At 29.4% G+C, this 125,648-nt stretch overlaps 18 protein-coding genes across 32 annotated transcripts; 10 read left to right on the top strand and 8 right to left on the bottom strand.

Annotated features, from left to right (window-relative positions):
* The first annotated feature begins 3,978 nt into the window (after nucleotides 1-3,978).
* On the top strand, nucleotides 3,979-8,854 carry LOC127263826 (zinc finger protein VAR3, chloroplastic-like). 6 transcript variants are annotated; one of them, XM_051293067.1, is made up of 7 exons: nucleotides 3,979-4,377; nucleotides 5,557-5,978; nucleotides 6,323-6,419; nucleotides 6,529-6,872; nucleotides 7,358-7,489; nucleotides 7,573-7,671; nucleotides 8,152-8,854. In XM_051293067.1, exons 1-7 carry the CDS (start codon nucleotides 4,372-4,374, stop codon nucleotides 8,558-8,560), a joined length of 1,509 nt encoding a protein of 502 aa, XP_051149024.1. In that variant the 5' UTR covers nucleotides 3,979-4,371; the 3' UTR covers nucleotides 8,561-8,854. The 6 variants fall into 6 exon arrangements, with proteins under 6 accessions (XP_051149024.1, XP_051149021.1, XP_051149022.1 ...); XM_051293064.1 differs by having other exon boundaries at nucleotides 3,983-4,377; nucleotides 6,323-6,440; XM_051293065.1 differs by having other exon boundaries at nucleotides 3,984-4,377; nucleotides 5,532-5,978; nucleotides 6,323-6,440.
* A 6,432-nt stretch (nucleotides 8,855-15,286) lies between these two features.
* On the top strand, nucleotides 15,287-17,847 carry LOC127263827 (ubiquitin-conjugating enzyme E2 variant 1A-like). Its single transcript, XM_051293070.1, has 5 exons — nucleotides 15,287-15,535; nucleotides 17,006-17,145; nucleotides 17,249-17,374; nucleotides 17,435-17,561; nucleotides 17,653-17,847. The coding sequence occupies exons 1-5, from the start codon at nucleotides 15,505-15,507 to the stop codon at nucleotides 17,709-17,711; spliced, it is 483 nt and encodes a 160-aa protein (XP_051149027.1). The 5' UTR covers nucleotides 15,287-15,504; the 3' UTR covers nucleotides 17,712-17,847.
* Nucleotides 17,848-20,591: 2,744 nt separating this feature from the next.
* On the top strand, nucleotides 20,592-23,625 carry LOC127263462 (plasmodesmata-located protein 6-like). Its single transcript, XM_051292494.1, has 3 exons — nucleotides 20,592-21,454; nucleotides 22,786-22,897; nucleotides 23,193-23,625. The coding sequence occupies exons 1-3, from the start codon at nucleotides 20,716-20,718 to the stop codon at nucleotides 23,194-23,196; spliced, it is 855 nt and encodes a 284-aa protein (XP_051148451.1). The 5' UTR covers nucleotides 20,592-20,715; the 3' UTR covers nucleotides 23,197-23,625.
* A 1,156-nt stretch (nucleotides 23,626-24,781) lies between these two features.
* On the bottom strand, nucleotides 24,782-32,454 carry LOC127264002 (MLP-like protein 34). The gene is made up of 4 exons (XM_051293327.1): nucleotides 32,137-32,454; nucleotides 30,653-30,921; nucleotides 27,214-27,412; nucleotides 24,782-25,184 (listed from the first exon to the last, which is right to left on the bottom strand). Exons 1-4 carry the CDS (start codon nucleotides 32,321-32,323, stop codon nucleotides 24,919-24,921), a joined length of 921 nt encoding a protein of 306 aa, XP_051149284.1. The 5' UTR covers nucleotides 32,324-32,454; the 3' UTR covers nucleotides 24,782-24,918.
* A 10,273-nt stretch (nucleotides 32,455-42,727) lies between these two features.
* Nucleotides 42,728-45,298, top strand: LOC127263367 (probable inactive receptor kinase At1g48480). Its single transcript, XM_051292355.1, has 2 exons — nucleotides 42,728-44,064; nucleotides 44,609-45,298. The coding sequence occupies exons 1-2, from the start codon at nucleotides 42,756-42,758 to the stop codon at nucleotides 45,151-45,153; spliced, it is 1,854 nt and encodes a 617-aa protein (XP_051148312.1). The 5' UTR covers nucleotides 42,728-42,755; the 3' UTR covers nucleotides 45,154-45,298.
* Nucleotides 45,299-46,462: 1,164 nt separating this feature from the next.
* Nucleotides 46,463-49,591, top strand: LOC127264082 (plant UBX domain-containing protein 2). Its single transcript, XM_051293459.1, has 3 exons — nucleotides 46,463-47,655; nucleotides 48,739-49,017; nucleotides 49,117-49,591. Exons 1-3 carry the CDS (start codon nucleotides 46,795-46,797, stop codon nucleotides 49,399-49,401), a joined length of 1,425 nt encoding a protein of 474 aa, XP_051149416.1. The 5' UTR covers nucleotides 46,463-46,794; the 3' UTR covers nucleotides 49,402-49,591.
* A 623-nt stretch (nucleotides 49,592-50,214) lies between these two features.
* On the top strand, nucleotides 50,215-54,228 carry LOC127263443 (protein TIFY 7-like). 5 transcript variants are annotated; one of them, XM_051292460.1, is made up of 9 exons: nucleotides 50,217-50,371; nucleotides 50,463-50,555; nucleotides 50,974-51,044; nucleotides 51,392-51,447; nucleotides 51,516-51,597; nucleotides 51,671-51,746; nucleotides 51,858-51,915; nucleotides 52,195-52,346; nucleotides 54,066-54,214. In XM_051292460.1, the coding sequence occupies exons 2-8, from the start codon at nucleotides 50,471-50,473 to the stop codon at nucleotides 52,301-52,303; spliced, it is 537 nt and encodes a 178-aa protein (XP_051148417.1). In that variant the 5' UTR covers nucleotides 50,217-50,371; nucleotides 50,463-50,470; the 3' UTR covers nucleotides 52,304-52,346; nucleotides 54,066-54,214. The 5 variants fall into 5 exon arrangements, with proteins under 5 accessions (XP_051148419.1, XP_051148417.1, XP_051148416.1 ...); XM_051292459.1 differs by having other exon boundaries at nucleotides 50,218-50,371; nucleotides 54,097-54,228; XM_051292462.1 differs by lacking the exon at nucleotides 54,066-54,214 and having other exon boundaries at nucleotides 50,215-50,371; nucleotides 51,564-51,597; nucleotides 52,195-52,570.
* Nucleotides 54,229-54,459: 231 nt separating this feature from the next.
* LOC127263441 (F-box protein SKIP28) lies at nucleotides 54,460-56,589 on the bottom strand. Of its 2 annotated transcripts, XR_007841478.1 has the most exons (3): nucleotides 56,260-56,589; nucleotides 55,057-55,770; nucleotides 54,460-54,971 (listed from the first exon to the last, which is right to left on the bottom strand). XR_007841478.1 is itself a non-coding variant. In XM_051292456.1 (2 exons), the coding sequence occupies exons 1-2, from the start codon at nucleotides 56,587-56,589 to the stop codon at nucleotides 55,210-55,212; spliced, it is 891 nt and encodes a 296-aa protein (XP_051148413.1). In that variant the 3' UTR covers nucleotides 54,460-55,209. The 2 variants fall into 2 exon arrangements, 1 of the variants encoding a protein (XP_051148413.1); XM_051292456.1 differs by having other exon boundaries at nucleotides 54,460-55,770.
* LOC127264001 (glucan endo-1,3-beta-glucosidase 3-like) lies at nucleotides 54,487-55,166 on the top strand. Its single transcript, XM_051293326.1, has 2 exons — nucleotides 54,487-54,929; nucleotides 55,022-55,166. Exons 1-2 carry the CDS (start codon nucleotides 54,487-54,489, stop codon nucleotides 55,164-55,166), a joined length of 588 nt encoding a protein of 195 aa, XP_051149283.1.
* A 101-nt stretch (nucleotides 56,590-56,690) lies between the features above and the next one.
* LOC127263446 (dynein light chain 1, cytoplasmic) lies at nucleotides 56,691-58,225 on the bottom strand. Of its 2 annotated transcripts, none has more exons than XM_051292464.1 (3): nucleotides 58,102-58,225; nucleotides 57,331-57,654; nucleotides 56,691-57,085 (listed from the first exon to the last, which is right to left on the bottom strand). In XM_051292464.1, exons 1-3 carry the CDS (start codon nucleotides 58,102-58,104, stop codon nucleotides 56,936-56,938), a joined length of 477 nt encoding a protein of 158 aa, XP_051148421.1. In that variant the 5' UTR covers nucleotides 58,105-58,225; the 3' UTR covers nucleotides 56,691-56,935. The 2 variants fall into 2 exon arrangements, with proteins under 2 accessions (XP_051148421.1, XP_051148422.1); XM_051292465.1 differs by lacking the exon at nucleotides 58,102-58,225 and adding an exon at nucleotides 57,988-58,044.
* A 2,909-nt stretch (nucleotides 58,226-61,134) lies between these two features.
* Nucleotides 61,135-62,401, bottom strand: LOC127263445 (protein PLANT CADMIUM RESISTANCE 2-like). Its single transcript, XM_051292463.1, has 4 exons — nucleotides 62,092-62,401; nucleotides 61,809-61,880; nucleotides 61,494-61,703; nucleotides 61,135-61,407 (listed from the first exon to the last, which is right to left on the bottom strand). The coding sequence occupies exons 1-4, from the start codon at nucleotides 62,270-62,272 to the stop codon at nucleotides 61,334-61,336; spliced, it is 537 nt and encodes a 178-aa protein (XP_051148420.1). The 5' UTR covers nucleotides 62,273-62,401; the 3' UTR covers nucleotides 61,135-61,333.
* A 4,974-nt stretch (nucleotides 62,402-67,375) lies between these two features.
* On the top strand, nucleotides 67,376-68,228 carry LOC127263442 (21 kDa protein-like). The gene has a single exon (XM_051292457.1). It carries the CDS (start codon nucleotides 67,445-67,447, stop codon nucleotides 68,063-68,065), a length of 621 nt encoding a protein of 206 aa, XP_051148414.1. The 5' UTR covers nucleotides 67,376-67,444; the 3' UTR covers nucleotides 68,066-68,228.
* A 6,116-nt stretch (nucleotides 68,229-74,344) lies between these two features.
* LOC127263435 (pectinesterase-like) lies at nucleotides 74,345-76,263 on the top strand. Its single transcript, XM_051292448.1, has 2 exons — nucleotides 74,345-75,285; nucleotides 75,370-76,263. The coding sequence occupies exons 1-2, from the start codon at nucleotides 74,379-74,381 to the stop codon at nucleotides 76,062-76,064; spliced, it is 1,602 nt and encodes a 533-aa protein (XP_051148405.1). The 5' UTR covers nucleotides 74,345-74,378; the 3' UTR covers nucleotides 76,065-76,263.
* A 1,471-nt stretch (nucleotides 76,264-77,734) lies between these two features.
* On the bottom strand, nucleotides 77,735-80,849 carry LOC127263437 (cysteine-rich receptor-like protein kinase 43). 2 transcript variants are annotated; one of them, XM_051292450.1, is made up of 6 exons: nucleotides 80,540-80,849; nucleotides 80,262-80,401; nucleotides 79,892-80,102; nucleotides 79,300-79,534; nucleotides 79,019-79,169; nucleotides 77,735-78,297 (listed from the first exon to the last, which is right to left on the bottom strand). In XM_051292450.1, the coding sequence occupies exons 1-6, from the start codon at nucleotides 80,625-80,627 to the stop codon at nucleotides 77,821-77,823; spliced, it is 1,302 nt and encodes a 433-aa protein (XP_051148407.1). In that variant the 5' UTR covers nucleotides 80,628-80,849; the 3' UTR covers nucleotides 77,735-77,820. The 2 variants fall into 2 exon arrangements, with proteins under 2 accessions (XP_051148407.1, XP_051148408.1); XM_051292451.1 differs by having other exon boundaries at nucleotides 80,262-80,398.
* A 6,126-nt stretch (nucleotides 80,850-86,975) lies between these two features.
* Nucleotides 86,976-90,411, bottom strand: LOC127263433 (myosin-binding protein 2-like). The gene is made up of 4 exons (XM_051292445.1): nucleotides 88,968-90,411; nucleotides 88,753-88,884; nucleotides 87,450-88,682; nucleotides 86,976-87,365 (listed from the first exon to the last, which is right to left on the bottom strand). The coding sequence occupies exons 1-3, from the start codon at nucleotides 90,175-90,177 to the stop codon at nucleotides 87,490-87,492; spliced, it is 2,535 nt and encodes an 844-aa protein (XP_051148402.1). The 5' UTR covers nucleotides 90,178-90,411; the 3' UTR covers nucleotides 86,976-87,365; nucleotides 87,450-87,489.
* A 5,787-nt stretch (nucleotides 90,412-96,198) lies between these two features.
* On the bottom strand, nucleotides 96,199-99,674 carry LOC127263436 (putative clathrin assembly protein At2g01600). Its single transcript, XM_051292449.1, has 14 exons — nucleotides 99,578-99,674; nucleotides 99,272-99,341; nucleotides 98,762-98,859; nucleotides 98,358-98,496; nucleotides 98,136-98,263; nucleotides 97,952-98,044; nucleotides 97,822-97,872; nucleotides 97,663-97,728; nucleotides 97,506-97,571; nucleotides 97,356-97,436; nucleotides 97,172-97,252; nucleotides 96,977-97,093; nucleotides 96,711-96,908; nucleotides 96,199-96,633 (listed from the first exon to the last, which is right to left on the bottom strand). The coding sequence occupies exons 1-14, from the start codon at nucleotides 99,665-99,667 to the stop codon at nucleotides 96,325-96,327; spliced, it is 1,587 nt and encodes a 528-aa protein (XP_051148406.1). The 5' UTR covers nucleotides 99,668-99,674; the 3' UTR covers nucleotides 96,199-96,324.
* Nucleotides 99,675-100,447: 773 nt separating this feature from the next.
* Nucleotides 100,448-105,606, bottom strand: LOC127263434 (uncharacterized). Of its 2 annotated transcripts, XM_051292447.1 has the most exons (11): nucleotides 105,064-105,606; nucleotides 104,841-104,981; nucleotides 103,545-103,733; nucleotides 102,378-102,515; nucleotides 102,134-102,255; nucleotides 101,903-102,035; nucleotides 101,659-101,788; nucleotides 101,496-101,575; nucleotides 101,216-101,350; nucleotides 100,859-101,128; nucleotides 100,448-100,661 (listed from the first exon to the last, which is right to left on the bottom strand). In XM_051292447.1, the coding sequence occupies exons 1-10, from the start codon at nucleotides 105,526-105,528 to the stop codon at nucleotides 100,895-100,897; spliced, it is 1,767 nt and encodes a 588-aa protein (XP_051148404.1). In that variant the 5' UTR covers nucleotides 105,529-105,606; the 3' UTR covers nucleotides 100,448-100,661; nucleotides 100,859-100,894. The 2 variants fall into 2 exon arrangements, with proteins under 2 accessions (XP_051148404.1, XP_051148403.1); XM_051292446.1 differs by having other exon boundaries at nucleotides 100,448-101,128.
* Nucleotides 105,607-110,320: 4,714 nt separating this feature from the next.
* On the top strand, nucleotides 110,321-113,632 carry LOC127263440 (protein BCCIP homolog). 2 transcript variants are annotated; one of them, XM_051292454.1, is made up of 10 exons: nucleotides 110,321-110,738; nucleotides 111,427-111,566; nucleotides 111,654-111,718; nucleotides 111,821-112,045; nucleotides 112,149-112,358; nucleotides 112,448-112,513; nucleotides 112,597-112,686; nucleotides 112,755-112,811; nucleotides 113,123-113,223; nucleotides 113,311-113,632. In XM_051292454.1, exons 2-9 carry the CDS (start codon nucleotides 111,428-111,430, stop codon nucleotides 113,216-113,218), a joined length of 948 nt encoding a protein of 315 aa, XP_051148411.1. In that variant the 5' UTR covers nucleotides 110,321-110,738; nucleotide 111,427; the 3' UTR covers nucleotides 113,219-113,223; nucleotides 113,311-113,632. The 2 variants fall into 2 exon arrangements, with proteins under 2 accessions (XP_051148411.1, XP_051148412.1); XM_051292455.1 differs by having other exon boundaries at nucleotides 113,123-113,227.
* Nucleotides 113,633-125,648: the final 12,016 nt, after the last annotated feature.

Genomic DNA, 125,648 nt, shown 5'->3' with positions numbered 1-125,648 from the left:
CTCACATACCTGTCTGCTACGCTGTAATACGGTATTTTAGGAGGGTGTAATTAGTAGATAATTAAGAATGTATTAGTGAAAATAATTATCCTATAAAATAAATAATTATAAATTAAGATTAAGATAACTAATTAATTTAATTAAAATTAAAAAAAATAAATTAAAAAGTTTAAAATGAGATTAAAATGTATAAATATTTTCTGAAAATGGAAAGTGACATACGAGAGACAGACAGAAACGGCAACGTGGACATGATACGTGGGACCGGAGGGCGTATTTATATTGACATATTTTATAATTTTACACTACAATTCTCAACTTGCAACCACCACGCATGTGACAATTTGTTTTAGGTTTGCTTTGCCATACATATATATTTTATTTTGAGATATAATTTTCAATATATTAAATATAAGATTTTTGAAAAATAAATAATAATAATAATAATAATAAAACAGTACGTGGATGAAAACAAATTTTGATACGAAATATATATATATATAAATCCACGTTTAGGGTAAATTATTTTTTTAGTCCATAACTTAATCCCATTATCATTTTAATCTCGTAAGTGGAGTTTATCGCAAACTAGTTTTATAAGGGTGTGTTTGTTTGGAGGATTGGATTTAAATTCAACCATTCAACCAATTTTTTTTTTTTCCAAAAACATCAAATCAAACACTTATTTTTCATTTTTTATATTATACTAAAAAATTTTCGTTGTTTTAGTCATCCGGCACTGGAGACGCCCGCGTGGCTCACCGGAAGCCATGTGTCCGCCAGGTCGGCTACACCTGGCGGACACTTGGATTGTATTTTATTTTATTTTTTCATTTTTCTTTAATTTCTTTTTTTTTTTTAATTGGACCAAATAAAAATATTTTTAAAAAATTTTAAAAAAAATTAAAAAGTTAAAAAATAAAATCCACGTGACCTAGCGGACACGTGGCCTCCGGCGAGCCACGCGGGCGTCTCCGACGTCGGATGACTAAAACAACGAAAAAATTTTACTTATGGAACTAGTTGCTACAAACTCTACTCACGGGACTAAAAATGATAAGAGTGTTCAATTACTGTATTAAAAAAAAAAAAAAAAAAAGCTTACCCCCGTTAATTATAATGACAAAATTGGAAAAATACATTTAAGATAATTTCATCCAATTCAATAAATATTTAAACTGCTTCTGTCCCAACCACTACAGTAGATAATAATCTCATCCATTGGAATAAATAATTAGGTAATATCAATTACTACTACTTATCTTTTATTTAATTTTTTATTTCCAAATTAACAAAAAACAACAAAACTAACCTAATCTTTTTCAATAAATTCGAATACATCCAAATATACCATAGTATAAAATCCCACAAGTCATTGCAAGAATAATTCATCTTCAATTTGATAATTTGAATTTGTTTCTCACTCATCATTTTCAATATGAAATCCTTAATTATTGTCGTTTTCCTTCTAGCTTTGTTTCTCGTCAAAGGTATTTTTTTTTTCTCTTTCTTTCTCCGCATATATATATATATATAAACTTTATTTTTGGTCGTTAATACGCGTATATATATATATATTAAAACATATAATAATATTTGGTTCGGATACGAATACATGCAGGAAATGTTACTTATGGATTATCGACGAAAGCGGATGACAATAAGATATGCAAATACAAAAGCAGGAAATTTTCGGGACTTTGTTTTAATGACATCAAATGTGCGGAAGTTTGCAAAGATGAAGGATTTGAAGGCGGAGATTGTCAGGGATTTCGCCGAAGATGTTATTGCTACAATAATTGTTAATAATTTCATTATATGTTATGAAAAGATTTAAATAAAACACATTTTCTTTGGATTATGAGAAATTTTTTTATTATCAATTTTCTTTAAAAAGATGTTTTAATTATTAATTACTTTTTATTTGTTTTTCTGTGCTTGACAAAGACAATAATAATAATAATAATAATATTTCAAAATTGAATAAGAAATATACTACTTTAAAGTTAATTCTGTCTGGTCCAAACTAATTAAAGTTAGACCTGTTGATTCAATTATGGTAGCATTGTTGAGGCAAGATTAATAAACCGGAAGGATAAATTCCATTTTTTATTATATATTTATTTATTTATTTTTTTAAGATTTAAATATAATTTAGCATTTTTAATTTAAAAATATAATTTGTCTTAGTGGGTGTCTTAATCACTGTAGATACGAGAATTTAAGATAATTATAATTAATATATAATTAAGAATGTATTAATGAAAATAATTAATTTATAATATAAATCATGAAATATGAGATAGACAGAAACGACAACATGGACATAGGTGAGACGGAGTGAGTACTATTTATTTTTATAAAATATTAATATATTCTTTTACTATTTGAACTAAAATAAAAAAATACTATAAAATAATTACTCACATGATTATTCAATTAGTAATTCCTCACCGACTAATTAATGTAGAGTTTATTTGTTTTGTGTTTTTTTATTTGAAAGGAATACTTTTTAGTAAAATATAAAAAAATTGTGTATATAATATAAAAATAATAAATTATTTAATATATTATTATTTTTTAAAAAAAGATGTGATGAATGTTTTTACCAAAAAAAAAACATCTGTACTTATTTATAAATCATGAATTTCGATTTAAAAATAATCTGTTACGGTTTGAAACGTCTGTTTATATATATATATATTTATTTTAATATTTTAATTTTTTCTTTTTGATTTTTTTAAATTTAAATTTTATTTAAAACAATTAATTTTGATTATATTTTTTTTATTAATAATTATTATGTAAAAATTATATAAATAATAATTTATTAGGTTGTTACAATATAAATAATAAATTTAGTAAATTAAATAAATTAAAATTTGAATTAAATAAATAAAAATAAATTATAAAAATATTGATATAGTAGATAATAAAACAACTTAAATTTTTAAAAAAAATTAAAATATACATATAAATATAAAAATAATAATCACTAATAATAATTTATCTTTATTAATATAATATTATTTTTATTTTATAAAAAAAATAATAATATATAAACTTTTTAATTATAAACATCTTTTTGTTTGGTAAATCAATTGCGAAATTATTACTATTATTATTATTATTATTAGAAAATACAATTTGCTCTTGTTCTTCATCCTCAATTCTTTCTTTTTATTTTTCCTTCTTCCTCCTCCTCTTCTTCCTTAGACTTGTCCAAATGGTTCAAACCGTCGGATATGCTTACAAACTGTCGCTTACGATTTATCAAAATGTTAAATCGAAATCGAACATTTCGAATGACGGTTTCGATTACGGTTTATAAACCGTCGATTTCGGTTTAAATACCGCGATTACGGTTTGAACCGCCGGTTTATATATACTCATTTTTAATATATATATATTTTTTCTATTTTTCTAAAAATTTGAATTTTATTTAAAAATAATTAAGTTTCATTTTAATTTTATTGAGATATATTTATTATTCATTTATTATATAAAATCATATATATAAATAATTAATTAAAATTTTACAATATAAAAATAATTAAAATAATAAGTATAGTAAATAATTAAATTATAAAAATATTGTAATAGATAATAAAATAATTTAAATTATATAATAAAAAATTATAAAATATAAAATATAAATAAAAAATATTAGTAATATTATTATTTTTCAATATTATTAATAATTATTTATATGTATTAATATTATTATTGTTATATTTTAAATTTTAATTATAAATATAATAATATTATTATAAAATATAGACAATTTAACCCTAATTTTTAATCAGGCATCACATCCGCATTCTACGGACGCCCGTAGGCCCGCAGCCGCGCCTGAGCCCCGACAAACAGGCCGCGCCTGAGCCCCCACAAACAGGTTCTCTCTCTTCCTTCCTTCTTCCTCAATTCCTCTCATTTCTTTCCTTTTTTCTTCCAACCTCGGTCCTTCTCCTCCTTTCCAAAAAGCTAATCCGCCGGTTCAAACCATAAACTGGCGGTTTGAACCGGAGGTTTGCGGTTTGAGTTTGTGTCGGTTTCGGTTCGAACCGTATCCGCCGGTTCATAAACCGTCGAACCGGCGGTTCGAACCGACGGTTCGAAACCGAATGGGCAAGTCTACTCCTCCTCCTTTTCACTTCACGTCTTCACCTAGCCTGCTGCCCTGCTTCGCTGTGTCTGTGGCTCTACACCCGGTCTGCAATTCCCAAATTTAAAACCCTAAATCCCTACCCAATTTCAGATCACGCTCCCATTCCACCACACACTCGGCGGCGGCGGATCTTCGGCGATTGACGGCGAGGACAACCGCCGCGGCGAGGGAAACTTCGGCGGCGAGGGAAATTTATTGCTTTAATGTTGGTGAGTTATAGTTATCCTGATTTACATCCGATGTTGTTTAGGTCGAGCTTGTTCTTTTTGATTTGTTTCTTAGTGTCCCAATTCGCGATTTTTTTTTTTTTTTTTGTTTCAAATGTATAATATGATTTATTATATTCCTATTATTTTATTTTGCCCTGTTCTGTTCTGTCTGTGTTCATAGTCTAATTTTAATTTCTTACTGTGGAAACAGTGAGGAATTTCTTCATATTGCTTGCATAAGCTGAATGTGGATTAGGTTGTTTGACTTATTGTTTATAACCTTACATACAACCTACACATTTTGGAAGAATTTCATTATCTTTACTAGTGGTAGAAAATGGCAGGTTGATTATTCCATCTAAGAAACAACAATTTGCAGTCATTTTTTGGGTTTTGTTTTTCAACATGTATTCGTTAATTTACATTTTGAATTAGAAAGAAAAAAACATTGAAAATGAAATTGACATGTTTGAAAACTGAATATAGGGTTGATGGACTGTTTGGACACTGACAAGGATTGGATTATATTTTTTTATTATTTTAAAAAGATCAATGATTTTGCATTTGAACCAAAGATAAATGCTGCCATATTTCTTCTGCTGCAAAACAGGCAATTATTTTTTAAACATTGGATTGATTCTAATTTATATGACTGTTGTTGAATTGTGCTGCTCTGTCCCATTTGTTGTTGGTAGTTTTTTTTATCCATGAAAAAAGGGACCCCTCCTTTTACTGCTTCTCTACCTTGCAGTGCTAATTGACTTAACCAAGGATAACTTATTATGTCCTTTTAGAAAGATGACTTCAATATTTTTATATACTTTTTATTTCTGTATAGGATTGTAATCATGAACGTATATGGTCTATTCTGGAATTTTCTTTGCATTATTTCATATTTCATATTTCTGTTTTGTTTTGTTTAGTGTTTTCAAATGAATTTTTTTTTTTAAAAAACAATGTCATGGAATGTTGATATTTGTGAGATGATAATATATTGAGAATTGTGTAGGAAAAGAAAGGTATGCGGGCAAACAATTCCCTCATCATTCTCTACATTAAATTCTCCACCATTGTTTTTTTTTTTTTTTTTTTTTGCTTTATTTCTCATCCATGGTAAAGATCTTAACCTATACATATATATATATGTATAGCAGCAAATTTAAAAATTCATGAAATTAGGTGATGTTGGCAATCAATCGCTGCCTCAAAACCCTAAATCCCCAATTTCAAAACCCTAGCTTTTACTTGTCTGCGTCTCTTCTCCACAATCCGACGTCCAGGAATCCTTCATTTCGCACTCCTGCAATTCAGTTAGTCCTTAATGAAGCACGAGTATTCCCGCCGTCTAAGCCTCTATCCAATTTTGTGGCCCGGGAAGAGGAAGAAGAAACGTTTTCTCGGAATGAAGAGAGAGCTTACAATGTCCAGATTTCGCACCCTTGGCCGGAATGGGCGGATTTGATGGAGAAACTGTTGAGAAATGGGTATTTCGATGGAAATGGAAATCCTTTTGCGCATGGTGGAGAATTGGGCAATAAAGACGCGAATTGTATCCGTACTGCTTGCTTGAATTTTGCACGCGACCAGTATCAACTCATAAGGTATAGATATTGTCCCTTGATTGCAGACACTTATTGTTAAATTTGAATTTAATTTTATGTGCTTTCTCATAGTATTTTCTTCTTTGTTTGATGATTTTCATGAAAAATCCTAAGTGAAATGAGAAACTCTTAGTTTCAATATGGAATATTGGAATGCTTCACTTTAAAATTCTTTAGCAGAACATAGCAATGGATGATTTGATGCACATAAAATATATTTTTAATTATAATTAAGTGATGGAAAAAGTTTATTTATTTATTTATTTTGCTATGGCTTATTCATTAGTATTACAAATTCGATGCACAAAGTTGGTTTGATGCTCATTGTATATTCTGTTCTGCAGATGTTTGTGCCGAAAGGATATCTCGGCAATTGTGGAGCTTGGATGTCCAAGCACCGATAGGAAAGTTGTTAACTCAGGGAAGCGTCTGAGAGCTCATGTAGGAATCGATGAAGGAAATGTGTGTCTAAATAATACACTTTTAATAGGGAAACAAATGATAGCATTTACGGATTCATTACATAATGATTAGAATATTTTTCTATTAGGTTTGTAGCTCGTGCATCTTGAGGGGTGATTGTGATAGAGCATATGTGAAGGCCCGTGAGGACGAAGGGGGTAGAACTGTGGACGTCATGCGTATTTTGGTGGCGTACGGTCTTGATCCTGTTGTGGGCTCCGTGGACAACGGGCCTTGCCTGAACAAGAGGGTTAATGAATCTGTTAGAACATTGTTGAAAGAAATGGTGGACTATAGTGTCGAGGGATGTGATCTTGAACCAGTGAAAGACACTGCTAGCCAGTCAAAACTATCCTCGGAAAGGCATATTGTTGATCTGGACAAGAGTTGGGTTAATGATCAAATGAAGCAAGGGGATTGGATTTGCCCCAAGTAAGAATTGTTTCCACAGTTTGAATTCTTTTGAAGTTATACTTTTTAGTTAAAACACACAAGTCCTGGATTTTATTGTTGAAACTAACAGAATTCGATTGTAAAAGAATTTGGGCAGTAATTGCTTCAGTCAATCTAGTTTCGGCATCCAATTTTGTTATAATCCGCGGAAAAAAAGAAAAACAATGCAGGATTTAAATTTATGGTTTTGAATTGTGGGAACAAAATTTACTTTTACTGTATTGAAGGACAGAACAGAAATTGAATTAGAGATTTCAAGCGGGACTGGTTGAAATAAGGGGTGTCTTTACTTGTGTTTTGATTTTGTTTTGGTGTTTTGGGTTCGTGACTATAGATGATACTATATGTGATGTTTTGATTGAAAAGTAAAATATTGGATTGATGTGACCTAATTTTGTTGGTAATATAAATGCATCTCATCATCATCATCCTTATTACTAGTGAATATTTATGATATTTTATAGATGCAATTTCCTAAACTTTGCGCGAAACTTCAAGTGCCTGCGCTGCGATACATTCTGTGAGGAAAGGGTTAAAAGAGCATCCGAAGAGCAGGAGCATCTACCATTGAAGAAAGGAGACTGGATATGCAACAAGTAATTCTCTGTTCATATTAGTCGTGCCTGATTTATTGCTTACCTGTTTCTCGTTTGTTTCTTAGTCGGTTAATATATTGCAGATGCAAGTTTTTGAACTTTGCAAGGAACACGCGATGCTTGCAGTGCAGGGAGAACCCTCCGAAGCGCCAACTTAATCCTGGCGAGTGGGAATGCGATTCGTAAGTCTTGCTTAACATATGTATACATATATATATATATATATGTATGTTGCCTCGCTCCCTTAAGCATAGATGTACATTTACTGTTTGCATGTCGATAGGACAGAAAGGGTCATTCATATATAATAAGAAATGTGCATTTAAAGAGGTATTTTGGTACTTACGTAAAATGATCGGATCTCTTATTAATATTGTGGGTCCATATTTACAGATGACATCTTAAATAGCAAAATATGTCTGTTCTTCTTAGTGGACGGAAGGAGTATATATATAGGGTGTGTTTTCTTAAAAGATTTTTGTTTTGAATAGTAAATTTTTTTATTGAAATAGTTGTTTAATTTGATATAAATATGTATTGATGTAATGTTTTTACACTAAAATTAAAAGTTATAAGTGCAAAATCTTACGATATATGTGATTTTCATATTTGTTCGAAGTTTCTCAACCATTTGACGATAATGTGTATATTTACATATGTAGGTGTAACTACGTCAATTTTAGGCGGAACATGGTTTGTCTAAAATGCGATCATCGAAGACCGGTTGCTTCTAACATTGAAAATATGGGACCTCAACCTCGGACAGGTAATTTGAGGAATCATCGGATGCACCATCCTAGGTTCGAGGAGCAAAGAAGCTCAAGCCCGTTGGATCAGGACATGGGTTTCGTGGATTTCCCCATGGCAAGAGGTAAGAGTGAGTTGTCGCGTAATTTGGAGAGGCAACAGCAATGGAGAATGGAAATGGAGAAGAAAAGCAGGACTGCAAGAAGAGAGGCTGACGACTCCAGGATGCCTGGAAGAATCGAATTTCTTGCAACCGGCGATAATGATGATGATGAAGACGATGATGAAATATCTGAATGGTTCGAGGGTGGGAAGAAACCATGACCATCAACCTTAGATCCTCAGCTCTTACAGCCATTTCGTCGCACCTTGACATGTTGCCATGAAAAATTATGTGAGTAATTCCGTGAGTAAATTATTTTACAGAATGTTTTCGTCGCAAATAAGGAAGTCAACTTGTGTTTGGTTGACTTCTCCTCACCGAAATTCTCATGGATTTGATCCTGTGAGCAATTTAATCACATAAATAATTCGGTGAGTAATTTGTGTGTAAATTGCAGACGAAATAAACAAATTCCGTGACTAATCGATTTAGTCACGGAATTAATCTTTTTTTTCTTTTTAGTGTCAATAAATTTGAATGCATCAATATTTGCAAAATTTGGAAGTATACATTCAAGATAATTTCATACAATTCAATAATAATAATCTCAAAATAAATAACCAGTTAATAAAAAATGGAGACATAAAAGGAAAAAAAAAAAAAGATAATCCAAAGTTAATATTTTTAATAATAACTTTGTATTGTTAATAAAAAAAATTTAGAAACAAGTATATTTATTTACAATATATTAAATTAAAATTATATTTCTTATTAAACAAATTACTTGCAAACACAATCTATCTTTTTATTTGATTCTCTATTCTCAAAATAACCAAGAACAAAATAAAATGCTTCTGCAACAACACTATCTGATAATCCTTTTCAATCAATTTGAATGCATCAATATTTGCAAAATCTGAAAAAAATACATTTAAGATAATTTCATCCAAAGTAAATAATTACTTAATAAAAAATGTGGACATAAAAGAAAAAAAAAATGATAATCCAAAGTTCATTTTTTAATAATAATTTTTATTGTTATTTAAAAATTATTACATACAATTATATTTCCTTACAATATTTAATCAAAAACAAAAAAATACTATCTAATCTATTTCAATAAATTTGAATGCATCAATATTTGCAAAATCTGAAAAATGACAATTAAGATAATTTCATCCAATTCAATAAATGTTTAAACTACTTCCACTCCAACTACTTGTAAGGTAAATAATAATCTCAAAATAAATAATTAGTTGATAAAAAATGGAGACAAAAGGAAAAAAAATGATAATCCGAAGGTCATTGTTTTAATAATAATTTTTTATTGTTAATACAAATTTGTACATACAATTATATATTTTTACAATATTAAATCAAAATTATAAAAAAATTGTGTAAATAATAAAAAAAATAATTAATATGTGTAATATATTAATTATTTTTGGAGAAAGCGTGTTTAAAATTTTTTTATAAAAAGAACACACCAATATTTCTTATTGAAAACATTATGTGCAAATATAACCTATCTTTTTATTTGATTTTTTATACTCTAAATAACAAAAAAAAATTAAAAAAAAAAAAAAATCCTTGCACCACTAAACTATCTAATCTTTTTCAATAAATTTTATAAATGCATCAAGATTTGCAAATGGTAGAAAGGAAAAAAATACTAAATACTTTAATTTAATATTAAGGAAAGTATTCATTTTTTTTCATTTTAGTTCGTCCTATAACAAAGTATTCATTTTCTTTTTTAGTAATTGTATTGTCTACTTAACATTACAAATATCCTTACAACTTACAATATATTACACAAATGTCATTATATTTATATAACACAATACTAATAAAGTTATTTTAATTATTTTTACTTTATTTCTACTACATTTTAATATAATATTTATATTTCTAAAATTACATGAAAAAAAATAAATGGATACCTAGTTATGGGAAGGAGGAAGTAATTCATCTTCAATTTGATTGTTTGAGTTTGTTTAGAATTGTGATTTAAATTTTATTTTATTTTATGTATTTTTTATGTGAGATATAGAAAATTGTCATGATAATATAAAAAATAATATTTTATGTTTTAACAAAAAAAAAAATAAAATGGAAACATAAAAGGAAGAAAATGATAATCCAAAGTTAATTTTTTTTAATAATATTTTTTTGTTAATAAAACTTTTTTACATATAATTATATCTTTTTACATTATTAAATCAAATATAGTATTTCTTATTAAAAACATTGTGTGCAAATACAACCAATCTTTTTATTTGGTTTTTTATTCTCTAAAGAACCAAAAAAAATAAAATACTCTTTTTCAATAAGTTTAAATGTATCAATATTTTCAAATGGTAAAAATTAAAAAAACAGTTTAATTTACTAAAATGGCAATAAGAAAATAGAAAAAAATTACTTTAATTACTAAAATGAAAAAAAGAAAATAGAAAAAATTAGTTTAATTTACTAAAATGGCAAAAAGATAGAAAAAAATTACTTTAATTACTAAAATGAAAAAAAGAAAATAGAAAAAATTAGTTTAATTTACTAAAATGGCAAAAAGATAGAAAAAAATTACTTTAATTTACAAAAATGGCTAAAAGAAAAAATTAAAAATTTATTTTAATTTACAAAAATGGCAAAAAGAAAAAATTAAAAAATTACTTTAATCTAAGATGAGATCCATCCTACTAGTCTAAAACCCACCTCCACAATCATTCAACAATATACCATAATGCATCTTCAAATTGATTGAAGAGTTTGTTTGTTTAGAGTTTTCAAATGAAATTTTGTTTTGACGCGAATTATAAGAAATTGTGTCGGTAATATAAAAAATAATCCCCATTCGTCTCAATACAATAGTCCTGTTTATCCTTTTTGTCCGTCCCAAAACAATAGTATAATTTTCATAAATAACTGTATCACTATAAAACTACTCTTACTTTTTCATTATTATTACACAATTGCCATTACTTTTTACACTAATACACTCACAAAGGTAAAAAGGTCTTTTACCCGTACTTTTTACCCACTACCAATATAATATCAATATTCCTTAAATTCCGTGCCAAACACAACCCAGACCATAGTTTTGGGACGGAGGGAGTATTTCATATTGAATGTTGATTTTTGTAAGATGATAATATATTGAGAATCGTATTGAAAAACAAAAAAAAAGGTATGCGGACAGACAATTCTCTCATCATTCTTAACATGAAAATTCTCGACCATTGTTGTCTTTGCTTCGAAATTCCGGGAACTTTGCTTCGAAACTCCGGGGATTTTGCTTTGACAGAACCAAGTGCTCTACATTGTGCCGAAGAGAAGGATATGAAGACGGAGACTGCAAGGGATTCATCCCGCAGAAATGTTACCGCACGAAGCATTGTTAGTTGATTAGTTAATATTGAGTTTGGTTGTTTAGGGCTTTGATTTGGATTTTGTTTTTATGTGAAATATAAGAAATTGTATCGAAAAAAAAAAATTGCGGGGCAAACGACCCGTCATGAGAATTAAATAAAACATATATCCTATATGTTAGAGGAAATTTATATGTTAAATTATCATATAATTCTAATGCTTCAAATAGGACAATCCCAATAATGAATTATCATATTTGTAATTATTGATTAGAATCTGAAGTTGGAGGAATATAAGAAGAATCAAAATTTGGTTGGAAAAATTTAGAGGGAGAAAAGGATTCAGAATTTGAGATCAATTAATTCACCTCTAAATTATACTAAAACACTATTTCTTATTTAAAATATATATATATATATATATATATATATAAAACTATACATAGAAGTGTGGACATACAAAATCCTAACCACAACACGGGCGTGTTATGTGTAATCTAAGAACTAACACACATATGTATATATATATATATACATACATACTAATTGCCTACAGAGATAGGGCGGTGCAAGCCGAGCGGCGAGCCGGAGCGGTGGCGGCGGCGGGTGATCTGCGGCGGCGGCGGCGGCGGCACCTGAAGCGCCGGCCGGTTAATCTTCTCGATCTCGAGCTTTATTCGTCTGACTTGGCTGTGAATTCCCATTTCTTTGTCCGAACCTACGACGAAATCGAAGCTTCCATTCTGCCTCTTCTCCTCCATATTAATTAATCAACACCTGTGAGATCATTTGAATTTTGAACCAACCCTGTAAGAAGATATATATATATATGTATGTATAATTGATTAATCAATTGTGAATTGGTGAGCTACTAGGAAGATTGCCAATCTGAATTTTATTTTATATTATTTGATTAAAATTAATTTAGAAATGTGATGGCGTTTGGGGGAAAGTGCGAATATCTTTTACAAGGAGATCTTTTAGTGGGAAATGATGTTGACCAATGGAGTGGGGTTACGTGGGAGTTTATGATTGGGTAGCCGAGATGACGTGGAATGGAGATGTCAAAATTTGATTGTCCGGCCACCGACTCCTCCCAAGTTCTATTATTGGTTTGCGTCAACCAATCAGAGATCGACACGTCGCACACTGATTGCTTTTATTATAAACTTGTTTTTTATTTCTGTGTTTCGGATTTTTATCCTTTTTGCTTACCTTTTTATGCTGTTAATTTTTGGTGTGTTCCTTTCAAAGTTTTTCAACAATTTTTTTTTTCCAATAAATTAAATATTTATTTGTTATTATAATAAAAATTATTTTTACATTCAAATGTCGTAACAACACCTATTTATATTGCATCTTACAATTATTTAAATACAAATTTTTTATTATTTAAATAACAATTCAAAATTCAAACATCCAAACAAATACACAAATATACGGTGAGTGACGTCACTGTATCCAGAAGATTCTGTAATAATGATCGGAGGCGGTTAAGTGGCGGGTGCCATCAAACTTCGCCCACTCGATTATTCTAATTTGGCCGCCTTATCAATATGTAGTATATATATTTTTGAACTAATGGTCAGTATAAGTGTTGAATTAAAAATTTTTATTTTATTTTATTGTATTTTTGAATTGACTTAATATTTAATTTAATGTTAATATTTTAAAAATTAATTGTGACATTAAAACATGCAAAACCGTTTTACATAAGAATAATTGGTCTCATTATTTGGGCTGTTGGGCCGTCCACTATGTGGACCGAAGTTCTTAAAAGCCCTAAATTTAGCCTAAAATAGATTTTTATATATTTATTTATTATTTTTAGTATTAAAAAACGGGTAAATTATATAACACATTGTTGTGTTTTACTAAAAATGTACAAAACTGTGTTTTATTTATTGTTCGTGTTAATGGAAAGTTTGCACGAAACACTCTTCTATCCAAAACTAATGTTTGGTTCGAAATAAAGATCTAAATTAAATAAGTTTTATACAAATAAAGAACGTAAAATATTTTAAATAATTTTTTTGTATTAAATAAATAAATAAATAATTTATTAATCCTTCCTTTTATAGTTTTTGGAGACAAATCTAAATGATTGATCAATTATTTATTTATTTATTTAATACAAAAAAAATTATTTAAGATGTTTTGCGTTTTTTATTTGTATAAAACTTCTTAATTTAGATATTCTGCGTTTAATCCCTCGAGGGATTTTATGAAACTACGAGGAAGTTTAGCTTAATTTTTTTTTTAATTCGGAAGATTTGGGAGATTTGACGCAATTTCGTGAAACTACAAGTGGATTTTGTGCAATTCAGGTTAATTTTTATTTATTATTTTACACTAAAATTTAATTTTATATTTAAAACATCATATTACCACATATTTATATTACATTAAACAACTTTCACAATTTTGTACTTTACATAGTATTATTTTTACTGTAATAAGAATAACTTTTTTTTTAAAGAGATAAAAAAATAACAAATTAATACTTTTAGTTGTAAAAATATACTTTCTCCGTCTTAATTTGAAATACTCCCTCCGTCTCAAACACCGTGCAACATTTGTGTTTAACATGTACATTTAGATGAGAAGTATTAAGTATAGTAATTTAAAATAATTTGGATATTAAGTGATGTGATTGGAGAGAGAAATGATTATTTATTTTTTTTATTTGAGTGATATGATGAGATAAAGTGAAGTGTACATATGCATATAAATATTATTAATTATTTTTAAATTTAAAAATATTGCAGTGAGTTTAGGACAAACAAAAAAGGAAATGTTGCAGGGTGTTTGGGATGGAGGGAGTACTATTTTTATTATTTTTGTCCGTCCTACGGAAAAAACATCCATTTTTAAAAGTAAAAATAATTATATAGTAATACCAATTTTTTTAAAAAAAAATTACAAACCTACAATTACACATACAATTTATTTATACAAAAGATCAAAATATTTTACATACTTTCTCTGATAAATAACAAATTATTATTTTTTAATTTAGTATAAAATCCATCGAAAAAGTCTTTTAAAAGGGACATAGGAAGTATATTTTATTATTGAATGTATAAATGTTCAACTTCATGTCTATATTTTAACAATTTTATAACATAATTTGAGCAAATCTACATAATCATCAAATAGTTCATTACGTGGTTCTACTTCAACGTTTCGCTTTACGATTTTACAATAGTCCCTCGATCTCTTACTAATTTATCAATTTTTTTTTGGTCTATTTCGTATCTATTTTTTTTTAAGTAAATGTATTATCTATTTAACATTATAAATGCACTTCCAATTTATAATATATTACAAAAATATCATTATATATATATTATACAATACTGATAAATTAATTTAGTATTTTTATCTTTATTTTTACTATATTCAAATGTAATACTAGAAAAACAAAAATATGAAAGGAAGGGAGTATAATTTACCGTACAACAGTATAATTTTAAAATAAAATAACATATAAACAATCTCTTATTTATTTATTAATAAAATATATCCCAAGTTGGGTTCGGTTTGCATATATAAGCGAAGAGGCGGGCATGGCTTAATTCTTTCCTTACTTATTTATCCACAATTTTAAGCTTCCCGGAACTCAAATGGCCATCACTCTCCTCAACTGAAATTTCTCCACTTTTCGCATCGCACAATCGAAAACCCAACCAGACCAAACCCTCCCCACCTTTCCCCCTCATACAGGCTTCCCAGAAACGCCATTCTTTGATTCGGTTCCCAATCAATTTTGTCCGTCTGTAATTGCTGCGAGAGATTAAATGGGTACTGAAGGGTCATCTGCGGTCGTGGGTAAGCAGCTAGCTCCACTTCTCGTTTTCGAACTGTTCTTTCGTCAATTTTGTTGGTCTGACCTAATTTCTGCGGATCAAGTCAATTAGAGTCTGTTGTTTTGTGTCTGTGGTTTTGGCGATGGTTTGGATTGTTCAAATTGGGGGAATTAGGGTTCCTGCGGTTGCTTTATCTGCTGCGGCTATTGATGTTAATTGTCTCGTTTGTTTTCATCGTGATTCTGTCTTTTTACGCTTTCTGCTCATGGATCGTATTTTGATTGTTGATATGGCATTCGATTTTGTGTGAACGAACTGTGTTCTAGCAGGAATTGCGCGGTAGGGGAAATGACTGAGGCCTATCGAATAGCTGCTAGGGTTTGAAATCCATGAATTTGTATAGAAATGAAGAGATTTCAGTTAGGTTGAAGTTCATCACCACACCTCACTTGATTCAATTAGGCCTTAGTTTCAATTAGTGAATGATTAGAACAGTAAAGTAACTACAATTAGTGAGTAAATGTCCAGTGATTTTGTGCACCTCTGCCTGATTTTGCTCGGCATAGCCGACGAATTACCACTTTGTGTATCTTTTGGTGGGCATTTGTTAGTCTTTGACAAGGAAATGGAAGGTACCTCGATAGCTTAAGGGTTCGACTTTGTGTGAATCTTAAGGTTGAAGATGATAACATTAGTAAGTGGCTAAGTGCAAACAATGATTTGAATCTAAGATACTTATCTTTCTCAGATGGATCTACTCGGATATAATTTTATTTTGCATCGAATGAAGTATATATTCCCTCCATCCACGATATATATTTATATATATATATATATATATGTGTTCATTTGAGCTGGATACGAATTTTGAATATAGTATTATATTGATTGATTGTAACATGAAGTAGAGACATTTTGAAAAGTATATGAGTGAGTTAATGAGTTGCAAGAAAATTTTAGAGAAATTGAGTGTTTAAAGATTGTGCCATATTTGTAAATAAGTCTAATGTTGAAGGGTGTAAGTTAAGGAGAGTGTAAGAATGTTTTGTTCTAAATGGAAAGTCTATGTTTTGTTTTTTATGGACAGACAAAAAAAGACAACCAACATATATTTAGTGAACAAAGGGAATGTATATTTTATTTTTTATGAAATTTAAGATATGAAAGGCTGTAGTTTGGTTCCATAACGAAATATGTACTTGGATTCCGAAAGTTATGTTTTTTTTTTCTTTTTTTAATTCCAAATTTTGTGGAGTCAAACGGAAACTAGCGACATTTGCCAAAGTCACTATAAGATGAACTATCTAATTTCCCCCCTGCATAGTGTGGGTCGGGAGTAAAATATCTTGGAGGGTTTAAATTATGTTATTTATGTGAATAAATGATATAATGTGTGTTCAAGAAGGTTATGGTAGTTGCACTATATTTTACCACGCCGTTTACAATATTTGGCGAGATCTACAGTGATTGTGACGAAAAAAGTTTCTGTCAGTGCCAAGAAATTTCCGATTGTTGGAAGAGCTCGAGAGGGGAGAAAAAGGAATCGGGGATGGCACTGTGAGCTATGGCATGGACGATGCTGAGGATGTGTACATGCAATCGTGGACAGGAACCATCATCGGACCCCCTAATGTTAGTTTTATTTTTATTTTTATTTTTTCATGTATATACAGCATATCTATATATATATATATGTTGTTCATTGTAGAAGTTAGAATGATGGATGAATGTGCAGACTGTACACGAAGGGCGCATCTACCAGTTAAAATTGTTCTGCGGGAAGGAGTACCCGGATGATCCCCCAACCGTAAAGTTCCAGTCTCGGATAAACATGAGCTGCGTCAATCAGGAAACTGGCATGGTAAGCGCCCACACGAATCTTCCAGTTGCACACACTAGTTGTCTTACACAATTGTTGCAGGTCGAGCCCGGCCTTTTCCCCATGCTCGCCGATTGGCAAAGGGAATATACGATGGAGGATATACTTATGCAGTTGAAGAAAGAAATGATGTCTCCCCAAAACCGTAAATTGGCTCAACCTCCCGACGGTAGATATTTTTTTTTTATTTTTCGTGCGCACACACACATATCCGATTAAAAAAAACTTATTGATCTATACATGTATTTGTTTGCCTACAGGCAACGAGGATGGTCGAGTGGACCAAAAGGGGATAACGTTGAGATGCTGCATCCTGTGATCGATGGATCGATTGAGTGACGGTAAAATTACTTGCTTGCATAGTAATTATAAAGTGTAAAATTTGGTTAATCTCTGGTTGTCTTGTAGGATTAGGAGTGTTTTTATTGGTATAGTATATAGTATGTTTGATCTGATTTGTGGTCGTCATCGTCTTACTGAGTTCTGTGGATCTATTATATGAAAATTCTCACCTATATAATAATTTGTATCTATATATATATATATATGCATGATTGAAGTTAAAGGTTTGCAATATAATATATCAGCATATATTTTTCCGAGATGATAGCAGGAAGAATTGCATATATATATATATATATATTTTTTTTTGAAGTTTTGGAATTTTGTAAAATTTTGGAATAGTAAAACATTTAACCCAATAAACATATATAGAAAAAGGTGGTCCCGTAAGGGAAGGCTCAGTGGTGTAGGGGTTGGACTTGTGACCGTGAGGTCATGGGTTGAACCTGGTTTGCCGGATATTAGGTTCGGCCGGACGTGTACCCAGTGCGTATTTTCGGGTAGCGGCTGCGGGTTCTCTAGTCGTAAAAATTTTAAAGTTTTTACTATTTTAGTATTTTGGTATTTGAGTTTGTTATAACTACAATATTGAGTTAAATACGGCTTAAAATATTTATATTATGCGTCAACATATGCATGATCAAAATATTCTTTTTATTTATTGCAATCATGATTTTGAGTTTAAAATTTCTTTGAAGTAAACATAAATGTTTAATTGTGATATATTAGTACATGGTATGAGAAGAAAATTGTACATCATTGATCTAACTCGGATTAGGGAGCAAATTTTTTTTGCACTTTATTTTATTTTACTATTAAATATTTATGCTTTTTTTTTTAATAAAAATATATTATTATTATTATTATTTTCAAAAATATTACAAAATACTTTTTAAACCAAAATTGAAACAAAAAACTCCAAACAACTCACAAAAATAACATAAAATTTAATAAAAATAACATAAAAAAAATCAATAGCAAAACTTTTCATATTATATCATTATAATGATATATATTTACGAACTTTTAATACATCTTATTGAATATTTATGTTTTAATTTATAATATTAAATTCAAAACTTATTTGATATAAACAATTATACTCCATTTAATTTTTTCTATTATTATTGAAAAATAATTTTAATATACTCAAAATACAAACAAACACAGAGTATAAATGCATCATAGTATTTCATGTGTATTTAGTCATATATATTACGTAATATTTATGTTATAAATACACTAAAAAGTAAACATGTAATTACTATGGTGGATGTGCTTTGTGTTTCACCTCTATATATCTTTCTACTATATATATATATATAATCCATAATTATTTTATTTATTTTCCGCTTAAAGGCAATATTTTACATAAAAAAAGCTTTAAATTGAAAACACCCAAAATCACTTGCATGTATACAATTAATGATAAAAATGATTCTAATATTGTTATACGTGTACATGTATTTTTATTAAAAAAATCGTAAAAATTATATATATATATATATATGAATATAGTTATATTCTTTTTTTATCTTTAGAGTTTGTCTTGATAGCTTTTGAATATGCAAAATTTAAAAAGCAGCATAGAATATATCTGCATGGTGCCTTCTACACTTTATTTATTCACTTCAATGAAAACACTGAAATTGTTTAATTAAAAAATCGAAATTTTTTACACATATATTTCAGTATGTATATATTTTTATCTATACTTTTTTTTTTTTTAATAAAAATATACTATTCCAACTACTATATAAACACAAAACAAAATATTGAGCCAAAATAAATGAAATACTGGAAAATAGCATTTTTTTTTAAATTTTTTTATTTTCTTTCACACATTTTCTAAAAAACATAATATATTATACACATCTATTAGTTTAATGTTCTCTGCACACTTCCATATACTTCGCATAAAACTTTTTACTTTTCAACAATATCACAAAATAATGATACAGGGTGATTGTGTTTTCAAAATTAATTTAATTTTAGAAATTAATTATCAACCATATTAGCAATTATAAAAGTGTACTTTTTAATCATCAGTAGTCTTTCCACTTTGTTCTTTCAACACTATTTTTCAATTGTGATTTAGAAAAATAATACTTCCTCAATCTCTTAACAATCTATCAATTTTTCTATTTTCGTCTGTTCCATAACAAAATATCAATTTTTTTTAGTAATTGTACTGTCTACCTAACATTACAAATACCCTTCTAATTTATAATATTATGTTACACAAATATCATTACTTTTATATTATACAATACTAATAAGGGCAATTTATTCTTTTTACCTTTATTTATACTATATTTTAATTTAATACTAATATTTCTAAAACTCTGTTAAAAAGTAAATAAATACATAGATATGAGATGAAAGGAGTAATAAAAAACATAATATTTTATACAAAAGCCAAAATACTTATAAAAAAAGTCAAAGTCAAATATTCAACTTAAAAGATAAAATATTTTATATTTTTAACATAATTCTATATACCATATACCAATAATTATTTCTTGCAAAAACCCTTGGTCAATATTTTACTTAAATTTTATCCTTTTCAATTTGATGTTATGGAGGGATATTTTTTTAATTTTTTATTACTATTATTTTTTTCAGAATAATAAAAAACCTAAAGGTTGTATTCTTTTGTGGGTTTTTTACCACAGATTTTTAGTATGCAGATTCTTTTTTCCTTAAAAAATATCACATCAGACAATTTCTTTTATTTTTATTATACTATTATATTATAAATTTATTTTACATTCAAAATATCACATCAACTTCTATTAATATCATATAAAAAAACTATTCAAATTCAACTTTTTATTATTAAAAAAATCCAAATAAAAAAAATAAAACCCACATGCAAACGCACCCAAAAATTTCACAACCAAACACAGTCATATTCCCCATGCATTCATATCAACCTCCATTGAAACTACTCTCCAATCTCTCTCTATCTCAGAGACGCCATGAACGTACGGACCAAAGCTCTCTGTTCATCCCAGACTGTTCTCATTTTCGTGACAGTGACGACCTTCTCCTCCTACTTGGCATCTTCGTCTCTACACACCATCATCTACGTCGGCTGCTCCGACGTCAAGTACAATCCCGCCGCCGCCGCCGCCTACGCCTCCAACCTCGATTTCCTACTCTCCTCAATAGCCAAATCCGCCGCCGCCTCCGCCTACAACGCCTTCAACATTTCAATCCCCGGCGGCGGCGCCGCCGTCTACGGCGTCTTCCAGTGTCGCGGCGACCTAAGCGCCGCCGACTGCCGGCGCTGCGTTTCTCACGCGGTCACACGGCTCGGGACGGCCTGCGCCGGCTCCGGGGCCGGCGCGGCGGCCGGCGCGGCGCAGCTGGAGGGGTGCTTCGTGAGGTACGATGACGTGGCGTTTGTGGGAGTGGAGGACAAGAGTGTGGTCTCCGATAAATGTGGACCGTCGGATGACAAGGAGCCGTTGAGAGCGAGAGATGCTGCGCTGGCGTATCTGACGGCTGGGAATGAGTATTTTAGAGTGAGTGGGTCCGGGAAATACCAAGGCGTGGCGCAGTGCGTGGAGGATCTGAACGGAATGGACTGCCAGGATTGTCTGGTGGAGGCAATCCAACGGTTGAAAACTCAGTGCGCGTGGTCAACTTCTGGCGACATGTTCTTGGGCAAGTGTTACGCGCGGTTCTCCTCGCGCGGGCTCATACCCAAACCCCGTAAGTTGCGCCAATTTATTTATCCACCGAGGTGGTGTTTGTTTGAGAGTTTAAATTTTGAGTTGTGATTTTAATAATTTCTCCATCATATTGAAATATTATTATTTTTTATTTTTATTCGTTTTAAAATAAAATTATAATATTTTAATTTAGTAATTGTAAACTTACTTAATATAATATATACAGTTTCAATTTATATTATATTACACAAATATCATTATTTTTATATTACATAATACTAATAGGGGTATTTTCGTCTTTTTCACTACAACTTATTATAATATTAATATTAAAAAATCTACGTTCAAAAAGTAAACGACAACCTTGCACCGGGACGGAGGGAGTAGTAAAATTTTGAATTAAAATAGTTATATGATGTGATATAAGTAGGTGTTGATTTGATATTTTGAATCTAAAATTGTTTTTTAGGAATATAATATAAAAAAAATAAAAATTAAATATTTGATTTGATATTTTTGAAAAAAAAAATGATTAATAATAGAAATCTTGAAAAATCCTCCAAAATAACACACCCGTAAATTTATGATAATTTCATCTGATACTAAATAAAATTTTTTATACTATACGTTGTTTTAATATCAAACTTAAATTAAAAATTTTCAAACTAAATAAAAAGGAACACACCTTAATTCTTTTACTTTTTTATTTTATTATTTATTTATTTATAATAATATAAAAAGGATAATATCTATCATAGTAAAAAAGACAATACTCCCCCGTCTCATAACAAAGTATCAATTTTTTCATTTTAATCCGTTTTATAATAAAGTATTCATTTCATTTTTTTTTTTGTAACTGTACTATCTATCTAACATTACAAATATCTTACAACTTACAATATATTACACAAATGTCATTACCTTTATATCATGCATATTAATAAGATTATTTTAGTCATTTCTACTTTATTTCTACAATATCCTAATATAATACTAATATTTTTAAAACTACATATAAAAAACAAATGAATATCTAGTTATTATGAGATGAGGAAATATAATTTATAATTAAATTCAACAAGTATTATATATTTTTATTTAACACTTTCGGTGCTATTTGTGTTTGTATTTATACTGTATGCTGACAATCTTTTTATAATATGCTGCTGTAGTGTGCTGATTTTTCACATTTATTATTTATCTTGTATAGTTTTTAAATATAATATTATCAAATCTTATATTAAAATTTATGCTCACATTACCATTCCAATTTCAAACTAAAAGTAAACAAACCCATGATATTTGTTGAATTATTTTACCCATTATTATTATTATTATTATTATTATTAATGTATGTATGTATGCTTGCAGGGAATACAAACGAAATGAACAAAACGCTAGCAATATTTGTTGGAATAGTTATGGGAATTGCAATTCTTATTATCATACTTTCTATTCTCAGAAGCATTTATGGCACCAAAAGGTAATATATATATATATATATATATATATTTATTTATAATTAATTAATTAAATAAATAGTGTATTAAGTAGTAACTAATGAACAGCTAACATTGTACACACACATTTACGCTGCATGTATTAGTATTACAACAAATGTTCTTCCCTTTTCGACTAAAGAAAATGATTGAAATATTAATGTTATATCCAGATTAATTAGATTTGAATTTATCGAATCTATTTTGTATCGCCTATATACTCCTTATTTTGATGATCAATAAAATAATCTTATTATTTTCCCCCAAAATTTATAACAGATGACGCATCTTGGCTTTCTTCAACCCCAGCTTCTTCCTCTAGACTAACGATTGCCTTGAAGGTATTCCTGCAAGAATCGTTATAGGATGATACTAAATCATTCACATTTAGCAATTTGATTTAGTGTACGCGTAAATAAAAAATATCCTTAGAAGCAATATGGTGTTACTTCATCGGAGTTTTGATCAAATCACAAATGGCGATCAAAAGGATGAAGAAATGCTGATCTAACTACGAACATAAACTGGTCACAAAATCAACGAGGCCTTCAAGCACGGTTTATCCTCAGTGGCACACAGCACTGGTGTGTTTGTGTTATATTAATATAAATGATGTGGTGCCAATAATAATTTCATATGCTTTTTGCAGATTTATTGGGTGTAGTTCAGCATAGTCCTGAATTTAATACTCTCTCCATTCCATATCTATATATCCCTTTACTTTTTGCATGGAGTTTTAGAAATATTAGTATTATATTGGAATGTAGTAGAATCAAAAGTAAAAAAGACTAAATTAACCTTATTAAGTATTGTATGATATAAAATTAATGACATTTGTGCAATATATTGTAAATTGTAAGGATATTTGTAATGTTAGGTAAATTATACAATTTTTTAAAAAAGAAATGAATACTTTGTTATGGGGATAAACCAAAATGAAAAAATAGATAAATTGTTGGACGAAAGGGAATAATATTTTATTAAAAACCATGCAGAGTGTAGTAATGATTTAAAATTAAAATCACAACCATCAATTTTATCCTCTCTCTATATATTTTTACTTATAAAAATATATCCCACACTTTTAAAAAATTGCGATTTGGTATTTCGGATGCCCGAAAACATGTCTTGAATCTTACTTCCGCGCCATATCCACACTCTAGAAAAATTGTAAAAAATATCTCACACGTATACCTCATTATCACTTTTGTCATATAGACAAAATATATTCTATATGTTTGCAAAAGTTGCGCGTAACATTCACACCATGCGCAACCAAATAATAGAAATAACGACTTTTGCAAACCAAACCTGTAAAATATATTTTGCCAACGATAAATACATTAAAAAAAATGATAATAGGGTGCAAATATGTAATATTTTTTGCAATTTTCTCCTCACACTCTTCAGCAAATGAATTAATGACATGTGGTAAACTTTTCAATAAAACATATCCAACACTTTAAATAGTTATTTATATATTTTATTTTTTAATGTAATAATAATTTCTTATTTATTATTTTATATATAAGGTTACATATATATTCTATTGTAACTTTAATTATAATTTATTTTTTTATTAGTATATTTAATTTTTGATTAATTTATCCCGTCATTCAAATCCATATTTATTTATTTTTAGATTGTCATGAAAAAGATATTCTCCTTTCTTTCTTTTAGCAAAAAATACATTATCTTTTTGTATTTATTTACTATAAAAAAAACAAAAAATAACAATTATTATTCACTTTTATTAAAACATGTATCCAAATATTTGAGTACACATTTTGACTATGGAGAGGGCATACATATTCCTTCAAATTTAATTTTTTAAGTGAGACATCATTTAACATCATCTAACATGATATCAGAATCATATATTTTAGCCTTACGGAAACATACATTATATATCGCGACAACAACAACGTCGCACAGATAGAAACCTCGCGAACAATGCACAACTTATTTATTTATTTTGTAATCTTAGCGATAGATAATTATTTATTTAATTTGGATGAGTGTCGAGATGGTAAGCCTCGATGTATTTGGTTATGCGAATAACTTGTTCGAGCAACGGGATAGGGTCCGGGGTGTCGTGGTTTGGCTTCTCGTATTCTAGAAGCCACGTGACAACGTGCGAATCGTCGAGTCTAACGGATGTAGTAAAAGCGTTGTTGGTTTCCAACAAAATGCCATCGATCGCAGTGAATTTAACACTCTTTTTTTCATCATCTACCTCAACTGATTCTATCGACTTCATCTCAATTCCACCTGCATTTATTTACCCGTCCATCCTTACATATATGTATAATAATAAATTATACTCCCTCCGTCCACAAAATAAGTATACATTTACTTTTGGCGCGGAGATTAAGGAATAATAATATTTTAATTATAGTAAGTAGGTAAAAGTAGTGAAATGATATTTTTGCCCTTACTTTTTTGGTATAAAAGTAATGATGTGATGTATATTAGGGGTATTTATGGAAAAAATGGGGTATTTAATGAAATGGTTACTTTGTAATTGGACGTCCCAAAATAGAAACATGTATACTTTCTAACTGGACGGAGGGAGTACTACATCCGTCTGACTCTAAGGGTCTCATTTATTTTTTATGTTTTGATATTTTAATATTAATTATTATATCAAAACGTAGTACAAATTAATAAAAAATTGCAAAAATACTTTCATTAGTGTCTTATTATACTAATAAAATGATACTTGTACAAAAAATTATACAAATATAAAAATATTTTTAATGTTAAGCATAATGGCGCAAAAAATAAATGCGACCCTCAGAGGTAGACGAAGAGAGTAAATGTTTTTTAATTTAAAAATATAAAAGACTCTATTTATATAAAAACAAGCTACACTTATTCTTCAAATAGCCAATTTATTAATTTTCATAAAAAAAAAAAATTTACTTTCTTGAATTATGTTCTATATAAAATATTATACTACTAAACAATTTTATCCTCAAATATAATAAAATAGTTAACATGAATTGACCTATGTGTCACCGCATAACAAATTTACTACTAAACATATTTGTTATTATTTTTTATCATTAACTAGTACTTATTATTTATTATAACCTATTTAAAAATGTCTTATTATAAAGTGTAGTTCATATATAAATTAAGGACATGGAGCAGCAGCTGATTCAATCAAATCAACGTGATATTGATTTAACCGAATCAACATATGTTATAAGGATAATTAACATATATTTATATATATCTCAATATATTTATAATACATTATAATATATTATATTATAATAGTAGATATTATCTTATAATATAATATATATTATACTATATACTAAATATATGTTGACCATCCATATGGTATATGCTGATCAAGTCAAATTAATTTGACTTGTCCAGATCAACAGAGGATCCGCAACCATAAATTATATATATGTTCAAATTTTGACAGGGAGTTTTGGAATTTTTAAGAATGATAAAAAATGAGTATTTAATATGATATTTCACAAAAGAAAAAAAAAACTTTGATAGTATGTTTTTCAAAAAATTATTGTAGATAAATAATACCAAAACAAAAATAATTGTGTGTTGATTATTACCACTAATCAACACTCTAACAACCTCTCTATGTATAGATACTATTTATTCGTGTAAGCTACAAAAATAACAATTAACCTATGAATGCAATAAATAAATAAATAAATAAATAACAAGATAACAAATCAATCCATTAAAATTTTTACATGGTAACTTAAAATATAAAGATGAATTCATCCAAACATAGTATTACCTTTTGTTTTATCATTTTTATTCGTCCGCAATCAATATATTTATTTCCTAACTTTGTAAATTAAATGGCGATTTCAACATAATAATAATAATAAAACATTATTATATTTTATCTAAACCACAAATATCTTATTTTAGTTAATAGACTCTTATACGCTTATCACACACAAAAACAACGATATTCTTTAATCTACATAACAAAAGTAAACGAATACATACAAGTTTCTCAAAAAATGGGATTTTTGAAGAACTTTTTTTTTTTTACTATTCCATGCTTTTCCCCTAATAGCATCGATTAAAATTTTTATTTTTATTTTTATATTATATTAAAAATTAATTCTAGCTAATTACATTCGAAACATTATATTAACGTCTATTTATATATATCTCATCAAATAACTATTTAAATTAAAAAAAATTACTATTCAAAATTCAAACTCTATACCTAAACCCTAAAACAAAAGCACCCGTAAATTCTCTCTCTCTCTCTATATATATATGTATATATATATGTACATACCTTGTAAGTATTTCCATAACACTTTGGAGCCTGGGGATCCATAGGTTCCCTGGAGATATTCGACGCTTTGTATTATATCGGGACAGATTCTGGAAATGTGGTGTGGATTTTGTCTGAACAATTCGTAAAATAATTCTCCATCTGATCTTATCTCAATCTGTGCTGATAATTTGCCCATCAAACCCATACTGATTATATATATTTATTTTGGATGGATATATGTGAGAATTAATAATCGAAAGATCTCATATTTATAGTCGAAGCAGAAACACAAATAGCTCTAATTAGTATATGCGCATTTACTTTTTAGGGTATGACGTGAATTAAATCAGTACGCCCTGTTTGGATTGTTATATTTATTCTCGTTTCATTTTTCAGCAAAAAAAATATTATTTTTTACTTTTTCTTTATCCTAAAAGTAATTTTTTTTTTAATCTATTTTTCTTAAAATATGTACTCAATCAAATAAAAACACAATTGGATGATGAATAAAGTACAATGTTTGAGCTATTTACATGTATTATTAATTTATATGTTGTATTTGTGCTGTGTTAACATAGATCTTGTATTGCTAATTATATATTCTCATATGCTGTCAGTTTATATGCTACTATGATTGTTACTATATATTTTTATCATAATAAAGTTTAATTTTGGTGATTTTAATTTTTCTTCTCTAACAAACCCTAATGCTAAGGTAGAAGGGACAGTGGAATGCGAAAGATAAAGGTAATTGAACGATGAATTATTAGGTATTAACTTAAATTTATTATTTAATAGCGCATGCGCCTCGCATCATATATATATATATATAGGTATATTATATAATAAACAATATATAAGTATATATGATATATATATATATATTTATATGTTATGTTGTGTATGTATATATAGGGTATATTTCTTTAGATGGGTTTAAAAAAAAATTGGTTTAAATTTGATATTAAAATAATGTATGATGAGAGATATTTTGTGAAAGAAAAAAAAAATATTTTTTTCGAAAAATGCAGAGTTCAAATAGTAAAAATCTGGAGTTTTAGGCGAAAGAAACATACGTATAATATTTATGTGTGTTTTATGTATCGATATATAATATTATATGTATATATATATAGTACAATGTTATAAATGAGATGATTGAAGGCAGAGAGAGAATAAATAGATGCAGAATAAATGGATACACGAGAGCAGATTGACGAGGAATTGATTGCATTTTATTGTGATTTACAGCCTATATCTATAGGCAAATTGAAAGAACAAAAATTGTAGCATTTTAATAGTCCAGGTAGCATCCACAATGTTACTACACAATATATATGCATATGCATTGTAATACAACAAGGTATGCATTATTAATTGGCTCGGAGAATTATTAGCCCTATTTAAATAATGTGTCTCACGTATGATCAAGAATTAATATTGCGAAAAAAAAAAAAATCATCATTATTAACTAAATAAAAATATATAAATATATAAACACATTGTATTTTTAAATGTCATAATTTCTTAGAAGGGATCTGCACGGATTTGCTTTTGGATATCCTTAAAAAGGCCTCGTATTAGTGGAGTTCACTTCAGACTTATAAGGTGTGAAATTTTCTTCATAATTTCAGATGTGTGACTTGAGTTTGAACCCCAACAAAATAAAATATAAGTGTTTGATTTAATATTTTTCGGAAAAAATTTTGTATTAATAACTTAAATTCTAAAAATCTTTCAAACAAACACGCCCTAGATGTCATGTTGCATGTATTTATATTCTATCTCACATAATTTGCATCCTATATTTATTAGGTTTGTTTATTTAGTATTTTTAGGTGGTATATATATTTTTTTATAAATATTATTAAAAAAATATAAAATATATTATATGAATTCACATAAAAAAAAAAAAAATTAATAAAAATATTATTTTTTATATTATTAAGACATTTTATGGTACATAAAATAATCTATACATCAAACATCTCCCTCTAAATCATTCATATATATATATATCTATCTTCATTTACATAAACACACACGTGGTTGGGATATATAAATAGGTAGTATTATTATCATATTATATACTAGTTTTGTCTAGCTTTAGCCGTCACAACTATTTTTTTCTGTTTTAATATTTGAATATTAATTCTTATATTAAAATATAGTACAAATCAAAAGAAAATAATAAAAATAATTATATTAGTATCTTATAATACTAATATAATAATATTTGTACAAAAAATTATATAAATATAAATATATTTTTAATGTTAAGTACAATGATGCAAAATGTAAATATAACGAAATTAACGGAGGGAATAATACTACACACGTGTGTGTATATATATATTGTTTTTTTTCTATTATCCAAATTTATATTTATTTTTTTATAATAAATGTGTGAAATATTTATTTTTTAAAATTAAATAGAAAAAATATATTTTTCAATATTGAATTCAATCGAGTGAGATATAGATAGATTAAATAGCAAGTTAATTGTGATTATCTTTTTATTTTTATTATTATTATTTTTGCATAATTTTAATAATTATGGATGTTATCTTATTTTAAATCCATAATTATGGATATTTTAATTTTTTTTTATTATTATATTTCTAATGAATGGACAAGCATTAATATGTTCATTCACTCATATTGACAACCAAAACAATTATTCCTATTCATCATGTTTGCCGACACTTTTTGTGGTGCTGATTTAAGAGGCGTAAAAAATCCAAACTGTGGAGTAACTGTAACTATTAGGATTATCATTTAGATTAAATTTATATTAAATGATTTATAAATTTATTGAAATTAAATGTATTTAGTAAATACGCCTCTTATGTGCAAAAATTCGATAACGTGATGAAACTAATTAATAATAAAAAAATATATATTAGGATTGTGATCACAAATCTAGATACAATATTCATTGCTTTTCATATCTTATCGTGAGAGTAACGGCAGAAACCATAACCGTTTTCTCAGAGTTGCGTCATAAGCTTGAAGATTACAAATCCCTCAATTAATTTGTAAGTCCGAATCTGACTATGTTAATCAATAAAGTTTGATTTATTTGCTTTATTTATATCTCAATTATTTCAACACGACAGATTCTGAACTTAAGGTTTAATTCCTGATAAGTTTTAACATATAGTAATTTTATATTCGATATCGATACAAAAGTATCAGAGCACCATCGGCCTTATTTTATTTTGCAAGGACTTTATCGACTCAACTAAATTCTTTATTTTATTTTCATTATCTCGAACGATACTTATTCTTACACTAACACACACACAGACATATATATATATACACACATATAGATACAAATATACATCGATCTATACGTGTATACAAACATCATATATCATCATCTTGTTCTTCATAATTAAAAGCTTTCGTATGTATTACTTATTATGATATTAATTTAATTTAAAAGTTATTTTTTTTCAAGATGATGAGAGTCGATTTCTTTGGTCATTTGAATGAGAAGTTGCAACAAAGAGATAGGGTCCTCGACGTCGTCGTTTAGCTTCTCGTACTCGAACTCCCACGTGACAAAATGGCTGCTGGCGCCGTTACCGGTGTCTACGCGCACGTGCGCAGTGAAGGTCTTGTAGAGGTCCAACAAATCTCCTTCGACCACCTTCATCGTCACACATTTTTTCTCTTCGTCAACTTCGACTATTTCCTTCGCAACCTTCTCTTTCCCATCTTCAAACAACACATTGTAAAGGGTTTGCTTAGTTTAAGTTTGTGTTTAAATTTGTTATTTAAATAATAATTTGATGATATAATATTATATATATATATATTTTAGAAAATTGCATGATATAAAAATTGAATAAAAAGGAAAAGTTATAAGTAAACTTAAATATATACTCCCCGTCCAGCTAGAAAGTATACATGTTTCTATTTTGGGACATACAATTACAAAGTAACAATTTCATTAAATACCTAATTTTTTCCACAAATACCCCTACTTTACATCACATCATTACTTTTAGACCAAAAAAGTAAGGGCAAAAATGTCATTTCACTACTTTTATCTACCCACTACAATTAAAATACTATTATTCCTTAATCTCCGCACCAAAAGTAAATGTATACTTATTTAGTGGACGGAGGGAGTATAATATTAAAGAGTAACAGCTGCGAGTTTTACGTCATCAATATATATATGCATATAATATTTCATCCGCCTAATTCAAAATATTTTTTTTAGCATTTTTGTTTATTCTATTTCAAAGTATTTATTTTCTATTTTAGAAAAAATAATTATACACTAATACCAATACGTCAACTTTTACCTAAATTACAAACATACCATTACACATACAATTACTTTATATATAAAGTTAAATGACAAAAATATCAAAATATTTTATACACTTTCACTAACCAATAAAATACTATTATTATTTTTTAATTTATAACAATCTCCTAAAGGACCTATTTGATAAAGGACGGAGGGAGTATATAATATATAACATAATTTCAGTTATATAGTGTATATATGTGTATTAGGATTAATTTTAATTAATATTATAGATAATTTTTATGGTTAATTAATTTCATTTAATTAGTTATGTCATGTTATGTCATAAATCATTTTTCACAAGATAGCTATATATAATCTCGTAATTAAAAAAAATAAATCAATGAAAAACTAAAATAATACTTACATAGCTTCTTTTGCTTTTTTATTTCAAAAAAACAATAAAAATACTATTCATGAAGTACGTCTTCAATCAAAATATATAATTTTTTTTTCACAGACTATAACATTAAAATATTATTTAAATCATACATCAAATTGCCACACTAATTCAAATCAAAACCAAACAAACCTTTCTCGTTTGTATTTGTAAGAAAAAAAAAAACAATAATAAAAATAGTTGGTCCGCGTGGGTAATAGAAAGAGCATACCATGTTTATATTTCCAGAAGATCGTAGATCCATGAGTTCCCCAGTCGCCGTCGTGGAGATCACAACTTTGAATTTTGTCGGGTGTGATGCCGGAGACTTGGTGCGGATTGTGGCGCCATAGGTCGTGGAACAAATCTCCGTTTGATTTTATCTCTATTGTTGCCGATAATTTTCCAAACAAACCCATGGAATTAGAAGAACTTCGATCGCTAATCTAAATTATTTTTAGGAAGAGTATCGAACCAATTAAAAGAGAGAGAGAGAGAGAGAGAAATAACAAGTTGTATGAAGAAATTAATGATATTGTTGGTAGAATTATTTGAAGTTTAGGGCCTCTATTTATAATTGAGAAATTTTATATGTTTGAATTGTTTTATTTAATTTTACATAATAAAAAAATGAAAATACAAAATCAATATTTACTCTTACATAATATGTACGCCCGTGTGAAAAAGAAAAATATTAGTCTTCGTTTGGATAAAAATTTTAGAGATTTGAAATTTTTTGAAAATAATACAAGTTTGAAATGTATATTTTTGTTTGATTGTGTTTTTATTCATTTACAGTAATTTTTCTTTTCTTTTTTTTTTTTTCAAAAAATATGACATTATATGTTTATTTTAAATTATTTAATATTTCTCTCCGTGTCACATATGATAAAACATTTGAATATAAGTAGAATAAATTAAAAATTAGGAGATGTGATGAGATGAGAAAAGTGCATTAATTTTTATTATTATTATTTTTTTTTTTTATTTGAGTGATATGATAAAATAAAATATACTTAATTTATTTCATATTTTAAAAATATTACAAAGTATATATGACATACAAAAATAGAAAATATTAAAGAATATGTGAATAATATTAATCATGTATTGTGTTTGTGTATATAAATATTAGCCTATTACATGGTATGAGGATAGCCAAAATTAATTTATATAAAAAATACGATAACTAAATCAAATAAAAAATATTAAATAAACGAATCAAAATTTCATAAATATATATTACAATTTAATTATTCATAATCACTCTTAAATTAAAAATTAAAATAAATTTGAAAGAAATTTGTCTGTCATTTATACATGGTTGTTAGCTTTTAGTAGTGAACAATGTGCAAATAACATACTAAATAATATATATATAATAATGAACAGAAAAACAAACAAATAATATTAAGTAAATTATAAATCAAATAAAACTTATATACTATTTTAAATTCTAAGCTAAGTTAGATATAAAATATTTATTTATAATCTTATTAAATAAAACATTAAAATAAATTTTGAAATAAATTCATATATTTTTATCGCATTTTTTTTTTCTCTTTTATCGCCAGTTTGAAAAGAAACTTTAAACAATATATAAAAAAAATAAATACGTTAACAAAAGTAAAAAAAATATTGAATAATATTAAGTAATAAAAATTATAAATTACAAAATTTATATTTAAAGTGAAATCAAATATAAGTTGAATTAAAATATTTATTAACAAATCATATTAGATAAAAACAAAAGACTCAAAATTTGAATATAATTTCAAATTTTCAACAAAAACAAATCGTATTAAAATAGTAAAATTCTAAATCAAATTAATTAAAAAAAAATATATATAGAATAACAATAAATAAGAATTGATTAGTAAAAAATAACAAATAACAAATAAAACAATGCATACAAAATAAAAATAAAAGTACTAAGATTAAAATATAGTATTCCCCCGTCACATAACAAAATATCTATTTTTCAATTTTAGTCCGTTCCATAGCAAAGTATCCATTTCCTTTTATTTTAGTAATTGTACTATCTACCTAACATTACAAATACTCTTACAACTTACAATATATTACACAAATGTCATTATCTTTCTATCACACATACTAATAAAGTTATTTTAGTCATTTCTATTTTATTCTTACTATATCCCAATATAATATTAATATTTCTAAAACTACGTGCAAAAAGCAAATTGATACTTTTTATGGAACGGATGGAGTAATTTTTATAAATTACTAAAATTGATCTTAATTTTCAGTATGGATTTTTTTGATATTCTTTTAAATAAAATATTCAAAATTTAAATATAATTTACAAATTTAGGGAAAAATATTTTAATATAATATTCAAAATTAAATCAATTGAAAAAATGCATATTAAATAAGAATGAATAAAAAAATTAGTAAAATATAAATATAACACAATATATAATTTAGAAATACATAGATAATAAGAATAAAAATAATAAAATAAAAATATTTATATATGTATATTAAAATTTGCCATAATTTTTTTTATGGTTTCTTTAAATATTTTTTCAAATCAAAAGATTACAAATTTAAACATAATCTAAAATATTGAAAAATATACTATAATATAATAATCGAAATCAAATTAATTAAAAAAACAAATACTTGAAATTAAATGAAAAATATTTTGTTAGTAGAAAATAAAACTAACACAATAGATATTTTAAAAAATACATATACAATAATAATGGAATTATAATTAGTAAATACATAATAAGAATGAAAAATATTTTATTAGTACTCCCTCCGTCCTTGCAGAAAGTATACAAATTTCTATTTTGGGACGTCTAATTATAAAGCAATCATTTCATTAAATACTCAATTTTTTTCATAAATACTCATACTTTACATCATATCATTACTTTTATACCAAAAAAGTAAGAACAAAAATGTCATTACACTACTTTCACTTACCCATTGTAACTCCGCACCAAAAGTAAATGTATACTTTTACTTGGACGGAGGGAGTATAAAATAAGAATAACACAACAGATAATTTTAAAAGAATACATATACAATAATAATGAAGTATTAGAATATTATACTGAAAATTAAATAAATTAGTAAATAAATATATAATAAGAATAAAAAGAATATATTAGTAGAAAATTAAAATTAATTTAATAATATTATTATACTTAATAAAATAAAATAAATAAACAAAAAGAGAAAAAAAAATACTATATTTGATTTTATTTTTCTTTCTCTTCTATTTTATTTTTCTTTTCATTCTTTTCTTCTCTCTTTTTTCTTTGAGATTTTTTTTTTTTTTTCATCATAGTATGGATAAAAAAATTGATTAGTAAAATTTTTTATATAATTTAAAATTTATTAGTCAGATAAAACAAATTTATTATAAAATTTTCATGTGGAAAAACATTTACTTTGAACGATAACAAATTATATATGTAAATAAAATGCGAAAAAAAATAATCACGTGAAAACCTTTCTAGGTAAAAAAAATAAAAAAAATCAGCCGTTGTCCAAACCAAAAGTAAAAAATTAAAATATAAGAGTTTTTTTAAGAATACATATAAATATGTTCAATCATTATTAAATCAACCAACAAAAACAATCAATTTAAGAAAAATAAAGATAAAAAATCAAACCTAAAAACTTTATCGTTCTGGTCGAACTACATGTATCCTAACTAATAATAAACGCAACGAACTACGAACACTTCTTGAAAATTTCTGATTGATCCGACGGTCAATGAAGCGGAATCACTGTTGGATGAAAATCTCATAATAATTTTTGTTGGGGCGACTTTGATTTAATCCCTTACGTATATATAAATATACAAAACTCTAATTTTATACATATCTTTATTATTTATTATCTTGATAATTTTGGATTTTGTTAGATTAGTACGGGTTATCCTAATAAATTTTAACTAATTATTCAAACTTATTATTTAAAAAATAAAATTTTTTTAAAATTATGAGAGTGCACGAATTAAAATGTCTTGTACTATATATATATATTAATTATTGAGTTGATATATATTAATGATGCATTGTTGAACTGATTCAAATATTCTACTTGCTCCCTCCCTTAAAATTAGCCCATTTGGATTCGGCGCATGAATTAAGAAAAATGAAATTTTTTTTTTTTGAAAATTTAGTTAAAAAGTAAAGTAAATGAAGAGAGAATGCAATGCAGTGTTACAAATAAATATTGAATGGAGGGTAATAATTGATTGGTTAACTTTGTTAAAATTAGTAATGGGATAAATTTAGTGGACGGACTAAAAAAGAAAGTGAGAATAAATTTGGCGGACGAAGGGACTAATTTATTTTACCAAATAGTGATGAATAATACTCCCTCCGTCCCAAACACCCTGCAACATTTCCTTTTTGGTATGTCCCAAACACCTTGCAATATTTTTAAAATAAGAAATAATTAATTATACTTAATCTTTACTCTACCCTTTATCCCCTCATCATCCAAATAAAAAAAATAAAATATATATTTCTATCTCCATCGCATAACTTAATTTCTAAATTATCCTACTTAATACTACTCACCTAAAAACCCGTGCCAAAAGCAAATGTTGCACCTTGTTTGGGACCGAGGGAGTATTAAATAAGTATTTTATGCATATATATGTATATATAACTGATTGAATATTAGCATTATATTATTTGTATCTATATGCATAATATTGTCTAAATATTCTACTTTTTTCGTCTCATAACAAATTATTCATTTTTTCATTTTAATATGTTCTATAACAAAGTATTCATTTAGTAACTATATTATCTACCTAACATTACAAATACCCTTACAACTTGCAATATATTACATAAATGTGATTACATTTATATCAAATATACTAATAAGGTTATTTTAATCATTTATACTTTATTTTTATTATATTTTAATATAATACTAATATTTCTAAAATTACGTAAAAAAAATAAATAGATATTTACTCGTGGAACGAAGAGAGTAAATTAATTTAGTAAATGATGTTGATTCATCAGTTGTTCACCTTATATTTTTTTTATTTTTTTTTGAATAATGTGGGATAATTTTTAGTAAAAAAAAAATATTAGACTAAATATTTATCTTATTTTATAAAGTAACGTACTATCAAATATACAACTATTATTTTACAATTTTTTTAAAACTTCATTTTTTTTTTCAATTTATTTTTTTAATTTTTTTATATTGAAAAGACACAGAACGTTCATATAATGAGAGCCACTCAAACATTTGAACTATTTATTTGATTGGCATTCCAACTACTTCCACTATCAAATGTCGGCTCTCGGACACCATACATGGGATATGACTGAATTTTCATTTGACTGATTTTAGGAGTCCATTTTGGGTTTGATTGTCTGGTTTTGGGATTTTGAGTTGAGATTTGAATAGTAAAAATTTTGAATTTGAATAGTTGTATGATGTGATATGAATAGGTGTTGATGTAATATTTTGAATGTAAAATTAATTTTTAGTATAATATAAAAAATAAAAAATAAATGTTTAATTTAATATTTTTGAGGGAAAAAAATGAGATGAATAATGTATATAAAATCCAATTCTCCAAATAAATACACTCATTATACAGATGAGATTGTATGCTGAACTCGATAATTCAGCATGACAGAATTAATTTTACATTATTGATTAAAAATAAATGCACTAAATTATCTTTATTTAATTAGTGGTTAGTATTAATTCAGCATATGTTGAATTAATTTTAACAAATCAATATGTGATTCAAAACATTTTTTATATATAAAAATATTTATATCCTGTTAAATCCTTATAATGTTAATTTGACCGGATAAATATATGCTATAGGGTGACTAGCATATATTTATATATTTTAATATAATATATGTTGTATTATAAATATATTGATATATATATATTATTGATCACCCTTGTAGCATACGATTTTCTCTATCCCAATTTGAATTTTTCGAAAAATGTAAATTAATATTGAACGACTAACGTATTCAAAATGGAATAATCAGTATTTGTATAAATATAACAATAATTTATTTATTTTTAATTGAAGCAATATATCTTTGTTAGAGTTAATATGGGCTTATTTATTCTAAATCAGATGTCACATCAATTCTCATTATGTTTACTATCTTATTGAAATTTCAACATTAAGACAAAAGATAATGATATCTTTTTTTTTTTTTTATATAATTATAATATCTTTTTTGTATATAACTACTTTTAATAATTATTTTTTAATAGAATAAAAAATAAAAAATAAAAAAATAATAATAATTTGATCGGAACCAATATTGATTTTATATTATATTTTATAATTATTTCATTAACTAAGTTGAAGAAGAAAATAAATTGATTGTCCAATCAACTTAGATTGGGCTTCTATTAATGGGCCTGGATGTTAGTTTAAAATCAATATCATGACTTGTGATTTATGTCTAATTTTTTCTTTTCAAGAATACTAATTATTATTATTTTTATTTTTATTATTTTCAATAAAATCATATAAAATATAACACATTCAACTATTATTTTATCTTAAAAGCAACAAACATCAAAATCTACCAATTTAAACCAAACAAATGTAGGGATGTCAAATGGGGCGAGTTAGCCCCGACCCGCCCCGGACCCGTTCTTAATGGGACGGGTTCGGGTCTAAATAATATGTTTCGGGGCGGATTGTGAATTTAAAATTTTAAACCCGGCCGGGTTCGGGGCGGGTTATGGGTTTTACTAAAAACCCGCCCCAATCCGGACCCGAATCCGGATATTTTTTAAAATTATTATAACTAATATATATGTACATTTATATAATAAAAATATATTATTTATTTACTTAAATAATTTTAAATATAAAATTCAATTAGTCGTATGCTCCAAATAATTTTTTAAAATTATTATACCTAATATATGTATATTTATATAATAAAAATATATTATTTATTTATTTATCTTATTTTTATGGATCAATATTTGATTGTTTTTAAATTTTTTTTGTGCTTTTAATGCTATTTGTTTTAGTATTCGATTGTTAAAAAAATATTTATTATTATATATTTTTTTTAAAAAAAAAACGGATTTGCCGGGTTGGTCCCAAACCCGAAGGATTTGGGGCGAGGCGGGTCCTAGGGCCAAGTGAAAGCGGGGCAGGACGAGTCTCAGAGCCTAATATTTTCTAGCGGGGTGGATCTCGGGGACTGCAGAACCCGTCCCAAACCCGCCCCGTTGACATCCCTAAACAAATGCCACATCTAGAATAGGTTCTTTAAGAAGTATTAAATCAAATATATATTTTTTAATATTATTTTAAAAATTTCTTTTTCATTGAAATTTAAAAATTTCTTTTTCATTGAAAATTTTTTATTATTATTTAAATTCAAAATTTTTATTATAAAAAACTCAAACCCAAAATTCAAATACCCAACTAAACATACCCTATGTAACATTTATATAGCACCTAAAATGTCTATACAAATATTGAATTTTTAGTTTGTATTTTGATTTTAGATTTTTGTTAAACAGTCTTTAAATGTTAACTGTATTCTTTATAGGTATGATAAGGGCTGCATAGTATATATACTCAAATTAAAAAAAAATAAAAATTATAGAATTATTTTATTAAAATATATTAAAACACGAGTATAAATGATTTGTAATTGGTTTTAAATGGTATATTAATATTAATTTTAAAAGAAAAATCTTACGTGCAAAAGAATAATTAAATATATTAATTTTTCACAAACAAAAGCTAATATTATTTCATAAAATGCTACTCCTTTTGTCCCATTTGAAATTTTGTAGTAGATAAGAAAATTATACTTCCTTCGTCCCTTAACAATCTATCTATTTTTGTATTTTGGTCTGTTCCATAAGAAAGTATTCATTTTCTTATCTATCTAACATTACAAATACTCTTTCAATTTACAATGTATTACACAAATGTCATTACATTTATATCATACCATACTAATAAGATTAGTTTAGGTTTTTTACTTTTATTTTTACTACATCCCAATATAGTACTAATATTTCTAAAATTTCGTGCAAAAAAGCAAATAGATAGATAGATATGAAACGGAGGAAGTAATATTTTATTAATTAGTAAAAATATGTAGAGGTTTTTTTAATATGTTTACCCTTTGACTTTATGTATAAATTAATTATATGTATAATGATATATTTGTAATGTATATAAAACTTAAGCGTATTTTGATATTAGTATAGGAATACTTTTACTAAAATAAGAAATGCATACTTTAAATTGCGACGAATAAAAATAATAAAAATAATATTTTGAATTGGAAGAGAGAGTAACTATATGCTATAGAAAATGTGTATAGATGAGTCCGAAAAGGTCTATCAATTGCTAGCATCATCATAACTAACTTAAAATTATATTAATGCATAATCATAAATAAAATCAAAAGTGATTGAAAATATCAAAATTTTTATTAATTATTCATATATTAATTTTGTAACATAAAAGAAAAATATTTATGTATTAAAAATAATACTCAGTAAAATATTTTTATTAATTTATTTCTATACACATTTCTTAATCCCTCTGTTCTACGTACGATGTCTATATTGTCGTTTCTGTTCGTCCAACATCTCATGTCATTTTTTTAAAAGAAAATGATTAAGCATCTTAATCTTATTTTAATTTTTCTAATTTAATTTTTTATAATTTTAATTAAACTAATTAGTTATATTAATTTTTAATCTATAATAATTTAAAGTACATGTTAATTATTTTAACTAATATATTCTTAATTATCTACTAATTATACTTATTTAAATTTCCGTGTATACAGTAACTAAGACATCCAATGTGGGACGAAAGGATTATTATATATGGGTTTTACAATAATCGAAATATATTTTAATTTGAATACCATTTTACATTATCTAATAAATATAATGTATTATTATTCTCAATAAAAATACAAAAAATGTATCTCAACATGTGTCATGTGTAGCAACATGATCAAAAATATTTCTTCTAACATGGATTTTTAGTTGATAATGATGGCTAAGTGGTCAAGTTTCGTTGTTTAGGACATTGATAACTCCTCTTTTGGGCAATTGACTACCATAGTAATTATACTATATATATATAGATAACGATAATTACGTCGTTGAAATTCAAAATTTAGTATTGTGTGAATAACATAATTTTTTTTAGCTAACCGTTACTATAGTGTTAATTACTTACTTATATAGAATAACATAATTTTTTTTACTAATTTGTAAAACATTACAAATAAAATCATACGATGAAAAATCAATTTAAAAAACTATCTAAATTATTCTTACACTGTCTACTTACAAATTATAATAAAACATTCTTTGAATAATTAATTTTTTATTACAAAACATTTTAATCAATATTTACTTTTTAAGAGACTCAATATACCTAATATATAAGTCAAATGCAAACAAACATACCCTTATTTTTAAAGAGGGGACAAGTTTGAAAAGCAAAAGCATAAATAAAAGTAATCTAAATTACTTACTTGTGCTTTTATATATATAATGTTTAAAATAAAATCATTATCAAATATAATATATTTATAGAAAAAGAAGTAAGTGATATTATAAGAAAAAAGAAATACAAAACATATATCTATCTGAAAATTGTGTAATGTTAGTGTGTTGAAAAAAATAAATAAATAAATAAAAAGACAAATAAGTAAACCCTCGATCGAATCTAATACCCTGACCTCAGGGTCACGAGTTTACTCTCCACGCCACCAGGTCATCCCTTATGGGACTTATTGTTTGTATTTTATGTATATTTGTAATTATATATTTATAAATTTATATAAAAACTAAGGATAATTTAATATTAATGTGTGATTATTATTATTCTAACATAAAATAGATAGTTTAAATAAACCTACAAAATTAATAAAATTGATAATTTTATGTGTTATATAAATTCTTGCTATATGTTATTACTTGATATAGTTTTATTTGTCTTCCATATTAACCTATATTTTGTAATTTCTATCTAAAAAAATTTCTATCATTGTTCATAATTAATATATATTCCTAATTTAATAATAATTAAAAAAATCTTTATATTTTATTTAAAATTACAATCATATCACAATTCATCCATGGTATTTTCAAATAGATTTTCGATATTATACAACATACTATAAATATATATATATATATACATACATAATTCACACCAAGAATATGTATCATTAACTAATCATTAAAATCCCGCGGAAAAACTATAACAATAGCATTTATAAATTATTTTATCGTCAACTGTCGATTGGGAAATTTGTTTCTTTACCTAATTACTATATTTATACCTTTGTCTTTCAGTGGCAGGCAGCCTTCCACTAATTTTAATAATTTAAAATAATAATAGTCCCATATATATTAATTTAATTTAATTATCGCTTTTATATCATGTGTGTCCTATTAAATAAATTTGAAACAACGATAATTTCCTCATAACATATAAAATTATTTAAATTCATTTCCAGTCAGTCAACTGAATTGATTTTTACAAATAAACAAAATTTTAGGGCACAAGAAGTGTCTCGATGGCCGTCAAATTCTTGCAGTCTTTTGATTCCCGTCGGGAACTAAAGAGACATGTGTATAATTTCGCAAACTCCCGGCTCCACTACGCCGTATCGATCTTTACCCGTCGAATTATTTCATCTAACGGCTGAGATCTATCTGGAGTTCTACTCCCGTGCCTTGGGAATTTTAGCGACCTCCAAAAGGTAGCCATTGACCGTCACTATATGATCAAATGAAAACACTCGAAATTTTTTCAAATTTCCACAAAATAATGATCAAATAATGATTCGTTTCCATCTCTTCGTGTCCTTCGTTTTGCTCCGATCCATCGCCGCCGACATCGCCGCCGACCGCGCAGCCCTCCTCCGCCTGAGAGACGCCGTCCGCGGCCGCACTCTCACGTGGAACGCCGCCAGCGCCGCCGCGCCGTGTGTTTGGGAGGGAGTGGAATGCGACAACGCAACCAACCGCGTGGCGGAGCTCCGCCTACCCGGCGACGGCCTGACGGGGGGCCTCCCGCCGAACACCGTCGGAAACCTAACCGAACTCCGGGTCCTCAGCCTCCGCCGGAATTCCCTCTCCGGCGAGCTCCCATCGGACCTAGCCTCGCTGACGCTGCTCCAAACCCTCCACCTCCAGGGGAACCAATTCTCCGGCGACCTCCCCGGCGGGATTTTCCGATTGACAAACCTGGCGTTTCTCAATCTCGCTGACAACAGATTCTCCGGCAGCATCTCGCCGGAGTTTAACCGCCTGAGTAATTTGAAACACCTTTATCTGCAGAACAACGCCTTCGCTGGACCGGTGCCGGAGCTGGACCGCCTGCCGGAATTAACGAAGTTCAACGTTTCTTTTAATTCCCTGACCGGAGAAATTCCGGCGGGATTAGGCCGTCGTTTCAACCAGTCGTCTTTCCTCGGCACCTCTCTCTGCGGCGGCCCCGGCGCTCCATGCGCCGATTCCGGAGGCGGCGGTGGCGACGCCGCAAGCGAAGGTAAACTTTCCGGCGGCGCGATCGCCGGAATTTCCATCGGATCACTTCTAATCTTCATTATACTCCTCGTGATCCTATTCATCGTGTGGTCGAAATTCAAAACTCGAAAAATTCTACCCCAAACCCAAAGATCATCTCCAACTCCGGCGTCTCCAGAAAATCCCCAAATTCTCGACCCTGAAAACCCTAATTTAATTTCCGATCAAATCGCCCCGGCGAGCGACGACGCTGCGAAATTACACAAGGAAGAATCAAATCCGACGATCAGAAAGCGCGCAACCGACGGTCTGATATTCTTCGGCGACGACGTGGAGGTATTCACCTTGGAGGAGCTTCTCCGGGCGTCGGCGGAGGTCATCGGAAAAGGCACCGTCGGGTCGACATACAAGGCGTATTTTGACAGCGGCGTCGAGGTCATTGTTAAACGCCTGAAATTCGTGAGCCTGTCGGAGGAGAATTTCCGTTCAAAAATCGAGGAAGTCGGAGCACTGGTCCACGATCATCTGGAGCCTCTTCGAGGTTACTTCTATGGCAGAGACGAGAAGCTTCTTCTCTACGAGCCGATGCCCAATGGCAGCCTGGCACGACACCTCCATGGTACGTAAAACCCTAATTGTACCCCTTCTAATTCTTTAATTTATTTATTTATTTTCCAAAATTGCTCACAGTTCATAATTTCACATTGTATTGAAAAAGTGTGCTGAATGAATATTTGAACTTTTCATTAAGATAATAATTATAATATTTTTATTAGAAAAAAAAATGTATTTTATTTTTTCAAAAAAAAAATCAAATAACGAACCTTATGATAGTCTTGCACCATTTTTAAATAATCATATATAAATTAATTTTAAGTAATATATACTATTTCCATACGACACCAGTGGTCTCGTTGTTTTTTGACGTGTTAAATTTTTGAATATTAATTATTTTATAAAAATATAATAAAATTAAAGAGAAAAATGTAAAATTATTTTTATGCAAAAAATTATATAAATATAAAAATATTTTTAATATTAAATATAATGTAAAAGATAAATAATACTCCCAAAATTAGAGAGAGGAAGTATTTAAAAAAAAAAATTCATTTTATATATTTTTTCATTCAAGTATTAATTCTTGGTAATAAATAAAAAAACAGGGGAGAAAGAAGAGCCATTGTCCTGGAAAATCAGGGCCAAGATTGCTCTAGGGGCGGCACGTGGCATCGCCTATCTCCACTCCATCAGCGGCGGTGCCGCCACATCTCACGGCAACATAAAGTCGTCAAACATTTTCCTTACAGAGTACTACAATGCCCGTGTGTCCGAATTCGGCTTGACTCAGCTCGTTTCGCCAATTTCAATCCTTAACGGATATCGGGCGCCAGAGGTGTCCGATACCCGGAGGATGTCCCAACAGGCCGATGTCTACGCATTTGGAGTTTTGATCCTTGAATTGGTTACCGGAAAATCTCCGGACACGGCGCTGGTGGAGGAAGGGACCGAGCTACCAAATTTGGTGGAATCCGTTGGGCCGGAGAAATGGAAAGATGAAATTATTGATCCTAGTTTGGTTCGATTCGAATACGAGATCGACGACATTGTCCAATTTGTCCATTTGGCGGTGGCGTGTACTGGTCGGAGCCCCGACCGGCGGCCGTCCATGGCGGAGGTTGTCAGAAGGATTGAGGAAATTTGTGGTTAGAATTACCTGCCGCTGCTTAATTATGTTTGTGGAATCATTTTTAGTGTTTCTTGATGATGTATTATTATTCTTTTGTAATAACCCTAGTTCCCCTGTTTTGCTTTTTTGCTCTCTTTTTATTTATATATATCTTTTTTTTTTATTACTCTATCTATAGATACAGAAATTTAAAGCATATAAGTGGTAAATAATTAATTTAGTTTAATTAATATTAGAAACAAAATTATAAATTATAATTAAAATGTAAAATTTTAAAAAATTTGACATTTTTTACACCATGCTGGGAGGGAGGGAGTTTTTTGTAGTTAATAAATCACTCCTCCGTCTGTCTCTTATACAACTTAATATAAATAATTATGAATTAAAGTTAATAATTAATTAATTTAATAAAATTTTTAAAAATAATTAAAAGATAAAATATTTTTTCAAAAAAGAAATTTGGCATAACAATGTGAGACTAAAAAATATTAAGTGGGACGAAGAAGAAAGTATTTTAATTTATAGAAATATTATAGAAAAATTATAGCTATTTATTTAAGGTTGAAGGAATATTTGGTGAAAAGAAAATATTAATTTTTTTATAAAAAAATTGTAAAATTTAATAGGATGAACAAGTCAACCGCGGGTCTTGTGTATTTTTCCTGGCAAGTCAACAACTGAGTTTTCATTCTTATTGGCCGAAGATATATCTTGTCAAAGAAATATTAAATGGGAAATTGATTTTTAAGACTTTGGGAACATTTATTTGTCATTATTTTATTGAGATTATTATTATTATTATTATTTTATGTATTAACCACTTTAATTTATAATTCATTGTTGATATGCAATTTTAATGTAATATATTAAATATTAATGAAATAAATGACTAAATAAAACAATACTACGATATTTTAATTTCCCAAACAAATTTCAATTATTATTTTTATTTGTATACATATTTACTAAATTTGATATTATTAGTTAATAAGTTTTTGTTTGGTTGTTTGGATTTTGAGTTAGGATTTGAATAATAAAAATTTTGTATTAGAATAATTATATGATGTGATATAAACAAGTGTAGGTGTTGATGTAATATTTTGAATATAAAATTAATTTTTAATATAATATAAAAAAAAATAAGTGTTTAATATGATATTTTTTTTTTTAAAAAAAGAGATAAAATAGTGAAGTTCTAATCCAATTCCCGAACAAACACACCCTAAAAGAACGCGCTTCTGAGTATAACGAATTCTCTTGTTCTCTGTCGTTTTTTTTTTTTTTGCAATATTTCTGAGTTTATTTATTTATTTATTTTTCATAATTCTTATTTCGGCCCCTAAAGAGACGGAAAATTCGTCTTTTTATCCCACCTTCTTCTCCAGACTTCTTACCCTTTCTGCAAGTCGCGCTTCACATTGGTGATTGGTGCGGGAATTCCAACCCTCCCGTTGATTCTATCTTCCCAGCTTTATCCATCTCAAATTCCGTTGCTCCCCAATCAAATCGACACCAGATTGAGTGTCAATTGCCACTTTTCGCATCGGAATTGAAGGATCGCGAAAACCTAAGAATTTGGGCATCAATCACGTTGGTCGCTTGGTTGCAGGTGATTTAATTTCTTCGAATTCGTTAATCCCCGTTTCTCGAATCGGACAAGCAATGGATGAAATGAGGGATAAAATGAAGGGGTTTATGAAGAAAGTCAACACCCCTTTCTCGTCTTCCTCGTCGGGCAAATTCAAAGGCCAAGGCAGAGTTCTCGGATCTTCTTCTTCGTCCTCCTCGTTGCCGTCATCGCAATCGAATGCCAATTCCAATTCCAATTCTAACCCCAGGCAGTTGCCTCGAACGGTACCCGCCGCTTCCGACCAGAAATCACAGACCACAAAGTCCGAATCCAAATCAAACCCTAGCGCAGCGTCGCCTGAGAGCGGCTTCGATCCATTCAATCCGTTGATTACATCAGGTAAAAGGAATCCCAAAGGCTATTCATTACAGGTGTTCGAGTGTCCAGTTTGCGGCAAAGGATACCCATCGGAAGAGGAGGTTTCAGCTCACGTCGAATCCTGCTTGACCTCTTCGGATTCAGTTGCCGAAACCGACAACAACAAAATAACCATCGAAGTCGATAGCCAATTGCAGAGTTGTGTGAACACTTATCTGTCTTCAAACCCTAGCGAGGCTTCCATTGAGGTTGTAATGAGGCTTCTGAGGAATCTGGTCAAGGAGCCGGGGAATTCGAAGTTTCGAAAGATAAGGATGGGGAATCCGAAGATAAAGGAGGCCATAGTCGATGTTCCGGGAGGCGTGGAGTTGCTAGAGTGCATTGGATTTCGATTGAAGGAGGAGGATGGGGAGATGTTTCTAAACATGGATGATCCTTCTGAGGAATGTCTTGGCTTGGTGTCGAATGCCGTATCGATGTTGGAACCTAAGAAGGCTAAAGAGTTGCCTTCAAAGCAAGAGGAGCCATTGGTTAAGATAGGGGAGCCCGTCGTGCCAAAGCCTGTGGACAGACAGGTATTCCATCCGATTCGTTCTTAATTTTCGTCTATATATGAGTTGATTGCACTTGTGAACTTACATCGCCTATATCTTTCATCGATCGGCATTTACTTTATTCGGTAGCATCCATTGATCATTGGTAACTTAATTATTTAGAAGTTGTTATCGAAGCACACGTAAATCCACCTTTCTCGTGAAATATGTGTTGATTAACTATATAATAATTGATTATACGTATCCCCTTAAGCTAAAAGCTTTTAGGTGAAATGGGTGTTTAATATAGTATCAAATGTTTTTACGGACAAGATTCGTAAGTAAATCCACATTGCGCGTGAGGGGCCCTCTGGTTGACTATATAATACTCCATTCGTCCATTAAAATTAGTGCATTTCTGGTAGTTAGGGATATTTTTGAAAATTTAGTTAGAAATTAAAGTAAATGAAAAGATAATGTAATAAGGTTAGTGGTATTTGTTATAAATAAGTATTGAATAGAGAATAATAATTAAATATTGATTTGTTGACATGGCCAAAATTAGCTGACGGACTAAAAAGAAAAGTGAGAGTAAGTTTGGAGGACGGAGGGAGTAATTAATTATGCATCTCTTGAAATTTAAACTTTTAGAGGAGATAATCATTTAACAATACAGTTTGGAACATCTTGCTGTGAATGTAATAAGAAACTTTCGGGTCACTATAATGTTTCCATTCGATGTTAGATGTTATGAGCAATCAGTAGACGATAGCAATATGGTGCTTCTGTAGAACCTATTGATCATAATGTACACACATTATAATGCAGAAGTTGTTGTTGATGCATTTTGGAACATCTTTTCATGGATGTTATACGAGAAGCTTGGTTGTTTTTTTATGTCAGGAATTGTAATATAATTTGTGAGATTATCGCCTAGTCAATTTAGACAATTTATAGCTATTTTTATGTTGACTTGTTGGAGCGTTGAAGGCGAAATTAATGTGATTTCTTAATCGTCTTAGTTTGTTTTAGTTCTTGATTTCTGTGAAAGGGAAAAATAAGATCGATCGTTGATTCGTAATATGATTTCTCGCTCACTATTCTGTTTCCGGAATTTGTGCTTAGGTTCGAGTTTTTTACTCTGTACCTGAGAGTGTGGCTGCAAAAATTGAGCTGCCTGATTCCTTTTACAACCTCTCGGCCGAAGAAGTAAAACGCGAAGCAGAATCCAGGAGGAAGAAACTCGAGGAATCAAAGCTTCTAATCCCCAAATCATACAGAGAAAAACAAGCGAAAGCTGCTAGAAAACGTTATAACCGAACGGTCATCAGGATCATGTTCCCCGACAATACGGTCCTTCAAGGCATCTTTTCTCCGTCCGAGCCAACCGGCGCTCTCTATGAGGTTAGTCCCGATCGAACCCCAACCCCTTCATTATATACATATACATACATACATATATATATATATATGTAATGCGATTTGGCTTGTTTTTTGGACTAGTTTGTGAGCGGTGCATTGAAAGACCCGGGATTGGAGTTCGAGCTGATGCATCCCATTCCGATCAAGCGGCGTGTGATCCCGCATTATCCGGCAACCGGACATAGGGCTGTGACGCTGGAGGAGGAGGATTTGGTCCCTTCAGCCCTCGTCAAGTTCAAGCCTATCGAAACGGATGACGCTGTTTTCACGGGGCTTTGCAACGAGCTCCTCGAAATCATTCAAAGCCTCGATTCTGCTACCGCAGTTCCTCCTCCTCCGTCGTCTTCGTTGTCGTCATCATCGTAAGTTTGTTTGATCCCATCCGGCGCCGGCTGAAATGATTCTTTTGGGTTGTGTTTGTAATGTAGTCTGCAATCTTGCCCTGTCCGGCAGTTAGTTTCGTTAATCCAATTTGTGGGAACATGAAGCTAACGACACATTTTTTCTTTTGATGATTATTCTGTGTCTTATAACAATTTTACTGTTTACATATGCATGCTTAAATTGTTTGCGTAATTAGAGCTGTCATTAATAGTCTAACGTTACATTTTATTTAATTTTTAATTTTTATTTATAACTAATGAGCCCGAGCTATTAAAAATATTACCAGTCTTGGGCCATAAAAACAGGCTTGAAAAGAATTTCTGGATGTGATTTTTTGCAAAACAAATTCACACAATTTTTTTTTTTTTTTAAAAAAATTAATATATTATGTACATTATATTACTTTTATTATTTCACAAAATAGTGTATTTGCTTTAAAACTAGGTTAGGCCAGTTGAGTTTCCGGCTTCAAAATCATTTAGGTGTTTGAATAGTTGTACGATGTGATATAAATAGGTGTTGATGTGATGTTTTGAATGTAAAATTGATTTTTGGTATAATAAAAAAATAAAAAATAATTGTTTGATTTGATATTTTTGAAAAAAAAATTTTGGATGAACAGTGGAATTTTGACAAAATCCTATAAACGAACACGCCATATTTGATGCTATAATATAAATATATGTTATTGTTTTTTTTTTTAATTTATAAATATTTATGACCAATGATGCCAAAGAAATAACACAAAGTAAGCAATTAGTAGTTAGTACGTTTTAACAATATTTTTATTGAAAAATATATAAAATTTTAAAATTCCGAAAAACGCCTCACCCTTGCCGAGCACGCTGAAGTCTGAACTATAAAACGAAGTATCGATTCTTCTCCTTCGTAGCTGCTTGCAGAATTTGCTTCAAAGTTAACGGCTCAGGCTCTCTGCCTTCTACTTGAGGCTGTACATACACCTTTTGTAACATTTTCCATCCATATTGTTTAGTGGCTTCTTCAATTACTGATAACTGTGTTTTTTTGGTTGTTTGTTTTAGATTTGGAGATGGAGAGAGGTTTCGTAGGGTTGAGTGCAAAGGATTCTGTTATTGTGAAGGAAGATTTTGTCGACGGAAACTACGGAGACGCCGGTGTGTTTGCTGTTTAAAGTCTCTTTACGTTGAATTTCTTTTTGCTTGCTGTGATGTCAAACAATGGTGTTTTTGGCTGAGAATCTGCTGGTTATTGTATGTGCCATTCAATTTGGGAATGAAAATATTATTCGATTCTATGGTCTTTTTGTACGGTGCTTTTTTCGTTTTTAGAAGCTGCATTTTTTCAGTTCTATAGAAGTGCTGCTGATGTTTTCATTATGCTTAATCTGTAGTTCAGATTATTTCCACCTCTTTATAAATTTGTGTGTCGTAAAGGAATTTTATATTTAAAGGTTTGGAAATCGGAATTTCCAATTGTTTGGAGCATATTTAATTCCTCAGAATGTGATATGAAATGAGATTTTATTTTAGCAAAATCAGTCAAAAATAGATTCTGATCTTCCTTCATTTCAAGGATTGATGGTGAAATATGCTTCGGAGAAATCTGTACCCAAGCATGAACAACAACAATTGGCTGATTTCCTGGTTAGTTTCTGATCCTTTCTCTAAGTAGCAGTGGATTGCAGTGTTGAGCATTCTGAATGTCTTATTTTTAACTTAATATATTATTTGAATGCATGAATTATTTTATGTTCTTCCTATGTTATGTTTGTTGAATATATTTGATTGCAATAAGAATATCTCAAAAATGGTTTTGATCGATCTTTCAACACTTGCTAATTACATATGCATCAATACATATGTATATATATACATATATGAGCTTGCATTTTACTATTTTAACACATCCTTTGCTCAAATTAATGCAAATTCACATTTGACAACTTCCAATTTTATCAAGACTTATAATTCATCTTTTTGCTAATTTGAAGCAATGCAATCCTAATGGAAATCCTATTGCAACTTCTCATCCACCTCTGGTTCCATGGTGAGAAATAGTATACATGTTTTGAATAATTTTTCAGAACATCTTTTTTAATTGTTATCTTTATGTAGGATTAATTCTAAAACATCGACTCACCTAACCATTTTTTATGGTGGAAGGGTTACCGTCTTCAATGACATCTCTCCAGATAAGGTGCAGCGTCTTTGACATTCTTTGCTCAATCTATCAGATGCTGATATTTTATTATTTATTTGTTTTTATGTAGGCTCAGGCCATTGCATATCTAGCTGGGAATGATTGTGTTCAATCTAAAATGGCTCAACCAAAACTTATATCATCTGGTATTCATTCCCATGCCAATTTGGAAACCATTCTTATATGTAGTGTTACATTATCATCTTGTTCACAGTAAGACAATATGTATTTTTATTTCTATTTTTTCTTTTCTGCAGCTATTCCACAAGCACACAGAGCTTCCCTTGCTCGATTTTTGGCGAAGCGTAGGGAAAGGTAATATAGATGTTTGATTTTTTCGACTTTTAGTAGAGAATAGTTAAATGGCTATTATTGTCTCATTAATGAATTTCAGAAAATTTAGGAGCACATTATGCATTGTGGGGACTCCTTTACAAAAAAAAAAATGTCGATAAATATTATTTTCACGTGGTGATTAATCTAAAAAAGATGTTTCAAATCATCCAAATCCACCAAAAATAGATCTTTAATTTTTTTGTAAGGTCCACATGATTTAAAATAGAAAGTTTTTTTACACCATTAAGGAACTTCTAGATGCTGCAGGCTTATGAATGCAGCACCATACAAAGTGGCAGCAACGGCATCGGATTGCGCTACTTCCGGAGCCGACGACCATGGCTCCCGACTATGCCTCCATCCTTAACATGTGAGATCTCCTACGAGATTCTCGTTCTACCATGAAACCTGTAAGCATTTTTAATTTTTGTCGTTACTTTCTAGAACTCCAATGAAATTTATTCTAAGCAAGACTCCTAAAATATCCTAACTACTGATTTAAATTAATCAGTATTGTGCTGACAACACATCAAATATATGAATTGTCAGCATATAGCTTGAATGAATACAACATATGCGATTATTACACTGTGTTGTCGGTTTATCTTTTAAATGTGATAGTTTTAAATATTAATTTTATTTGTTGAATTCAATTATAATATATGATTTATGGACAATTTTTATGTGCTATTTGTTCATAGATTGCATGTGTATTATATTAAAAACTAACACATGATATATATAAAGTATTAGTATGTTCTGTCAGATCTATTTTAATTTTTATCTAACATGATGTTTGGTATATATTAGTGTGTTATCGGCACTATAATTACTATTATTACTATTACACTATCTATGGTGAACAATCGCCATGTATATAAGCATGTTTGTGTGTCCATATCCAAATATGAGAGGCTGTATTGGTTGATGCCAATTTAGTGAATAAAAATGAAAGCAGCATTATTGATTTTAGGGACCACATGTAATCTCCACATGTTACATATGTCTGAGGGTATGTTGTTGCAAATAAATGGTGGGGTGGGTCGAATATTTCTTTGTAGTTATTATGACACAAATTAATTACATGTAAGTTATTGATTGATGAGATGTTGTTGGATGGTATATTAAATTACGGTACAATATATATAGTAGTATTTGATTAAAAATATATGTGAATTTCTTAAAAAATATACTTTAATAAAATATATTTAATGTAAATGTTACTTCATAAAAAATATGTAAAATAGTAAAAAAATCCCCTGTGATTTCTCGAATTCCCTCTGATTTTAAAATTGTATAAAACTTACTTGTGGTTTTTAAAATATTGCACACTCGTCTCTTCCTTAAAAAATGGACTAACCGTGTTAATTTTTTACCTTGTTGGACCATTATACCCCTGTATTTATTACTTTTGATCACTTATTCTATCTTTGACTAATATTTTTTTCATTATACATACATATACACATACATAAACCCAGACACACATTACACAAACATACATTCGCACTCCACCTATTTTCTTCCTCTTTCTTCTTTTTTTTTTTCTGTCTCTGTTTCTTCTTTTTTTTTTTTCACACATAAACATATATACATACATACATATTCTTCTCCTATCTTCTTATTTCTTCTTCCCCTGCCAGCTTACTGTTCTTCCTTTTACTTCTTCTTTTTTCTTTATTTTTCTCAATTTTTTTTTTTTTTTTCACTTCTATTTCTTGAAAATTCATTTCAGTTTAGGGGATTAATGATTGATTATGTTTGTTAGATTCATAGATGGATTAAAATCCTTGCCCATTTAAATTTGGGGATTTTAAAGTTTAACCCAAATCTTAAAAAAAATGCCTAATCGAGCAATTTTGAAAAAAATATGTCTGATTCATATATAAATAAACGAGTGACTGTGCATACAAAAAAATATATTTATTGTACAAGAAAAAAAATTCATATTTGCTCCACCATTTTTATCCGTCGGCCAATACCAACACCACATTTCTTAATATTTCAGGCATTTTTCTTTCGTCACTTTTCTCAAATAAAAATTTCAATTTGAAGGTTTACAGAGTAGATTGATTTTCTTACTATTTTTCTCCATTCGAGTTCACCCAAATCCGTTGTTTATTGCGAAGATTTAGGAATTGTCGACTACCATTATTGCAGAGGTGTGTCTTGCCGGAGTGCTGCCCTATTCTTATTGGACTTTTATCGAAGAAAAAGAAAGCGAATGAGAGCAGGAGAGAATTTCCAAGAATACACACACGCGTGCAGTACAATTGCTGTTAAATATTAACGGTAGGGGTGTTTTTTGCAATATTTTCGAAATCACGAGTAGATAATATGAAATTTTAAAACCAAAGGTGATTTTCAGAGAATTTGGAAAACCACCAGGGGATTTTATGCTATTTTGTCTAGAAAATAAAATATCGTTCCCGCCGTGGCGAGCGTTCTTTAAACTTTGCAGCCTTTCGTGGCGCCGATGCTAGAGTTCCTCGACTCGACTCGACTCGATCGGATCGAATCTCATGCTAAACGTCTACCCGTATTTCAACTATGTCAAGGCTAAGTACTCCGAAGCATCCTCGATTTTCCGTCGTTACATACATTTATGAGCTTTACAACGAGGACGTGAAGCCAGGGACCGTTTCCGGGAAGAATTGGGGGCTGTTCGACGTGGATGGCACGGCGGTGTATGCTCTGCACTTGACGGATTCCGGGACCGTCTTGGCGAGCGATACTGCGAATGAGACTTACTGCGTTGCAAGGGACGGAGCGGACAAGAGGATGTTACACGTGGCGCTCGACTGGGCGTGCGGGCCTGGGAAAGTCGACTGCTCTTTGCTCATGCAGGGCAAACCGTGTTACGAACGGGATAGCATCCTGGGACACGCCTCGTACGCGTTCAACGCTTATTATCAGCGGATGGCGATGGGAGATGGAACCTGCGACTTCAACAGTGTGGCCGCAATCTCGACTACGAATCCAAGTTTGTTCCGGTAACTCTTTCTCCGGCTGCAGGTTACGGTTCTTGCGTCTTCCTACAAGGTATCGATCGACTATCTTGTTACTATACTTCGATTCTATGCAGTATAATTACGATATCTGGTAATAAATACACGGTACCTTTGCGAATGACTCGGCGCTTGGCCAGTCGATCCGCACATTCTGTCCTCTTTGAGTTCTCGGACATGTTGGATGCACCCGATTTTGATAAAACTCGACGCATTCTGTAAAAAAAGAGATGCACCCAATGATTTCTGTCGTCTTCTCCGACATTCAAAAGAATTCGGCGTGGCAAGCGTCGCATAGGAACCCTGAAGAACCGGCGACATTCTGCTGCTGATCGGCGTGCTGGGTGCAGTACGGCTTATTGCAGAAACTGCATTTGGGCAGCTGCAGCCAGCAATCCAAGCAGAGTGTGTCGTTGCACGCAGCCTCTTCAGGTTCCTCCGAGGCTGTTATGCAAACACCGCATTCCACACAGCGCGCCGTGCACGTTTCACATCCTCTGCATTTAAATTGCTGCCGCTTCGGGCAAGGGGTTTTAGGACAGTCGAACACCATTCTCGCTTGGTTGCACTTAGGACAAACGTCGACATCTATTGCGCGATCAGTCGATGGAAGGATCAAGGATGACTGCTTGTACTTGTGGTATAGTGTCTTCTGGTTTTCATTGTCTGGTTTGATGAGGCTGCGAAGGGTGTCGAGGTCGTCCCTTTGAATATCGTAGATGCCATTGATGGCGAGGGTGGTTAATTTGTGGCTGTTTCCGGCCAGTAGCTTCGCGGCTGTAATGACTCCGGCAGGCGATAATCTCGTGCACCCCGGGAGAAGTAGCTGTGATAGCACAGAATCATCGTGAAAAACAAGTTAATACAAATAGAGCATATACACTGACAACACAAACGATATATTCTTGCATAACACACGCTACTATTGATTTTAACAAATAAAAATATTAATACATCATACCTATAAGTATAAAATGATAGTATATGTTTTTATTTAAAATAGCATGCAGACATTTTCCCAAACAGCACCGTAGGACTGGAGTTACTATGCTGAATTTTATATATCGACGCAATATTGACAACACACGATACAACAGTCGCAATATGGGGCGTACTATTATTAATCTCAACATACGAAATATGTCCATATAGCACATCTATAAATATTTGTTATGTTAATTGAAATCATATGATACTTCTTATTTATTATGTGGTGCAGATTAAATCAACACCATGCTAATTTATTACCGTTAGCACGTAACCTCTCCCTCATCGTAGATATTATATATATATACATATATATGTATGTATGTACCTTAGTGATTGAGGGATTTTGAGCTACAACCCTGAGAAGTCCATCATCTGTGATCCTGGTGCATCCAATGAGGGCAAGAGTTTTCAGCTTGCCACCGGCTCTGGAGGCAATTCCGGCGAGGATGTCATCGGAGATACGCAGATTGAGAGGCCAGCAGACGACAATTTCCAGCCATGGGAGAAGATCAGTGGCCACGGCATACCTCAGTGATTTGCAGACTTGAGACATGGCAAGAAGCTCAAAGAGGGGGAGATATGGCAGAACAAAGAAGAGGGCTTCATTTGGTGGTGATGGTGATGAATTCTGGAAATGATCTCTACAGCCTGCCATGGATGAATACCTATTCCCTTTGAAGGGATAGTGCTAGTTGTGGCTGAGAATATGGATACGAAATCTTATAACAATACTACTAACTGATAGGGATAGAGACATGTCATAAAAAACACCATGTTAGCATTCAAAGACAAAGTCAAAAGTAACATTCATTTGTTTCTTTTCGAAATCTTCTTCCTAAGATTCTTTCTTCCCCAACCAACATAAAAATGATTAAAAAAAAAAATCTACGGTCCCGTCCAAAACCAATCACCATGAATGGACCATCGATTTTGCATTCCAGAAAACAGATATAGCACAAGATTGATGGTGAATGGGCAGAATATGATCACAATTGATCCAACTATAAAGGCTGAACAGCAGTCTTGAAGAGAAGAACATAAACCTTGTCGATGGAGAAGTACAAGAATCCACCCAGCGAATGCGTCACGTAAGACCCGAAGCTCGTCCCCACTATGCAATGCCACGCGGGTCCGTACGTAGAGTCGAACTCCTGCCATCAATATACATATATATATATATATTATCATCCCCAAGAAACTACCAATTTGAATTCAGAACTTAGAGTTTCAAGAAATACGGTCAGATGTGGACAAAACAAGGGTCAAACAGCCAAGAAAACAACTCCCATGAGAAAGTTTTGCTAGAACCTCCATAAACACATCCTTCAATCAGACATATATGATTATGTGAAATGTTTATGTTGTTTGTGTATTTGTATTTGTATTTGTATTGTACCTTCTTGAGTGAGAGAGCGAGGCGTTTGCTGTCGACCTTGGGAGAAGCCATGGAGTCAAGAAGGGCTCTGGAAATTTTGAAGGCGTGGTTCTGCAAGGGAAGAGGCATATCCGAGGCTCTAACACGTATCTTCTTCAGAACATCGTCACTGAGCTGCTGCTGCTGCTGCTGTTTCTGCTCCACCACTACGACGTCGTTCTTATCCTTCTTCTTCTTCTGTATTAAGCTGTGCAGGAACTTGCTCCTTCTCTCCAGCTCTTCTTCTGCAGAAGACCCCTCCATTTCACAAAAACCAGATTCAGACGCCAATCCTTTCTTCATCACCTGATGATCATAAAATTAGAAGTGAGAGAGATAGAGAGAGAAAGAAATGAGACAGGAATCTCGAAAGGAATGAGGTTTGTAGTCGCTAGTGTAATTTGGTGCTTTTGAGGAGCTTTTCAGATCATGTTTGGGGGCAAAGGCAATGAAATTGTGATGCTGTTGACAATGGATTATTGTTATGCTGTAGGGATGATACAATTACACAAATGCACATTTCAGAAACAGCAAAACAAAGAAGCATATGAACTGAAACAGATAAGGAGAAAACTGGAAATGAGAAAAAGATTGAGCGACAAAAGTATCGACAATCACGGTTGAATAAAGTTGCTCCACCTTCTTCCGTGGGCCATCTCACTTTGCACAGAGATTCTTCTTTCTTCCAATTTTTGGACTCGAGAATTTAATAATGAAAACGAAATGGAAATGGAAATGGAAATATATACTCACCATGGAAACTCCTAGAGATCTGTGCTCAGAAACAATGCAGCAAGCAGTCCCCAGCAGGCGATTCCGGAAGAAGCACCGCAAAGTGCGCTATTCTGCAGGGGCTCAAACAACCAAAGCCAATCGCCATTACTGATTAATCAAATGAAAGGAAGAGAATGCTTATCTCGAGGTTAGCCTTAGGTACCAAAGTTGATTACAATATTGTTTAGGATTTGTTTCTGCAGAGATCGAAAATGGAAACCAGAAGATGAACAAAGAAGAAACGGCTGAGAACAGAGACAATTTCATCGATCGGGATTAGGAGTTTTCTACAACTTTTTTATTGTATTTATGTTAGATTTTCATCTGACCTATTTGGAAGTTTGTTTGAATAATTGATCAACATCTTTCTAAATGTTATACTCTCATCTAAATTTATTTTTAATTTTTAAATCTTTTTTTTTTTTTGAAGTAAAAATGTATCACTTTTTCTATATCTTTTTTTATTAATCATATGATAAATAATAAAAATCATGCGCATAAAAATATATTTTATACTGGAATCAATAATAATATACATTTTGTGGACAATTGCCTTTATATAATGCATTTATATTATATTAATATTAATATTAATATAAATTATATGAATTCATGTGCTATCTACACAATATTGACTCACAATATGTATAATTCTTTTCATTGGGTTAAGGACTTAAGGTTTGTATTTGTTTGTGTTTTGAGCTATTTTTTTATTTAAAAATAAATATTAAATCAAATAAGCTTTACATGTAATATTTTGAAGAAATGAATGTTGAATGTAATATATATATATATATATATATTTAAAATTGTAAATTATAATAATCTGAAAATAAATGTGAGCACAAATATGGTCATTGCGAAATTACGAGAAAGTCGATCGGAAGGGAATGAATTGTTTGATTTGTCTTAGGTTGCAAGCAACTAGTCAATAATAATAATAATACAGTATCATTCTATTATGCAAATAGGTATTTCCTATATTCCTTATAGAATGAACAAAAATAAAAATAAAAATGAATCAGACAAAACGGAAGGAGCAATACTAATTTCATATATATTGTCAACCCAAAGAATAACTTCAAATAACACATTATTAATGTCACATAAATTTCTAAATTTCAATCTCCTTTTTTTTTTTTTTTTTTTTTTTATATGACGTGGGAATCCGCAGTCGCTAACTGAAATTGCAACCCTCGGCCGAACCTAGTACCCTGCAAACCAGATCCAACGGAAAAGTCACAATAAGCGAACCATGTGTGGCAGGTGACCTGAGGCATCGGGTTTACACCCATGACCTTTCAATCATCTCTCCTTCACAATTATGTAAGGGTGTGTTTCTTCATATCCGGTTTGACCAAACCTACTGTGGAGATACTTTAGGGGTGTGTTTCTTTGGTACAATTCTTCCCAAACTTCCTATTCATTTACTGTAGAATATTAATTTGGCGCGAGGCAGACATAGGAGAACAAAATATGCAACGTAGCTTTATAGGCATTGACTACACTTATATCTCTCTCCTTTACCATTATATCTTCTGTTCATTACTCTGCTTCTTCTCTCTCCTCCATTATTTCTCATCTTCCATTCGTGCTTTTAATTTTTCTCCCAAATTTCCTTCACCCCCTTCATTGCAGAGCAAAGATCCTGGGATTTAGTGATTTCGTCGGCGAGTGAAGCAAAGGATTGCCGCGAAGGATTTCGGGGGACGCACGTTGACGGGGGATAGAGTTTTCGGCGGTTGAGCGTAAAGAAGTAAGGAAAGTCGAACTACATTTCAATTTGGGATTAATTGGTTAATCCATTTCGTAAATTCATGCAATTTTTGATAAATCTGTGATAGGACTATTGTACACATCAATCCGACGTTGCCTTCATTCTTCGCTAAAGGTTTCATATGGGAGCCAGAAGAATATGGATAGTTGTGCACGGCCGTGCACTTAGGTCTATTTTTCTGCTTCAATTTCTACGGGAAGCAACCACTTATACGGAATGAGCACGACCTTGCTTGATTGATTCTATTATGCTGTTTTTGGTGTTACGTGAAGCACACAACAAATAACAATCGACCATCGCCGTGCAAATGTGGTTGCATTTCCCTGTCTGCCGCATTTAGTGTTGTTTCCGAACAAATGCATAGCCGTGCACACGCTTATTCTTCTTTATTCTTCTGTATGTAGCTGTAAGCAAGACTTAGAAGTAGATCCGAATTTTATTTTTATTTTTTTTAATTACGGATGAAAAAAATAATAATAAATGAAAAAAAAAATCACTCTTTCTATATATTCCATTACTTTTATATTTAATATAAATTATTTTTAATTAAATTAAAAATCTCATCACTCCAATCATCACCTATCAAATCATTATTTAATAAAACTCCCCAAACCCCAACAAAACCTACTACACCAAAGAAACGCAGATTCCCAAAACTTCTAAAAAGTTCAAATCCAAACCAAACACAAACTCAATCTTCCCAAACCCAACATAAGAAACACACCCTAGGTTCTCCGGTGTGTTTCTTTTTTCTTTTTCTTTTTTTTTTAATTTATAAAATAATTTGCACGATCGTGCAAAAATATGATAAATTAATTATTTGATCATGTTAATTATTACTGTATAATTTAATAAAATATATACTCACATTGGAAGGGTGGTATTTGTTTTTTGCACATAAATTTTTAAATATTAGTATTATATTGGATTGCAGTAAAAAAAAAAAAAGAAAAAAAGAAAAAAGACAAATATTCATATTAGTATAGTGTAATATAAAAGTAACTATATTTGTGTAATATATTGTAAGTTGAAAATTTATTTATTATATTAGATATATAGTATAATTAAATTATTTTAAAACGGACAAAAATAAAAAAAATAAAAAATCTTTCGAGAGACAATATTATTTTGTATATAATAAAATTTTATTTAATACAAATAAATAAAAAATAATTTATATATAAATTAATACTCAAATTACACTATTAATAATTTTATAAATTTAATTTAATATATATTTACATTATTATTTTTATTAACTATCACGTTAACACGTATCAAAATCTCAAAACATAAACCAAACCTACAGATTTAAAAGAACACAAAAATTCAAACTACATAAAATTCAAATTCAATCTAAAAGCAAACCAAGTTTCTCAAACTACCTCAAAAAAACAAACCCTAAATATATATTTAATAATAATAAAAAAATATTTATCGCGTCATTCCTCCTTCAACTACTGGCGCCATCACCACCTCTTTATTCACCTCCATATTTTCATGCCACCCTACAATAAAAAAATAAAATAAAATTATTTTTGCACGTATTTGTCACGTGAATGCGTACGTATATAAATGTAAAGAATAGACGTACCGATAGACATGTCGAATCCACGATTTTTGAGCTCCCTATACTCCTGACAGAGGGCACAGGATTCGCAGCAGCAGTGCACCATGAAGTCTCCGCACGGCGATTCCTGCAGACCGTACTGCTTCCGCAATTTTTCCCGGTAGAAGCACGAGTAGCAGCAAGGGCAACCGGCCAGGAGTGCGATAGTGTAGACTAGTCCGTTCATCAGACGCGCTGCAGGTGAAATTCGAATTTATCAGTTGTTAATAATTTGTTGTTGGAGAGGATAACTGCTTTGATTGCGTGGTTTGATTACCAAACTGTGTGTAAAATACTCACTGGTTACTCCTTTGTCCACGATCTCAGAAATTTGAGCGAAGGTGATGCACGGACACCAGAAAGTGATGCAACCTGGACGGAAAACAGATCGAGGATTAATTGAAGGAGTTAAGAAGAAATTTAAGCTGCGCGAGACGTTGAGTGCTTATGGATAGATGGAGCTGCGGAGCACGGATTAATTTAACAAGTTTAGCGAAAAATTGAAGCTAGAAATATCGTTGAATGCTGAATTGCTGATTGATCGATTAAACGGAAATTTAGCTTTAGCAATGGAGAAACGTACAGCTTTTCATATCGGAGAAACAATCGAATAGACCGGAGGACCAAGTAGCCGCCTGAGATGATTTCGGAACAGGAGGAGCTGTTAACTCCGATGATTTAAAGACCGGAACTCCTGCCACCGGCGGCGGAGTCGCGGCTGGCTCATAGAACTTCTGGTAATCGGTTGAACTTGAAGAATACATGATTTGATTACGCAGGTATGCGAAAAAGCACTGGCTAAATTATTTTGTGACAACTTCGAAGTGAAATTGATGATTATCACGCTGCTGCATCTCGTATATATATATATATATATATATCCTTGAAGAGTCAAGTGTTGAATATTAGTCGTTCAACACGTCGCTGTAACTGAGGACTACATCTGTTTTCCTGAATTAGCAGAACTGACTGAGTTCAAGCTTCAACACGACACCGAACGGAAATGGCGGTGTGATTGTCGGCACTGGAAGGTTCCAGATACCTTCCTGAGGGCAGAGATCAACATATCACCGTTGGATCAACACCATATCGAAACACGGTACGCGGAAATCGTAATTCATATCATTCTTAGAAATCGTAATTCATATCATTCTTAAATTGATGCGCTATGATTTTAGCCTTTGATACACAGATTTACACTTCTATGCTTTCACTTTCAACTTTCCCCCACACGTTTATTACCTTGACTTAGAATGAATAATATACTATGGAAATAGACTTTGATCAACCGTTGAGGAATTGGTGGATTCCATGTAATTTAGATATGTCCTGAAATTGCAGAAATCAGGTTAGACATTTTTTTAGGTTATCCCCAAATTGAATGAAACTACTGTAAGATAAAATAAAATACTCACGGATTTTTAGGTAGATAGTAGTAAGTAGGATAATTTAGAAATTAGGTGATGTGACGAGAGATAAATGTATATTTTATTTTTTTATTTGGGTGATGTGATGGGATAAAATATGAGGTAGAGATTTATAATTAATTATTTCATATTTTAGAAATGTTGCAAGTTATTTGGGACATAGCAAAAAAAAAATATTGTACAGTATTTGAGATGGAGAGAATAGTTTATTAGTATAGTGACAGACCTTTTATTTTAAGTAACATCAAAATATTTGAATATATGATGCCACGATCAAAGTTTACTCAATGCAAGTTGATTTTTACAAGAAGTCCTTTTTTTTTTCAATAAACTAAATAGATTAGATATTGATTGAAATTTAACATTTTGTATATTTTACTTAATTTGTCCTCGTGAAAGTATATATTTTTCTTTTCTTATTATTATTATTTTTTTATTTTGTTTAGCTAAACAAAAAGTAACATTTTTATATATATACATAGTAAATATCAATCTCACTTTTATTACAAATATTCTTATATTTATATTTATTTACATCAATACTCTCACAATAATTTTACATATCATAACAGTGAAATAGTGCTTACATACGAAACTATCACCATACAATATTTTTATTAAATTTCATATAAAAAATAAATATATACTTATAAAGTCTACAGAGAAAATATAAGTTTATTTGATTGTAATTTAAATAGAATATTAATTTGAATTTTTGTTTAATTAGTGTTTTAATGAGTTTTGTGAGATTATATAGTGTATTTATTTAAAATTGTACGTAATATTAATTTTAGTTTAAAATAAAAAAAAGAACAAAATCTATTTTAATTTTATAGTAAATGTATAAGTATATATGGCCCATGATCACCAAAGTAGAGGCTCATGGAAGTCCACATCGGGAGGCCCAATATTGTAACCTAGCCTACCATCCGAGAGCAAGTTGATCCTGACCGTTGGATGTAGATCTTCAATCTTGTGGATATAAATTAATTACTCCTCAGTCGACCAATTATAAGTTAGTTTGGATTAGACACAAATTTTAATAAATATAATATTATATTGATTGATTATGATATAAAATTTAATTATTGTGAAAAATTATATATGAATAAATTAATGATGTAAGAGAAAAATTTTAATAAACTGAATGTATAAGTAGTTATAACAATATTATAAATAGATATAATATTGAAGGATATATATTAAAAATTTAATGACAGAATAGTATTTTTCTCACTCCATTCCACATAACTATTTTTTAATATAAAAGATTATTAATTTTTAAATTTTAAATAAAAAATAAACTAAGGGTGTGTTTGTTTGGAAGTTTGGATTTTGAGTTGAGATTTGAATAATAAAAATTTTGAATTTAAATAGTTGTATGATGTGATATAAATAGGTGTAGATATGATATTTTGAATGTGAAATTGATTTTTAGTATAATATAAAAAATAAAAATTAAATATTTAATTTGATATTTTTGAAAAAAAAATTAGGATGAATAGTATATTTAAAATTCAATCCCCCAACAAAAACAAATAAAAACAGCCTTTGAAGTATTTTTCCTCATAACTCACAAGGGAATTAACTATAGTAGGCGCCACGTACATAGACTACTAAATTTATTCATTCTCAGCACAAACATACACAAACAGAAACTTGATTATATAACTTTAGAAATTAAAATGACAATATTGACTCTTACTAACAAATAAATAAAGAAAATATTTCATATATGAATAAGATTCAATTAATTAGAGACCACAATATCCCAAAATTTAGCATGGTAGGATCTCCCTCCAAATATTTGACTATTGGACCTAACTTGTCGTATTTTTTTATATGTAAAAATGATATGTGTTACTTTCATTTATTTATTTAAGCGAATCATGCCAACTGTTTATAATTTCAAACTCTGATACTTTCAGGTTTTATCTATCATACATAACTTATTTTTTCACATTTAAAAATAAATAAATTGTTGCCGTTAAACAAGTGTCAACTTCTATGACCCCATTTCTGTCACGAGATTTTGTACACATCCCCAAGAACCAATAATCTTGAACCTTCGAAATTGTCCAATACCCTTTTCTTGCATGTGACCTCACCTGGCCCCCCTCCTCCATCTATATACACTTTTCTCGGCCTCCAATTAAATATTTCTCTGTCCCAAACATCCTGCAATATTTTTTTTTTTTTTGTTCTAAACTCGATGTAATATTTCCAAATTTAGAAATAATTAATAATATTTTTATACATATATTATATACACTTCACTTTATCTCATCACATCACTCATATAAAAAAAAAAACAAATAATCATTTCTCTCTCCAATCACGTCACTTAATATCCAAATTATCTCAAATTACTATATTTAATACTTCCCACCTAAATTTCTATGCCAAACACAAATGTTGCACGGTGTTTAGGACAATGGGAGTACAACTTTTTGAAATAAATACTATTTTTTTTCAAAAATGATAAACAAAAAATTAAGTATTTAATTATAATATATTCAAAAATTTATTATTGACAATGAATGATGTCAAATTTTTAAGAATATATATATATATATATATAGAAGTTTCATTTCGTTCCAAAACAAAAATAAAACAAAACAAAACAGGACAAATTAAACTTAATTTTGGTTCTTGAGTGCACATTAATTATCTCTTCTGTTTATAATCTTAGGAATGTAGCATCAATTAATTATTAGTCTCAATTCTAAATACATTCATATGAATTTTACAATTGAACAATAAAAAATAGATAACAATGGAATTTGAACGCCACGGCGTTTTGGTTCTGATACCATATTGAAGATGAAATGGTAAATTAACATTTACTATGTTTTATATAAATTTTTCATAAAATATATTGTTTTTTAATTACTAATAATATTATATTTAAGCTACTATTTAAACTAAAATACTAAATCAAATTTTAATTAAACAAAGTTTGTTTTATGGGTATGGGAATTGTGATTTTATTTGGGGAGCCCTTTCTATTTTGTTTTTAAAAATTTTCCATTGAATTTATAAATTAGCTCTTTGTATTATTTGTTAATTTGAAATTAATTAATAATGTTGCAAAACTCGAAGCCCACATGTGACACAATAATGATTGTTGATGCATTGAGGTGTCACATATGGATTTGTCCTACATAAATTTAATCATGTATAAAAATATTTCAATGTTTTTTTTTTAATTATTATTATTATTATTATTATTATTATTATTATTATTATTATTATTATTATTATTGCTGTCCCAACTTCGTAGTATTAATATTGTTGTCTTGTGTGACCTGACACTATTTTTTACAATTATACCCGTATTTAAAATACAGGTCAATCTTTTGATATTGTTAAAAAATAAACAATAATGTTGTATGCAATAGGTGGCCAAATCGACATAGTACTTGGCTAGCAACTACAAGTTAATATATATATATATATATATATATATTCATAAAAATATTATTTGTCATATAAATTATCATATCTACTTTATTATTTAAATAAAAATTCAAAACTAAAATAACAAATACCAACTAACACTTTATGGTGTGTGCATTTGACAAGTTTTTTAGAGCGTTTAAATATTGGGTTTGGATTTTTAATAGTAAAATTTTAAGTTTAATAAATGTTTAATAAGATATTAATATGTATTGATACAATATTTTAACTATAAAACTATTTTTAGCCGTAATATAGAATTGAATTAAAATTTGATTTTAGTATTATTTGGGAGAAAAAAAAAAATTATTCAATAGTAAAAAATCTTGAAAATTCACAAAAGAATGCAATTGTTGTTGTTGTTGTTATTGTTATTATTATTATTATTATTAGAACTGTATTTTTCGAATTATTTTTTTCATAAAATGTCATATTAAACGTATAATTTAAATATAAAATGTAAATCAAATTGTTTCAATCCAAACCCAAATTAAAGAAACATGTGTATTCTTTAGTATGTGATTTTTATTTTTTATTTTTGGAGATTTTTTATGTAATCTTTTATAAAAATAAAAGTAATATATTTTTATTGAAAATCATGCAAATAAATAGTTTAAATTTTTTATTTAGAATAAAAAACAATGCACCATATGAATGTAATGTTTTATAATTTTAATTTATAATTTTTTATATTAAATACGAAAAAATATCAATAATAACATTTTATTGTGAATTATTGATATTTTTAGAAAAACATATATATTATATATTGTGTGAATATATCTTATATTTTTATAATTATTTGTAATTAAAGAACGCATTCTATAAATAATATCATTGAAATATTTATTTTTATTCTCTGCTAAAAATATTTTTTTTAGCTTACAAAACTAGTAACGTATGGTAAAAGTGAACAAAACTGTCAGAAGGGCAGAATAGTCAAATCACATATGTTGCAAGTGCTTTATAAACTCCCCGCCCGTCCTTTGAAATTGATTGCGCCCGCACTCACTCCACATTCTCTAACCGAATTCCGTTCACGCAAAAACGATGAGAATTCTACGCCTCATTCTCTTCTTCTCCGTCGCCATCGCCGCCGCCATCGCCTCGGAGGCGGCGGCGGCGGAAGATCAGGAGCCTGCTCCTCCGACCACCGCCAACGCCTCCGAGTTCATCCGCACGAGCTGCGAGACGACGCAGTACCCGGAGCTCTGCTACCACTCTCTATCCGGCTACGCCAACGCAGTGCAGCAGGATCCGGCTCGGCTCGCGCTTGTAGCCATCGGCGTTAGCCTCTCACGCGCCACCGGTATGTCCGCCTACCTCGCGAACCTCACGCGCGGTCGGAATCGAAACGACTTCTCCGATCCACGCGCCGCCGCAGCGCTCCGCGACTGCTCCGCCGTGTTCGGCGACGCGGTAAGCCAGATGCGCGGCTCGATTAATCAGATGCGGCGGCTGTCGACGTTCGGCGAGGAGCTGAGGTTCCAGATGAGCAACGTGCAGACGTGGATGAGCGCCGCCTTGACGAACGAGGAGACGTGTACGGACGGATTCGACGGCGTGATGGACGATCCGATTAAGATCGACGTCTGTGATCGGACAGTCAGTGTGAAGGAAGTTACCAGCAATGCGCTGGCACTCGTCAACAGTTTCGCTGCCAATTGCTGATTAAACCTAAGGTTATATTTATATTTATATAGTATATAATTAATAATTAATTATTTATTTGCTAAAATTCATTATGAATTTATTAAATTGAGTGAAAAAAATATAATAATCAGTATTGTTCAATTTAATTTAATTTTTGTGTGGAGGAATCTGCATTCAGTGATGATTTGTGTGTTTGTGATTTTATTAGTAGAAAGTAGCAACAGAGTTGATCATTTATTGGTAGTTTCTGTGTGTGTGTTTTTTGTTTTTTTTTTTTTTTTGTTTTTTGTTGGTTTTTTTTTTTTTTGGGTGCAGTTATAGATAGAATTTTGTTTGGGAATATAATTAATATTGTCCTTATTTAAATTTATTTTTTTTATATATATAACTGTCATAAAAAAAATTTATTGTTTATTAGCAAACAAATACATTACCATTTTTACATTTTTCACTAAATAAAAAAATAAAAAAAAAAAAAAAAAAAAACAACAACAACACCAAAATAACAATTATTATCAACTTATACCAAAACTCATGCACAAATATTTGAGCACACTAGTGGATTATGTGGGAGTATTTTATTTTTTTTTTACTATAGAATGCAAAAAAAATAATAATAAAAAAAAATACTTTGAATCTCACCGCACAGTTTTATAAGACAGGATTATTATTTTGAATTTATAATTCAAGATAATATTGATAGTTTGTCAATTCATAACAAAAAAAAAAAAAAGAAAACAATCACCTAAAAAATTGAAGTATAACAATAACAATATATGATTTATATTAAAATATTATAAATGCATCATAACACATAAACTGATAGCACGGATAATTACTTATTCAAATCGGCATTGTTGATTCACCCGATATGCAAAAACTCTTACTCGAGTTTTTGCTCGAGTTTAGTTCGACACATTATACATTCTCATACATATATAATCGAAAGTAAAGAGTGTTCATTAAAGATTTATTAACAAAACATAAAATATAGACTACCAAGGCATTGATTGGACTAATACTATAATTAATTGTGTATGTATTAGTATTTATGTTTTTTAACATAAATATTGTATTGTTAATTTACATATTTTATACTAACAATATGAATTTCATAGTGTCACACAATACTAATTAATTTCGATCACCGCTTTATATATATATATATATATAAAGGTACAAATGTTTACCTGCGAAGTTTTGATTTTAAATATTAAAATTTTAAATTATAATAATTGTTTGATTTGATATAAATATATATATTGATGTGATGCTTTAAATATAAAATTATATTTTTATGTAATAAAATAAAATAAAAAAATTGAGTATTTGATTTGCCCTTTTTGAAAAAAAAAAATAAATTAGAATGACAAAATCATAGATAAAATCTAACAAATAAATAGAGTTACTAGTGAAATTTGTTTTGACATGGCTAATGATACCATTGTGACCAAACAATTATTCATCACAGGCTAAATTAATTAATTAATTAATTAATTATTAGCTGTTCAATCATGATTTATGTAGATCAAACTAATCACAATTGTATGAATAAGTTGGAAAAAAAATGACTAAATAGTTTTCTATATACATGGCGGAACTAGAAATCGAATAAAGAAGACTATTTTTCTTTTAAAATAACACAGTTTATTTATAAATGTATAATGATGATTCGGTAAGGCATAACAAAAATATCAGATCACACCGTATAGTGTATTAAATTTTTTTGGTATGGTATTAAAATTATACTAATATATCGCACCGAAAATTTGATATACCGAAAAATCAGTATAATAAATATACATATTGATACAATACTAAAATTTTGATACATCAGTTTTCATATCGAAATACTGAAATTAAAAATAATAATTTTGATATTAATATATTGAATTATTGGTATATGTCGATGTACTAAGTATTAATATCCTGAAATTATTTTACTATATATAACAATATCAAACTATATATCATTATTGTACCGAGAAAAAAAAAATCAAATCGATAGGATATTATACAATTCTGAAATTTTTTATATACCAAAATTTAAAAATTTTCAGTAATAAATCAATTTGGTACTGAATTTTTTTGTTATACTAACATTTTGAATATTTTTAATTATTTTTTACTATATATGTAAAAAATATATATATATATTATAATTAAATTTAAAGGATGGGTGGGGCTAAGGCAAATGGAAATATTAAATACGTACAATTTTCATATAATTAGAAATATTTCAGACTACAATATGTCATTGCAATTACTATAATTAAGAGTAGGTTTTTTATGTGACCGATCGAATTAGACAATACATTTTGACATTTTTTATTTCTTGCAAAATCTATTTATTTGATAATTTATGAAAATATGATTGATTAATTATGTTGAATTAGAAGTTGATTTAAAATTGTACTCCCTCCGTCCCACATAACTTGTCATTTTATTTTTTGGAAATATAATTATACACTTTAATTACATTTTAAATTTTATATTTTATAATTTTAATCTAAATTAAAGTATTTAGTTATCTTAATCTATAATTATTTTTATTATACAATAATTATTTTTACTAATACGCTTTTTAATTACTTACTAATTATATTTTACCTAAATTCGCGTATCTACCTTAACGCGCCCAAATTACCTAGGACGAAGGGAGTACTAAATTAGACCCATGCATTTTCTGGAGTTTCGTTTTAATTTTTTTTTTCTTAAAAAAATGCATTATTACTATTTGATATTATTTTAAAAAATATAATAAGCGAAAAATAAATAAACAATACAAATAAAAAAAATAAAATAATAATAAAAAAAAACTAATTTTAACTATTCAATAAATCCACAAAGTATCAAAAAAAACAAGAACAAGAGTAACTTATAATAAACTAATAATCAGTTTGCCCCAAATTAGAGGGGTTTTTTGAGGTTTTATGATAAATTAATAAATAATAGTAGTATATTATTAGTTAGTGGACCTATGTAAATATTTTTGATATTTTTGTCTTTTTATTTTATGTATAAATAATTATATATGTAATAGTATATTTACAATTTAAATAAAAATAAATAGTATTTGAATATTAGTATATTATTATTTTTTAAAAAATAAAAAAATAAAACTTTAAAATGAGACATAATGATAAAAAAAAATAATAATAATAATAATTAGAACGATGGCATGGGAGTAAATAATTTGGAAAGTATAAACAAAAAGCTTCAACACAACGGCCCCACTCATATTATCAAACTTATTTTTATATCAGTTGTAGAAATTGACAAATTTTGAAAACAATAATACTAATGCAAAGTTAATTAATTTGCGTATGTCAATATTTTAAAATTTACCTAAAAAAAAAAAAAAAACAAATAGATAAACGGGTGGACCAAAAAATTGGAATTATTAAAAATAAATAATATAGTATATGATAAATAAATAAAATGAACTTGTATGTTTGGAAGAATGAATGAGAGATAAACACGTGGAAGGCACGTGAAAGACAGTTTGGATTGAAAGGGATATGTCTGTCTCTCCTCTCCGTCTGTATTTCCATTTCCGTTTCCGTTTCCATTTTTCTTTTTGCTTTTCAATTTTCAATTAATATATTTACATAAATAATTACTCAATATATTTTAACAGTAGAAGTAAAAAATTGAACCCACGGTCAAACATACACAAACTAAGATTTTTATTGTCAAGTCATATTATAATTTGCCTTTATTTCAAAATTTCATATATATATATAAATATTAATTTTAAAAATTGAGCTGGCTAGACATGATCTCGTCCGAAAATTTTTGGGCCTATTTCTTAGGCTCAAACACGATTTTTTCGTGTCGTGCTCGAATCGGGCTTTCGAATCGTACTTATTTTTGCCATCTTTACAATATACTACTCCCTCCGTCTCACAATTATAGTTTGGGTTGTATTTGACACGAAATTTAAGGAATATTGATATTATAGTGGTAGTGGATAAAAACTATTGATTAAAGATTTTTTTACTCTTGTGAGTGTATTAGTGTAAAAAGTAGTGGCAATTGTGTAATAATAATGAAAAAGTAAGGATAATTTTATAGTGATATGGTTATTTATAGAAATGAGACTATTATTTTAGAATGAACAAAAATGATAAATATGACTATTGTATTGGGACGGAGTGAAGTATCATACATATGTATATATATATGCATTATATGGAGGTTGTAGACATTTTTTAAGTATATTTATTTACTGATTCAGGTATGTTTCTTTTTAATTTTCATTTCATCCATTTTGTATGTTAATGAATATAATATCTAGAATAATGTGTTCTTTTATCCACTTTTTAGATTATAATATATTTATAATGTTTTATTTTAATACCACAAACATTTTCAAGAGATATGATATAATTTCACGTAAGAATATATCGATACCGAAACTGACTCTGCGTAAATTCCAAACAAAATAAAAAGTCATATTAGGCAAACTATGTATGACATAATGCATCAGGATTTGAACCTATAATCTAGTAATCACAAATCAATCTCTTACCGAACTATTAATATTTATTATTATTATTATTATTATTATTATGTTATAACGTCATGCAAAATTTTTGTGAAATAATAACCCAAAATATAATTGTAAGGATATTCATGTACCACCATGCCAAAGTTTTTTCTCCTAAAAATAAATACACAGTAAATTTAGGAGGAAACAAAAACTGATGTCTGACAGTTATTAGCCACGTGGCAACATATGAAAGAGATACTTTTGTGAAATTACTCTCCGACCACATTTTTTATGCACTCGTCAAATTAATTAATCACTAATTTAAAAAAACAAAAAAGGAATTTTGTCACATGCACAAAAATTTAGCTTCACGAGGCCTTCGTGCCTACACTACACATCTAAATTAAATTTAGCATTTGCCAATAAGCATTTTTATTTTGATTTGTAATATTTATATATATAATCTTTGTCTTTAACTTTAATACGATGTAAATGACTGTTTTAAATTGTTGGATAAAATGGTCATTTACATCATCTAATATTTTACTATTTTTTTATTACTTATATTTCTCATGTTGTTTTATTTTAAATAAATTGGTGATTAGGTATGATGTTTTGAATAAGAATTATGTGTCGGCTATAATTATTTTTATGAAAATTGAAATTTTAAACAATGAAATAAGTAAACCATAAACACACAAGAATAAAATAAAAAATAAAAACAAATCTTTAAAGTGTGTTTTGTTATTATTTTTTTTGTTTTTTATTAGTACTTAGAAATCATACTATATATTTATAAAGTATCATTATTAATCATAATCATGAGACACTAAAGAAATTAAAAAATAAAAATAAATATCAAAGAGAACAGTCTAAGCAATAATTCAATAATAATACCCTTTTTATTCATCTAAAGAAAATATAAAATTGCATAAAATATAAAACAGTAAAATTGCTTTATGTAAGAATTTAAAGATATATCCGTTATACAAAAGAAATCGTAAAAATTAGACATAAAAATAGTATTGTTATTTTCATTAGTTAAATTAAATGTTTCATTAGATATCTGTCGTTGTATTTTATCACATGGTAGCTAAATTAAGGGGAAAAGAAATACTAAAATTATTGGTTTTATTGGAATTACATATATCATATCATATGTATTACAATTAATTAATTATAAACCATTTTACATATAAAAAAATCATTTTTTAAAAAAAAATATATATTAATATTCTTTCTTAATTTATTTTCCACTCATATTCAAATATGATTTAAAATAACTTTTTTTTTTTTCGATAATGTGGGAGCTTTTGGTAAACTACAAAAGCACATAATAGCCTGCAAACTAAATTCGACAAATCCCAAACATAGAATATCATTTTTGTCCCATGCATAATATATGTGTATATATATGAACCAGCAATACGATGACGTGTGGAAACAACCAAACAACAATAAAACGCTTCCAGAAGCTTCTGTTTTCACGAACTGCATATCTTTATTTGAAGGTGTACGTGTGCATGCATGCACGCCAACCATATATCTATATCTATTCCTACGTGTCTGTGCCTATATGCCTGCATACTTCATTTTCACTACCTTAATTAATGCATCTACTGATGGGACTCCCTACGTTAAAAAAATAATTAATAACTCATATTCTTATCGCTTTAAATTTTTGAGTAAAATGGTAATTTCAATATCTAACATAGTATCAGAGATTTGCATAATGTATTAACGTACGTAGCGCAGATGCATAATACATAGTCATATGTGCATTATATATATATAGAGGTATATAGGTATGTCTATAATATCATTAATTTGCTCATAATGGATACTCATACTTCTTTACCTCTCCTAAGGTTCTTACTTCTATTCGTCCTTAACCAAATTATGACCACTACTATTGCAAATTACACTTCTATTTGCACCCTAACACCCTACCCCAACCTATGCAACTCCCTCACCACCATCTCCCAACAAACTCTAGTCAAAAACGTTGTCGATTTGCACGCCGCGAGCCTTCGAGTGACCCTCGCTAGAGTACAAGAAGCCCGAAGCCACATTGCGACGAAGATCAAACGATCTTTGCTCAATAAGCTAGAGCGAACAGCTTGGATCGATTGCTCGGAGCTGTACGAAGACACAATCCACCATCTCAATCGATCGATCGGTGCTACAAGCACGATCGACTTCCACGATGCTCAAACATGGCTCAGCGCCGCAATCGCCAATCAAGAAACGTGCGAGAATGGATTCCGCGACTTCAATTTGTCGGTCGATCATTTTCGATCCTCCCCATTCGTCGGCCTAACCAAATTTCTAAGCAACTCCCTTGCTATTAGTAAGGCTCGGGTTGCGGATAACTCCGACGAGATAATTGGCACAAATCAACGGCGAAAACGGCGCAATCATCGCCGTCGCTACGACTTCCGAGATTGGGCTGTCGCCCAATCGTCGGATGCGCCTATGAAGGCCGATATCGTCGTGGCGCGCGACGGCACCGGAGATTATATGAGTATTTCGGAGGCTTTGAAATCAATTTCGAAGGGAAGGAAGGGAGAAGGAATGGAAAGGATTGTGATATATGTGAAGAAGGGTGTTTATATGGAAAATGTTGAGGTTAAGAGATCGATGAAGAATATCATGATGATCGGAGATGGGATAGATCGGACGGTCGTGGTTGCTAGCAAGAGTGTTCAAGATGGATTTACCACCTTCCGATCAGCAACCGTCGGTAATTAAATTAAGCCTTCATAATAATAATAATAAGAATAATGAAATTGATTGATATAAAATAAATGTAAAAATATACGTACAGGTGTCTCCGGCGACGGCTTCGTAGCAATCGGAATGACATTCAGGAACGCCGCCGGCGCCGAGAAGCACCAAGCCGTCGCCCTCCGGTCAAGTTCCGATCACTCAATCTTCTACAAATGTAGCTTCGAAGGCTATCAGGACACTCTCTACGTTCACTCGCAGCGGCAATTCTACCGCGACTGCGACATCTACGGCACCGTCGATTTCATCTTCGGCGACGCCGCTTCGATCTTCCAAAACTGCAATATATACATCCGAAAGCCATTGCCGCATCAGACGAACACCGTGACAGCGCAGGGAAGAAAAAGCCCTAACGAAAACACCGGAATCGTCATCCAGAACTCCGTAATAACCGCCGCCTCAGATCTGATCCCCGTCCAGAGACTATATTCGAGCTATCTCGGCAGACCGTGGAAGAAGTACTCGCGAACGGTTTTGATCAAGTGTAGAATCGACGGCGTGGTGGATCCGGCCGGCTGGAGTCCGTGGAGCGGCGATTTTGGTCTGAGCACTCTGTATTACGCCGAGTATATGAACGTCGGAATCGGAGCGAGAACAGAGGCGAGAGTCAATTGGCCAGGATTCCATGTTATAGGCAGAGCAGGGGAGGCCGGAATGTTCGCCGTCGGGAATTTCTACAGCGGAGATCAATCGTGGATTGCGGCCGCCGGAGTACCCTTCACGGCGGGCGTGTGACTTGTTGGGGAAGTTAATTAGGGACTGTTTGGTTGGACGTAGAAAACATAAATTAATTTGTGAATGACGTACGTATTTATACGAATTCGTATATCGTATATAACCTGCTAAAAATGTTTACTGTTGAAGTAACATAGGCAGTTTGGAATGGTAAGGACGTAGGTGAGGGTTTGAATTTCAAATTGAATTTGATAATTGAATACTAAAATTTATAATTTAAATATTTATTCTTTTTTTTTTTTATTTTGATCCGTCCCAAAATAAAAAAAAAATTTAGTAATTCTAATACTTACCTACTATTAAAATTATTCTCAAAACTTATCCTATATTCAGACATAATCATCTGTCTCACTAACACTTTCTATCTCTCTATCCCGCACGCATAGTGTGTATATATTCTACATACACACATGTGTATGTATATTTATTATGTGTATAGAGATTGGAGGAGAGGGTATTTTTATGATAGAGGATCTCATAGGCCCTACACATTACAAATATATCATTATAATAAATTTTTATGTCGAGAATATTTTAGGTTTTTTATTTATATTATATTTTAATATATTATTAATATTTCTAAAATTTCATGGCCACTCGATTTGGTGACGCGGAATTCATTTGACAACAATTACTTCCAGAACTTGCAATGGAAGCGTGGTCTTACCTGTCGAGTAATAGGTTATACCAATGAAGATCGTGCGATAATTTATTTTTTAAGTTGTTTTGTGAAACTTGTGATGTTTGTATCAAATGTATGTTTCATTCTAACCATACTTCATCATTGTATGTTTTAATGTCTCTTTTTAAGAATTGGATGCATTGGAATAATTATAACTGCTTCTATGGAGTTGAATCAAATAAAATTTAATTTGAATTATATGCAGATAGCAAATAAAATATAAATTAATTGCACGAAATATGTTAATATAATATAAATTAAAAATAAATAAATGTTTACCAAGTTTTGTGTTTTTTATATTTTATGTGCTACGGTCCTCCTAATCATTCCCAATACTTATATAAGATATATAAAAATAAAAAAGCGTTTACCAAGTTTTGTGTTTTTGTATTTTATGTGCTAGCTGTCGTCCTAATCATTCCCATTTTTTTTTTTTTTTTTGTCTTATTTGTATTGTATTTTTATTAGTAAATTGAAAAAAAAAAATAGTATCATTTATTAAGATTTTAATTTGAATTTATATTTAAATAATATTTTAATATAATATTTTGTAAAAAAATTAAAAATTATAATCTAAATAATATTAATTTCAAATTAAAATTATAAAAGAACAATCTTTGTTAAAATGAAAATATCTAAAATATCATTGGGTTTAATGAGTTGAAAATGCATAATGTGAAATACTAATATTTTCAATAAATAAAAATAAGAATAAGAAGAAGTCAATAATCGAATAGAAACCAATATAAATTACAAATAAAAATAAATTATTTAAATGAATCAACTCTGGTCAGTGGCCGGTACGTACGGCCGGTAAAAGACAATACAAGTGGAACGTAGAAAATATGATTTTATATTTTGCAACACAAAATAATTGGATATATATAACAATAATAATAATAACAACAAGGTAAAAAAATATACAAAAAAATTGCAAGGCCATCCTATAGTACAACGCAAAATCATGGAGTATTTCTTCGACAGGGCAAAAGTTATGAACAAATTTCATATATATATATATATGTATAATATATGTATGTATATACAAAAGAATACATATATAATCTTTTCTACCTAATTGTTCACCGGCCGCTTCCCGTGGGGATCTTCAGGCCGTCTTCCCCGCCGGTGCTGTGGCTGCTGCCGTCGGGGGCTCGTCAGCTCGAACGTACTTCCACTCGGCGTCGCATTTTGTTGTGTGCTTCCCATAACGCCCGACGTGCTACTGCCGCCGCCGCTTAATGTGCTTGTCGACTCGTAGGATCGGGAACTCGACGTATCGAATGGGGCGGTCACAGTCGATCCAACTGTACGGCTAAGCCTTCTGTACCGGGACCCCGGGTACCCTGGCCGCGTCGGTACTCGAAGATCGGAAGGCTTTCTCGACAACATCACGCCCACGCGCTCCATGTCTGGCCGTAGATCCTTCTCAGATTGGACACACATCAACCCTATCCATACGCAGAAGGATATTTGCTCGAAATCTGAGGATGCCACCAGCAACGGATCGATGATTTCCGGAATTCTATCTTTCTTGTATAGTTTATACACCTAAAAAATCGAAAGAAATCGATGGGTCAAACGAATATGTAAATAAAGAAACGAAAAAATTTAAGCTTTTAAGTGAAATTGTCGTTTAACATGGTATCAGAGTCGAGACGTCTTAATGTTCTTCAATAGAAGAACACTTGGTCTCATCTTTTGACCGTTTTAAGAAAGGTTCTTTGAAGATTTATGTCATCTTGTGACATCAGTAGTAGTCCGAATATGTGAATTACAACAACTCTGACCTGTTCTTGCAAGCAATTAATTTAGCCATTACTGGAAGGTCAAGCAAATAGTTCGTTCGCCATGTAGTTGGGTGCAAAATGAATCACCAAAAATTTTTCAATAACACAAGATAATTATGGGTCCGCGTTCATTAAGCGCTCCAGGAAAACTACACCAGAAATCAATTTTTAGTCTATCGATTTTACCCAAAATTGGACCTTAAAATTTAATGCATTCATTAAGAGCGCCATGGAAGTCCACACTAGAAATCAATTTTTAGCCTCCATGAGTCGCGTATACAAGGATGTAAAAACTTAAGAAATTCACATCATCACAAATCATAGAGAAAACACTCGATTTTGCCCAAATTGAACCTTTTCAAAAAATTTAATATGGTGATGTTCTAATATAGATTATAAGCTATTCTAGATTACCAGTTATCAGCAGGTTGGATATCGAAACCTTAATGCACCGAAATGTACTCTAAAGTTCAAGTTCTTACCCATTCAAGCAAGCTCCTCGAATCCGGATCCTTGTTAAAAGTCGAGTTTTTCTGTCCGGTAACCAGCTCAAGAACGACAACTCCAAAGCTGAAAACATCAGACTTTTTAGAAAGATTGCCATGCATTAGGTACTCCGGAGCCATATAACCACTGCAATCAAATTAACATGTTAGTTCAGCAATTTCAATGAATTTGACAGGCAATGCTATCTAACTGAATATCGAACGCCAGATATAGAACAACAAAAGTGTTACTTCTCCAAATTTGTCGAAAAGCATACTTGGTACCAGCCGCACGGGTATTGATATGAGTTTGATCTTCAGGAAAGAGGCGAGCCATACCGAAGTCTGCAATCTTGGGAACCCATTTATCATCAAGCAAGATGTTGCTGGCTTTGATGTCGCGATGTATGATCGTACAGTTTGCGTCATTGTGAAGATAGCTCAGACCCTTTGCAACGCCGGTTATAACATCATACCTTCGCTTCCAATCAAGCAATTCTCGCTTCTCAGATTCTAAATAAATACCACACAAGTATGAGTCAATATCAAACATTAATAGATCCTGTTTCTTGCAATGTAAAACTACAAATCCATTCCAGAATCATATCATATCATAACAACCTTCGCTTCCAATAGAGCAATTCCAGCTTGTCGGATTCTAAACTATTAGCACACAATTACGAATCGATATCAAACATTAATTGAATCTTGTTTCTTGCAGCATAAAACTATAAATCAATTCCAGAATCATAATTCATAACACAGAAGATTATGATTTCACCAAATTCTTGCTATGTGTTGTCAATGCAGGAGAAAGAGTAATGTCTAATTATTGAAAAATCAAGTCGAACAAAACCGAAGAAAACTCACTGAAGAGAAGCTTGTCGAGGCTGTCGTTGGGGATGAATTCGTAAACAAGAAGCCTTTCTTCACCATCAGCACAGAATCCCAACAAATGCACCACATTTCTGTGCTGAACGCGGGACAGAAGCTTGGCTTCAATCTGGAACTCTCTGTTCCCCTGCAATGATCGCTGCGACAGCCTCTTCACTGCAATTTTTCGGCCATCGTCCAAAGTGCCCTAATCGAAGTCATAATTCACAGCCACAAGCCCTAATCATATCCTTACTCAAAATTTCCCCAATTCAATTTGACCTAATCGATGGATTTCAACCAAAACCCTAATTCAATTCCAGCGCAGCAGGGGAATAACGACGTAATCGAAATTCCAAATACATACCTGGTAAACCGCGCCGAATCCACCTTCCCCAAGCTTCAGCGACGGGTGAAAATCCTTGGTTGCTGCGGAAAGCGCCTGAAATGAAAACTGCTTCTGCTCTTGTTCCGCAAATCTCTCTATGTCTACATCGTCTCTATCTTCTTTGGTCAATGAAACAACAAAACTCGGTCGTATAAACTTCAGACTACAAAAAAAAAAAAAAAAAAAAAAAAAAAAACCCAACACGACAGCCAATTGCTGTGTCGAATTGAAATAAATTAACCACAAGTTCAAAGTACCTCTGTTCGCGTGGTTTGTGAAAGGTCTGAATAAGTTCCGGAAGAAGCTCTTGGATTTACTCATCAGATCAGGCCAACAACATTTCATCGAAGAATCGCAAACTACTGTACTCGGATTGAGCTCTGCAGGCGAATAAATGATTTCGCATTTTTTTACCCCAAAAAAATTGCGTATAAAATCGAGTTATCCAGCGCCAAAATGGCGACAAGAGAGCAGACGTGTTGACCTAAACAAAGCACTTTTGGAGAAGAAGAAGAACAGCGACAAGAAAAGGAAGCGAAGTCGAAAGCCTCAAGTTGCATTCCGAATGGACAGAACAATTTTGTCCTTGCAAAACAAGCATATGTATTTTATTTTTATTTTTAATTATATATTTTTGTATGAAGAAACTGACACGCACTATGCAAACTGCCATAGTCAACGCTTGGAAAATAAAATTAAAAAATTGTAAATTTATTTATTATGATATCCGTATTTCATTAGCAAAGTTTATTCCAAATTTTATGATTTGAATTCTCTTTTATATATATTATTTTTTTCATAAAATTCCATCAGAGTATTATTTCTATATCAAATTTAAATTAAATTTTTTTAAATTCATCAAAAGAACTACACACAATTAATTATTAAATATAAAATATTATTTTTATATTATTATGTTATTTCCGTTTACTATATTATTTTTGTCTATCGTCAATTTATTCATTTATTTTTTATATATTACCTTTATCCGGCTCTAAAGATTTCATTTAGTTTTTTCGGGTTGATCTTTGAATATTAATTATTATATCAAAATATAGTACAAATTAATAAAAAATTACAAAAATTCTTCCATCGGTGTCTTTAATACTAATATAATGACATTTGTACCAAAAAAAAAAATTAATGTTAAATGGAGGGAATATTGATTTTGAATATTAATTATTATATAAAAATATAATTATAAATTTTGGATGTGAATATTAATTATTAATGTTAAGAATAATAACGTCAAATACAAATGAATAGATCGGTTGTATAATGAGATACTACTATTTTCCGTATCCTTTAAAAAAAAAATCAAATTAAAACATTGACAAAAAAAACTCAAAGCTCCAAAATAATCATACAAGCATTTTTTAACAAAGAGAGTAATGTCATTTAAAGTGGGTTTAGTTGGAGTATGTGAAGATTTTATACCACATTATTTATTAATTTTCTAAAATAATATCAAATAAAATATTTATTTTTAGTTTTATATTAAAGTAAAAATTAATTTTACTTTTACTCACACTAAATCTGATTATTATAAGAGAATTTTGGATATTAGAGTTTATTTATATTATTAAAAGAAAATTAAATAAAATATATAGAGTAATAATTATAGTCTGTTCACTCAACATTTTTTAATGGAACAATTTTTCATAAATATTATTAAAAAGTACAAATATGCATATATATTAATATAATATATATCATTTATTCATAAAAAATCAATTATTCAACACAAAGTATTTCTTTTTTATATTATTAACACAGTTTCTTCTACCACATATAAAAAAAAATAATTAATCGTATAAATTGTTGCTATTAATGTAACATTTTCAAATGTATGGAATTGGTCGCAAATAATTATGCCACTGCTTATTAATACATAAAAGGAAATTACAAATATGTCAAACTTAAGTATATATATATACATAATATTTATAAATTGTCACGAGTGTTTTATTAGTAAATTAATTAGCTGACAAAGTATAAGATTTGAAATTAATGCTACTCCCTTTATTTGTGCGTGAAGAATTGGTCAAAATTAATTAGGTATGTCAATAAATCATACTTAACCCAATCGAATTTTCTTATTTTAGTATTATTTTAAGCTTTTACTTTTTATTATTTAATAAATAATATTCTTTCCGTTATGTCTCAAGCACCTGCAACATTTCCAAAATATGAAATAATTAATTATACTTAATCTCTACCTCACACTTTATTTTCTTACATTATCCAAATAAAAAGATAAAATATATATTTCTCTCTCCATCGCATCACTTAATTTCTAAATTATCCTACTTAATACTACTCATCTAAAAACTCGTGCCAAAAATAAATTTAATAATTGTTCAAGCTTAATATTTGAGTCCTTTAAGTATGGAAGTAAAATTTATAAATTTTTAATTTAAATAAGATTAAAATTGATAAAAATATATATATATATATTATTAATATGATCAAAATTGATAATTGTAATATATAATGAAATCAAAAATAATTTTTGCACTATTTATTTTTTTTTTTTTTTGAGTGAAAGCTAGAGTATTTTATAGTCATAAATGTTCTGCAATAGATAAATTTTAAAAATCGAATATCCTAGAGTTCTTTTTATATTTTTCCATTTTGTATTATAATATTTTTTCCATTTTTCGCTATAAAATATTACATTAAACTCATATATTTTTATATAAAATCTCATAATTTTCATTCACTTTGTCTAACTGTTAAGGTCATGTGTATGGTAGAGATGAAAGATTTTAATAGTGGCATAATTAATAAATAATTAAAAAATATATTAGTAAAAAGAATTACATTACAATATAAATAATTATATATTAAATTTAAAATAAATAATTAATTTAATTTAGAGAAAAAAGGAAAATTATAGATTAAATATTTTTAATGTAATTAAAATGTGAAATTATTTTCTAAATATTAATGTGATATAAGATATAGGACAGATTAAAATAACAAATAAACACGAAATATGAGATGGAATGAGTAATTATTTTACCTTAAATATACAAAAAGAACAAAAAATAAAAATAAAAAAAAAAGGCGTAAAAAGCATGAGTGAACAAAGTTATGGATATTTTCTTTTAATAAAAATTATATACAAATTTTTTCAAAACTATTAATATATCACATATATTTATTATTTTTATATTTGTTGCATATTTATCTACGCATCACATTAAAAAATATTCATTCAAATTATTTTACAAAACAAACACATGTGATCTTTCTAATTTGAGTTATTATTGTTGTTGTTATTATTATTATTATTATTCTCAAAATTTCTGTAGAAATATCATTGAATACATATTTCTCATACAAAATATTATGTAATGATTATTTTATTTAAAATTATTAAAATATTAAATATTTTAAAAATGAAAAAGAAAGAAAAACACACACACACAACTTAGGTATATTTGTTTTCGATGATTTTGAAATTTTTTGATTTGAATTAATGTTAAAATAATATTTGATTAGATAATTTGTAATATATATATATTCAAAAGATGTACTTCCTCTGTCCAAAAGAGTTATCTTGTTTTTGTATTTTCGTCCATTCCAAAACAATTGTTTCGTTTCCTTATATAGTAATTATGGTCTCTATTTTATAACAAAATTATTTCTACTTTTTCAAACTATCCCCAATTATTACTCCAACATACTTTTAAACAAAAAAAACAAGGGTATTTTAGTTTTTTAGATTCTACTTTATACTCATTTTCAATTAAATATTATTATTCCTTAATTATCTTGTCAATCTCCAATAAGACGTATCTTTTGGGACAGATGGAGTATAATTCAAATAATAAATTTTGAAAATTTTGATAAAAAAAAACGATAGAATTTTTTATTTTTTAAATTCTAAATAAAAAAATACTAATTTATTTAACACATATTTTAAATATAAAATAATTATATTTTTATATGATAAACGGTCATTTTTAAATGTAATAAATTTTATTATAAAAATATAAAGTTATAGTACAAGAAAATAGGTATTGGGCCAATAGGCCCATTTAAGAGCTGCAAGCCTCATATAATTTGCTCTCGTTTTGCATTTAATTGTCAATAAATAAAAAACATTATACTTAATAAGTATTTAATACTCCCTCCCCGTCTCACGTATCATGTCTAAGTTGCGTTTCTGTCCGTCCCATATACCATGTCACTTTTTTTTTGAAAATGATTATATACTTTAATCTCATTTTAAACTTTTAAATTTTAATTATTTTTTAAAAATTTTAATTAAACTAATTAGTTATCTTAATCTTAATTTATATTTATTTATACTATAGGATAATTATTTTTACTAATATATTTTTAATTATCTACTAATTACACCCCTTCTAAAATACCGTGTTTACAGTGTAGCGGACACGGCATGTGGGACGGACAGAGTAGTATTTAGTTTCATATAAATATAAATATTAAAACAAAATAAGTAGATTGAAATAAGATACAAGTAAGCTATAAGCATAACAGTAAATTATTTTGTTATTTTTTCCTTACTATTCAATATATTAATTTTTTTAATAAAACATCGTATTTTTAATCATATAAAATATTATATTTAATTACTCCATCTGTCCCATATCGTGTCTGCTACACCGTAGACATTGTATTTTAGGAGAGATGTAATTAGTAGATAATTAAGAATGTATTAGTGAAAATAATTATTCTATAATATAAATAATTATAAATTAAGATTAAGATAACTAATTAGTTTAATTAAAATTAAAAAAATAAAATTTAAAAATTTAAAATGAGATTAAAGTGTGTAATCGTGATATAATATGTGGGACGGATAGAAACGGCAACGTGGACATGGTATCTGGGACGGAGGGAGTATTATTTTAACCTAAAACATATATAAAATACTAGTAAAAATATCAAACAGTTACATAGGAATTTTGGATAAACTTAATTTAATATTTTAATAGAAAGTTTATTTCGAATTCAATCTTAAATAAATTTTAAAAAAAAATGAAATAAAAATTGGACAAGTACTATAGAGATAATTAACATCTCGGTATATATATTAAAATATTAAACTCATACTTTATTTAAATAATAGTCTTTGCCAGAAGAGAATATTCGACAATCATTAGGAGAACGTGTGATTCATTAATTAATGTCCGATCTAATTAATCCAGATTATAGAGTATTTATTAAAAATATTATACTCAGTCGGTCTCAATTCAACAGTGTTGTTTATTATTTTTGTCCGTTTCAAAATAATAGTCTTATTTTCATAAATAATTATATCACCGTAAAACTACCCTTACTTTTTCATTTTTATTATACAATTGTCACTACTTTTTACACTAATACATTCACAAAGGCAAAAAAATCTTTTATCCATACTTTTTACCGACTATCAATATTTTTTAAATTTCGTGTCCAATTCAAGACTATATTTATGGGACGAAGGGAGTATTAAAACTTTACTTTTTTAAAAAAAAAAATGGTTTTTTTATAAAAACTCAAAAATAACTTAAAACCCAACAAACATTTCCTTTACTTTTATAAATGTTTTATTTTAATATAAATAAATAAAATTGGGTAGCCAAAGCTTTATTTAAGTAGTTATTTAATATGATAACTATATATATATATATTATATATCAATAATTTTAAAAATTTTAAAAATACATATATAAACCTAGCCTAATTTTCATAAAATTTAGTAATTTTAATTGATCAATTAAATATTAGCATCTAATATTTATATTTACCTTTTATAACAGGGTAGTTAACATTAGAAATATATTATATTTGTATAATTATTTTACAAATGTTCTTATATTAGTATTACAAGATACCAATAGAAGTATTTTTATATATTTTTTTAATTTGTACTTACATTTTAACATAATAATTAATATTAAAAATCAATATACAAAAAGTAAATGAGACCTTTAGAATCGGAGAAGGTTAATATTATACAAATTTATGCCACTTTTTTATTATAAAAAATATATATGTTTATTGATTTTTTTAAAAAATATTTATATCCGGTTAAATAAACACAAATATTGGAGTATAGATATAGGTGCTACCCCACTATCATTAAACTGGTCCATCCAATAATGATGCATGTGAGCTGTACAACAAATTATTACACATGACATGAGAGTGTGTTTTAATTTCGATTAATTTAAATCATTTAACTTATTTATTGTGTTTTCATATGTAATTTAAAATATTTCCAATCTATACAAATAATGTAGAATATTTTAAATAAAATGTCTATACAATATACCAAAAAAAAAAAAAAGGCATAGGCAATCATTAAAATTAAATTAACATTATATTAATCAATAAACTTTCGAAAAAACAAACATAATTCATAAAATAAAAAAAAAAAAAAAAAAACATATTTAACTTTCTACTTAATACAACAATTTCATATTAAAATTTTGTAAACTCTCAAATGGATATAAAAATACATGGTATGAAAACAAACAACCCTAATTATTCCATAATAAAAAATAAAAAAAGAAAAAAGTTTACTGATGCTTAAAGCACAATTCATTGTGACAGCAAACCTTTTTTGCTTTCCAATTTCCATTTCCTTCTTAACAAACAAAAACAATCAAATAATTAAATTACACTTAATAAAAAGAAAAGAGCACAAAAAGCTAACCTCCAAACAAAAGTATGTATATATACAAACAACACTCCTTTTTTTTTTGTTCTTTTTTTCTTTTTACATACATACATACATATAAATACAATGTACAAATCTCACCCCTCAATACAAAATACTATCAATTTGGGATAACAGAGGGGGGGTTCCTTACCCCCACCCCACCCACCCACCCCTCAAAAAAAAAATTAAAAATCTTTCCTAGTAAACTAAATTGCCACTACACTACACACACATGCATTCACAATCCCCCTTTTTTCCACAAAGAGGGACAAACACAAAAATTGGATCTTTAAAAAAAACAAAACAAACAACAGCAAAAAAAAATTTACCTCTCAAAACCAGTGGAAGTGTCCTTCATACACACAAAAGCTTCTTCCTTTGTCTTCTGTTTGGTAAGAAACCTGCAATCAAAATTAAGGATAAATCGATCAATGCATTCAAATCAGACAATGTAAAAACTGGAAATTGAAATTCAGATTGTTTACCGATGATTTTTTTCTTTTCTTTTTTTTTTTTTTTCTAATTTTATTCGGTCGAGCTTCGAACACGAAGCTCGACACTACGGAGGTCGCGGAGATGCTGGAGGATCTCTTGGAGAAGATCGGTCCCTTTATCGCCTTTTTCGAGGGATCGAATGCAATGCTTGAGGAATTCTCTGTCGGCTTCGAGCGCTTGCAGCCTCTCGTAAAGATGATCGACTTCTTCTTCGATGGCACGCTTCTTGTTCGCCTTTTCCGCGCTTCCGAGCTCGCCGTTCCCGTCGCTGATCGCGTCGAATAACGGGAGCAGCGATTTCCCCATCTGGGTCGCGACTTTCCTCTGCTGAATTCGCTTTGAATTCGGTGTCGTCGACCCGTTCGATTCTGCATGCCCGTTTGATTCTCCGCCGTTGGAATGAACATGGCTTTCGTCATCAAGGGTCGAGAGCTTTTCTTCTAGAAACTTAAGTTGTTCGAGGATCGAGAGACGCTCGCCCTCGAAATCAGCTAATGATTCTTCCAAATCGACGACGGCATCGACGGGAGTGTCGCGGACGCTGAATTCTTGATTCCCGTAAAACGACAGCCCGTCGTCCTTCACTTCCTGGTTCAGATCGATCGACAATCCGTCGCTGCTGTCCCCCGAGAAGACGCTCCCGTCTTTGCTACGGCTCAATGCCCGCGCCTTCTCCCTCGTCTCGTATTCCAGAAGCTTCTTCCGGCAAGAATCGAGCTCCTTCTCGAGTTCCTGCTTCTCCTTCTCCCTCTTCACCATAAGCTCATTCAACAATTGCAGCGCCTCCTGGTCGTATTCCGACTGTTCTTCCATCATTCTTTGGTACTGCAAAGCCTCCATTTGCATCGCCGCCTTCTCTTCCTGGAGTCGGTTTATCATCGCCATCGTTTGGTTTGCAGCCACCGCCGATGCGCTCCGTTCTTCTTCGAGCTCGACGTACAGAACCTGGAGAGCTTTTCGTTCGGATCTGAGTGCGGATTTCAATCGTTCGACGGTGGCAGGCCCGTCGCCGCCATCCAACTCGCTCGTTATGCTTCCGTCCAAAGACTCTTCGGTCCCTGAATCCCGTTTCTCGAGCATTAGCAGCTTCTTGTGGAGGTAGTTGATGCTTTCCATGGATGTCGGCGTATCGGGAACTTTGTCTTCTTCTGTGTCGTTCAACTCCTGATTGGATGAAGATTGTAGTTCCGTCGCCTGCTCTCGGTCGTCGTCTCGTACAAGACCTGATCGAACAGATGTTAGAACAAAAAATTTAATTGCAAATAATATATAGGATAAAAATCGAGAAATTACCGTTCGAATGCGCGGATTCTTGGATTTGTATCTCGTCCGTTACGTCTAAATCAGGAATTTCGGTTCCTATCGAAACATCCGCTTCGTTTTCATTGCTCGCCTGAGCAACCTTTTCACACGCGGCGACATAATCTACAAAAAAACATCAGATTAAGTTAATTAATTCACATATGAAATTATTTTCGAAACATCGTAACACTCCATCTAAAACACACCTCCATGAACATCCGAACACTTTCCATCGAGTTCTTGATCATCCCTAACCTCTTCAGAGGTCCATTGATTTAGCAGAAAATGTCGAGAATTTTCATCCTCTTCAAGTTCCATGGATTCGAGAAGTTCATACTTCGGCTCCTCGTTGATATCAATATCAAGAAATGTTGCTTCAACACCTCCACCTCCACCTCCACCCTCCACAACCATATCTGTTTTTTCTTCGATCTTACCTGCAGAATCCGGGATAAACTCTCGATCCCTGTTCTTATCGTCTTCTTCAATCTCTGTATTCTCCCCACTCTTATGTTCCGAATCAACCAACTCAATCGGAACCAATCTTTGGCCGCTATAGTCCAGAAAGAATTCCAAATGCTTCGAGATATTCTCTTCCTCTTCGACACAAACTTGCACAGACTTATCATCCATGGTGATCCAATTCTTCGATTTCACCTCTAACAATGTCTCCTTCTCTTCTACTTCCAAAACCATCTCTACATTTCCATTCCCCTTCGATTTCCCTCCGATTATCCCCGAATTTACATCGAATCCGAATTCATTATTCTTAACTCCAAACAAAGACTCATCACTAAGCAAATCTACACCAGAATCAAATCCTTTCGCAACATGATTACAATCATCAACAACAACATTATCACTATCATCATAATCAATTAAATTTCCTTTATCCAACGCATCGTAAGAAGATGTTCTAACCAACGAGTAGGAAGAGTATTTGCGATTATAGTTATTACTCAAAGCAACTCCACAGCAAGAACAGTTGAAATTTACCTCACCGCCATTCTCACTCACCGCTCCCAATCGCTTAAGGGGACCAAAATCCTTCGAAGATTGCAGAAGCTCCGTCCTCGAGGACGAACAATCGTCGCACATAAGACGAGAATCAACCAATTTCCGATGATTCGCACAAAACCCTAATTCTGAAACCTCCCTGGCATGGACCTCACACAGATTATCCCTCTGCGAGTTTTCCTCCTTCCTCGACGGATTAATAACGTGATCAATTCGAGTGCACCAAGGACACGGCGGTTTCAGCCCGAAATACTCCGCGAACTTCAGGATCAGATACGAAAACAGGGAATTCAACAGTAGGAGGACTATCAGAATCCATTCCAGAACCGCGTATATCAAAATCAGCGTGATCTTGTTGGAATTCCGATGCACCATGGTTGCGAAACGGTTCGCAGCCATGCCTGATTTCTTCCTCCCGCAGCCGATTAACAACCAAATCAAATCAAATCGAATCAAACAAACAAAATATGAAACCGAAATTGGGAAAATGGGCGGCGTTGGTACAGCAGAGAAGACGACTTTGGAGGTTTGGGAAAGAAGAACAGTGGGAGCGAGGCGAGCGACGAATTCAAGAATTGTGTGCAAAGCAAACCAGCAGAGAGCGTAAGAGAGAGAGAGAGAGGTTATTGACTGTATGACTGACTAGGTTTAACTTTTTAATAAGAACATCAATTTTTCCTTAATCCCCACAATTGCATATGAAAGGACGAGAATACCCTCCCGTACTGTAATAGGAGTATTACTCTTACCGTTATTCTTTCGATTAATAAAATGTAGAGAGGGTGGGTTTCACAATTGCTGGATTTTATATTATTATTATTATTGTGTGACAAAATGTAGAATATCTATATTATTTTATTTTATTTATTATTAAAATAATAATAGTTTATAGTGGCAAGGCAAGGTTGGCAAAGAAGATATGGGCGTGGGTGTTGTTGTCAACTTTGGATCCAAAAACAAACAGAGCTTTTGCTTTGCCCCCAAAACCCGAACGTGGGGCCCACATTCCAAAAGCACTGTGGTCCCCACTACCCCTCATCATATCTGTCGCTGCCTCTCGTCTTCTTTGTACTTTTATATTTAATTTGATCAATTAAAAGATATACATATTTATATTTTAAAACGTCTTTGTTACTAAATAAATATTTTATTAAATATTATATTTTTTTATTAATATTTTTATTTTATATTATATCATTATTTTTACATAAAAAAATAAAAATAAAAATATTATTATATTACTTTTAATTATATATTATAATTAAAATATTATTATTTTTTAAATATTGCATCAAAAATAAATATTTATTTTAATTGCATATTAAAATTAATAGTTTAAATTTTTTAAGTAAATTATTTAGTTATTTTAATTTTTGGGACACTTCAGTCCGCAAGCAACGCAAAATCGGACGTATCGGGATTACAGATCGATCCCACGGATCAACACGAGTCATTCCAGCGCGGTTTGTCCTCACTTACGCACACCCTGATAGACATTCAAGTCATTCATGCTCAAATTATTCTAGCTTAACTCCCAGTATAGTTTTCGAAAAAAAAAAAATGTGCACATTGTTGACATGAGTAGTCTATTTAATCCATTTAACGTATATTTAACCGAATGGCCCGACACCAGCTCATCCAAGGGACTTGGCCTAGCATCGGCCTAACTAACTACGGAGTATTACAATATTAATCTATAATTATTTATTAAATCATAATATTTTTATTAATACACTTCTTGATTATTTACTAATTACATGATACCTAAAACTCCGTACCAGCAAAGGTAGACAAATTAGCTGAGATAGAGGGAGTATTATTTATAAGAAATACAATTTTATATTCTCTCCGCCCCACATTAAATGTCTATTTTTTTTTTCTATTTTCGTTAGTTTCACATAATTTTTTTAAAATATAATTATACATTTTAATCGTATTATAAATTTCATAATTTATACTCCATCCGTCTTGTATTCATTTTATCGGACACGAGTTTTAATAAAAATGAGTAATAATTATTAATTTTTCCTTTTATAGTTAAAAACAATACAATAATGAAATAATTTTTTACTTAAAAAAGAAATGAAAATATTTTTCGATAACAACTCAAAAAGGAAAGTGAGTATAGAGTTGAATGACGGAGGGAGTATGTTTTTTTAATCTTAATGAAACTATTTAGTTATTTTAATGTTAATCTATAATTAATTTTATTATATAATAACTATTTTTACTATTATACTTTTTAATCACTTGTTAATTATACTTTCTCTAAATTTTTATATCTATAATTTAGATAATAAAAGAAAAAATGTTTCATAAAAAATGTTCATTTTTCTATTTGGGGTGTGTTTGTTTGGGGGATTGAATTAGATTTCCACTATATCCCATTTCCCTCCCCCCTCAACATCAAATCAAACACCTATTTTTCATTTTTTATATTATACTAAAAATTAATTTTACATTCAAAACATAACATCAACATCTATTTATATCACATCATACAACTATTCAAATTCAAAATTTTTACTATTCAAATCTCAACTCAAAATCCAAACCTTCGAACAAACACACCCAATTCATCTCAAAACGTTATACTATATTTGACATAATATTTATATATGATTAATATAAAATAATTTATAAAGAATAAGAGATTTTAGATTAATATTTATTTATTTAGAAAACATGACAAAAAAGTTTGAAATAAAAATATTACAATGGAGATAGAATCCCATTCATTTAAAACATGAAGAAAATTCCTCAACCACTTACCTACAATTCTTTCATTAGTACATAAAATATGTTGAAATAATATACATACATATATACACATATACAATATATTACTCCCTCCGTCCCGAATAATATTGGCGATTACTGTAGACACAGGAATTTAGGTAAAGTATAATTAGTAAGTTATTAAGAAGTGTATTAGTAAAAATAATTATTATTTAGTAAAAATAATTATAGATTAAGATTAAGATAAGTAAATATTTTAATTAAAATTAAAAAAATTATAAAATTTAAAATTTAAAATGCGATTAAAGTGCATAATTATATTTCCAAAAATAGAAAGGACAAGTTATGTGGGACGGACGAAAATAAAAAATAAGGACAAATTATATGGGACGGAGGGAGTATTATAACTAATTTTAACTTATAAAAAATATATTTACACAATACACCTATAAAATAGGATACATGTTGCTAACAATCTATTTCTTTTATTTATTTAAAAAATTATGATATTCTTCCATCTAGATCATCAACTTTTGGTTGGATACATAAACTAGAAATTAATAATATTTTAATATTAAAAAAAAAATTGACAAAAAAATAAGATGAAGTGTAAAGAAAAAATCATTCAAAGTGAAAAACAAAGTATGGTTTAATTATTGTGGAAAAATTATTACTCCTTCCGCCGTCCAGATATGTGCTCATTTGACTGAACACAAATTTTAATAAAAGTAAATAATAATTGTTACTTATTTTATTATAGTAAAAAAAAGTACAAACTTGTAATGATTTTTTATTTTTAAAAAAAATGAGAATATTTTTCGATTTTCAACTAAAAAAAAAATGAACATAGATTTAAATAACAAATAAAATAAATGTTTTAAGAATACTAAAATTTTATGTTTAAGGTGTGTTTTTTTGATGAGTTTGGAAAAAAAATAATTTGAATTTGATATAAAAATAATATTTGATGGAATGTTTTGTGAGATGAAAAAATATATTTTTTTCTAGAGAACACAGAGTCAAATAGTAAAATTTGAAAAAAAATTGACTAAAGAAAAACAGGGGCACTTGAACCCCAACTCCCAAAATATATATTTTTTAGTTTAAATATAATAAATTTTAAATATTTTCCCCCCTTCCTCTGAATTTTATTTTTATTTTTAATTTCATGTACAAAATAATAAAATATAGCTCCTTCATTCAACTTAATTTGTTCACTTTTGTTTTTTTATCTGTCCTACGGAGTTTGTTCTTTTAGTTTTTAAAAATATAATTATACATTTTAATTATATTTCAAAATTTATAATTTTATATTTTAATTAAATTATTTAGTTATATTAATCTTAATATATAATTATTTTTATTAAATTTTTGCAAATATACTTTTTAAATATTTACTAATTATCCAATATCTAAACTTCAGTGCATAACCTAAAATGAGCAATTTAAATGGGACAAAGAAAATATATAACTTTATTGATTTGTCCTTTAGTATTTAATTTTTTAATAAAAAATAATCATATTTATATAATTATGTCAATTTTTTTTCATTTCAAACATATACTTCATCCGTCTCATTTGCAGTGTTCACTTTTCTATTTACGTCGGTCCCACTTATTCTGTCACTCATTTATTTTGGAAAAAAAATTATACACTTGAAAATTATTTTAAATTTTAATTAGACTAATTATTTATTTTAATTCAAAATTATTTTTATTATACGATAATTATTTTCACTAATACATTCTTAATTATTTACTAATGATATCCTTCGTAAGTTCTAGTGTTTACAGTAAAAAGGGACACCGTACCAGAGACGAGGAGAGTATTATTTTGTTCAACTGTTTTTTTTTTACACTGTTACACCAAAGAAAAAAAAAAAGACATTAAATTAATAAAATTAAACTCATATTTTGCCTTCCAAAATTCGGAGACTAGTTCCATAACTATATACTCTCTCCGTCCCGCAACAAGGGTGACGTTTGCTTTTTACACGTAGATTTTTTAATATTAGTATTATATTGAATTGTAGTAAAAAAGACAAAAAAAAAATACTCCTATTAGTATGGTGTAATATAAAAGTAACGACATTTGTGTAATATATTGTAAGTTGAGAGGTTATTTATTACGTGAAGTAGATAGTACAATTACTAAATTAGAAAATGATAACCTTGTTTTGGGACGGACTAGAAAATGGTAACCTTTCAATGAGACGAGGGAGTATAAAGTTTTTTAACCATGAATAAATTTAATTTCTAAAATTTAAATTAAAATATTTTGATTTTAATTTATAATTATTTTGATTGATATATTTTTAATTATAAAATAATTATATTTATTCTAAATTATTGAACTGAAGTAATAATAAGTATTAATTTTATTTTTAAAATATTATAATATTATTATTATTATTATTGTTTTTTTATATAGTACTACAATATTACTTTAAGCTGTTACTTTATCTACAAATAAAATCGCTAAAAATAAATATTAGTAATAAGAATCTACGTAAAAGTGAAAATATTGTGTTGATCGCTAAAGATGAGACATTTCTTCCTGAAAAGCCTATCCCATTGTTTTGTAGTACTAGTACTTAATTTCTTTTATAAATATATACTCCCCCAGTCCAGCTACAAAGTATAGTTATCTATATTTTGAAATGTCCAATTACAGAGTAATCATTTCATTAAATACCTTATTTTTTTTTCCACAAATACTCTTATTTTACATCATATCACTATTTTTATACCAAAAAAGTAAGAGAAAAAAATGTCATTACACTATTTTTACCTATCCATTATAATTAAAATACTATTATTTTTTAAACTTCGTACAAAAAGTAAATATATACTTATTGTTTGGACGGATGGAGTATACTTTAATAAGTGAGTTTATGAAAATAATTATGGAGTCTGGTTTTGTTTTTCTATTTTAATTTTAGATTTGAATAATACTTTAGTTCGAATGTAATATTACTATCATCCCGTTCTAAGGCTATAATTCTTTTTTGCGTGTTGATCTTTAAGTATTAATTATTATATTAAAACATAGTATAAATAAAAAAAATGATAAAAATACTTCAATTAGTGTCGTATATTCTAATATCTTGTAATACTAGAATGACATTTATACAAAAAAAAAAAAAAATTTATACAAATATAAAGATATTTTTAATATTAAGTACAACGATACAAAAGATAAATCTAACTCTAGAGGCGGACATATAAAGTATTATATTGTTATGGATTTAATTACCCTACCCGTAATGTATTGTGTCTCTTCTATATCAACCAATTACCAACCGCAATGTATATTTAAATATTTTATCTTATTAATTATTTTAAGAAAATACATATGGAAAATAATGATTGATCGGTATAAGAGAGATACAGTAAGTATCTTGTGCTGTGTTAAATTAAAGTATATAATTGTATTATTTTTTTACTATATAAGACATATATCGTGTTAAATTAAAGTACGCAACTGTCCATAATTATATATTGTATCGATACCAATTATAAATTGTACTTTATTCATATCTTTTTTTATTTTTTTATTTTTTATTTTATAACGCAAGAACTGTTGTGGAATCTTCGATCCAACCTAATATTTTACAAAGTAAGTCCAATAAGACAAGGCCCACGAGATCAGACAATCAAAAAAAAGTGAGAGAGAGTGGAGATGGTGATGGTGATGAAGATCGACAATTATTACATTGTGAATAATATTTGTTCAGTTCTGTTTACACAATTCCAACAAATGAGCTTCACTCTACTCAAAGGAACCCCTAAATCCTAACATACTAACTTACATTCTGCTACTGCCAAACGGGTTGCTTGTCTGAGCTTCCTCCGCCGCCGCCGCCGGAAATGCATGGAACCCTGTCTCCAATAGGAAAGGATTCTGCGGATTCATCACCCAATCCTGCCGGAACGAATAGAACGGGTTGCTCGAACAAGGCTGCGGCGCCACCGGGAGAGTATTACGATCACTATTCGGCGTGCTGTCGATCGAAAATGGATTTGTAGCAGACGGAAAATGGCTGCCGGATAACGCCTCCTGCGACGCCCCTTCGTCGTATAAGCTATTCAGCTTCAGCGAATCCAACCCTCCCGCCTGCATTTCGATCGAAAATCATGCGATCCCGTCCAAAGTTTAAATTTTTACGTGAAATTATACGCATAAGAACTTACTAATTGCTTCTCCTGCGATGACGATAAGTCGGTGGTCGAGACGAGGGCGAGCTCCCACCCGACGGGGTTGATGTCGATCGCCGCCGTCGCACCGCAATTTTCGGTGAACGGGGAGTGGTCACCGCATGGAACTATGGCGAAAGCCGAAGCATTCGTGTCGTCGATCGAAGTCGTGATTTCTTCGACTGAATTCAAGCCCTGAAACGGAGTCAAGATTAAAATCGACTTCGATTGCTGTAAAAGTAGAAGTGCGTCAAGAAACTCACGAGCAGATCATCCACGTCGACTTGACGTGGAGGTGATTCGGCCTTCGGAGACTCTTCAGACGACGAAGGAACATTGTCTTCTTGCTTGTATGTCAACATCAATCTTTCAGGATACTCCTGATGCAGTTGATGCAGAGATAGGATAAAAAATCGGAACTTTCAAACTAATCGGTAGAATGTCTGATTACTTCTTACCAAGTGAATGGTCGGAACAGAAACCTCCCGCGGAGCTTCTCTGATGTGGTCTTCCATGGTGATTATGAAGGATTGCGGCGGCTGTCAAGACCGTAAAGCATCGAAAAAAACAGATCAAGATCACCGGAATTGGTAATCGAGTCAAAAGTCGAATATATTGTAAAAACAAATCAATATATCTAACCTCTCTCAAAACGGGGAACTGGAAATTTCGAGCAAGCTCGGCTCCTTTGCAGGCGTCGTAGAAATCTGTAAGATTCGTAGCCTGCAACGAGAACACATCCATACCATATTACAACTTGAGAATCATGAAATCGAAGAAACATTACAGCACCTGTTGTGTGGCTCGTTTGTAGATATCGAGCGCTTGAATGGCTTCTAGCCTCGGCATGTCAAAAAACTGTGAACAAAACCGGGGAAGACGTCATTTCACTAAGCGAATGCAGGTTTCATGAACTAAGAAAATTAACACGAATTCTTCGCCATTTTACCTTGTCGACAAGATTGATTATGCTGGCATTGATAGTCATATATATCTTAAAACTCTCTTTCAGCACCTACAGATCAAAACTAATATTCAGAATCAACAAATTGCGATTCTGTGAGATTTGGCGATTCGAAGGATGAAGAGACGAAGAAGAAGGACATACCAAGGCAAGAGCATATTGAACTAGAGAATTGCAAGCAGCTGCACCTTCAGGCTGTGAATCAAAGACTGGTTAGCTGCAAATACCTCTTAAGAAAAATCTAAAGTTTCGAACATAACACAGGGATGATTACCCGGCATCCAATCAGACGATGTAGCAACTGCTGCAACGCAGGCAACTGTTCTAATAATTCTTCGTTATCCAGATCTCTAGATCTTAAGTGACGCTGTAATTGCAGGCTCCAAAGGTAAAAACCGAAGCGAATTTAAGCAATCATAGCGCAAAATTGACACAGAACTTATGAAGGAGAAGTAGACCTTATCTTGGCCTTGTCCATGTCCGCGAAGACGCTCAGCTTCAATGTCATACTTAAGAATGCTAAAGCATTCTAATCGTTGTTCCAAGAAGAGCGCGTAAGTTCGCACCCAAGCAGAACAATCCCAAGCTGGAGCAGCAGCAAGACAATCATTATGTAAATTGTTCATACATCCTTATACGGCGCAATAAAATTAACGTATAATATAAGATGAGATGCTTACCGACTGGACTCGAATCATCCTTGAAGCTAGAAACATGGAGGACGCGCCCTCTCTGCTGAAATCCTAACAATGTGTCCCTAAATTTCGAATCGCCTTCTCTCAAAAGTCTATGGAAAACGATTAGTGTCTTCAACGCAACCTGTAAAACCACAGTAAATTCACAGATCGAATGGCGTAAAAGCAACCAATTATCATAACAAGGCGGTGAAAAATATTTACTACTAAGTTCCCAAAACAGACCCGGCCTAATCCAACAATGCAAACGACAAAAATTAACAGAAACTTACAAAACATCATTCCATATAATACTTCCGTAATTTTGAATATATCGTAACAAAAACACTTAAAACTATAAACATTAAAGAAACACGATCTAAATGGCGAGTGCATTGAAGTATCCATACCGTCCAGTTATGTGTCTTCAACAATCGTTTCGAAAGGGCATTTATGCAGTATGCAACGTCAGCCCGTGGCCGAGCTGCTGCTGTTGCTATCATAATTTCTGCAAGAAACATCGGTAATGATTGTATAAATACTTTTAAAACTTGTGGCACTATGCATCAACTTCAATTTTTTAGAAGAATATCAAATCGATAATAGTTTTCTTATTCACAAAACATCATTGCAAATATTAACTTTGTAATATTATCAAATTTTCCAGAACTTTTATCTATATGGAGTTCGCATGACAATTGTGGGTATAATTTCCTAAACTAAAACACAATGTGCAGCCATTTTCGATCCAATTCAGTTCGGAAAATTGAGATTTCACAGAATTAGAAACGGTCTGAAACCTAACATCAATTTGTTCTTGCTCTAACTTCAAAGGTTCACGAGACAACAAAATTCTTAATCGAAGAATAAACAGCGTCAGAATGGTTTCCGAATCGATGGCGAAGAATGAAAAATCTCACTCTTGAGATGTCTATCCTTGGGCGGGCACTCCACGTGATTCGTAGCCTTAACGATCGCCACATCCAAATCCTACGTTCATTAACACAGCACAAAATCAAAAAAATCGAAAACCAGAACATCTCGATTACATCGCACAAAAATCAATCTCTCCATTTCTTGATCATCGCTGAATTTTAAGCAATCAAGCACGCAATTCCACCCACATTGGACGAGAAACCAAAACCCTACGTAAAAATCCCTCCTGAACACACACAACGCGCATTGGAAACAATAAATTGGCGATTGAGCAGAGAGAGAGAGACGACCTTATAACCGGAATTGACGTGCGCAAGGCCGACCTTGGTATGGTCTTTGAGAGCGCCGTATGCTTTCCTCCAGGAGTGAAGCGCCGCCATTGGATCGCCGCGGTCTGGTGGTGTGAATGAATGAATGAATGTAGAAACTGTGAATTTGTGTAATTTGGAAGGGGAAAAAGGGAGTTTTGATGGATTTTGCTTGGTTGCCTTTTTGGCGGCACATAAACAAACTGCTACTACTTAATAATAATAATAATAATATTGAAAGCATATTATTTTCTTTGAATTATTATTATTAATTTTTTATGACATCGAAGCCGCATTTGTAGCCTCGACAATGTAAATCGAATCAACCTCTAGACTAAGCAACAGCAGCTTATATTTGTTTGCTTTTTTTTCCATAAAATTTGTCCATTTTTTTATTATATATATTTTTAAAACAATATAATTATATTATATATTTTTTCATTTTATATAATTGGTTCATATTTTTTATTTTTATCCATCCGGTACAATTTATTTTATCTTGGTTCGATTTAAATGCAAATTTCTCCAGCAATGAGACGATTGTGGCATTTACGGATTCGAGGGATTTTGACGAAAACAACACCATCATTGTCGGGCAAGGGGAAGGGGAAGAAAACCGCCAGAGAGGTTTAAATTCATCCCTAAAATTAAAAAACCCTTGACGATGAACTTCATCTAAAACCTTTTTACATCTGATCGATTAGACTGTTAGTATGGGTACTTAAACTGCAAAATACAGATATGACTTCCTGGTGCAGGGTCGAAAGAGCCAACTAATAAGCACATCATATTCAGACCAAAATAACTATTTAACCAAATAAAACAAGCAAAAAATAAAAACAAAAAAGTATGGATGGCAAGTTTGGTAGATGAATAGCAACAAAATCCAATGTGTGTGTGTACCCCAAACAAAATAAACATGTAAGTATATAAGTATGTATAATAAATATAAAAACACTCTCAATCTCTCCTCTATCAATAACTCATTTCGCAAACGAGAGAGTTCAGTGATGTCTTAAACCGACCGACGGGAATTAAGAAAATCTTTTACCCCAAAAAGGGGTGCCTGAAATGAGAAAACAACACAACTAGATAAATTAAATCACCTCCATACCATACCCCTACCATTAATAATCCAAATCCTCATGCTCTACTACACCCCCACATACTTTATGTATAATGTATATATTGTAAGGTTACCGGGAGGACTGTGTCGCACAAAAAACTAGCTCGAGTCGGAGGAAGGGAGGAGATCGAGATTACCTAGCTTGCGCTAACCCTGGCTCTGTCAGAGTTGTTTTAGACGGATTGCAGGGAGTTGAACCATGCCGACACCTTGTTCAAATCCAATGAGTCGAGGTTGGAGGGCACGATGGCAGCTCCGACAGCGACCATGGCAAGAACAAAGATTATGGTTTTCAGGCAACTGTGGCTGCTGGAAAGTCTGCCCAGCAGAGCCTTGCAGTATTTGTCTGCTTCCTTGAACTGAGACTGGTGAGCTGAATCAGTTTCATCGCTTAATGCCTTGTCGTTCTGTAAGTCGGGAAGATTTTTGAAATTTAATGAGTTGGGCTGGGATTGGAATATTATGCTTGAAAAGTGGAGCAAATATTGACGAACCTTTTGCCTGAAGCTCTTGAGAGCTTCGCTGAGAGATTGAAGTGAAGATAGTTTTGGAGAAAGCTCCTTCCAGTTATCGGAAAGCTTCCTCAGTATCGAAGCACTAGCTTGTATATTATCAGTGTATATTTTGTCCTGTCGAAACAAACATATTAATTAAAGATCGATCAAACACAAATCACTTCCCAATCAGTCGTGGCTTTCAAATGAATCTACTAAGGAAAGCCACCAGGAGATTTGAAACTAATTTGGGTATGTTTTTTTTTAATTCATGGCTTACCCACTGCTTGAAGCATTCAGGATTCTGAGTCAAGCACCAAATGAAGATGCCAGTTGCTTCGTCAGATAGTGCCGGAATACCTGCAGGACATCGTTTTTAGAAATGCCGTAAATTCATCATAGTAGCTTTTGAAGTAAATGTATGAGAAGCAGTTTAACAGTACCTTCTCCTGCTGATTTCACAGCTATAGTCTGTATCTGCAATGAGATTTGCTTCATTGCTTTGCTTCCAACAGAGCCAGCAAGAGCGACCTCTTTAAGAAGTGGGTATATAGCCTCGAATCTTTCGGTGGCCTGTTTGCACACAGTTCACATTCCTTATTAAAGTTGTTACAGTAGAAATTCATAACTCAGCAACATACCCGATAAATTTGTTTAAAACAAAGCTAGTATGTTGGTGTACACTACCTTAACCCGTCCAGAAGATGGAGGGAATGTAAAATGCAGTAGTAAGTCAAGTGCAGGAGGTGGGATTAGGCGCTCGCCCTTCCTGACAGCATTACTTACTAATATGCCCCGAGCTTTTGGTACACCCACAATTCTAATAAATGGAAAGCAAAGAATATCACTTCATAATCATCGAGGTGTGTGAGATATAAACAGCTGTTAACTGGTTGAAGAGAGAACAATATTTCAAACCTTTCAGCTAACTGCAAGACCATGTCCCTAGACTGGGGGTTTGATCCAGATTTTCCTCTTAGAATTGGCAGAATATGATGCGCCCATAATAACAACCCTACGGCTAAGTCTCCATGACATGCCTACACAACAAGCCTCGGGTTAAGATGGGAAATTAATACTCAAAATATATTCGAAAAAAGAAAAAGAAATAAGGCATTCCCAGATAGCACAATGCTCCACGATAAATACGATTGTTACTCACTTGAACTACCATCCATACGATAACCGGAAGCTTATCTTGGCCTTGATACTTTTGATTATTGTCCAATTTTGGGAATACATTAATCAGCACATCGGGCTTCCTGCGTAATACCATAGCTAACACTAGGAAAATTGCAACCTGTGGAAACAAGAATTAGCAAGTATGAAATATAAGTGGTTAATTTGATAGAAATTATATCAAAGTAGATAGCATGGTGTACAAAGTCATACAAAGTATATTAGGAGTGGCAAAATAATATAACTTGAGGATTTAATTTTTATTTATTTATTTTCCTGAAAATCCAAGCAACATATTTCAGTTTATATGCTTCAGCCTTTTATCTATTAAGGAAGAACCACGGAGAAAGAGACAAACTGTATCCCCCAGAATCCTTCCCTTCACAGATCCCTAAAGGTATCATGACAATACAGTCAAAATTATCATAGAAAGTGTCTCGGCTCTTAACAACAAAAACACCTACAAGAAAAGCTCATTCATGAACTACTCTTAATTCCTGTGACAAATGGCATGAATAAAAGTGCTGTTTTAATTCTCAAGGTACCATTTATGGTGGACAAAATAAAAAAGCCAGTGAAAGGAGCTATGCACCGATCTCAGTTTAGAGAACTGTAGAGGGGAAGTGGAAGTTACTGGCATGTGTGAGAAATTGATTAAAATGCCACAGGAAAGCAAACAAGTCAAGCTTTTATTACTAGTTTCTTCATTAACCAAAAAAAAAAAAATTTGTATAGCATAAGACTGGCAAATGGCAGGGTGGCCGCCACAGGTGCATCTTACTGAAGAAAAGCATTGGAATGCAAAGATCAAGGATTGCACCTTAGAGACAGCAAGGAGTCAAACAACTAATAAATTAGTAATACTAATAAATTAAATGTGCTGGAAAAAGGCACATAAGAAAATGCAAAAGGAGTCTCTAGGTACAGGATAACAAGGAGAAACTTCAGTTACTACTAGAATATAGTCCTCCTTCCCCCCAGTCCCTCTTTGTAATGAATGGGTCATGTTTGACCCAAATTGTTCTAAATGAGACATAAAAAAGTGAAGTTGGTGTTTCTTACCAGAGGTTTAAGGCTTGGAAGAAAGAAACAGGAAATTTAAAACAAAGAGAATTATTTAGATGAGAAAGGCATGAAGAACATCACATACCTGAGACTTTGAAGTTGTTGGCTGCCCTCCTTTCTTTGAACCCTTGGACCCCGACAGTTGGGTAGCCAAGTCAGCAAGAATGCCATCCAATGACCAGATCACAAAGGTTACCAATGCTTCATTGGAGCGCTGGTTAATCCAGTCCACTGATGTCTTGTAAACAGTTTCAGAGATATAAGAAACAGGGACCTGAGCAAGAAACAAACCAATTAACAGAAGATCTTCCACATCCATAGCAAGGCCAATGAAGATATGAGAGGTAACAATGATGCATGATTGCTAACGATCAAATAACAATGTCTTGATTCAGCGAATATGTTTGTTGTGTAGTTTCACATTTCTTTCCAATCAATAGTAAAGTAGGGCACCATAACCAATATGGAACATAAGCTCTTCAAATAGCCTAAACATCACACTAACTTTGTCATGGCCCAAGGGCGAACTGGTCAAACCAAACAAGGAAAATGCTCTACCCCTACAAACTATTTTTGGCATCCTTGGCATGTAACAGTGCCACCGAAAGCCTAAACCAAAGCATGGCCATGATAGTAATGGACCATCTAAATAGCTGATGTAAATAAAAATTGATAGAGCATCTAAATTCAATTTTATAATGTTTCAAATAATCTTAAATATATCATTAAAAAAAAAACCAACCCAAACCTCACACAAATGAGATGCAGAAATAGACCATAGACCCCACATTGAAATGTTGGGCATACACTCCAATTGGAGATCAAATCAGAAACTATATAATCAAACCACAGATTCCTCATCAACCTGAAATAATCTTTAAGCCTTATTGAGTAATAATAGCATCATTACAGTGATTCATAATGAGTAGCTATTAAACAAGCTCTAGGTGTGCAAAGGTATGAAACCTTCAGCACATGAACTAGTTACATTAGTAAATTCTTATTTGAAACCTCGATCAAGCCAATAGACTTGGACCATGAAAAAATTGATTATATAGCAAATGATCCTTTCAGCGCTGTATAGGCACTTTTAAATACAAATGCAAGTCAAGATGCGCTAAAATGTATGAAAATTAAGCTAGCAGTTACTGAGACCACCACAAACTGATATACATGTTAAACACGACCATTGATTTGGTAAATTTAATAGCATACGATCACCAGGAACAAAGCCATCATCGGTCAAAGCACCTAAATTTAACATTGCAAATCAATCACTTCCAATAACAGCATTGTTCACAAGAGAACTAAACCGATCTAACTGTAAGTTGCAACAAAGCTTAAAACTCAAACTGATCTATATAAATATTGAAGTGCTCACATCGGAAATTTTGGCGACAGGGGACTCCCTGAACAACTTGAGCCATGGGAATTGCGAAGCGCTCACGGCAGAAAAGGCACGGCCAAAATAATCGGCAAACCTCATCAACTGTATATCTTGCTGCCCTTCGTACGAATCCAACTACCAAAAAATGAAATTCCGATAAAATCTTCCACGTTTCATCAACAAGAACGAGAATCAGATCCGAGAAAAGTGAAAATACCGTAATACTAGAAAGAAAAGCGGCGAGATTGTCAACGTCAATCTTGGCGGCAGCCTCCGAAACGGTAATCTTAGGCTTCTTAACCTTCTTCGGCTTCTCCGTCTTATTCACATCCACCGCATTAGTTTTAACATCTCCATCGGTGCTCTCGTCATCGCTGTCCACATCCTCTCCGCGATTCTTCCTCGATCTCACTGGAATCGCGTCATCGTCGGCGTAAACAACGGCGACGCGCTGCGCCTCCAATTTCCGGCGGCGCTCCTCCGCGTGCTTCTCCAATCCTTTGAAAACGCCGTTATTGTCCGGTAAGGGTCCGGATCCGCCGGGTAAAGGCCTCGAGGAATCCGCCGGAGGCTTCTTATTCTGATTCTTCCTCTGCTTCTTGGCGTAGGTTACCTTCTGCCATCCATGGCTGCTGTCGTCGACGTGGTTGACTGATTCAGAGAAGGATTTGTCGTCTTCCATTGCAGCAGGAGGAATTGGAAAATCGAAGAGGAAGTGCCGTTCTTCGTTACAGAGAAAGGGATTGGTGGTCCGGTCGGAGGAACACAACTAAATACTCGACTTGAATTGGAATTGACCTTCTGGTTTTACACAATTACAAAATTGCCACCAACGAGGAAGACGAGATTTTATTTTATTATTTTCCCATAAATATCTCATTTACAAGATTTATCAATTTATTCTACTTATTTTTACATTTAGTATTTTTCTTATAAATAATTAATAACATCGTTTATATTAATACAATAAAATATATTGTATTTTTTATTTAGGGTGATTTGCTTTTGTGAATCTAATTTATAAATTATTAAATTTAATTAAAATTTATTCAAAATATATTTACAGAGTAATTATACTGTAAATTTTTACGTCATAAAAAAAAATACACTAATCTGTCTTATTCCTAGAAAATGCTTCGATTTCTTCCTAGAGCACGTAATGAATAGCTTGGACATTCATTTCTTGTTGTGACCTCACATTCTACATATACACGAGTTGAGGCAATTACTTTGCTGAATTTTAAAAATGGGCATAATGCCGATGATATATATTTATATTATATTAATAATATAAATAAAATATATGATATTGTCACATATATCACAAGTAATAATTAATTTCAATATATGAAATATTTGTATATATCACGCGTTTAAACAAAATATATTTTATTTCATAAAACACATAAAAATATATATTATCGGTCTGTTTTACCTGTACTGATTGCGAAAATTATTATATGTTGTACTTCTTCCATCATATTTACAATATCAATTTTTGTCTGTCTCATTTACTATGTAACTTTCTTTTTTTTAGAAACAATTATACATTTTAATTATTTATTAATATATTTTTAATTATTTATTAATTATATCTCTTGTACATTCTTATGTCTACAGTAAAAGGAACACGGTAACCGGGAACGGAGGAAATATAAAATAGTGACAGAGAATATAATTAAAGAAAAATAAGAATATGAAATGAAATTGTAGATAAAATAAAAATCGATAATTAATTCTTTTTGTTTGGTAAAATAGAGAATGTAATTAGAAAGTGTAAAAAATACATATTTGTATGGAGAGATCAAGAATAAATTCTCAAGATAGTTTTAACCGTGAGAATCCATAAATATATATATATATATTGTGATTTTTTTTAAATAATAAATAGATACTATAATTTTGTAAGTTTAGATTTTGCTGTATTTTTTTTTAAAAAAAATAAAATTAAATACTTGAATAATAAATTAAATGTAATATTTTGTAAAATTGAAATAATATATTTTTTTAAAAATTTAAAAAATCAAATAATACACAAAAAAAAATAATTAAAAATAAATATACAGAAAAATAGAAATAAAAAAATTAAAACAATTTATTTTTTAAGTTCCAATTTTCTGGCCAAAACAAACAATTTCTCTATTCTTAATTATTTGTACCAAGCACACCCCAATATTCTAATAATTAACAAGCAAAAAATTTTCCAAACACTAGTGTTTTTTGGATTTTTATGTTTACTTTTGAAAATTGAAAAAATATTATTAAAATAATTAATTTAATTTTTTAATACTCGATTATAAATAATAATTGAGACAATATTTTGTCAAAAGGAACCAATTCAGAATTATTAGTAGATTTAGATTATAAACTTATTTAATAGCATTAATTGAGAATCAACTGTTTTTGCTTTATTTTTAACTTAAATGTGGGTATAAGAAATAAATTATGTGACCGAATTGATGGGTTACGGATATGATAGTACCGCCGGAAGTTAATGGTGAAGGGCCATAATTAATACACTTATAGGCCTTTTAAAAAAAATAAATAAATAAATACTTTTTCCGTCCTATAACAAAGTATCTTATTTTTTTATTTTAGTCTGTTCCATAACAAAGTATTCATATCCTTTTTTAGTAACTGTATTATCTACTTAACATTACAAATACCTTACAACTTACAATATATTACACAAATGTCATTACCTTTGTATCACACACACTAATAAGGTTATTTTAGTCATTTCTACTTTATTTCTACTATATCCCAATATAATACTAATATTTCTAAAATTACGTGCAAAAAACAAATGGATACTTACTTTTAGGACGGAGGGAGTATATAAATTAGTCTTTATTTTATTATTATTATTATTATTAAGGAAAAAATTAATTTTGGTATCTATATAACAAAAAAAAATCAATTTTAATCTTAATATAAAAAAATCATCAATTTTAGTCTTATTATAAACAATTTCAATCAATTTTGGTCCCACCGTTAAAAAATTAACGAAAATTACTGACGTGGACAAAACGGTGAGACCAAAAATTTATTATTTTGATCACAATATAAAAAATTCTTCAATTTTAGTGTTATTATAAACAATTTCAATCAATTTTGGTTCCACCGTTAAAAAATTAACGGAAATTGCTGAAGTTGACAAAACTATAGGATCAAAAATGATTGAAATTGTTTATAATGAGACTAAAATTGATGAGTTTTTTATATTGGGACCAAAATTAATAAATTTTTATTATATTAAAGCCAAAATTAATTTTCTTCCTTATCGTTATTATTATTATTTTACGTAAATGGTAGAATATGAATATTTCATAGGGAATATTATAATTAAGGGACAAAATAACAATTTTTATTCTTAAATTCAATAATTTAATAGCATTTTTTTTAATATTATAGAAAATGTAAGTTTACTTTTTTATTTAAGTGAGAATTACAATTATATAAAAAAAATAATAAAAATGATAGATTGTAAATTGATAAAACTAAAACGACAAAATTGATACATTAAATATGTACGAAGGGGGTATTTTTTTTACAAAATAATATTAACATGTTTTATTAAACAAAATATATACCTCATCGCACACACTCATACTTCAAATGAGGGATGTCTCACCGCTTGATCTACAAGGGTTTGACTGTTAAAGTGGGATAGTTAAAAAGTGAAATATGATATTATAAAAAAAAAATTATTAAAGATACCGTAAAAAAATAAAATGATGGTATAAGTAGAAAAATAGTGACAAATTAGTTATTATTTGTTATACATGAATAACAAAATTTTGGATAAATAAAATTACTTACTATAAATTAATTAGGTATAAGTTTAACAAATAAAAATAAATGAAATAGTGACATAATTTTATAGCAGAGGAATGAAGTGTATATTAGGTGAGTATGTGTGTATATTGCATTTTTAATAATAATAATAATATATAATGAACAATTATTTATTTAGAAACATTATTTAATAGTTAATTAGTAATTATATTAAATAAATCATAACTGATACTTTTTAAATATAATGTAAAGTAGCCCATGTAATTAGTACATTATTTCTCTAATGATTGAGTTAAATTTACATTATTACTTAATCTCATTTATTGTACTAACTAATATTATGAATATTAATTCTAAAATAAAATTTTCAAGGAGGAATGATGTTGTTTCGTGTTTTGATTATATATATATATATTTATGTAAAGTATATAAAATTGTGTATGTAATATAAAAATAATAAATATACGTAATATATTATTTTATTTTTTTGAGAAATATGTTAAAAAATTTTTGGTAAAAGAACAAACCCTGAAAAATATAAATATAAATTTGAATTTGTTTGTAATAAATTAGTGTTGTAATCATTTAAAATATAAATTAAAAAAATGTATTTTTGTTATGTTTTTTTCAAAATTTTTATTATTCACTAGTATTTCTTTTTTAAAGTATCAAATCAATATTTTCGGATTATATCCGTATGCCGCAAATTGGGACAGTGAGACTCGAACTTGAGATATAGCATAGGCTCTGATATAATGTCGGATATAGAATGACCGTTTCACCTAAAAGCTCGAACAGTTATAAAAACGTAGTAATTAATTATTTATCCACAAACGAGAGTTCCCAACAAAACATAATTAAAAATAGGGATGATTCAATATGACATTATGAAATGCCGAGTCATTTCGTATACCCTTCAGAAATTTGCGTTATATTAAAAAAATATCGATATTATAGTCAGTATACTAAAAATTCGGTAATAAAAATATATAGAGTACATGATTTGGTATAAAAAAACATTGTTATATACTAGTATTTCATACAGAAATATCAAAGTAAAAATAATTTTTATGATATATGAAAAAAAAAGAATTTTGTATCAATATACCAAAATATTTAATACTAAAATATCAACACAATATATATTATTTTTGTTGTATAGCAAAATAATTTTGATATTTCGATATATATATATATATAGATAGTGACAAACTATACACCGATATTGAAAAAGTTCAATAAAGTATCATGTAGAAGACAACAAATTTTAATATACAAAATATTTGAAATATTTAGTATTTTTTCAGCATGATAGGCACTATATTTCATCAATTCAATATTTTTTATTTCTAATTAAAAATAAATCATTAAAATAGTTATGAATAAAAAATTCGAATATGTTTATCCAACTAAAAAAAACTTTCAATATGTTAGCAACTAATATTATAAAAAATATAATATAATATTAAATATAAAATATTAATATTTTTTATTTTATTAACATATTTTTACATATCTAATATAAAATTATTTGAAAATGAAAAAAAAATAAAAATTACATATTACATAGATTAATTTAAATTAATTAAAATTTAATTCTTATTAAATTTATTGTTATTATTATTATTTTCATAAAAATGAATATAATGGCATGTAAAAAACAAAAAATCGCAATTTAACGGTACGGAGGAGGGAGTGCATAAATAAAAACCCTACCCGCAAAGCCCCGCCGTCGTCTTCGTCCCTCCGTCCATCGTTCTTGTTTGCCGACTTCGTCTTCATCCATCGTCCGGAATCTTCTTCATTTTCCTCAACCTCATCTTTGTCTTCTTCAGATTCGTGCATAAACACGCATAGACCGCCGGAAACAGGTGAAGGCCAACGCAGCTCCCAGACGTCAACTTCTGGTTAAATTTCCGGGGCCACGATATCCTGCTGCCTCTGCTCTATCTCTGAAGGCCGTGGGGTGGGAGACGAATTGTGAAAATTGGGTTTGGGTTAGGGAGAACAAGAATTAGCCTAGACTTCCCCTTTCCCCGCCTAACACCGAGCACAGTGCGGGACCAGACTGGGACCAAGACGCCGGCATTCAAGGTAGTTCTTTAAGTATGTTTGTTTGGGGGCTTGAATTTTAACTTGGGATTTGATTGGTAAAAATTTTGAATTTGAATAGCGTAATGTAAAGTTGATTTTTTTAGTATAATATAAAAAATGAAAAATTGGTATTTGATTTGGTGTTTTTGGTGGAAAAAAATGGGATGAATATTGAGATTAAAATCCAATCCACCGAACAAACACACCCTATAACTGTAGAAGTTTCTTCACAGTAAAGTTTTATAGATGTTTGCTCGTATTGATTGATTTCCCCAATTCTTGAATTCCTTACTTTGATTTAGTTGATTCAATTCGTATTTCCATTGAGGATTGATGAAATTGATGTTCAATTGCACATGATTGGTGGTGTGGTGAGTTGAGTTGAGAGGAGTTTGAACTGTTTCTTGTATTGGCTTGGGTGTTCTTGTATAGTATAGCACAGGTAAGGAGAAATTTACTTAAATCACATTCATATTCCATAGGTTAGGTTACTTTAAATGATGAATTTAATCCACTTCAAGATGGAGTGTGTGCCTATTCATATTAGGATCTTGAAATTTTATGTTAATCTGTTGCGGTGGTTGGCCTATGTATCAAAGTAAACTGTTAAGCTGCTCAGTTGCATAAATTTGAGTTTCGAAGAATTTTGACAAATGTTTTCACTTTGATTTTGTCTCATATTTTACAGAATGAAGCGGAAATCCGGGTTATTGAGAGACCACCCTCTCACCTTTTCTCCATTTGGTAGATTAATGACTATGAGTGCTGCTAGTAAAAGAACTAGACGAGATATTCAGGAACGCAGAGATGATCTTCCATCATCTTCTGGTATGCTTTCATCTGGCATTCATTTCCCTGCCCCGCTTATGTCTGTTGTTTTTGGCTATGAACTTCAATTGTGGTTTATGTTTTCAGCTAATGGGTTTGCAAACCATGATAATACTAAGGAATCTGACTCTTCGGATAATGAAGATTCTGAGGTTAGATATGTAACTTTTTACAAGTGATTTGATACTTCTGGATATGCGCTCACATAATTCATTTTTGTTTTTTTTTTGGTTGGAATTCATTTGTTACGTAAGGGAGTTGTTCAAGCAGATTTTGTCTTTTTTGATCCCAAACCTAGCGACTTCCATGGCGTGAAGGTCCTTCTACAGTCATATCTTGATAAAAAGCAGTGGGATCTTAGCGGCTTTGTGGACTTGATATTGGGGCAGCCGACAGTTGGGACTGTGGTTAAGATAGAGAATGATGAAGATGATGGAGTCTACTCTGTTGTTTCTGCTCTCAATATAGGAAGATATAAGGCGAGCTTTTAAACTTTATTTTTTCTGCTGCTTTAGCCTTTCTTCACCGTTATTTGCTTTCAGAATTTCTGGATCATTCATTATTAAGATATTTGGCTACCAGGATAACAAATGTATCGCCGAGCTGAAGGATCACCTTATTAAGGTGTGTCATGACTCAAATGTGATCAATAAGCTTCGGACTTTATTAGAAGACCAGGCTCATGATGTTGGTCTTATCGTCTCCAAGCGTGTTGTAAATCTTCCCCCTCAGCTTTTGCCTCCGCTCTACGATGGTCTCTTTGATGAAGTAGAATGGGCAACTGAAGATGAGGTAAGCTAGCAATTCTAGATGGTTGATTTTTGTTTTTTTTAGATGCTCGTATCATCTCAGCTATACCTTACTATATCTTCTTCTTGAAGCCTACAGAGGAGCTCCGGAATAGCTTCTGTTTCAAATTTTATCTTATTATTTGCACAATTTACAAGGTAAATTGTTGGAGGAGCTCTTAATATGTTATTGTTGCTTGATCTATTTTGGTGGGTAATTTCTTTTCTGTGCTTGAATGCAGCACAAGAATGCAGATCAGATTAAAGGGTCGAATAAAAAGGGAGAAGAGCCCATAGTTTATGCTAAACCTGAAGATGAAATTTTTCATGAGGTGCAAAATTTTATTTGGCTGCTGTTTTCTAGGCTATGAAGCCTAATCTTTCTGAACTGCTTTTGCAGCTTAGCTCATGGTCCTTCAGCTTTCCGTTGAGTACGACGCATGTCACACCTAATGAGGCAAGTGTTTCTATTTCACACTACATCATATCTTTTGATAATTTGCGGCAACTGTTGTCAATCTTATGCTTCGGGTAATCTGCTATCACTAGCTATCTGTTTAAGTTAGGAACAAGATGTTTCTTCTAGTCTTCCACCCCGTCATGTGATTCCTTGTATTGCTAAATGTTCAACAAGTTCATCCTCTATTATTTCCAGTTGTCGACTTGCTTGAATTTCTTCTTATTCTTGTTATTATTTTTTAATTCACAAGTACTTAACAGTTCTTGTATGGCAAACAGTTTCTTACTTGAATTCTCTTATGAATGCAGCTTAAGCATTACCACTCAATGGGTCTAGTGATGGCCATTGAAGCAAGCAAAATATCGTCATTCAGAGAACAGTTGAAATCGTTGATAGAGGAATGATACTGGTAGGTATGCAGTTTGTTGCATCTTTTATGTTGTCTTTTTGATCTCTTGCAATTTACTAAAAGCATTTTATATCACCTATCTTGCAGATTCACAGTACATACAATTTCCTGGAGTGATCCAGATGATTTGTCTGAATGAGATAAGCTTATGGGTTGTTGTTTTTGTAAGATGAGGTTTCTTTTCAAGTTCGCAGTATATCTACACCCATCACTTAGCCAGCCTCCACAAGTTTTTTGGGGCAAATTGCTTTCCGTGTTAACTTTTGTATTTGAACCCCAAAAACTTTTACTTGCCACTAATCATATTGCTCGTGCTCGGCTTTCTTTCAACAATTTTGGTAATTAGATGTATCTCACTGTACGCAAAGAAGAACTCATCCGTCATTCCAGTAATATCTGTCAGGCCAAGTCAATCCACCTTTTGTCGTAATTTAATATCAATCATTCTTGCTAATTGTTTTCTCTAATTGGTACAGATCATATTGCTATTGTTACTTTAAGCTCCAATCAGTTGGTTCAAAGTACATTCGAGTTCTATTATATGTTGTTTTCTCTCGATTTCCATGTTGGTTGCTACTCTTTTCTTAATTCCATTCGCAGTTAGTGATTCTTTATGCATCCATTAACTGAGAAAGTTCTATTAGACGATTCTGGTTACCTCATATTCCCCCTATGTTGAATAGGTATACAAACTTAAGAAGTTCAGTTTTCTGTATTAGCCTGTTGAGCTCAGCCGCACGTCTTTCAGGTGACTGCAAAGTTATCGATTGTCTAGTTATTTTTAACTTTCATCTTCGCTCTTGTAGCCCAACACACTCTGGAGGATGGAGCTAGGCTAATTTGCTTGCTTGCTACCTGCCTTCCCCTGCAGCAAGGTAATTTGCTCCCATTTATTTCTTGCACTGGGTAAATTGATGCTATATGCTAGAATTTACTGTACTGTTGTCGACGATATTTTGTTTGAAGCACCTTTTTAAGTTTATAGCAAATGCATGTTCTTGTGGGCAAGGCTGTCAGTAGCATATGTGGTAGAGATAACTTGTTTCTGGCCTTCTCCCCTATGGGCATATGTACATACACAATATGTATGTATATATATATATATATTTTTAAAGAGTAAGACTGACTTGAATCACATGGCTTCTTCTAAACTTGGATGTCAATTTACTTATTTGAGTAAAAAATAAGTTAGTGAGTTAATAGATATATTTATACACTGGTAAAATTTATCAAAGCGTTCTTTGCTACAAGGGACTCATCTTCTATTCTTTCTAATAGTTTTATACATTCAATTTATATAATACTACTCACTTCTTCGTCCCATAACAATAGATACATATACTGTTTTCATGTTGAGTAAAGAATAATAAGTTAATAGTAATATTTTTATTTAGTAGATAGATTGGAGGCGTATAAAGACTAAAATATCCTTAACTTGCAATACCCGAATGTGAGTTGAAAAGGGTATTTTGGCACTTTTATGTTAAATAGTAGGACATTAAATAAGTGTCTATTGCTTGTTAATACCCTAAATAGCAAAATGTATATATTGTTAGCCGATGGAGAAAATATGTATTAACAATTTATAAAACTTGTGTTGGAATAAGTTGAATAAGGTATGTACACCGGTAGAGTTACTTGTGCTTTGATAGATTTTATCGAAAATTTATTTTTGATGTAAATAGTAATTTGATATGATATTGTAAGACGAAATTGTGTATATTTGTTGGACATCGTACAATTTGAAAAGTATTTTTTTTTGGTTTTGTACCAAAACTGAACAAAATGAATGTCTTTTTTTTTTTTTTTGAAATGATATAAAAATAGTAGTATGTTATTTTGGTCCCTATTTAATTGAGTATGCCAATAGCTAATGATTTGTGATGTCAAAGCGACCAAATTGCCACTAATGTGTGTTGTGTGATGAAGCCCTTTTTTGTGTTGATAATTATTATAATAATTGTGATGGGAAGATTTTCATATAAAGTTATATATTTGTTGTTTATTTAGATATTGCAAAGTATTTAGGTAACTATCAAAGTCCCTTTTTGTGAATAAAGCTCATTTTGGCATACGTGAAATGTTATAGCATCGATCAGTCAAGAAATTATTCCAATCTTTATTTATTGCCTCTTCAAGACTTCTTCTCAAAGTGGTTTCTGTTACCCATAAATAAGTTCATATAATTACCCTTTTTCAATAATATATTCATTTTGTTTTAGACGAAGTATGTGTTGAATGTGGTCTTTTTTTTTTCTTTTTTTTTTTTTTTTTTTTTGAAAAAAAAGAAACTAGAAAATGAGTATTTGAGTGGTATATATTAGAGAAAATTGAGAGGTTGGAAACAAATTTAAAAATCCCATAATTCATTGGCTGTGATATATATAGATTTTTACTTTAATTTTTTTTATTATATAAAATTGTATCAATAATGTCAGTTATCCAGTTAGAATTTACAGAGCATATGTGAGTTTTTTTTTTTTTTTTTGGATCACGTAAGTGTGTTTATTTTTGATTTGGTTTGAGTTTCCTATTAAAATATATGATGTTTTAGATTGAATAAATTAAAATATATGATGTCTCTGCTATTTTGAATAGAGATTTGAATAAATTAATCATATTTACAATGTATATATATATTTTTTTTCAAATTTGTGTTTTTGTGATTCTTTTATCAAATTTCATCAAATCTCTACTATTTATATATTTTTTTAAATAAAATATTAAATTAAACGTCTGTTTTTTTATTTTCTAAACCATATCATACGATGATTTCAATTCAAAATTTTACTATTCAAATTTTTAAATCCAAATCCAAATTTTCATACAAACACACAGACACAGTTAATTAGTTTGGTTTGGGTTTGAGTTTGAGGGTTTTTTTTAAAAAAATTTAAATAATATTTATATTTTATATACAATGAGAAAAATGATTTATTTTTATTATGAACACAAGGAGTGTAGATTTTGGTTTGAAATCTAAACCAAACGCACAGTTATACGATTTTTAATAAATAATTATTAAAAAATAAAATAAATCAAAACACAAAATAAACATACCTCTAAATTATTTATTTTTTTTTTTTCAATAATGTTTTTTTATATACTCTTTCGTTCCACGTAATTTGTTCATATTTTTTATTTATATCTGTTCTACATAATTTGTTATTTTTTTTGCAAAAATAATTATACATTTTAATCATATTTTAAACATCAGAATTTATAATTTTCTTAATCTTAATTAAATTATTTAATTATCTTAATTTTTAATCTATAATTATTTTTATTAAATAATAATTAGTTTTATCAATACATTTTTTAATTATTTATTAATCATATTTTACCTAAATTCTCATATTTACAATAACGCATACAAAATACTTTTTCTGTTTCATAATTAGATATTCATTTGCTTTTTGTACGTAGTTTTATAAATATTAGTATTATACTAAGATGATGTAGGAATAAAGTAGAAATAACTAAAATAACCTTATTAGTATGTGTGATATAAATGTAATGATATTTGTGTAATATATTGTCAGTTGTAAGGATATTTATAATGTTAGGTACACAGTAAAGTTACTAAAAAAATAATAATAATACTCCCTCCATCCCAAATATCCTGCAATATTTCATTTTTGATATGTCCCAAACACCATGCAATATTTCTAAAATATGAAATAATTAATTATATTTAATCTCTATCTCACATTTTATCTCCTCACATCATCTAAATAAAAAAATAAAAAATATATAATTCTGTCTATCACATCACCTAATTTCTAAATTATCCTATTTAATACTACCCACTTAAAATTTCGTGCCAAAAATAAATATTATACCTTGTTTGGAACGGAAAGAGTATTTTATCATAAGACATACTAAAATAAAAAAATTGATATTTTATTATAGGACAAAGGATTAATGACTTTGTAAAAGGAGGGAGTAATAAAAATACAAACTATACTATCATATCAAAATCGATATTAAAAAAAAAAAAAAAAAAAAAACCTAAAAAGAATTAAAAAAAGACATGACGTGAAGTGAACAGATGAAGTTAATATAATGAATAGCCTAAAAAGGGTCTTTTGATGAGACTGCTTGTTTCAAATCACTCATCCTTATCCTCTCCTATTTTATTACCGTACCACGTTTCTTGTTTATGTACATTTTATTTCTCAAATTATATATTTTCATTTTTATTTGTACGTAATTTTAAAAATATTAATATTATTTTTAAATTATATATTTTTATTTTTATTTTAAATTATAAGAGTATTTATAATATAAGATAGATAGTCAGTTATTTAAAAAAAATGAATATTTTATTATGGGACAAATTAAAATAAAAAAAATAAATATTTTATTATGGGGTGAAGGAAATATATATATTTTAATTTTTTTAAAATTTTAATTAGTTATTTTGATTTTAATATAAAATATTTATATTATACTATAATTATTTATTAAATTATATTTTTAAAAATTTTGGTATGTAAGGAAGTACTATGATTTAGATTATTTATTAATTAATTAAATTTAATTAAATTGCATGTGCTTTTCAATTCACCAATATTCCCTTCCAATAAAATCCACATGCATAAATATCTAACATGCAATTAAATAAATAATCAAATACATTCTGATTTTCAACATTCTGTCTTTCCAATTTGATTTGATTTTACTTTATTTTTCCAATATTATACAATTCTTACAATTTTTTATAAAAATTATACAATTTTATTTTATTTTATTTTTTCTTATAGAATATTATGTTTACTCGTTCTTCACAAGCACAAATGCAACAAATACAATTTTATTATTTTATTTTTAATAAATATTCAATTAGGTTTTGTTTCATGTTATTATTAGCTAAGAAAATTTTTAATTATGCATTCAAACTCTATGAATTTTTATTTTTATACTTATATATAAATATGAACTTTTTTCACAAAAAATCACATTAAATATATTTTTATTATTTATACGGTTTTTGTGATAAAAATATTATATTTTTATAAAAATGTTATGATTAAATAGTAAAAATTTTTAAATGATTGCCAAGTAAAGAAAGAATAGTTAAATTAGTCGAATATATTTTGTTGATTCATATTAAAAATTATCAGTTAATATATAATAATAATAATAATAATAATAATAATAATAATAATAATAATAATAATAATAATAATACCACGCAACTTCCTTGTTACTTAAAAAAATAGCATCACTAATTGATTTTGTACCTAATTAAATGATTAGCAATATAGTGTTCTTTTTAGAAAAATAATAATTAAAAAAATATCTATTTCTTCAAGTAATTTAAGCTATAACTTATTTATTCATTTAATACCAATATTCAACAATTTAATACCACTTCTAAAGAGTATGTATTCTTTGATATTAATTTTTAATAATTGTTTTATTATATTTTTTTATTTTATTCATTTATTTTTGTAAATATCACACAAAATCTATTTACATTCATATATAATATAAATGAAATTATACTCAATAACTATTTTACTTTAAAATATCTAAATTTAAAATATATATATATTAAGAAAAAAATAAAAAGAATACATCATTTTCAATAATCAAGTAATTTTACAAAATTAATCAAAGCCGGCCGAGGTATAAATTTTGGAATTTATTAAAATTAATCCCGACGAGGTTTTGAATGATTGGCCGGCTATTTATTTATTTATTTAGTTGATGTAAACTTGATCATTTAACTTTTAAAAATAAATTTAATGAATATTTCTAAAAAAAATTGGACAATATTATTTTTCAATTTCATCCAATTTTGTTTAATTTTTTTTTTTTATCATGAGATGATGAGGGGGCAATTTATTTAATTTTATGTCACATTCAGAGCTTCAATAATAACCTTGGTGGGATCACATTGGAAGTTTTTTTTAATTTTATTGTGATAGGATCATCAAGTTTTGTTTCTTACCTAATTTGTTTCAACTTTATTTATTTATTTTTTTTTTCACACACTATTTATTTTAATAGGCAATTATTGATGAAAAAAATAATGGTAGCATGATCTATAAAAAAATTATTTCATAAATTATTCTTCTTAGGAAAATATTTGTGTTTGTTTATTCTCACTTGTTTGTATATTTAAACAATAATTTGATGTAATACTTTATTAAAAAGATTAGAAAATTTTCTAATTAAACATAAATAGAATTTGTTGAAATGGGTCAAACACGTAATTGAAATCTATAATAATGTTTATTAATTAAAATTACTGCTACCACTGATTAAATAAAAATATAAGATTATTTCTCTTTGTTGTTCCTTTTATAATATCAAGAATTGATTAATTAAATTAATAATAGTAAAAAAAATTGATTAAATTAATAAAATTAGCAGTTGTGATTTTATTTAAAAATCTGTGGCTGATCATCCCGCTGGGAATATAAACTTTTGGACCAAATCAAATACCAATAAACAAATGAAATTATTAATTGTTTAATACTCCCTCCGTCCCAAAAAATATGAGACTATTACCGTAGATACGGGAATTTAGGTAAAATATAATTAGTAAATAGTCAAGAATTGTATTAATAAAAATAATTATTATTTAGTAAAAATAATTATAGATTAAGATAAGTAAATAGTTTAATTAAAATTAAGAAAATTATAAAATTTAAAATTTAAAATGCGATTAAAGTGCATAATTATATTTCCAAAAATAAAAAGAACAAGTTATGTGAGACGAACGAAAATAAAAATAAGAACAAATTATGTGGGACGGAGGGAGTACATAATCCTATATCTCTAAATAAATAAATAAATAATACAAACAAAAGTACAATATTAAAGGTGTGTTGGGTTTTGCGAAGATAGTCTTTAAGCAAATACTACCCCCTCCCGTCCTATAAATATAGTCTTAATTGGGTTGAGCATGAGATTTAAGAAATATTGATATTATATTAATAGTTGGTAAAAAGTATGAATAAAAGACTTTTTTGCTCTTGTGAATGTATTAATGCAAAAAAACAGTGACAATTGTGTAATAAAAATAAAAAAAATATTGATATGATTATTTAGGGAAATAAGATTATTGTTTTGGAACTGAAAAAAATGGTAAATAAGACTATTGTATTAGGACGGAGGGAGTATAATTTAGTAATTTAATGATAGCAGACTGTGATATTATTTCATTATTTTTTATATAAATAATAGTGGTGATACTTTTAAAATTAAAATTAGTATATATGATTGAAAAAATTTTAGAATATGTATTTAAATATTTGAAATATTATTTTTTTCAATAAAGAATATATAATATGATCTATTTCCTAAAAAAATATAATTTTATATAAATCAATTTTATAAAAAAATTAGGGAGTTTTAAATGTAGATAAAAAAATATTTGTTTATTGGGAAGAGATATAAAAATAAAGAGGTTTTAAGTAGATGTAGATGTTATAAATTTAATTAAGTTGATTGAGGTGAGATGTAAAAATAAAAAAAAAATTTGAGTGTCCACTTGTAAAATATTAAAAATTTAATTAAATTAAATTTATATTTGTTAAATATATTTAATATTGAATAAATTTATTAAAAGTAGAAACATATCAACTATTAGGACGAAGAAAATATTATCTTAAAAAAACTACTTGTAATATTTAATTACTATTATATTGTATTTTACTTAGCTTTATACTCCCTCCGTCACATACCATGTCCACGTTGCCATTTCTGTTCGTTCTACATACCATGTCACTTTCATTTTTTTTAAAAATGATTATACATTTTAATCTCATTTTAAACTTTTTAATTTTTTTTAAATTTTAATTAAACTAATTAATTATCTTAATTTTAATTTATAATTATTTATAGTATAGGATAATTATTTTCACTAATATATTCTTAATTATCTATTAATTATACATCTCCTAAAATACTGTGTCTACAGTGTAGCAGACACGGTATGTGGGACGGAGGGATTACTATAATAACATGTATTCATTTGTCCACAAAATTTGTGTCTATTTAAGTTGAATACGAATTTTAATGAATATATATAATACTTTTTTGTCTATTTATAAACTAATTATTTGACTTTTGTACGTGGATTAAGCTAAATTAGTATTTTATAAATATGTTATGTAACAAAGTAATACTCCCTCTGTCCACAAACTAATGTTTTACTTTCTTATTTGAAACATCCAACAATTATTATCCTTTTTTATTTTTACATACAAAATTTACTTTTTTACTCTTATTTTATTTATTTTTTTCTTTTCTATACACAAAATAAAAGGACAAATTTGTTAACTCATAACAAAAAAAGTAATTACCTAAAAACTTGTAAATATCAATTAGAAAAATAGAAAATGGATTGAGGGACTATAATATTAATTTTATACTAAAAAAGTAATGTGAAAAAATAAAAAGTAAATGTATTTTGATATTTAGTTGTGAGTTACTTTTTCTTAAAAAATAAAAATAAAATGAAAAATTTTGATTTGAACAGACTAACATGACACATGAAAAATTATCAAATGGACGGACGGAGTATTATATTAATTGATTGTGATATAAAGTAAATTTATTTTTAAAAATATATGAAAAAATTTAATGATTTGAGAAAAAAAAAAAAAAAAATTCAAAGTAAACAAAGCTCTTTGAACAAGCAAAAGCAACCAAAATTAACTTCTTGTGTGCTCCTTCAAAGTTTTTATTTTGATTTGAGATTTGACAATAATAAAAGTTTGAATTGAAAGAATATTTTATGTGAAATTATTAAGTAATTGAAAACCAAAATAAATTTTTTTGATATGATAATAACAGTGACCAAACAAAATAAATTAAAAACCAACAAGTTTATATCGAGGAACACAATAATTGATTTTTTTAAAAAAATAAAAATAAAAATAATTATTATTCAATTTGGATATATATATATATATATATTTTAATAAACATATACTATTTATTCTCATAAAATATAAAGTTTAATACTATTTGAATCAAAATTCAAACCAAAACCAAACAAATTAAATGTTAAAAAATGTTAGAGTGTGTTTTTTTAGTTAAAACCATATTTTTCCAAAAATATATTTTCTTTTAAAAAATAATATATTATGTACTCATTATTTTTAATCAGTAACACAATTTTTTATAACTCACAAAAATATATATTTTCAAATCATTTCACTAAACAAACAAATCCACTATTTACTACTCCCTCCGTCCCAGATACCATGTCCACGTTGCCGTTTCTGTCCGTCTCACGTACCATGTTACTTCCATTTTTTTGGAAAATGATTACATACTTTAATCTCATTTTAAATTTTTTAATTTTATTTTTTAATTTTAATTAAACTAATTAGTTATCTTAATCTTAATTTATAATTATTTATATTATAGGATAATTATTTTCACTAATACATTCTTAATTATCTACTAATTACACCCCTACTAAAATACCGTGTCTAGCAGACACGGTATCTGGGACGGAGGGAGTAGTATTTGTAATAAAACAATTCATGTTAAATATAATTGTAATTTTTAAAAATAAATTTGAAAACAAGCTAGGTAATTTTAATTTAATCAAAAGTTTTCAAATTGGTTAAGTGTTACCACAAAGGACAAGTAATTTTATCTGACTTATTTAACCACAGAATAAATCTGAGTATTTTATGTGACTTACTGCAAATTAAATTTATTAAATTATCACAATATCAATGTTTTAGTGTCTATAAATATATTAATATAAAATGGTGTCTGAATAATTTATTTAATATTATTTTATTGTATGTATTTATTTTAATTGTAGTAGTCTCACGTGAGCTTCTCAACCTCAGTGCATTTACATTGAACTTATCAAATTATTCCATCATAATTTTATCTTATTTTGTCTATTTCTTTTTATTTTTAGTTCCTTCTTGAATATAAATTTCAAATTTCAAATGATATTTATTTTTAAAATGCGACATCAATTTATAACTTCCATTTGCAACAAAAAGTAAAAGTAGCTAGGGAAGTGTTTTTTTTTTTTCCTCGATTTTTAAATTTTCTATATAATTTACAATACAGTAATATATTTCCTAAAATTCAAATTATATATATATATATATTTTAATACAAATATCATATCAAATCAAGAAAAAACAATCTAATAGATGGAGTATGCAATCTTTTTAAATCAAAATTAGGACAAATTCTTGATAAGTGTTGGGGATTTTTTTTTTTTTTTTTTTTTTTTTTTTAAATGTGTGAATTAATATTTAGCACGCGAAAAAAAAAAAACAAAAAAAGACCTATAGACTTTCTTATTAATAATAAAAATTTGATTTGGCAATCATTGGGGAATGACAATGTAAATATTTGTACTCCTACTGTCCTACATAACTCTATAATCACATCACATGCACACACATGTCATATATATATATATATTTGATTTGGATTTATATATATATATATATATATTTGAATTTTATGTTAAAAAATATACCCTTTTGGTCCAACGAAATTAATCGCGTTTTTTTTTTGTGTAGCTTAAAAGAATTTGGTTTATATAGTTAATTAGTGTGATTAGTTAATGTAATATATGTAATAAAATGTTAATTTAACTATTTTTATTTGATAAAATATTGAAATAAAAGTTCAAATTTATTTTATTTTATTTTTATTTTATTTTTTAAAATTTAATGTTTTATTTATTGAAATTGTTCTATTTTAAAAAAATATTATTATATTGATTGTAAATTATGCAATTAGATAAAAAAAATTTTTAATTGTAATAATTTAAATACAAAAATAACAACCGTAATACTAAAATTTTATATAAACAAAATATCAAATTTTTCGAATTTGATTATTGGTAGAGATAGTTCGAGATTACATACCAAAATTTATAACGCATATTTTATATATCGTACCAAAATTTTTAGTATGTTATGTTATCGTAATGAGATATTGTACTAATAATTTGGTATACCGAATTTATAGATAAAAAAATACTGAATTACAGAAATAACACATACCGTACTAAAGAATACCGAAAATGCCAAATTTCAGTATGCCGAACTTTTTTTTGTATGGTATCGATATTTTTTTTAATATACAAAAAAATTCGGTGCGGTATACAATATGATTCGGTATTATCGGAATACAGTATCGAGTAATTTCTAATTGAATGACATGTATGGTATCATAATATAATATTTTACGCTGAAATATAAAAATTAAAAATTATTTTACAATTTTAAGAATATATTAGAAATTAATAATTTTAGTATCAATATACTAAATTATTGATATAACCGATATATCAAATACTAAAATATCAGAATGTCTTGATATTTTCGGTATATATTATACCAACAATGCTAAAAGTATATGCAATTGTCGTACTGAAAATGTTTGGTACGGTATCATACCATATAAAAATTTACAATATACAATAATTTTGACATTTTAATATTTTTTCATACGGTACTTGCATTGTTTGAGCAAATTGATATTTTTCACTCTTAATAATAGTGATAAATAAATTATTTTAATGCAATATAAAAATCAAATTCTAAATCAAATCTTTATTAACTAATATCGTAAAATATCAAATCAAATATTTTTTTATATTATATTAAAAATTAATTAAAATTTTAAACATCACATGAACGCTTATTTATATCATATTGAATATTTATTAATTTTTATTATTCAAAATTCTAGCCCTACTATTAAATTTACAATAAAACAAACAATAAAAGTTAGTAGTATAAATAATTGAATAAAATATAATTAAATTTATAATTGTAATTAGTATTTACTAATTATTATTATATTAAAAAATGTAACTAATTTTGTGGGACGACCAAAATAAAAAAAAAAAAAAAAAGTGAACTAATTTCACAGGACGAAAGGAGTATATACGTTTTTAAATAAAAGAGAGGCACCTTTTATCATAATTTGTCAAGGAGTCTTAATTTACCAATATACTTTTAAAATAGGGTGCATTTTTTGGTAGATATTTGTATATATAAATTTTAACTTTTATATATAATAATAAATTTTGATACAAAAATTTTTACACAAAGTTTAATAAATATTATATATTTTTTTTATGACATGGAACCCGCAGTCGCTACGTGAAAGTGCACACTGGATAAATATTTGACCGGATCTAATACCTTACAAACTAGGTCCGACAGACAAGTCACACTAGACGACGAACCGTGTATGACAAGTGATCTGAGGCGTCGGACAGGTGACCCATGACCTTAAGGCCAGACGTCCAACCCTCACACCTAATCATTCCTTACTTTTATAAAGTGTAAAGTTCTTGTAATGATATTGATGTAGTAAGTATAAATACATGATTTTTGTAAAATATAGTGAGATTTATACTTACTAAAAAAATATTTTATTGAAACAATAAAAATGGACAACAT

This window comes from Andrographis paniculata, unplaced genomic scaffold (assembly GCF_009805555.1).
Source record: "Andrographis paniculata isolate CXL003 unplaced genomic scaffold, ASM980555v1 Contig69END, whole genome shotgun sequence".
In the NCBI taxonomy this organism is placed as follows: Eukaryota; Viridiplantae; Streptophyta; class Magnoliopsida; order Lamiales; family Acanthaceae; genus Andrographis; species Andrographis paniculata.
This window is presented reverse-complemented; position numbering and strand designations above follow the sequence as displayed.

What these genes read in the sequence shown, in the direction of transcription:
- LOC127263826 (XM_051293064.1), top strand. An exon ending in GACCAGTATCAACTCATAAG is followed by an intron (nt 5,979 to 6,322) that starts GTATAGATATTG and finishes TCTGTTCTGCAG; the next exon opens with ATGTTTGTGCCGAAAGGATA. An exon ending in TAGGAATCGATGAAGGAAAT is followed by an intron (nt 6,441 to 6,528) that starts GTGTGTCTAAAT and finishes TTTTTCTATTAG; the next exon opens with GTTTGTAGCTCGTGCATCTT.
- LOC127263827 (XM_051293070.1), top strand. Translation starts at nt 15,505, where the DNA reads ATGGGTACTGAAGGGTCATCTGCGGTCGTGG. An exon ending in CCATCATCGGACCCCCTAAT is followed by an intron (nt 17,146 to 17,248) that starts GTTAGTTTTATT and finishes ATGAATGTGCAG; the next exon opens with ACTGTACACGAAGGGCGCAT. An exon ending in ATTGGCTCAACCTCCCGACG is followed by an intron (nt 17,562 to 17,652) that starts GTAGATATTTTT and finishes GTTTGCCTACAG; the next exon opens with GCAACGAGGATGGTCGAGTG.
- LOC127263462 (XM_051292494.1), top strand. Translation starts at nt 20,716, where the DNA reads ATGAACGTACGGACCAAAGCTCTCTGTTCATCCCAGACTGTTCTCATT. An exon ending in CGGGCTCATACCCAAACCCC is followed by an intron (nt 21,455 to 22,785) that starts GTAAGTTGCGCC and finishes GTATGCTTGCAG; the next exon opens with GGAATACAAACGAAATGAAC.
- LOC127264002 (XM_051293327.1), bottom strand. Translation starts at nt 32,323, where the DNA reads ATGGGTTTGTTTGGAAAATTATCGGCAACAATAGAGATAAAATCAAAC. An exon ending in ACTCTCATCATCTTGAAAAA is followed by an intron (nt 27,413 to 30,652) that starts AAATAACTTTTA and finishes CCAAAATAAATA; the next exon opens with TATATAATCAGTATGGGTTT. An exon ending in GTTATGGAAATACTTACAAG is followed by an intron (nt 25,185 to 27,213) that starts GTATGTACATAT and finishes AAATAAATGCAG; the next exon opens with GTGGAATTGAGATGAAGTCG.
- LOC127263367 (XM_051292355.1), top strand. Translation starts at nt 42,756, where the DNA reads ATGATTCGTTTCCATCTCTTCGTGTCCTTCGTTTTGCTCCGATCCATC. An exon ending in CCTGGCACGACACCTCCATG is followed by an intron (nt 44,065 to 44,608) that starts GTACGTAAAACC and finishes ATAAAAAAACAG; the next exon opens with GGGAGAAAGAAGAGCCATTG.
- LOC127264082 (XM_051293459.1), top strand. Translation starts at nt 46,795, where the DNA reads ATGGATGAAATGAGGGATAAAATGAAGGGGTTTATGAAGAAAGTCAAC. An exon ending in CAAAGCCTGTGGACAGACAG is followed by an intron (nt 47,656 to 48,738) that starts GTATTCCATCCG and finishes ATTTGTGCTTAG; the next exon opens with GTTCGAGTTTTTTACTCTGT. An exon ending in CAACCGGCGCTCTCTATGAG is followed by an intron (nt 49,018 to 49,116) that starts GTTAGTCCCGAT and finishes TTTTTGGACTAG; the next exon opens with TTTGTGAGCGGTGCATTGAA.
- LOC127263443 (XM_051292459.1), top strand. Translation starts at nt 50,471, where the DNA reads ATGGAGAGAGGTTTCGTAGGGTTGAGTGCAAAGGATTCTGTTATTGTG. An exon ending in CATCCACCTCTGGTTCCATG is followed by an intron (nt 51,448 to 51,515) that starts GTGAGAAATAGT and finishes ATCTTTATGTAG; the next exon opens with GATTAATTCTAAAACATCGA. An exon ending in TTGGCGAAGCGTAGGGAAAG is followed by an intron (nt 51,916 to 52,194) that starts GTAATATAGATG and finishes AGGAACTTCTAG; the next exon opens with ATGCTGCAGGCTTATGAATG.
- LOC127264001 (XM_051293326.1), top strand. Translation starts at nt 54,487, where the DNA reads ATGTCAAGGCTAAGTACTCCGAAGCATCCTCGATTTTCCGTCGTTACA. An exon ending in ACGAATCCAAGTTTGTTCCG is followed by an intron (nt 54,930 to 55,021) that starts GTAACTCTTTCT and finishes GATTCTATGCAG; the next exon opens with TATAATTACGATATCTGGTA.
- LOC127263441 (XM_051292456.1), bottom strand. Translation starts at nt 56,589, where the DNA reads ATGGCAGGCTGTAGAGATCATTTCCAGAATTCATCACCATCACCACCA. An exon ending in AAAATCCCTCAATCACTAAG is followed by an intron (nt 55,771 to 56,259) that starts GTACATACATAC and finishes GTGCTATCACAG; the next exon opens with CTACTTCTCCCGGGGTGCAC.
- LOC127263446 (XM_051292464.1), bottom strand. An exon ending in TCGCTCTCTCACTCAAGAAG is followed by an intron (nt 57,086 to 57,330) that starts GTACAATACAAA and finishes TATTGATGGCAG; the next exon opens with GAGTTCGACTCTACGTACGG.
- LOC127263445 (XM_051292463.1), bottom strand. Translation starts at nt 62,272, where the DNA reads ATGTATTCTTCAAGTTCAACCGATTACCAGAAGTTCTATGAGCCAGCC. An exon ending in CGTGGACAAAGGAGTAACCA is followed by an intron (nt 61,704 to 61,808) that starts GTGAGTATTTTA and finishes TTTCACCTGCAG; the next exon opens with CGCGTCTGATGAACGGACTA. An exon ending in TGGATTCGACATGTCTATCG is followed by an intron (nt 61,408 to 61,493) that starts GTACGTCTATTC and finishes TTTTTATTGTAG; the next exon opens with GGTGGCATGAAAATATGGAG.
- LOC127263442 (XM_051292457.1), top strand. Translation starts at nt 67,445, where the DNA reads ATGAGAATTCTACGCCTCATTCTCTTCTTCTCCGTCGCCATCGCCGCC.
- LOC127263435 (XM_051292448.1), top strand. Translation starts at nt 74,379, where the DNA reads ATGGATACTCATACTTCTTTACCTCTCCTAAGGTTCTTACTTCTATTC. An exon ending in CTTCCGATCAGCAACCGTCG is followed by an intron (nt 75,286 to 75,369) that starts GTAATTAAATTA and finishes ATATACGTACAG; the next exon opens with GTGTCTCCGGCGACGGCTTC.
- LOC127263437 (XM_051292450.1), bottom strand. Translation starts at nt 80,627, where the DNA reads ATGAAATGTTGTTGGCCTGATCTGATGAGTAAATCCAAGAGCTTCTTC. An exon ending in CCTCGACAAGCTTCTCTTCA is followed by an intron (nt 79,535 to 79,891) that starts GTGAGTTTTCTT and finishes GTATTTATTTAG; the next exon opens with AATCTGAGAAGCGAGAATTG. An exon ending in ACCCGTGCGGCTGGTACCAA is followed by an intron (nt 79,170 to 79,299) that starts GTATGCTTTTCG and finishes ATTTGATTGCAG; the next exon opens with TGGTTATATGGCTCCGGAGT.
- LOC127263433 (XM_051292445.1), bottom strand. Translation starts at nt 90,177, where the DNA reads ATGGCTGCGAACCGTTTCGCAACCATGGTGCATCGGAATTCCAACAAG. An exon ending in GTGTTCGGATGTTCATGGAG is followed by an intron (nt 88,885 to 88,967) that starts GTGTGTTTTAGA and finishes GTTTTTTTGTAG; the next exon opens with ATTATGTCGCCGCGTGTGAA. An exon ending in AGAATCCGCGCATTCGAACG is followed by an intron (nt 88,683 to 88,752) that starts GTAATTTCTCGA and finishes CTGTTCGATCAG; the next exon opens with GTCTTGTACGAGACGACGAC.
- LOC127263436 (XM_051292449.1), bottom strand. Translation starts at nt 99,667, where the DNA reads ATGGCGGCGCTTCACTCCTGGAGGAAAGCATACGGCGCTCTCAAAGAC. An exon ending in ACGTCAATTCCGGTTATAAG is followed by an intron (nt 99,342 to 99,577) that starts GTCGTCTCTCTC and finishes TAATGAACGTAG; the next exon opens with GATTTGGATGTGGCGATCGT. An exon ending in TTCAATATGCTCTTGCCTTG is followed by an intron (nt 97,729 to 97,821) that starts GTATGTCCTTCT and finishes TTTGATCTGTAG; the next exon opens with GTGCTGAAAGAGAGTTTTAA.
- LOC127263434 (XM_051292446.1), bottom strand. Translation starts at nt 105,528, where the DNA reads ATGGAAGACGACAAATCCTTCTCTGAATCAGTCAACCACGTCGACGAC. An exon ending in TGTGAAATCAGCAGGAGAAG is followed by an intron (nt 101,576 to 101,658) that starts GTACTGTTAAAC and finishes GATGTCCTGCAG; the next exon opens with GTATTCCGGCACTATCTGAC. An exon ending in TCAAGAGCTTCAGGCAAAAG is followed by an intron (nt 101,129 to 101,215) that starts GTTCGTCAATAT and finishes CCCGACTTACAG; the next exon opens with AACGACAAGGCATTAAGCGA.
- LOC127263440 (XM_051292454.1), top strand. Translation starts at nt 111,428, where the DNA reads ATGAAGCGGAAATCCGGGTTATTGAGAGACCACCCTCTCACCTTTTCT. An exon ending in TCAATATAGGAAGATATAAG is followed by an intron (nt 112,046 to 112,148) that starts GCGAGCTTTTAA and finishes TTTGGCTACCAG; the next exon opens with GATAACAAATGTATCGCCGA. An exon ending in AATGGGCAACTGAAGATGAG is followed by an intron (nt 112,359 to 112,447) that starts GTAAGCTAGCAA and finishes TTCTTCTTGAAG; the next exon opens with CCTACAGAGGAGCTCCGGAA.